Source organism: Crinia signifera, chromosome 1, assembly GCF_055691185.1.
Source record: "Crinia signifera chromosome 1, ASM5569118v1, whole genome shotgun sequence".
Taxonomy (NCBI): domain Eukaryota; kingdom Metazoa; phylum Chordata; class Amphibia; order Anura; family Myobatrachidae; genus Crinia; species Crinia signifera.
In genome coordinates, this window is record NC_139217.1 from 164,257,101 (window position 1) to 164,384,451 (window position 127,351).

At 43.4% G+C, this 127,351-nt stretch overlaps 2 protein-coding genes and 1 long non-coding RNA gene across 27 annotated transcripts in view; 2 read left to right on the forward strand and 1 right to left on the reverse strand.

Moving 5' to 3' along the window:
- Positions 1-8,297: 8,297 nt before the first annotated feature.
- On the reverse strand, positions 8,298-62,523 carry SEC31A (SEC31 homolog A, COPII component). Of its 24 annotated transcripts, none has more exons than XM_083175969.1 (30): positions 62,339-62,520; positions 53,124-53,203; positions 41,369-41,492; positions 40,117-40,315; positions 38,412-38,507; positions 34,665-34,805; positions 34,417-34,559; positions 34,003-34,102; positions 32,484-32,645; positions 32,058-32,210; positions 31,239-31,475; positions 30,583-30,657; positions 29,264-29,302; positions 28,078-28,155; positions 27,725-27,800; positions 25,729-25,907; positions 24,223-24,349; positions 22,633-22,778; positions 21,591-21,764; positions 20,096-20,245; positions 19,163-19,255; positions 18,488-18,638; positions 16,796-17,083; positions 15,064-15,102; positions 14,457-14,495; positions 13,431-13,486; positions 11,466-11,738; positions 11,145-11,264; positions 10,223-10,294; positions 8,298-8,845 (listed from the first exon to the last, which is right to left on the reverse strand). In XM_083175969.1, the coding sequence occupies exons 2-30, from the start codon at positions 53,200-53,202 to the stop codon at positions 8,666-8,668; spliced, it is 3,789 nt and encodes a 1,262-aa protein (XP_083032095.1). In that variant the 5' UTR covers position 53,203; positions 62,339-62,520; the 3' UTR covers positions 8,298-8,665. The 24 variants fall into 24 exon arrangements, with proteins under 24 accessions (XP_083032095.1, XP_083032073.1, XP_083032153.1 ...); XM_083175947.1 differs by having other exon boundaries at positions 16,751-17,083; XM_083176027.1 differs by lacking the exon at positions 11,466-11,738 and having other exon boundaries at positions 16,751-17,083; positions 62,339-62,522.
- Positions 62,524-62,607: 84 nt separating this feature from the next.
- Positions 62,608-66,475, forward strand: LOC146063605 (uncharacterized). Its single transcript, XR_014471624.1, has 4 exons — positions 62,608-62,865; positions 64,259-64,383; positions 64,918-64,984; positions 66,179-66,475. It is a non-coding gene; the product is annotated as an uncharacterized LOC146063605 (long non-coding RNA).
- A 19,404-nt stretch (positions 66,476-85,879) lies between these two features.
- LIN54 (lin-54 DREAM MuvB core complex component) overlaps positions 85,880-127,351 on the forward strand; it is a 48,125-nt gene continuing 6,653 nt past the window's right edge. Inside the window, exons 1-13 of one of the 2 annotated variants that reach the window (XM_083176174.1) lie at positions 85,882-86,130; positions 86,370-87,044; positions 95,545-95,668; positions 97,526-97,671; positions 99,793-99,948; positions 101,873-102,083; positions 111,127-111,197; positions 112,838-113,032; positions 117,596-117,687; positions 120,106-120,177; positions 123,406-123,508; positions 125,703-125,840; positions 126,789-126,991. In XM_083176174.1, coding sequence (XP_083032300.1) covers positions 86,391-87,044; positions 95,545-95,668; positions 97,526-97,671; positions 99,793-99,948; positions 101,873-102,083; positions 111,127-111,197; positions 112,838-113,032; positions 117,596-117,687; positions 120,106-120,177; positions 123,406-123,508; positions 125,703-125,840; positions 126,789-126,991 — 2,165 coding nt within the window. In that variant the 5' untranslated portion in view covers positions 85,882-86,130; positions 86,370-86,390. Of the gene's footprint in view, positions 86,131-86,369; positions 87,045-95,544; positions 95,669-97,525; positions 97,672-99,792; positions 99,949-101,872; positions 102,084-111,126; positions 111,198-112,837; positions 113,033-117,595; positions 117,688-120,105; positions 120,178-123,405; positions 123,509-125,702; positions 125,841-126,788; positions 126,992-127,351 lie in introns of both variants that reach the window. The other variant, XM_083176183.1, reaches the window with a different exon arrangement.

A 127,351-nucleotide genomic window follows, 5' to 3' on the forward strand; every position in this document is an offset into this window, starting at 1 on the left:
AGGGTGGAGAAGAACCCCTGACCCCTCTGCTCCTGAGGAACTGGAACAATGACGTTCGAGTCCAAAAGAGAGCAGATGGAAAGCTGTAGCACTTGTCGTTTCGCTGGGTCCTTTGGAAGACCCGTGCAAAAATAACACTGAGGAGGGGGGAACCGGAATGTCAGGGCATAGCCCCTGGAGACCACCTCCCTGACCTGTTTAGCCACTGGACGTCTGGTAGCCCAGGGCTGCTTGGTGCAGGGCTTGGCTCCCTTAGTGGATGAGGAAAATCTAGAGGAAGGACTAGTGCCGTCGGACAAACCTCTCTCCACCTTGCCCGCCCACTCAGACACTGCCTTGGCCACACATGACGCGGCAAGCGTGGTACACCTAATGGCCCATGCCTGTGAAAAAGCAGTCCTGAGGAAATTCTCAGAGGGGTCCTTCAAAGATGAAGAATCCGAAATGGGCAGTACTGAAGCGCGAGCTAATCGCGCAACATGATCATCCGCCAGGGGAGGATTTTCCCACTTAGCCCTCTCTGTGGGAGGAACAGGTTAAAAAGTAGTAAGTCGCTTGGAAAGCTGGAACCTTCTAAACGGTTGAGACCACGCAGTCTCCAATAAATCCTCCATGAGGGCCGAAGGCGGGAGCTGGGCCGATACTTTCTTAAGACGCTTAAAAAGCAGGTCTTTACTTTTAGGGGCAGGAGCCTCATCCTCCCTCTGGAGGACTGCCTTAACCTCCTGCATCAGAGACTCTACCTCCGCTGAGGACAAAGTGTCATCGGCCCCTGCGGATTCCGCCACTGAAGAGTAAGAACTCCCCTCTGAGCGGGAATCCGAATCGGAACACGGAGAACCCGCATCGGGACTCTGCTGCCTACACTGCCTCCTGGAATCCCTGTCCCCCCGGGGAGCCGTCAGCCCCTGCACAGATTGTGCAAAGGATTGCCACCAAGGGGGCTCTACATAAGCAGGAGCTGCCCCAACACTGGTGCTGGCCACTGCCACAGGGCGCATGGGCACAGGGGGCAGGGGCGCAGGAGGTAAGGAGTTGACAAGCGGTCAATATGTCAATACCTGAGTCAAGGTCGACGCCCAGGCCGGTTCCTGCTGTGAAGGCGGCAGAAGATCTGCTTCAAGGGCCAAACACCTGGAACAGATATCCTCCTCCTGCCGAGAGAGTATGTCCACACATACCCTACAGGTACGCTGCATCGGAGATGGAGTCTCCTTGCCAGGTTTCGCCTTAGGCATACTGTCCATGATAACAGACAAAAAACACCAGCAGTTACAACACTGACCCCCAAGCAACACACTTGCAGCCTTACCCACAAAGCTTTAGCAAAGCCATTTGGTATGGGCAGATAAACTCAACAATTCAGCAAGCTGAAAAGGAGACCCCGTATATGCAAAGCCAATACTATGAATGGTGACAGTGTTTCAAACTTTCATCTCTTCCAATGATATTGGAAGGAAGACAGCATCAGAGCCCAACAATCCAGCCAGCCGCAGGAGAGGATAAATACCACAAACACCAGGCTCCAGAAGCAGGGTGTGGGGGAGAATCCCAGCAGCCTCCATCTCTAAACCCAGCAAGTGCCAGAATGGCTGCTGATTAGGACCTTAATGAGGAGCTGGGACAAAAATATATATATATATATATATTATTTTTGGGGGGGATTGTGGGAGGAAACCGGAGTACCCGGAGGAAACCCACTCAAGTACGGGGAGAATATACAAACTCCGCACAGTTAGGGCCATGGTGGGAATCGAACCCAGGACCTCAGTGCTGTGAGGCAGTAATGCTAACCATTACACCCTCCGTACTCCTGGTGTTCCTATGTGGTCACCCACTCAAGTACTAACCAGGCCCAATATACAGCATTAGCTGTAGATCCCAGGCTGTCTTCAAGCTTTCAATGATATTGGAAAGAAGACATCCGCAGAGCTCAACAATCCAGCCAGCAGCAGGAGAGGAGAAATACCACACACACACCAGGCTCCAGGAGCAGGGTGTGGGGGAGAATCCCAGCAGCCTCTGTCTCTAAACCCAGCAAGTGCCAGAATGGCTGCTGATTAGGACCTTAATGAGGAGCTGGGACACCTGGGGCAATCCTACATCACCTGGTGTTCCTATGTGGTCACCCACTCAAGTACTAACCAGGCCTAATATACAGCTTTAGCTGTAGATCCCAGGCTGTCTTCAAGCTTCCAATGATATTGGAAAGAAGACATCAGCAGAGCTCAACAATCCAGCCAGCAGCAGGAGAGGAGAAATACTACACACACACCAGGCTTCCAGGAGCAGGGTGTGGGGGAGAATCCCAGCAGCCTCCGTCTCTAAACCCAGCAAGTGCCAGAATGGCTGCTGATTAGGACCTTAATGAGGAGCTGGGACACCTGGGGCAATCCTACATCACCTGGTGTTCCTATGTGGTCACCCACTCAAGTACTAACCAGGCCTAATATACAGCTTTAGCTGTAGATCCCAGGCTGTCTTCAAGCTTCCAATGATATTGGAAAGAAGACATCAGCAGAGCTCAACAATCCAGCCAGCAGCAGGAGAGGAGAAATACTACACACACACCAGGCTTCCAGGAGCAGGGTGTGGGGGAGAATCCCAGCAGCCTCCGTCTCTAAACCCAGCAAGTGCCAGAATGGCTGCTGATTAGGACCTTAACGAGGAGCTGGGACACCTGGGGCAATCAGAGAGCAAGCCTCAGCACTTCCCCAGGGGTGGGGGAGGGACTAACCTACAGCACCTGGTGTTCCTATGTGGTCTCCCACTCAAGTACTAACCAGGCCCAATATACAACATTTCCAATGTGTATGGCTGTAGGTTCCCAGGCTGTCTAACCTCCCCCTCAGGCATCAACCCCCAGGACATAGCCTGACTAATTGTCCCTGGTGATCTAGTGGAAAGGTGGAGCAGTCCAGACCCCCACTGCCTGCCCCCCCGCTGACTCCCATACAAACGGGGGGGGGATCGCTGCTAGACGCGGCTCCCTGCAAGCAGGGAACCGCCGCTTACCTGCCCGGGGACGGAGTGCAGCATGCGGGAGCCTCCGAGAGAGGGTCCCGCGACGGAAGTCCCCAGCCCAGTCGCCAGCGCTGCCGTCGCCGCCGCCGAGTGATGGAGCTGCGCTGCCGGTGATTCACTAAAAGAGCACCCGCCGCAGCAGCTCTAACCCATGGCTGTTCTAACAGCCGCGATAATGGTGCTGCTCTCTCCTTGGCACCAAAGAAAAAACTGGTGACCCAGGGTCAGGGGGCGGGTTATGAGGGAGAAGGGAGGCAGGGAGCATGCTGGGTACATTTTTGTAACCCTTTGGTGCACGCTCTGCTACCTCACCTCTCATACCCAGCATGAACTCCTGTGCCCCCTAGTGGACGAAAAAGAAATAGGGATATGTTTCCTTCAAAGGTGGACGAAAAGGAACATATAGCCATTAAGGTAAAAACTAAATAGCTTGGATATTAACCCACAATCGTGGGAAATCTCTTCTCTCGCACTTAGCAGAAAGAAAAAAGCATGAAGTCCACAGTAGGGGAATGAAGATGTTCACGCCACCGCAGACATTCGAGTAAGATGTACATTGATCGTGTGGAGGGTACAGTGACATTTGTGGGTGTGTGGGGGATGTGTGTGTGCGTGCGTGTTGATGAGGTGTGTGTGTGTCTGTGTGTGTGCAATAGTATAGTAGGGTGTTTTTGAGTCAGCGGCTCCCCAATGGCGGAGGTCACGACACAGGAAAACAGGAGGCTGGGTAGTGATAGGGGTGTGTGTGCATAAGGGGGACTAAAGAGGAGGGTGGGGGACACTGTGCAGCTTCTGCCAGTGGGTGAAGGTCCAGCGTGGCAGCACAGGACGGTGGCCCTGAGTCAGTGTCTCTTCCTACTGGGTGGGAGTTAGGGTGCATGAGAGCAGGAGGCTGGGTTATGAGGCATGATAGGGGTATGTGGGCAACACAGCGTCAGCGACTCCCCAGTGGTGGAAGTTACGGTTCAGGAAAGCAGGAAGCTGGTAGTGATAGGGGTGTGTGGGCATACGGACAGGGGTTAAAGTGAGGGGGAACAGGGTGGAACTGAGTTCCACCACCTCTAATGGTGAGGTGGAACATTTTAACTTCCACATTGGCCCTGCACAGTTATTCTCACCTGAAAAGCATTCTAGTTTGCAGGGGGATGCCAGAAACCATACCACTGACCCTGTCTCTGTCTAATGGGGGAGGGGAGGTGGGTTATTAGGTGGCATAGAGAAATGAGTTCCCACACCTCTGCATTACCACTTTAAGTCCTGCATACGGAGGACTAAAGAGGAGGGTGGGGGACACTGTGCAGCTTCTGCCAGTGGGTGAGGGTCCAGCGTGGCAGCATAGGACGGTGCCCCCGAGTCAGTGTCTCCTCCTACTGGGTGGGAGTTAGGGTGCATGAGAGCAGGAGGCTGGGTGGTAAAGAATGATAGGGGAATGTGGGCAACACAGGGTGAGCGGGTCCCCACTGGCGGAAGTTACGGGGCAGGAGAACAGGAGGCAGGGCAGTGATAGAGGTGTGTGGGCATGAGGGGTAGTAAAGGTTTTTGGCTGTTGCTGAGTAGGGATAGGCATTGGTGCAGACGCCATCGATGGTTGGCATTGATGGCGATTTTGCACCCAGCCATCGATAGTAGTAACATATTACTTGGATAACCATCGATTTGTTGTAGCTATCCATGGTCATCCATTATATCTGACTGAATAGGCCGTGGGTCAATCAGAACTTGGTGGCAGGACTTCCGGGTGTGGGGGGCGGAGCTATGCTCCGTGTCCTGGCACCTTAAAAAAATTTGGAACTTGATCGGTTCTCCTTTGCCATCGATGTAGGGAAACCATCTGGTCCTCCCACATCGATGGCAAAAGTATTCAACATCGGCCACAAACCATCGATTATTTGAAATCATTGATGGTCGATGGGCATCCCTAGAACTGGAGGAGGGTGGGGGACAGTACGCAGCTCCCAGCAGTGGGTGAGCGTCTCCTCCCACTGGGAGGGAGTGAGCGTGCATGAGAGCAGGAGGCTGTATAATAGTGGTATGTGGGCAAGAAATTGATAAAAGTTGTGGCGCTGTTGCAGAGGACCGTGGGGTCACTTCTGGCAGTGGGGGAACCTGCAGCGTGGCAGCCAGGGCCGGATTTCCCACCTAGGGGCGGTACAGGATCCCCCATTGTCACATGGGTATGTGAAATGCGGGAGTGGGGGTCCGCTGGGGGGGTGGAATTGCCGGAAGGGGGTCAGGGGGGTCTGCAAAATGCGCGGGGGGGGGGGGTGCGGGGGTCCGCAAATCGTGGGAGGGGGCGCGGGGGGGGGGAGCTTGAATCGCGGGAAGGGGGGTCCGCAAATTGCGGGAGGGGGGTTGTAGGGGTCAGTGACTTGCGGGAGAGGGGGTTGTGGAGGTCCATGAATCGCGGAAGGGGCGCGGGGGTGCCGTGAATCAAGGGAGGGGGGGTTCAGGGGGGGTGGCGCGGGGGATCCGTGAATCGCAGGATGGGGCATTAATCCCAGGAGGGGGTCGTGGGGGGCTGTGAATCGCAGGAGGGGGGGTGTGCCGTGAATTGCGTGAGGGGTGGCGTGAATCACGGGAGGGGGGGTCCGTGAATCGCGGGAGGGGGCGCTGGAGGGGGGGTGTGAATCGCAGGGGGGGGGTCCGCGGAGGTGCCGAGGGGATCCGCAAATCGCGGGAGGGAGCGCTACGGGGGGGGGGGGGGGTTCCGTGAATCGCGGGGGTCTGCAAATCGCGGGGGGGGGCTAGAATTACGGGAGGGGGAGGTGGTCCGCAAATCGCGGGAGGGGGGTCCCGCTCGAATCGCGGGAGTGGGGGTCCGGGGGGGGGGGGGGTGCAGGAGTAATGGTGGATGGTGGCTGTGGAGTAATGGTGGGCATGTACTGTAGCTCTGGTTGGGCGGGGGGAGGTGATGTCAAGGAGGTGGAACGCTATACACATAAAACACTGGTCTTTTCCCTTGGGGGGGTGGGTTTGTGTATGCCGCTGGGCAGGAACGTTAGCTACACAGGGGATGAGTGACACATCTGGCTAAATATATAAGAGAGATATATATATATATATACATATATATACTGTACAATTCCAATTTAAGCACATTGAGTCTTTTTCCTAAGCTAAATACATGAAGTACTCAGGAGAGAGATTTCATTTGCCAGCTGAAGAGTCTCTGGGTCTGGGGTCTCATCAGTTTTTATTAGCATATGCATATAAATGGACTGTTTCGAGGAACTGTTGACAGGATAAGGACACCCTTTCCTTGGGCTATTGTAGTCATTACACACAGTTCCCTACTCCAGAGTGACCACTCTTATATGTGGGTACCAGTGCACCTACTGTATATGCAGTGATTTAGAAAACAGGTGTGGATGCTAAAACCATTATGCATAGAGATGAGGTGACAGGTTATTGTAGGCTCTATTGCACTATATGTGGGAATAATCAATGGAAAATAAAAGTATTTCATATATCCCCAAATACGATATGCAGTGAACAGACTTTGGGCCAGGTTCTCTAAGCTTCAAAAGTGATAAAATGGAGAGTGATAAACAGCCAGCCAATCAGCTCCTGCCTGACATTTTTCAAACACAGTCTGTGACATGGCAAGTAGGAGCTGATTGGCTGGCTGTTTATCACTCTCCATTTTATCACTTTTAAAGCTTAGAGAATCTGGCCCTATGGATGATATTTAAAATAATAACAAAACACCTATAGCCCCCCTCCAGAAATGTAAGATATACTTTATTTCCCTAAATATATAGGTGGGTATCATGTCAACTGCCATCATTTTTCTCCCTAAAAAAATACAGTCTATTCTCCAAATTAATGCTGGATGGTCATTATCGGGTTATCAAATTAAAATCAGGTTTTTTGTCAGGAGAAAAATGTCCTGTCTTTTTGCGATAACGCATAGGATTTGGGATAAGTTCTCAGACCCACGTATCACCACTGCTCTGGGGGCTGATTATTGGGGATTATGCATTATCCCAGATAAATGTAAGGGACTCCAGCCGCAACTATAACCACAACAGGCTGTTGATGGATGGGTTGTGGATGCTGCTGTACAGTCACCGGAGAAGTGGAGAAATGTGGGCATTGGTACCGGCAAGTCAGATGAACGGGAGCAGGATCACGGCAGGAGAAGGTGGTCAACTAGACAGATTATCAGGAGCAACAAGGTGGGGAACAGCAGGCATATGGGCTATCCATTGTGTATCCATTAGCAGATATAAATTACCCCAAATAGCTAAGGTAGGATCTGTGGTATATAAAGCAGATTTGGCCACAAGCCCTGGTCATAACCCATCTGAAAATGAAAAAAATATATATGATAAGGTGGTAACCCTAGGCCCAGGGGGGGATCAGTTACAAGCAGTCCACTGGCACTGCAACTCCACTGTGCCCAAAACACAGCTAATAAAATAGTGGAAACAGACTAGAACAGTGGATTATATTTCTTCCAATCTAATGGTGCTTGTTTGCAGGGGAGCATGTGAAAAAATCTTTAAAAAGCCTACTGAAAGAAAATATAAGAATTCTTTAAAATAAATAAACATAATAAGACATCTGTAATAACTATTAAAAATGTTTTAAAAATCCAGGCCCAATCAAAACCAATCTTTCTTCACATTTACGTGTACACATTTTAAAACGAATACAGTTTTTCATCTTGCTGAACCCTAATTTTGTCAGGTCTTGTATAAAGCCATATTTTAAAGACGTGAACACATTTTGAGGTAAATATTTAAGGTGGAAGTTACTAGGACAGAACCATGGAATTTTGTTCTGCCCATTTTATAAATGAAAATCTACTGATCTGAAACATTTCATTACAAGTAGGACAACATTGAATTTAAGGCTTACAATGATTTGTACACGGGCTAGCAGTTTTAAATAGATTTAGGGGAGTATTCAATCCTGAGGGGGAGATGGCCGCCGGGCCTTATTCAATGCTGTCTTCCCCGACAGCATTGAATAGGGGAGCTCGGCAGAACGAGACTGACTTCACAAGTAGTCAGGCTCGTTCTGCCGAGAATGGCTGGGAAGTGACGAGCTGCCGGCTGCAGCTCGCCTCTTCCCGGCTGTAACTTGCGGCCACGCCCCCTTCTCATCCCACTGCAGGCGGGACATTAAATCCCACCTGCGTTTTCTTGGTCGAGCAGACACAGAATGGGACAGGGTCACGGCCGTGACCCCCAGATTGAATAACCCCCTAAATATCACATGATTAAAATGGGTGTTCTGTTCAAAACTAAAAAAGGAAAACCAAACTGTTTATGATTTTGGACCACATACTTTATTCTAGATGACATAATTTGGCAACCAAATCTTTGTGAATTGTGAACTATTAAATTATAAAAGCCCTGGTCAGATATTCAATATCATGATTCTAGAAACCTGAATGATGACATGCTATGAACAATTCATGAAATACAATAATATTTGGAAAAAAAGAACTGTCAAAAAAGAAAAACCCTTGAATAAAAAATAAAGGTTAAAAATTGTTTTTGAAGTCAGTGAGTGTTCAAGTTCTGGAAATTGTTAAAACATGCTTTGTCCATGATCCATCATCCATTGCACAGGGTAAAAACTTGGTTTTCCTCTTTCAAGATATAACGTAGGAAGTTTATAAGAGAAGAACTCACACTCCAAGCTTATTGGCCTGGGTAAGGACTACTTTCAGTACCGGCATAAAGGCAGATGTTTCACTGAAATTACTGGTGCTCACTATGTGAGTATGCATATTGAGCCCTTCAACGTAGTTCCGAGACTCAATACTTCTGGCAATGTTGTGCAAACCTGCGATTATAGCAGGGGATAGCTGTAACAGAGACAACAATAATAGTTAGACCAATGATATACAGTACATGAAGAAAGAGCATTTATTAAGCATGCCAGTTGCATAGGAACTTTGCTACCCCTTTTCATGAAACATTTAAGCTAGGTTATCAGAAAAAAACAAAAGCAACAGGAGTACTAGGTAAAATTCTGATTGCCATAAGCACACTGCCCCCTCAAGGGAAAATATATCCCACTGTGGAGAGAGACTGATCTGTACAGTGCCGCATATGTAAGGACAGTCAGGGCCAGATGTACCAAGATTCAAAAAGTGATAAATGGAGAGTAATAAAAAGCCAGCCAATCAGCTCATATCATATCATATCTGCGTTTGAAAAATGAATGGTAGGAGCTGATTGGCTGCTTGTTATCACTCTCCACTTTTCGAAGCTTGATAATCTGGCCCTCAGTCTTTTAGCAAAACTATAGCCTAAAAGCAACTAAGAAATGCTAGTACCATTCTACTAGCAAAGTAATGAAAATAACTTATTAAAGATGGACATATTGGTATAAAGAGTGTAAGCTCTCACAAGTAGGGCTCTGACTAAGTATTATGTCCACACCCTGACTACCTTTTTTTGTTCAGTTCTGTTTTATAGTAGAATGTTATTTACATGAGTGTTAATCTCCCGCATGCAGATTCTGTACTCGTTTTGTGTTATTTGTGCAGATCACACTTGTACAGGTGGAGTCTCCCATATACAAAATGCGTGGTACCAGAAGTAATTTGGATATTGGATTTTTCCTGTAATTTGGAATATTTGTATACACAAGTCTAAACACAGAACTCGAAATATTCTGCATTTTGGAACATTCAGCATTTCAGAATTTTGGATATGGGAAACTTAACCTGTAATTATATTTCATATCATGTATTTATGCTTATTAGGTATTTGTATACTGACTTTTGGTAAATGGTGATTAGGAAGGTATGTATAATTGTATCTGCTCTCTGATGACAAATACGGGAAATACTTTCTGTAGCATTTGCTTTCTCATGATTTAGTATCTGGTACAGTGGCCTCTATTTCCCACAGAAATGTGCGAAGGCTTTGTAATAATGGGTAAGATGAACACTGAAATCTCCTATAGCTGCAACAGTCCAGCATTGTCACACTGTATGTACAATTGTAATACATACTGACACCCATTTACAACTTCTCAAGGTTACACCAAGCATTCTTCTACAGCTAAGTAGATCTACACTATGGACGAATGGTATTTCCAAGGAGACGCTGAAGCGAACTGATGGACAGGAGAGGTAATATGAAAGTGATTCATAAATGGCATTCCGCCAGATGTTCCAGTGGGAGTGCAGCAGCATAATGAACCACCATATGGCAAAGCGTGACAGACTTACCGTTTGCTCCCTTAGTTTGTCATATAGGGACTCCAGCCTCTTATTAGCATCATCCAACTTTCTTTTGGTTTGCTGGTAAAGATAATTGCAAGGAAATCTTAGATTATAACAATGAAAATAACTAAAATCTCAAAGGACTTTCTGTAATGTGTGAAAAAAAAAAAAAAAAACTATCAGAGAATAATAAAAGTAGATTTTTTTTTTCCAACCTGATTCGGATTTTGGATTCAGAGATGTACAATAACCCGGTGGCTAGTGCTCATCTCCGACATTGGGAGGACTGCGCATGTACAAGATGTGTACTGCACATGTGCAGATTCCTCAACCTGCAGCATGACTGATGTATTGGGGGGCAGAGCGGGAGCATGTTGCGGCATCATTTCCAAAATTAAGAGTGATGAGACCAGGGTCTATGCGACGGCAAGTGGATTTCCCTTGCCTCGCAAGCTGCCAGGTAATGGCCAGGCTAAGTTAGCCTTTAAGCTTACGCAGCCTGGTTAAAACAAGCCATTGGTCACCATGGTGACCACAGGCAGTGTCTACTGATCAACAATGCAGTGCAGGAGGTGTCTAATTTATGTGGACACCTCCTGCTGCATTTGCATTTTGGTGGACAGAACTGCAAAGCCGCTTGTTTGGAGCTCAGCAATTGTGCCCATATCTAAATCAGGACCTTTACTCACAACATACATTATCCCTTACTGTAACAAGTGTATGTAGTGGTTAATAAAAAAAGTATGTGGGCATAGTGGTACTGCAGGCATGACCATGTTGGACCAAATTGAATCAGGTAACTACTACTCTGTTATTACAGACAGCACACAAAACTGAAATATGTTGTTGCCGTCTGACATACAGCTCTGGATCACATTCCCAGCTGTTCTACAACTTAAATATTGCAAAATGGAAAAAAGTTACATACGGGGTCAATGGCAGAAGACAAACATCTCTGAATTAGTGCTTCAAACGTGGTCTTCAGGATAAGGTGCTCCTCAGGAATGGGGTTCTTACTGATTTTCTCAGCAGGCAGCGTGTGCATGGTCTGTAACATACACATAAGCATACATGGCTAAACAAATACGCATTATAGTCATGAGAAGCCAAATTCTTCTATATGTTTATGCTCATTAAACCAAAAACAATGAAACATATGCAAAGTTAATATACAGCATATAATCTTATAATGAAAGATGCTTATGATCTGTTTTGAATACTGTAAAATAAATGAAATATTAACAATAACCTGTATGGTGTTGCCAATTGGTGCACCTGGAGCACCTTCAGTACTAGGCTTTGAGGAACCAAGGTGCACCCCAGGTTGTCCCATGTGAGGTGGCATGCTTGGGAATGTATTCTGTAAATCTGGCTGCCCAAGGGGCATTTGAGAGGGTTGAAATGGTACTGATGCTACAGGAGCTCCAGACACTGGGGCTTGTTGCTGCTGGGATCGTGGGTCTGCCAATGGGTTCATTATGGGAGCTGTGATTGGAGGTGGGGGCATATAGTTTTCTGGTACCTACAAGAAAAAAAAATACCATAAGTTTACACTTGCAGTACACAGGTTATCATTTATTGTGCAGTGTCCATAACACAATTTTTTGCATATATGAATATCTTGCTCCCTCTAATAATTTATATAATATATGTATGTATGTATATATATATACACACACACACACACAATAAAAAAAAAAAAAAATTGTGACTGAGATAAGGGGAAAGACGGATGGCACAGAGGACAGGAGGGGAAAGACAGATGGCACAGAGGACAGGAGCGGAAAGACAGATGGCACAGAGGACAGGAGGGGAAAGACAGATGGCACAGAGGACAGGAGGGGAAAGACGGATGGCACAGAGGACAGGAGGGGAAAGACGGATGGCACAGAGGACAGGAGGGGAAAGACGGATGGCACAGAGGACAGGAGGGGAAAGACGGATGGCACAGAGGACAGGAGGGGAAAGACGGATGGCACAGAGGACAGGAGGGGAAAGACGGATGGCACAGAGGACAGGAGGGGAAAGCGAGATGGAACAGAGGACAGGAGGGGAAAGACGGATGGCACAGAGGACAGGAGGGGAAAGACGGATGGCACAGAGGACAGGAGCGGAAAGATGGATGGCACAGAGGACAGGAGGGGAAAGATGGATGGCACAGAGGACAGGAGGGGAAAGATGGATGGCACAGAGGACAGGAGGGGAAAGACGGATGGCACAGAGGACAGGAGGGGAAAGACGGATGGGATGGCACAGAGGACAGGAGGGGAAAGATGGATGGCACAGAGGACAGGAGGGGAAAGACGGATGGCACAGAGGACAGGAGGGGAAAGACGGATGGGATGGCACAGAGGACAGGAGGGGAAAGACGAATGGCACAAAGGACAGGAGGGGAAGATGCAGACTATGCTATGCGAATAATAATTTCTTTGTACAATTCCCAGGATTGAGATTTTGACAATCCCAAGTTCACAAAATTGTTCCCTACTCAAAATGTTTCAACTGTGCAAGTTGTGAAATCTTCTGTTTTCTGTTCCCATTCATCTAGAAGCTCTGACATATGATGCACTATAGTACAATTAGAGAACTTTATTCAGGTACACCAGGCCCTGAACTAGTGTAAATCAGTATCTTTTCCCTTACACATTAATATTCCGATCACAAAAAAAAGGCAAACCAGGTGATTTGTCTATGCAAAATAGGTCAATAACTGATGATAAACGACAATGCTCTAAACAGAAATGTTATATATTAGTGCGTTGCTAAGCTTATGCTGTGGACACACCATGTGATTCTGGCTATTGATTTTGTGAAAAACATCTGTTTTCCACTTCTGATGTTTCTTTGAGGGTAATTAGATACTCATCATATGCATTAACAAAACAAGGCACTAGCAGTGGGACGGTGATCTGTCCTTAATTCAAAGACACTACATGCCCAAATTTGTATAATTTAAAAATATATAATAAGAACATTTAGATATTTTGGTTACCAGAATACCCCTAGTGGTGCTTAGCACCACACTACTTTCAAAAGTTCACCACTGTGCCATCCTTCCCCCTTTCTCAATCCAGTATACTGTATAAAAAAAAAGATCCCCAGATACATGTGCAAAGGTGCGCTGTACTTGCTTTGTGGTAATTCCTGATTTCTTAGTATGAGGGTTGTTTTATTTTTATTCTAATACAGAAAAAGGCATTATATTATCCCAAACCTTTTTCTTTGATGTTCTGCTCAGTGCAGGCGGATCATTCCATCCATTCTGAGGCCCTGCAGGAGAGATCAGTTATCAGCTCATAATAGTGGACATTCTCCTGAGGTATAATACACAATTAAACTGCTTAGTGTAGCAGAAAGCAACCATAATAAAATTAATCAATTTCAATATAGATGTTCTCTTCAAACTGATTTAGTTAGATAATTGTAAGAAAAGCTGTTCTCAAGAAAACACATACAGTATGTGAAATGGGATAATGCATGAACCAAATGTGATCTGTGATTAAATCATTATTTTCAGCCACTGGTTGCATACAAGAAAACACAAGTGTTTGTGTCTGTTCTGTGACAGAAAGGGTCTTCAGTTGATTTTAAAAAAAAATAAAGTAAGTAATAAACAGTTTCCAGGTTTCCCTTTCCTGCATGAGTGCTTCTTAGCATTTGGCACAGCTTGCACAATAATACATTAGCTGAGGAGCTCAGTTTCAGCTGGGCAAAGAATTTTACCCCTTTTCAATCTTGGGTGGCTGCAAATAACTGTCAGTTTCCAGACCACTCAGCAGGTCACATGATCTAGATCATAGTGTTCATTCTAGCACTCACTATCTTTGAAAACCCATGCAGTTCCTGTTCCCTGCCTGGGGTGTCGCTGTCTGCGGTGGTGTTTCTAGCACAGGTCTGGTTTGCATATCAGTGCTGATATACAGACTACACTGTGCTAGAAGCACCACAGCAGACAGCGACACCCCAGGCAGGGAAGAGGAACTGCATGGGTTTTCAAAGATTGCGGGTACTAGAATGAACACTACAGATCATACGGCAGGTGCACAAGTAGGCAATAAAATGCGCAGCAAGAAGATCTGTATTGGCAAAATAAGTGCCGCTATAGTACATTTATCCCTTTCCACATGATCACTCTCCAAGCTTTGATGTCCCTTAGGAACAGCTATAAATTTTATAAGAAATTATTTCAAAATTTTTAATATTCATTTGTTGGATTCAGCACTTGCTGCAGTTTATTCACCTTGCAGGTAAGTTGTCATATCTTGAGCAAAGGAACATTCTGCAGATGACAAGTAAACATCACTTATATGCTATAAACTACTTTTTGTTTTTATAAATGAAAGAGTGATAGATTTATATCCTGTGGGGACAATATCCAATCATGAGAAAACATGTCAATTTTGCAGTCAATTCTGTTTTATGCTTTCATAATAATTTGTGCGTAGGTACTGTACAAAAAATAACGGAACATCGAGATTTACAGATTGTAGATGTGTGTGTGACACTTCAACTTGTGCTTTCATATACACTCATGTCTGAAATTGTAGTTCCTTGAAATGGAAATCTTTTGCCGGTTGTTTATTCATGACACAAGTGTTTCTTGGTAATAGCTTTTCTTTAAACTAGATAGTGGGGTTAGAACATTGAAATTATTCAGACTAGTCAGGAAAGACCTACAAAATACAAAAACTAAAAACAAACCACTGAAGGACATTGGCATACAGGAACGATTTACTGATTACTTTTATATAAAGCATAGCTATGAATTTTAGAAGAGAAATTATTTTCAGAAATTTTGATATAACGCCATCTGCTGTTGGGTTCAGCACTTGCTGAAGTTTATTCACCTTGCAGGTAAGTTGTCATATCTTGAGCATAGGAATATTCTGCAGATGAGATGTAAACATCACTTACAGTACATGCTATAAACTACATATTTTTATAAACGAGTCAAAGCGGTAAACTCTTAAGGAGCAGGCATTTATTAATACACAGTGAGTATGTTTGAATGATCTTTTATATTGAATAATTAGCCCTGCGGTGACAGTCAATTATAAGTAATACTTTAGCACCCAGCCTTTATTTATGTACCTGGTGTGGGGAGACAAACTATAATAGAACAATATAAGGTGTATAGTATCTAAGGAATTGATAGTCTTCAAATAGCAACTTATATGGCTGCTTATGCCAAATTCCAGCATTGACTCCTATAGAGTATATGCTCGGAAAATATACATGACAGTTCCAGCCACTAAAATGTGCCATTCTGTATTTGTGTAAAGCCTAGATTCAAAGGGAGTAAGTTCATTTGACACCTATCTCAAAACCTAGTATTGAATTTCATGGGTCTCTGTACAGCATGGGTGGCTAAACCGATCGTCGAGATCTATCAACGGTCCACGTTTTCCAAATCACCCAGCTGTAGTAATGACTGCACAGCTGTAGTCATTATTAACTGTCACATTTTCAAACATGCTGCATTCATTCCTACTATAGATCAAAGGTTACCTGAAACACATGATCTGTTGGTAGATTCTGAGGACAGGTTTGGCCAACCCTGTTGTATACGATGGCATGATCTGGATCACTACTTTTCAAACTTTTTAACAGGTAATATTTTAGCGATATGCAGGACACACACAGCCTGATCCTGCAGTTCTAGGGTGCACAGCAATGTGAGACCTCATATTCATGTGCACCAATCAGTGTGTAGCTCTAACTAAATAGTGGCTATCTTCTCTGTCTGAATTTACCAACATAACCATAGTAGCCAAACTGGATTTAGATTAAGCTGGGTATCAAGCTCTCTTTTAGGAAGCACAAGGGTTTTTTATTAAGTACACTCTCAATATCAATATACATAGCTAATGGGCCCTACACACGTAAATGCAGGCATTTTATGAGCGATGTAACTACATCGCTCAGAAAATGCCCCTACATCGATGTGTGTGTGTGTGTAGGGGGCCATAAAGATGTAGATGCGTGGCCCTACGCATCGGTATCTCCCACTAATTAATAACTCACACGCAGGTTGTTATTGGTCGGGGCCAGTGTTCTCACCGCAGAATCATGCTGAGCGTTCTGAGTGATCTAGCATTGCTCAGAACGCTTAGCGGGTCGCTACATGCCTAGGGCCCATTAGCTTGTGTGACGAGCTTTATCATAACCCATGCCAAGAGCCTTATAGGCTGGTTCCTCTCTAAATGTAGCTAACGTAAGTACTGTCAGGAGTACGTGAAGGAAATATAAAAAATGACTACTGTACTAGGCACTAGAGAATAGAAAACTGATGGTGAACAGAACAAGGCCGAGCATTTTGGAAAATTAATATATAAAGAAAAAAAATCATGCATCACGTTACTGAAAAGAAAATCTCTATGTTTAGCAAACAAACATTTACATACACCTGGTTATAACGCATAGCAGAGACAATGTACACACTGTAGGCACATGCATTTATATTATCCACTGCTTGTCGTAACAAAATAGGTGTAAATCCCATGCACCCACCAACCCCCCATTTCATGCTCAGACCTGTTCTTTGGGATGCAGGCAGTTCACTGGCAGCAGGCAGAGTACCTGTAGGTCCAGGAGGAGGCATTGTATAAGGAGCAGAGGCAGCAGGAGCTCCAGGTCCGCCATGCTGGAAGGATGCTCCAGGAGGAGGGAAGGTGGAAGAAGGAGAAGATGATGATACTGTAGCGGACTGAGGTTGCATAGGATAGTGAGGCTGAGGAGCAGAGTGGGAAGACGAGGCATAATGAGAGCTATGGTAGGGGGAGGCAGAGGGTACTGAAGCTGGTGGTTGGGGATTATAGACAGCTGGTCCCCCAGAACCATAAGAATACTGTTGTGATTGTGGATAGTCTACACAGAACAAAGAAGAAAGGAGAAACAATGTTAGTCTATCAGAATGCACACATCACTAATATGGCATCAAATTGTATAAAATGTGGAAACTTTATTACATTAATTAAAAAAAGATCTACCGCTACATAATTGATTACTAACCATAAACTACATGCTTTGTCATATCTAAAAAAAAGTACAAACACTGATAAACAACTTGTGACCCATTTTCTACTATGGTGTCTTAGATATCATATTGTACCTAACTCTTTCTGCTTTGCCACTTTACTGAGGTAAAGCCAAAAACTGGGCACAAGTGTAGGAGAGGAAACCCTTTGGTGATCTCTGTCAAAGGACATATCTCAATGCACTGGTGTTGCTCCCCCAGCCAGCTCCACTGGGGGTGTGCAAGAGCTTGCAAACCTCACAAGATCTCCTGTGCAACCCAGAGCTGTCAGATGCCACAGCCAGTGACAGCGCTGTGTATGGGCAACCACAACTGCATTGCCCCCTGCTATCGGATAGCATCGGCAATAATGACAGTGGCACATGGCACTAATAATGTTTCTTCCTTAGAAAATGGATTAGTAAATTGAAATCATTGTTCAGTGTTAAGCTGACACAGCAATACAGCTGTTGGGGAAATATAAGTTACGTGTTGCCTCCTTGCAACATTAGAGAACTCAGGGGTAAATGTACAAAGCCTCCCTAAGCCCCCATATATGAAGGAAAGAAGCGTGCTCAAGGACAAGGGCACAATGTAATTATCAGCACTGCTATCTTTAAAGACAGAATGCCGATAGCAGGAGACAATGTATGAACGGTCAGCACTGTTGACCAGTCCAAAACCTGCAGATGTCGTTGCTCTATCGCCACAGCAGCGACAGCATTACACCAGGATGTGGCGGGTGCTGGCTTTAGGCTGCGCATGAGAGCTCGCTTAAGTAGCAAGATCTCGTTCATGCCCAATGGTGGTGGTTGGGGAGGGTAAGAAAGGGCATCAGCACTGAGCTTATGCTCTGTATGCTCAAGGGGGATCACTGGAGTGGGGAGTTTTCACTCCCTCGTGCTGGCGAAGAAGATCTTGTCGATGTACCTTCCTGCTTTGCCTCGGTCCTAAAGACCCAACTAGGACAATGAGGACAAGTGAAAAAGGCTGCGACTTTGAGTAGCTATTTCAGCTACTATGGCATCACCGGCCCTACTCTTGTGCATGAATAAACCAATCCTACCAATATGCCAGTCACTATTCCACCTCCATAGTGCACTAGTGAAAATAAAGGAAAAGGGATCTGATGAACATAATTAGTAAAGTAGATAGTATACGTCATTAGTGACAGCCAGGTATTCTCACAATTGTATGGATAACATCAGACTATGTATAGCCAAACCAGTTTATGTTGTGCACACACAGGTACATACTCTGTGGATATGGCTGCCGAGGACCCATCTGTGAGCTCATGTTATAAGGATTGCTGTTCACATCTGGTGGTGGTGGTGGTCCTGTGGCCCCTAGGGGAGATGGATACATGGTACCAGGAATATTAAAGCCAGCTGGTGGGGCATTTTCTCTCTGGAAAAAAAAAACAAATGGGAAAAAAATGATTAATCCACTACACTATAGCTTATCTCTAAATAATTATAAACAAGTTGTACGAATATAATCAGATTTGTCTTTCAATCACTAGTGAAGGCCTATCCGAATGTGGCCCCATTCATGCACTCTTGTTTGTTGCATTAAATAAGCATTTGTCTTGCATCATCATATCTAAGAGTGAATATTTAGCTGGGATTGATTGAGCTCTGCAGAGATTAGCTCTAGTCCAAAGGGTACTCCAGTAAAATAAGTATACATCTTAAACCTAACACTATGTGCCAAAGTAATTATTGTGTAAGCTTTACCAGCTCCTTGCCTTCCAACAACTTACTGTGCAACGTGTAACTTGTATACATAGAGCACTTTATAAATGACTTCTTGATTCCAGGACACGCTATTGTGCAAAAGAGTAAGCGCATGCCCAGTAGATTTGCAAGCAAAAATAGTGGGGGGAAAAAATAGAAAGAAGTAAATCTGCTAGAGGGGATGCAATGTAATACCTGTGTGTCAAAGGATGAGGCAGCAGGTGCAAAGCTGGAAAGGGCAGTAGGGTTTTTGTTACTCCAGGAAGTGACAGTAGGGGCAACTCTAGCCTGAAGTAAACAAAGACATAACAAATCACTGGACAAACTGAGAGATAAGAACTGAATTGTGTCTTGGACAAGGGCATATGGGCTTTCGGTCCTAGACAGAAAAATAATACTAAACTGAACTCCCAGCTGTAAATGTAAGATAAAGTACCAGGTAATTCTGTGATCCTGGATTACTATGTACATAAAGAATACCTCTGTTTCATAATTGTATTTTTTAGCAGACAGCTGTCACCACTCTCTGGTTAGGAACAGATTTTGACGGATGCCGTCATTCAAAATCCCCAGCTGCTCAGAAGGAAAGAGCAAGGAAATTGTTGCAGAAGCCATCATTTTGGTCAATAAGATGCTGTATCACATAATGAAAGATGAAAACGCTACAGAATTTCAGTCACTTTTTAAGAAGCGCCCATCCTCAAGAAAATAAGTGCTACAGTCTTACAGCGACTACCTCCTCAGATCCAATGATCTATACTCATATTGCAGCAACATTTGAAAATGTGTGCTGTCGACAAATGCTTAGATACCACCTGATTGGATGAAAGCAGCAGGAAATTGGACCAATACATAGCCACACATATATCTCCAGAACAGTGGAGGCCCTGTTTCTGCCATAACAATAGTGATCTGCTTGCTGGGGGTGGTGGGTTTAAAAGTAAAATGTCCTTACTGTTGACACCATACATTTATTTACAAATGAGTCGTAATTGTAATAAAATGTTTCAGAAACAATCTCGCAACAATTTTTTTCTAAAGCAACATAAATTAGCTGAAAAAGATTTTAAAGTATACATGGATTCAAATACTATTAAGACAACTCCAATTTAAAAAACTGTCCTTTACCTGTGGGTAGTACTGGTTGTCAGTTGTCGGTTTCATGTGTGTTGCTATAGGCTGAGGTACACCTGCTGGTCCTCCACGAGGAGCAGTAATACTGGGAGCATTCTCTCCTTGTGCTCGAGATAATCTGTCACGCAACTGCACAATGTTCAGCTGATGGAAGCAAAAATCATCAGGTTTACTACAGCACAAACACTATTTGATAAGAAAATGTGAGGTGTAAATCGCAAGAGGTCCTTTGCCTGGCTTTGTAATATAATGAAGGGAGGTTTTGCATAAAACATGTTTCTAAATCGAAGTACCATATAACATATGTTGGGCATTTAAACACTACCATGTCAGGTTTAGCATAAGCACAATAGTGAAGGGTATCTGCCACAACCCTTCACAAATACCTATGATACATGGCCTTAACTTAAATCTATGGTTTTCTTGAATGGGCCTTAACTGTCTATCTTAAAAAAAACAAGCTTATTTTTTTATATAAATATAAAAATATTAATATAAAAATAGAAATATATTTCTAAAAATAAGTTTCAATATTTAACTGAAAAAAAATAATAATAATAGCCCACCTGGCTGCGATATGTCAGGTAAATGGGTAAGGTAATTACTGACACAATAGTAAGTAGCAATTGAAGAGGGGAAAAAAATAACTGTTGGAATTTTTGGTTTTCTTTTACCATTACTATATACTGTTTTTGAGTAGAGTGATGTACAAGTAATGCAGCTAGCACATTATACAGCCAATTGCTTAACTTTGTGTAGCGACCAGTCTATCAGAGGTGTCTAATCACTTGCCTACTTCATTAGTTATTCAATCTGTAATTTGTTAATTATGTCCCCATTCGCATGCAATATTATTTAGATGGGGAGTGGCATCTGTGGTTCTATTATGTATATGGTGCTTAAGTTTTTCACATGTGTGACTGAAGTGCAATATGTGCCCTAAACATAGGCCACATCTTATATCTGCAACCAAAATGGAGAAAAAGGACAAAAACATTGTAGCATGGAGCATTGTTTTGTGTTTGGAAGAACATTCATCTTGCAGGACATTCACAAAATAATGGGGGCGTGCATGAGACCAATGCAAAAAGCAGAATGGGAGAGTTGGGGCCAATGAGAATAAAACTTGTTATTTTGTAGATTCAGTTTTGTACCATTTAACCTTTCAAAACTTAATTTTGAACAGTGTACCATATAGGTGTCATTCCTGTTCCCGAAGACTACAGAGACCTAACATTCGCACCAGTATAAATCATACAGTGACCAGTGATCAACGTCAGAGGAGGACCAGGGCAAATAAAGATCTGATCTACCCTGCCTCTTATTAAAGTCCCACAATGGGGGCCCAACATGGTACTAGGTACTGTAAGGTGGCTATTGTGTGGAGCAAGTAGAGGATGTCACTGTCACAAATGTTTAATGTCTGTTTAGTGGGAACTTAAGTAAAATGAGGGATATAAAAGCGAAATGACCCAACCACCATCCTTACCTGGTTGGTGTTGCTGGGCAAGAAGGCCATAGCCGCAACAAGGCTGCCCTGAGCTGCAAGCAAGTTGGCATACTGACTCATCTTCTCTGCAAGCAGGGCTCCCACATCATGTGTCTCTACAGCCTGTGTGACCTGCACTGCTTTACGAAGGATAACCACCTTTTCTATGAGATCCTGAAAAAACAAAAGAAAAACAAAGTTCAGATAACACACATTTCTGTTTATACATGCCACAGCTATACACATATCTGTCTTCCTGGTATCTATGATCTGAGATGGTGAATTGTATAGCACTGCAGAACTCAACAATGTAGCTTTGTATACTGTATATTTTTATCAATATGTCACTTTGGTTGTTTTTTTTTTTTTTTTCAAAGATAGTCACTTAGATACAAAGTAAAATTTATGGCATACTGAATTAGCTGTGAACTTATTCAACACATAAATGCAATTGTCCCTCATGCTGGCAGTTAACAGTTTTTTTTTTTACCTGCCTGAAGAAGGCAAAATAAATAAATCCTGATAAACAGCGGCTGCGAAAACAGATGTCTGGGAACTTATCCAAGATGCTATGTGGGAAATTTACTAAGATATTTATTCTACTTAACATGTGATGTTGCTATGGGCAACCAACCAGATCCTGTCTACTATCTTCTAGAGGGTGCTAAATAAATAAGAAGTAGATTCTGATTGGTTGCCCATAGCAACATCACATGTGAAGTAGAATACACATCTTAGTAAATGTCCCCCTATGTTTAACTGAATAACCGAAAGCAAAACATATGACAAAAGTTGTGGCGAAACATCCTTTTTTCGGCGCTAACTGAATATCCACACAAAGGTAACTAAAAGGTATACTGAGTGATTGGTCAAAATCAAAAAGACCACTCTGCTTTATTCCCACAGGTAAATTTAGAGGGGACAGAGGAACAAGTGGTCTAGAGAAAGATGCTTATATTCAGAGGTGGTATGAAAACAGTTTTCAGATCAAATCAGTCAATTCCAACAGCCTCTAGGTATAAACAACTCCTAACACACTCACCTGCAAGGAGAGAGGGCTTGCTCCATCCTGGGCTTTGGTCCAGCAGGCCACTAATTTGTCTACATTTCCTGCACAGATGTAGCACAGACATGCTTGTGTCTGGAGGGAAATGTCCCCCTCATTCTCAAGTCTAGAGCCTAACAGATCTGAAATGACAGTGATGAAGCGTTAAGGACCACATCTTAATCTAGCTACTACGCCAAGTGCACACGACTGTTGCAGTCATGTGTATTTGGAGTGGTTTGAAGACAACCGAAATACACCATGAGTCTGCCAGGTTACGCTGTAGGCCTATTTACATGTGTTCATGAAATAAGATTCCCAGATTTATTTGAAACCACGGTTATGAGATTAAAGACAAAACAATAAAAAATAGAATTAGGAATATGTTTCTACTCAGGTAGTCTCCAGGTGATCCCTTGTTATACATTTCCATAGATGGTGATACACAGAAGAGACAGAACATATTTGAAGGATTAAGTTAATGGAGAACATCCTTCTTCAGTAATTTGTTGTAACGAGATCTCTGTCCACAACTGATGGATGTGGCCCCTTTCTCCTAGCTGTATTTACATACTGTACCTATATTTTTTGGCATGAGAAACCTGAAGAGATTAAACTTTTTTGAAATGTAAAAATATAAAAATGCCATTGTTTATCCCTTGCTTATATATTTTTAGCCTAGGTTTGGTCGAGTTCCTAAATGTATCCCTTCAGCAGTACGTGTGTCTTGCGCAGACCTAGATGGCCCTGCATATTCTTACCTTTCCCTCTAGGCTAGGTCTGGTTAATGCTTCTGCCTTGTGAGGTAATGCATAGGGTCCAGGCTCTTTGGCAATCATCTCATTAATTTTGCTTGTAAATATGCATCTGAACTTGCATACGCTCTGAATTGACACTCCCATATACCATAAGGGGTATCTTTGTGTCCCCTAGATGTCTCCATTGCCTCAATTTAATTTTCTTATTTTTTTATGTATTATACTCTTTGTTCCATTTTATTATTATCTACCTAATTTTTTTTATATTGCTGATGAAATTGTTCACCTGTGTTGCGGATTCTCTTTTATTGCACTTCTACCTTATGTGCTATGTTTATGTCTGTGACTCTTATTAACTTTTTTTTGTGTGTGTTATTTTCTACTTTGTTTATTAATGTGAAAACTTAAGGTGCGTACACACGGGGGCGATTTTGTATAACATCGCGGGAAATATGGTCGCAAAGCGACCATATTGCCCACGATGGGAGTGTGCACCGGTGATTTATCGCCGGATGCGCGCTCCCGTTTTTACCCCTGTAGTGATCGCTGGTCGCAGGAACATGCTCCTGCGACCAGCTGATTACCACTGCTGGGCCCCCCCGGCAGTTTCTTTTTCATCAGCGACCAGCTCTGGTCGCTGATGAACAGGAGAAACTGAGCAATATATTGCTCAGCAATATATGGCTGAGCAATATATCTCCCCCGTGTGTACGGGGCTTTAGCAATAAACATATTCAGGGAAAACCAATATTTTTTTTACCAATGAACAATAAAACATGACTAGGTTAAGAACAAATAGTGTGAGCAAAATATAGACATCAATACATACTGCACAGAGAGGCAAATTCTTCAGGCCTTGCATAGGTCAATACTGCAGCCAGAGCCTCCCTCCAGTTCTTCAGGTCACATGACTGAACAATCTCACTCCAGTTCTTGGTTACTACAGCAGTGATCAGCTAAGACACGTACACATGTCCCATTAGTGTAAGAACAAACAATCAGTAAAACAGCAGGAGTAGCATAAAGTCTGTCTGCAGAAAGTGATTCAATTGTTTCTATGCACATGACTGCACCTTATCCGCTACCTAAACAGATTGGACAACATTATATAAAAATTGCCATGCTTGTCAAGTCCCCCCAAAAAACAGTTTAGCTGTAGTCCTTGTTAGTGCACCGGCACTCAAAACCTGGACTTTTCCCGATTTCTTCTCTACCCCTCAGCATGCTGTAAACAGAATCCATGTTACCACACTAATAGCTGCTGTGGGTCATGGGAAACAAATTAATCACCTTCAAGTGTTTGCAAAGTCAGACGTGTCATTGGCAGCCATAAAGTTACAGAGATACGGTATCAACAGTGATGAAAAAAAAATAGGAAATGCTAACAAAACTACATGTGTCCTTTCTATCACGTTTCACCTAAACAAAAAGGGGAAAATTCAATATGTGATGAGGTTCCTACATAGACGTATACAATATAGGTTTATCTGGCAGGAAAAATTCACTCAGTAAGCAATTTAAGCTTTCCAGATAGTAAAGACCAGTGATTCCCAAACTTTTTTTAAATCATGCCACTATAGAGCATCATAGGCCCAAAGTTTTTTATTCAGAAACAAATATTAAATTAAACTGTGTTTATATGTCATCAGGGTTTCTTTTGTGGTGAGGGGCAGGATTTACTTCTGTTTGTCCACACATTTTATGATTGGAAGCCACAACCACTGATTTTGCCTATTACAATGAATATAAATAATTTTATTTGGTCCAAGACAACCAACCCTGGGCACACAGTTTGGTAATCACAGGTATAGACATATCTATTAACCAATACAAGGTTCTATTACTTTTTTTAATTAATTACTATTTTAATGAGATGGACAGAAAAATGGCAAACACCACAGTAGCAGATTAAAATGATCTTTCTGAAGGGTTAAAAGCCCAATGACACATGTACTCATGAGCGAAATAACCCACTGAAGTGTTTTTACAGTCCAGTGGATTACAGGTTTTTTTTACACTCTGATCATACAAAGCAGCAACAAGCTCACCCCATGCAGTTTGAGACTCCAAACATTCTGCATTAAACAGCAAAAACATCTCTAAACAAACTGGAATATACAGCAAGCTTCAACCATTTTCTTGTTACACTATTGCATTTGGATCGGGAAGATATGGACATTCTTACAGCTATGAACCACAAGAATTACTATTATGGTCCACCACTGCTTAATTGCACCAATTCCAATTATTTAGGCAAAATATTTATTAATTCTATAATTTGATGAGGTTTTTATGTTTAAAAAAAAAAAAAAAAAAAACATACATACATACATACCCTTGTTATTTTGCTTTGTGTCTTAGCAAAATATTTTTTCTGTGTCCTATCCAGTAAATCAGGTCCACCAGCAATAGCCAGAATTATCGCATCTGCCATGCGATTATCATGCAAACAAAGATCAACTGCACTTTCAAAGTTACCAGTCAGCAGGGCTTGGGTAATAAGTCCATCTACATCTACAAACACAGAGCAAATAAGCTGATATTAAGTAGTAATAAAAGAACACAAACTGACCATTCAAGTGCTCTGTTTATAAAGGATAGGGTGCCAATAACAGAAGCCCATTTTCCCATTCGTCAATTGAAAGCAACAGAACTTTAAAAGCAGCAATCATATTAATTAGACACTGTGGCAGGATTTAGGAAGGAGCTTGGTAATTACCAATGTCATTGTTTGTTACAGGATGCTAAGAATTATTATCAGTTTAGCATAGTTCCTGCTGTATTATGTGATTACCTTGGCAACCCAGCGCACATTACGGCATATGGAATTTGCCTAAAAGTACTCGCACCTCCATAGGGTTGAGAGCGCTTTTAAATGAGTTCGGGCCAGCAAAGAGTGCGAGATTGGGTTAAACGGGTTCCGTTGCTGGCGTTTAAATGCCACCCGAACAGCACCTCACTCCCTTTGCAGCTACCATGTTTCCCCGATAATAAGACACTGTCTTATTTATTTTTGTTCAGACCAAAAAACACCATAGGGCTTATTTTTGGGGTAGGGCTTATTTTAGACCCTCAGTCCTGCTTATATCCACATCATGCCCCTCAATCACCTTATACTTTAAGCACAACTGCCGCTTTCCTTTCCTTCTGCATTTTTCAGACACTCAGCCTTTCCACCACCGCCGCTCAGTCACTCCGCTGCCATCTGTGTACAGACGCCGCTCAATCCTTAAGGTGCGCAGTGACGTCACATGCGCAATGCATCCCTGGGATCGCTGGTGCCAGCAGAGGCTTCAGCGGTACCAGGGCTACCACCGTAACAGCAGCATCCATTTCATGCTGGGGGGTGTCGGAGCTGGAAGTTTAGTGCAGGGACTGGGCAAAATCAGGATTTAGCTAGGGCTTATTTTCGACCGTTGTCCAGAAATAAGGGTAGGACTTATTATTGGGGAAACAGGGAAATAGGATCTACCCGTTTGGATTGCTCTACTGTGCACTGTAAAGTCCTCAATCCCCCCTCTGACATCATATAATCAGAGGCTTCCTGCACAATGCACAACACTGAGATGTATGGACAAGTCAGTAACAGAGGTGATGGAAAGGAATTCAAGTAATTATTTGCAGATTGTGATATATAGATATAATTCATATTAAACACACAGATGGAAAAATATATTGAATGTAATACATAAATATATATACTTCTTCCTGCTTGTCAATCAGAAGGGCAGGCAATGTATGTGTTAAGTCCAATACCCTAAAATCTTAGTGATTGGTACAGTTTACACTGGGTCATGCTTGGCAGCTATCAAACATGGGAGACTAATTTTATCTATCCAAATACCAACCTATTTATAAGAGTATTAAATAATTATCAGTGCATCCAGTATTTATTTCCATATCATGTCAATGGGGGCGATTAAATAGTTTTTGGGCACCTCAAATGTAATGGGCATCCACCGGTTCTTTTCAACTGTTACCCCCGCTAGATGTGCAAGCACTTCAGTAATGGGTTTAGCCATGCAAAGTGGCCAAACCCATCTAAAGTCCATGTTTGGGCACTCAAATGCTGTGAGCTGAAGTGTGTCCGCCTGGCTGCATTCATGCCGAAATGGAGCAACAATTGAACCACTCCGTTGGTACCATCTAGTGGCAGCCGGGTCTAACAACAAATGAATCACCCGCAACGTTTGTTGTTTTACATTTTGAGCACATAAAAAAAAAACAATTAAGCATATACACAGTAAATGGTAATGGGCACAGCTCAGCAAGCCCAAGCCACCAATATTTTCCATTTAAGCCAAAAATTACAGCAAATTGTTAATGTTTACCTCCGCTCACTGATATATTAAACGTTTCACCTGGCGGCACAGCATCACCATCCTCCGTTTTATCCACATTTAGAGTCTAATGTAAGAAAGACAAAAAATGGATTTAGTAAAAGTATGGTACACAATTGGTTTACCTTAAAAGAAACAGGCAGTAGCCAAGTAGCAATGCAAATTAGCTTAATTTATAGAGCCATAAAAATATAATTTAAGTAAGCATATAAAAAAATTTACAAGCTTAAAATTATTTATTGGCTATTGATTGTGGCTAATAAATCTCAAAGATAATAAAGCCATAGAACAGCAAGAAAACCATAGGAAAGATTGCAGGAGCATTGAGGAAAGAAATCAAGTACCTCCACCAAGGTCAGCTTGTCTGTAGGCTCACCCTCTTCCTCATCACTTTCTAGAGTTTGGTCTGATTCTTTTGTGGCCTTTAATGTATTTAGTTTAAGAAATGAGGGAAATAAAAGTTTAAAAGATATAAAGATAAAAAAAAAAGGTGATAAGTTAAGACAGAAATCAGGGATGACAAAACTTCACTCTGCCTTTTCAATCTGACATGTTTTAGCCAGTAATAAAATGTTTATTTTTTTATTGTATTGATAAAACAGACTAAAAATATATGAAGTTTAAAAAGTAAATATTGGTTTGCAAATTGTTCTCAAATATGAAACAAATATTACGTTTTTAACTTAAAGTTGTGCTCACATTGGGCCGGATGTAATAGAGTTCTGCGGCCGTGTGGGATGCCAGCCGAACTAGGAATTTTTTTTTAAAGGGGCATTCGTTTACAAGGCATGGTTTTGCCTTGTAAATGATTGCCCCTTTACAAAAAAAAGTCAGCGATCGGCCGGCAACCCGCAAGGCCGCTGAACTCAGACACTTACATCCAGCTCATTACATTGTACATTACTTTATGCATGATAGGATTTCTCATTTATAGAAAAAAGCAAGCAAAGTGAATGGCAGTACAGAGTTTTGCAAGTATCAGATCATAATGGGTTAGCGGACACAAAATAAAAACTGTAACAACTCCAACGAGGAGGTCCTATGACTCTGTATGTATCAGATAAATATTTACACACACAAACATTGTTCATTACTAGCTTTGCTTTATCTGTACTAGCCACAATCCTGGTTGGTGATGATAACTGATAACAGGCATGACATGGTGTTGCCTTACTTCCTTGCAGAAACATTGTGGGCTTTTGACAATGTTCAAACAGCATTTTGTTTTAAACTATGATTATATCAAACGGGAAAATAAATATGCCAATACTTCTAATAAGTTATTTAATAAACAAAGAATAAACACTTGATCACAATTCAGTAAAAAAATTAAACTAAACAAAAAGCGATGGCAAACTACTTTTAGCTAAACACAGCAAAACGCACTTAGGGAAAAGTATTTCAAAAGAAAAATAATTTACATTTAAAACAACATATTCTCCATAATATACAGAGAGACAAATCATGCAAGTACTGTCACAGATTTATAACTATAAAGACAGCAAGTATTTTTGAAACTTTAAAACTTACCGGATCTGTTTCATCTTCGTGGCTCAGAACAGATGCAATCTGGAGTAGGTGAAGAAAACATTGCCATCCATTATATGCGATTACAAAATGTTATTATAGTCAAATGGCACGGTCAGTATTCAACTGACACGCTGCACACGCCGTTTACACCTAACTGGGTTTATGCAGCGTTGGCGTGTGTGGCTGCTACAACAGCGAGGCTCGTAGCTAAATGTAGCGGCCTCCATGCATTAACCGGGAGACTTGCTGTTTGGGAGAATCCTCATCTGACAGCGAGGGTTCCCCTAGAACATTGAATAGGGTGAGTGGCCGGAGCGGGGGTTAAACGGCGAGGGTTGCTTGTTTTCGTCGATCCCCACCATTTAACCCCCTCGCCGGCCATATTGAATACAGACCAAATCATATTACAGCAATGTAAAAGCATTTTTACATTTTAAGTATTTTAACACCTTCTATTTCCCCAGGCATTATAACGCAGAGCCATATTTAAGATTGTGGCTTGTATCATGCCTCACGCTTGGTTTAAGGCCCTTATTTTTCCAAAAAAATCAGTAAATTTCTGGGAACAAATTATACCATCCATTTGCTCCCAAAAGCTTGAAAATGACAATAAATTAATTGAACCAATTTGCCTGAATTAACATTTTTGTCTGTGGTGATCGCTTAGTGCAATGGTCATCCGACGCAGCACTCGGATCGCAGATATTGGCAGAAGGTGCATTTAGCATTTTAACACATCACTGCTGGTCCAAAGACAAATCAGCACTGTGTTCTGTGTCCAGGCCCACTGACAGAACACAGGGCAATGAACCATAAAAAAATTCTGATATAACACACCTAAAGTTAGCGACTGATCAAAAGTTACTCTTCTTCAGGCTTTGAAGGGCTACTAAATGAGACTACAAATGGCAGAAGACACAATTCGGTCTACAAAGTTTGGCAAAAGTATAGAAGCTGCATTTCCCCACTGAAAGAGAATTTGGCCAAAGAGCTTAACATACAGTGCACAGTAAATGCAATAAGAAAAATGAAATCGGGCAAGCTAAAGTCACCTGGCATGAAAAAATGAAGAACGCAAGGCCAATGATCATGACCTCACCAGCAGACTAGGGAGTAGAAATGACAAGATCAAGTGGTCACTCTCACAAAATGGTAAGTCTGACCTGCAGCTGAAGCCTTGCAGCAACGATTTAGCTATGCTGGTTACTACATCCGATTACAGAAAATGACCAACCTTTTTGAAACTGAATTGGTAATTTTGAGTGACACCACTAACGATATATGCATTAGTTAGTTACTAGTAAAAACTTTTAGCTTACCTTTGCTCCAAGATCTTCCTTTCTGAATCCCAAGAGCTCCAGATACTTGCCACGAGAATCATCTTCAAAATTTACCTATGAATAATAAAAACAAGACGGTGTAGGAAATATTAAACTTTTGACATTTTTTAATTTCTTGTACTGCAATAATACTGGATTGTTAACACTTCAAGACGCTTGTCTTGGTAAACCACTGTGCTTTGGCATTCTCATGGAATGAAGGATATACCTATTAGGGTGGGTACACATATGGATAATGTTGATAAGATACTGTATGTTGTTTTTGTCAATCCGGAGCGACATAACGGCCCCAACGTACAATGTGTACACCCGACTGTGCGCTTCTTTGGGTTGCATGGGCCATTTTCTGTCAGTCTATACTGCACAGCCTACTAGAAAATATTGTGTACGATGCCATGGTGCTAAATGCAGCACGGGATTGCACATTGCGCCATCACTCCGGGTGTATGCACTCGTCGGATGATTTGGTTGTGTACTCTGAAAACTGTTATTCAGGTGTTTCAAAATACAGAATCATTTCATTATTACACTTTAAAATAAAAAGCATCAGTAACCAGTGGTGTCCGTGCCCACCAACATCAGCACATAAATGGAAAGTTGGAGGCAAGGCATAAAGCTGGGAACAGGAAGCTAACCTTTAGGAAGGACCACACATTTTTCTCAAAGTCACTCTTGGCATCATCGATTTTCTTCTGGCAGTATTCTAAGAATGCCCCTGTGCCCACCACATCCTGCAGTTTGTTAGAGCGGTTCAGGAACTCTGCCTCTGTGACCACCTGACTGATATACACATGGAAGTGCTGGGGGGCTTGTTGATGCTGTTGTGTTGGTTGAGTCTTCTCTGCCTCAAAAGTGACCAACTTCCCTCCAAACTGTGTGTGCAGAAAAAAAATATTAGAGCATATACATGATGTTCTTAAAAAAGCAAAAAATATAAATGTTGTGTTTGGTTTATAGCTAAACATTTATTTAAGTAGGATATATGGAATGAATAAAACCCAAATATTACATAGCTGGCAGAGCCCTGGGAAATCCCCTGGATGTAGAAGGCCACCAGCTTTAGTTAGGGGACAATATTGTAAAAAAAATTCTATACATCAACTAAAAAAAACATAGGCATTGGATATTTCTCCCCAGTAATTGTACAGAACTTAAACATAGTAGATAGGACACGGAATGTGTAAGCGAATCACAGAGAGGTTAGAAATTCCCATCACCCAATGAGTTTACAATGGATAGATTTAAAATTCACAGAATACTGTTATAGGCCAGTATAAAAGTTTTATTTTGCATAGGGCTGGGCCCTCTAGTGATGAGACTGTCATACTACATCTAAACTAAGTACAACGTACATATACAGTAGATGGAGAACTTGAACAAGAACGCAGAAAGCATTCTGGCTTGTTCATATATTGATCTGTTAAAGTTAATATTTAAAGTTGATCCTCACTTACAGAAAACGAGGCGCCAACAGGCCGGCGCAGCCACTTTGGAGGTTTTTTCAAAGGAATAACCGTACTCTGCTGTGTGGACTGTTGAGGGAGCTGTAAAGGAGGAAGAGGTTGTCCTGTGCCAAATGGGTCCATATTCCCAAAAGATGAAGACAGCTGCAGAGCAAATAACTTTTAAATACAGCAATATCATTTTAATGTACAGACAAGAAATATCAATCCTTTTTTTTTTTTTAAACATTATATCGCTATAAAAAAATGCTGGCATATAGAAAGTCATATTGCTACTAAAAAGAAGTGATAAAGGCAACCGTTCAAGTACCCAGATCCTGCGACTTCAACAAACCCACATGGCAGCAGTGTCCCCATAATAAAGAAGAATTTCTCATCTAGGTACCATGCTAGTTAGGAGCATGAAATGCCATTTACCTTATCTGCCTGTTTCTGACTGAGGTTGTCAGTACTCCCTCCCATGATGGAGTAAATGCTAATGCGTCCATCAAAAGAAGCAGTGGAGAGTACAGCTGGGTTCCGAGGACACCACTGGATATCAAAGCACCACTGAGTGTTTGTTGGCAGCTCATATAATACCTAGAAAAACAAAGCATTAAGGTTAGCCTTGGTCATACACATATGAATTGATGGTAGAATATTTCAGGTAATGTTCCGAGCAGTGAACTTACAATCTAAAACTTAAAGGAAAAGAACATACACAATGTGACTGCATGCACCTCATTTTCCAGTAAGTGTTCACTTAAGTGTAAGAGCATTTATTTATGCAGAATGTACATAAGAATTTATGATGACAGGTGAAACCACGAAATATAAAGATTTTTTTTTTTTAGCAAATAACCTAAATATCATGGTCAATATAAAAAATCCTTGTTTACCCAGTAATATTCACAACTAACATCCTTGTAGATGCCAGCCCCTCCCCCATCACAACTAATAAAACTACAAATACACTTAGTAAATGCACTGATCAAAATGTAAAACATTTCATTTTAGAACTGTCTGCCCTATGAAACCCCTGACATTGCACCTGCTGCACCATGCTGCATTTGCTAGAGCGCAAACAGATAGACAGATGGGTTTTGGAAGATAAGGAAATTAAATCTGCTTACACTGAGCAGGCAAAGTCCAAAGCACAATAATAGGATCTGATAAATGGTGCTGCAAAATGACTGCTACATATTCTACTCAAATTAGACTATGGGGTCCATTTATCATATAATATTCCCCAAATGTATCAAGAGTGACCGCAACAGGAATCTCCGGTCCCTGCTGCAATCCCTCCTGTCCCACCACCAGCTGCTTCTCCCATTGGTTTCTGTGGTGGATGCAATGCTGCCCGCTGTATCAATATCGAGCAGCATCGCATCAGATCCGTGGGTTACCACCATTCTGAGATGGCGGTAGACCATGGGTTACAGACTACACTGCTGGTAAAGGAGGACACATGCACATGCGCAGACGGCAGGCACGGGCTTCCCTGTACCCGGGTCTGCAGGGAGATACATCTCAGCAATAGGATTACTTGTAAGAATGCTATCCTGGGCTGTAACACTCGACTAGATTGCATTGCATTTGCAATCCTGCTAAATAGGCCCTATGTCTGAATACTGTTTTATATATATATATATATATATATATAGCAAGTAATCCAAGCAGGCAGTGGCACTCCGTAGGACTTGGTGAAAAAAGTTTCACCAGTGCCACTGCCTGCTTGGATTACTTGCTATACCTATCTACCTGGAGGCACCCGAGGCAGTTGTCATTGATAGCGGAGTGCCAGGCTGAACATCTCCCTATATATATATATATATATATATATATATATGTGTGTGTGTGTGTATGAGATTAATATAAATATATATGAGATAACAAAATAAAGTAAAAAAAACAAAAGCTAGGAGGAACAACAAGCCACTGTCCGCGTGGGACTCACCTCTCCAGTGTTTGGATTTGAGCACAGTATTTTTGAATCCTTTCCAGAGCTCAGCAGCAATTCTGGATCGGCAGCACTCCAAGCAATAGCCAAAATACCCCTGAGTAGAAAGTATATCATTAAGAAACCAATATAGTCATTGAGAACAATCAAATATTTGTATAAAAACAGGGCTCTCAGGCAGCAGTGCTGGTTTTTTTTACAACCATTTTTAATTAAAAAAAAAACATTCCATGGATTAATGTGGACTAATTGGGCATTTGTCTGTAATTTCTGTCAAGAAAACTAGATTTTAAGTTTTATAACATGGAAAAAAAAAAGAACTTCCCCTCTATTTTAGATTTGAATGACTAAAGACGCAAATAAAGAAAGATTTGAAGATTTCGAGAAAAAAAAAAAGACAATCACTTATACCTTGTATGATTTTCCATAACACGTAGCGGAGAAGATGCAAAACGAAGATCCCACATTTGTATTACAGGGAGCCGGTCATCCTCTGAAGATAAGACCATTTGGGTAGCAACATCAGGGTGCCAAGCCATTCCAGAACAATGCATCTGTTCCAAGCAGAGAGTAAAATTTGATTTGGAGTTTCAATTTACAAAAACAAAAACTACTTTTTCACCAAGAAAGTTAATCACAGGTTTAGTTCTTCAATGTACCCTGTTGCTGTGGTCGCTGACTTTTAGAATTGGCTCATTTTTCCGGAGGTCCCATACAGTGGCCCGACCACTTGGGCTAGTGGAAGCCAGGATGTGTTGAACTTGCCTGTTCCATGCAATACAGCTGATGTCTTCTAGAGGCTAAAACAGATAGATACACCTAGTTAGCTTAATAAACTATTCCACAACACAGGGTGCAGATAGTAGAGCGGACACTATTATCGACAGCAATGCAAGGGCTGTGGAGTCGGTAGATAAATGTTCCGACCCGACTCCGACTCCTCGTACTTCTGACCCCGACTCCTCGACTCCTCTGTATTAATATGCAAATGTATTTGATACATTCCTTGCACCACACTTAAAAACCTAGGATAGACAGTTTCTTCCAGAAACATGTACACATGTCTACCCTCATACAGACAAGCAGGCATGCAGGTTTTAGCTACAGAGAAGAATATTCACTTAATAGGAAAGGTTCAGAAGTGTGGAGCATGAGTTCCGCATGCTTTGTGACGACAACAAAAATCAACGAGCCACAATCTCCGCTGGTTTGCTTGCTCGTCATCGTTCAATTCATGGACACAAGGTACGATTTCTTTACCGAATCGTTACTGGCGACGAAAAATGGTGCCTGTACATCAATATGAACCAGCGTAAGGAATGGCTTAGCCAAGGTAAACAAACGACCCCGCGCATGAAACAAAATCTTCATCCGCTTAAAAAGATGTTGTGCGTATGGTGGGAGAGCTTGGTTGAATGAATTTTTTCGAGTTCACCAGGTGATTTCGAGTTCACCAGGTGATTTCTACCAACGAGGTATTGAAAACCTTATGGAACGTTGGAAATAAGTTGTAAACTACAAGGGAGAATACATTTATAAGTATTGGTGTTACGAATTGTGCGTTGCGTGCCATATAGTGAAGCACATGAAAAGCATGCTTTTTTCACGGTCACTTAACGTGTTCGTTTTGCGGTTACGTGAGGTACTGCATGCAATGGTCTTTATTCTTACAGTAGAGAAGTCATTAATTATAATTTTCGGAGTCAGAGCATTGTTTGCCGACTCTGACTCCAGGTACTCGAAATTTCCTCAGACTCCGACTCCTCGACTCCGACTCCACAGCCCTGAGCAATGCAACAAAAATGAATACTACCAGGGCAGCCATCAGGGGGACTGCGGGGACTCCAGTCCCGGGCCAGACAGAAAGGAGGCCAAGGGCTGGAGTTTATAAAGTATAATTTGTCATAAACAAAGTTCACATTTCCCTTGAGGCAATGTAGAGGTTGAGCAGTGCAGCCAGTGCTGCAGACACAGGTCTCACCAGGCATTCTAGGTGTGCGAGAAAGAAAAGAGGGGCCCTGCTTATTTTGTCAGTTCCAGGCCCCACAATTTCTGATGGCAGTCCTGAATACTATTATATATACTACTGTCTTTCATTCCACTAACAACTAAATAAAAGGTACAAAGTTGTTTATTTTATGTAACCTATTATCGTAATTGCTGATTTCAACCTTTTTAGACAATTGTACATTACTATATTTTACGATGGAGAATAGTGGTTAGGTTTTTAAATTACTAGAATAAACTCAATTGGGTATGGGGTTTATCGAGCTGAAGAAACCTAGTTTTGGATTACCGTGGGTATGTGCGCTCCTGATGGAGCTTGAGAGGTGCTGCAAAGAGGAATGGGCCAAACTGCCCAAATATAGGTGTACTAAGCTTGTGTAATCATATTCAGAAAGACTTGAGGCTGTAATTGCTGTGAAAGGTACATCAGCAAAGTATTGAGCAAAGGCTGTGATTACTTATGTACATGTGATTTTTTATTTAAAAAAATTATTCTAAAATCTCCCTAATACGTGTGTGTGTGTCTGTCTGTCTGTCTGTCTGTCTGTATGTATGTATATATATATATATATATATATATATATATATATATATATATATATTGTACACTACTAAACATTGACACTCACCTTTCGTAGTTTTGGGGTGCCCTATGGCTTGTGACCACATTGTTTAAAAAGAATTTGCAGGGGGCTCTGCACTCACTAAATTAACTGATATTAATAAAAAGTGGAGATTTAGTTCATGAATTGATCAATGCATTTAAGCCTGCAGCCCCCTTCAAGGGACCCTACTTTTCTGCAGATCCTAACACTATTGCTCAAACTGCGGCCCTCCAGATGTTGTGAAACTACAAATCCCAGCATGCCTTGCCACAGTTTTGCTATAAGGGAGTGTTAAAACTGTGGCAAGGCATGCTGGGATTTGTAGTTTCACAACATCTGGAGGGCCGCAGTTTGAGGACCCATGATCTAGGGAAATGGTCAACATGAGCTATGAAGTATAGGTTAAAACAGGGTGCATTAGAGAATGTGACCACAATAAGACTAATTTAAAACTGAACTAAATCTCCACTATTTATTAATATCAGTTAATTTAGTGAGTGCAGAGCCCCCCACAATTTATATATATATATATATATATATATATATATTACACATACACACACACATTTATAAATAAATATATAAACAGGTTGAGTATCCTGTATCTGAATATCCAAAAACCAAAATATTCCAAAAGCCGTGTTTTATCAGAATAATTGTTTTTTTGTTTTGTAGCTTTTTCCCCCTGCCCATTTTTTGATACTTATCACGTCCTCCGGCATCCACAGCGGCTTCGGGATCCTCTTATGCAGTATCTCCGGTCCCAGGGGTGCATTGCGCGAGTGCGCTGGTGACGTCACTGGCGCGCCTGCAAACTCATGCAATGCACCCCTGGGACTGCTGAAGAAGATCCTGAAGGCCGCCGTGCATGCTGGGGGATGCCCTGGAACGCACGGGGGGCCAGGTAAGTATGTTAAAAAAAAAATATCCAAAAACCATAAAAATCCCTTATCCGAAATGCTCGTCGTCCCGAGCATTTCAGATAAGTGATACTCAACCTGTATATATATTTTTTGATTAAGGAAAAGAAAAGGAAATGCTGGCACTAAAGTGTAAAGTCAAAGTGGTCTCAAATAGGTAAAAGAGACTGAATCTGTTAAATCCTACAAAAGCATCCAGTTGAGGATAATTAAGCCCAGAAAAAAAGATGTACAATAAAGGAGTCTTTGTTAAGAAAATATTGATGTCAACATACAAGAGGCTATTCAGCAAACCACTAGAGCAATCTGACAAGGAACCTGGCTACATATTCTGCAAAGAGGGCCAGATTCGGGAGAGCAAAAAAGCAATTTCTGTCTGGGACAAAACATGTTGCTATGCAAATACATTTATATTGTTTCTCTTCTGGGTAAATACTAGCTGCTTTTGCATGCAGCCCACAGATGTTAGACAGCTTTATGTTTACAATTCAATTTACAATTCAGTTTGAACACAACCCACCCGAATCTCTCTCTGCACATTACATATGCCCCACCTGTAGTGCAACATTGTTTTGCCCATTTGCATGCTTTTTTGCTTCGCTAACAAAATTCAATGAGGCCCAACATCCCCAGGACAAGATTTACCAAATGTGCATTATGTTTGTGTACTGAGAACTAATTATGTAAATATACTGTCAGTGAACAATGAAAACGATTCCTATTGATGCTATTTGTAATTAGTTTAAAAAGGTCTGTGGTATTTCCACAACATGTCTCTGGTGTGGTAAATACTTATGGGAACATAAACTTAAATATAGAACGTCACTCCTTAATGGTAATAAGACCAAACAAACATATAAACAATGTCTCTTACCTGAGATTTAGCACCGGGTGTCATGGGAACAGCAAAGTTATTCAAATCCCAGATGTAAATTTCAGACTCATTAGCACCAGAAGCGACAAGATTTGACTACAAATAGGAAAACAGGAATGAATGGTTATCTAATCAACAAATATGATCCATAAATCAAAGCGCTATGTAAGGCAACAAAAAAATGAAAAAGCCTGTAAAAAGAAGGAGGGGGTGTTTGCCAGAATCAGCTACAGCACTAACTAGAAACATCAGTACTAGCATAAGAGAGAAAACGGATCTCCTTTGCCCTCAACTTTATTCAAAGTAGCCTAAAATGTAACTTTTTGTGCACCCTCTTCATTTTTGCTACCTAGAAAGTTGCCCCTGTTGCACAATCCTGGCTGCAGCCAGAATTCAAGATATAGGGGTATATTCAATGCCCTTAAGGTGAGCTATGACGGTGAGCAGTACCGATAGCTCGCTGTCATAGCTTGCCGTCAATAATCAACTGGCTCCCACCATTCACTCGCCTTTTCCACCGCGCTGGTTCTTTTCAGTGAGGTGAAAACGGTGCAGCGGGCTTGCTGCATTTTTGGTGAACCTTGCCGTTTAGGAGAATCCTAGCCATCCTCTGAAGAAAAAGATTTCCCTGGAACATTGAATATAGCGAGCAGCTGGCGAGGGGGTTTGACGGTGAGGATGGCTTGTTTTCAGTGAACTTTCCCCAAAAACAAGCCATCCTTGCTGCACAAACCCCTTCACCGGCGGCATTGAATACCGCCCAAATACCGCCTAAAGTGGTGAATAGAACTCCAGTCACCTGCATGCTGAGGCATGTTCAAATATATAATTCTTTCTAAGCGTTGGTGTACTCCTGCATAGTGAGTGAGTATTACGTAATATGCAACACCCAGTTCAAAATACTTCTAGTATCCCAATCATGACATTTAGCGATAATAGCATCACTTTTGCAGTATGGTATAATGTCTTTCTAGCACTGCTGACCAAATGAGAGAATGTATTCAAGGCATGTTTAAATGGTACTTATTCACCATTATAGTTCAGGGATCTAAATACCGGCTATGAACCCCCATGCGTTTATAAATATTTACCAAGTACTCCTTAAAATGTGCATGGTGATACAGTGGCATACACATTGGGAAATTTTCATCCATTTCTAAGCGATCTGACTAGACTGCTTAGAAATCGAGCACTGATCGCTCTGTGTGTATAGCCCTTGGTGACGGTAAAGCACAGTCCCACGCGTTGCTATCGCCCACAGGGAAATACAGTGCTTGCACTGTCTTTCCTGCTAGATCACGGGGCTTTGCCTATAAACAATCTCTGCAGAGATCGCTGAGCACAAACTGCGGTGTTCATCGTGGATGCACCGCAATGTTTATGTAAATTTATACACAATCAATGCAATTTAAATGGCTTAAATGAACCTAATTAGTTTTGTATGAGTTGTATTATTTACTACTACATTTAAGGTTATTTAAAAGATTTAAGTACCCCTGAATAATCATGAAGAACCCCCTAGATTACACATACTAAAGGTAAAGAAACCAAGGCAATAGGGAAATAAACTGTGTTATTATATGACAGTAACTGTTACATATAAGGTCGTGGCTTGGAGAAAGAAATAAAAACACAGCAATGTTTTTTATTGCTTTACCCATTATGGTTAAAAAAAATATATAATATAAAAAGCAACATATCTAACCTGAAATGTGTTGACATCCAAAGCTCTTACTGGTCCAGTATGTTTATCCTGTTGAGTGATCACTACATCACTATCCCCAGCCAAAATTTTGGCTTGGTCATAAAGAATTACATTTCCATTTTCGCCTCCAGCTATTAAAACGCCTGAAACACTATTGTCCGAGCCCATTCTGTGTGGCCCCCAAATTAGCTTATGGTACCTGAAATCAAGTCACAGGAGCAACAACAAATCAAGACTTTTTTTAAATTAGTTTGTGCATATTTACAAGGATATAAGATGTTAAAATGAGTTGCTTTTCAAGATAAAACAGCATTGCTACCTAAAGCCCCATACATGTTTGGCGATGCCTGCTCCGACGTGAGTGACGGCAGGGGGCGGTGGGAGGAACAACGGCCGTGCTGCCGCATTGACCGTTGTTAACGAAGACCTCCCACGTCCGGACATGCTGGACGAGGGAGTGAGTCATTAATGACGCACGGAGTGCGCATCGTTAACGGCAGGGACTGTACACACTAGGCGATATAGTCCACAATATTGCCCTTTCTGAGCGGTATTGCGAACAATATCGCCTAGTTTGTATGGGGCTTTAAATTAGTAGCTAAGAAGAGACACTTACCTAAAAACTGACTTCACACACAGACACAGCAACACTGGCCATGTTTAATGCCCTTAAATTATTTTCCTCAAGTGCTCCTTGTATAAACCAGTGTGAATGCTAATCGACATTAGCTATTGAAGGTTCAAAATTCAAAATCGTGTCTGTATGCACACTATAAGATCCTCCATATGATGATGCGATTTATCATTGCATGGCTAATGTAAGTAAACCGTGTCACACATTACAGCATCATATTTGATGTGCAGCACTTCATGTGTGACAGGAGAACCAAACAGCTCAAACAATGAATTATATATATGTACATACTATATCTGTGTATTATATTTAGGCTGTTTTCCATGTAACACATTGCCATAGCATTGCATTTATGTATGTCTGTGAATTATAATATTCCCTTCTCTTTTTTGGTTTATGATGCAACACACAGCACCATCTCACCTTGATTTCTAATATATGTACATGGCCTGAGGCAGTGGCGCTTTACCTCTGGTGTGAGGCTGCACTGTGTGTTTTTTATCATTATATTTATTTTGTATTTTTAATTACTATTACTTGATCTACTGATTATTGATACTCTGTATTTGCATGCATTCATTATAAGCGCTGTGCTTTATCTGCTATTACATAAACTACCTGTGAGAGGATTCATATGTAGCACATGATTTCATATCCAGTGAGGGATCATCCCAATCTAGTTCAAAGATCTCCAAGGAGGCACTTGTGCTGAATGTGGCATCTAGCTGTTGGGCAGATGTACCTGGCAAGAAATACAAATGTGAAAGACTGTTAGAGGTCAAGTGCAATGTAATGATTTCATTTCATCCTGAACACGGGGACTGTTGTATGCAGATTTATGGGGCTGTGAACAATAATCTTTGAGTTAGATGCTACCATAAGTGTTGCATATCGCAGCTAACTGAATTGATTCCATAATGCAGAGCTGTACAACCTCATCCATTAAGGACACCCATGCATAAGGGCAGATGATTATATCATATATTATACCCCTTTTCCACTGCTTCAATGATTAGGGTTATTGCATAGGCCTGGTGGAAAGGTCCCTTAAAAACCATCAGAGTACAGAGAGAACCGGATCTCTGATTCTTGGAGATAATATCAATTCCAAGTGCAAACAGAACAGAAAGACTGCACATGAGTGCAATGCGAAAGGGGTCATCAATATGCCGGGTTTAGCCTGTAGTGTGACTGGGGTCGGACCAGGCTGTGACATAGGTTAGATCTGGCATTTTGGTAGAAAAAGGGGTATACCATATATACTCGAGTATAAGCCTACTTTTTCAGAACATTGTTTATGCTAAAAAAGCCCCCTCGGCTTATACTCGAGTGAAGGTCCCACTTGAGTCAATAAGTTTTCCCAGTTTTTTGTTGTAAAATTAGGTGCCTCGGCTTATATTCGGGTCGATTTATACTCGAGTGTATACGATAATTAGCCACAAAAAAAAACACTTTCTATGTAAGATTGGCCACACATGCAACATCACAAAGCCCTATAGTATTATTTAATCAGACACACATTCACTTCACTCTATATAGGCACAACAGTAGGAAGAAGAGGTAGTAATTTCCCAGCATTCATCATGCTCTGAAGTGGCCTGTTCAAGAAACAGGAACTGACATTACTGCAGCTGAACCTTGTGAAATGACTTCCACTGAGATATTTTTATAGTGTCCACAATCACTTGTGTAGAAATTAAAGGGAAAAATAGTAATAACCTTTTTTTGCACTGTCTATTTTAACATCTATATCTTGCATGGACTACAGTATGTGTATTTCTGTAATTTTCCCTGTATGGCACGAGGGACACTTGCGGTTGGATTCAATTAGCCATGGTAATTAACCGCAGGCTAATGTTGTGGCTAAAGCTGTTGCCAGGGCTATTCAATTGTAGCCGACAGCCTGCACTCAAAGCAGATTTTCTCTTCAAACCTAAAGGAGACTAATACAAACAGAAATCTATGGCTAGCGCCTTTATTGCGGGAGCCACAAACATGTCCGCCCATAGCTCCAGATACTTATCCCAGAAAATCTGGATTAATGCATGTTAGCCACAGGTTTAGCATGTAAGGAAAAAGAGTTGTAATTTAATAGCTCCAGGAGGAAAAGGAAGCTACAACTTTTTCCTTGCATGGTAAACTATTGCTATGTAGATAAAATAAACTTACTATATTACTATATTATAGTGGTTCTCAAAGTGTGGGTCGCAACCATCTCAGCATGGGGTCTGACCATCAGGCTAATGACTTTCAGCCAGCAATCTGATGTATGTTACTTCAGACTCCTTGGATCACTGGCTTATGTGAGGTGTCACAGGCAGCTTCGCCCCAACCCCAGTGCTCTCTTGTTTGCTGCCCAACAGCCACTGCTGCTGCCAGTGCCACCAGGAGGCTGCACTCCTGGCTCCCTTATCTACATGAAGACACCCACAGGGGGCACACAGTTGGCAATGAGGGCACTCCCGGATCCTAGGGCTTATGAGATGAAGGAAACTTATAGATAATATATGTACACTGCAGTCAGACTCAGGGGAGCGGCTCTCAGTAAAGACACTTTGAGTCTATGAGTAACTTCATGTAAGTGAGTGCAGAATGGGGGAGTGGTCATATGCAGACACCAGGTGGGGTTGTTCTGGGAAGCAGCAGCAGGGGAGCATGAGAGAGCACAAGGAAAGCACTGAGCACAGACTATGGTATTTGCCTGTGGATGTGTGTGAGCACACAGTGAGTATGATGCAACAAGCACCGCAAGAATATTTAAATGCTTGCTGCGAGCCTCTGCTTGCATACCGGCCTTTAACCCCTTACCGCCGCAGCCTGTTTTTGCCTTCCTGACAGAGCCCTTTTTTACAAATCTGACATGTATCACTTTATGTGGGGATAACTTTTTATTGCTTTTACTTATCCCAGTGATTTTGAGATTGTTTTCTCGTGACACATTGTACTTTAAGTTAGTGGTAGATACAGTCTGTTTTTTTTTTGTGAAAAATACCAAAATGTCGTAAAAAAATTGAACATTTTGCAATTTGCAAAATGTTAAATTTTCTGCTTGTGAGACAAATAATCATACCACTCAAAATAGTTAATAACTAACAAAGACCATATGTGTACTTTATTTTACCATCATTATTTCAACCTCCTTTTAATTTTTTTGGACACTAGGGGGCAGCAGAGACAAAATTATACACAGAACACAGAAAACGCTGCAATTGGCTGTTCACATTTGAACAGCCAATCGCAGCGATCGCCGATGGGGGGGGGGGCATCGCTGCCCCCCCCTGGGCTACGAGGGAAGATGTCTGCTGTCAGGGACAGCAGCCATCGTCCCTCTGTCACCGCGTCTATAGACGCGGTGACAGTTTAAAGTCATGACGTACATTTATGCCATGCGTCGGGAAGTACATCCCGGCCATGACGTAAATGTACGTCAAATGTCGGGAAGGGGTTAATAACACTGTATGCATGAAGAATTTTGCAAAGGATGGCTCTTACTATAAGAGCCATTCTTTGCAAAATTATTCATGCATACAGCGTTATTAAAGGCCAGTATGCAAGCAGAGGATCGCGGCAAGCATTGAAAGATTCTTGCGGTGCCTTTTGCATTGATAGGGCTTCTGTGATTTTGAGCGTCTCGCAGGGGATGCTGGGAGGGTTCTGGTTCAGAAATTGCGAAAAAAGCCCATAGGCTTCTATGGGCAAAGCTAATTTTAAAATGGTGTTGCCCACCGCATCCAAGCCACGGAATGTACCGCATTCCGGGTTTGGTGCATATGGGAGCTGTGGATAAATCTCAGAAAACTGCATTTTCGGAGGTTTGGCCGCATTTTTTCCTTTGATGCATCTTGCCCAGTGTGAAATTTGGAGGCAAACAGGGAAATCACCCTCTTCCTCTCCATTTTGTCTTACTATGTCACCCTCCTCCATCCCACATTACCCACTGCCTCCCTGTCGCATTAGTTGTCACTTCACTTGTTTTGTGCTTTTGCAATGCTACTGTGCATGTGCGGTCTGCTGACCACACATGCGGCAGCCATTCTGCTGGGGTCCTGTAATAATTTTCAAAGTCCCAGAGCAGAATAGTTTGAGAACCCTGCTCTATTATAATATGGAGACTGTAAAGCAGAAACATTATCAACCATCAATATTAAGCAGCCACTGACAACAGGCACTTTATTACAGCTTGTAGAGGTCGCCAGACACACACATCGTTTAGTCTGTACCCAGTAGGTACAGACTAAACAATGTGTGTGCCCGGCGACCTCCTCAGTGATGGGGCCATGTGGAGAGCGAGCTGGGTGGAATACAAGATATATAATAAAATGTAACATCATTTATCCTTTAACCCCTTCACTGGCAATCCCGAGAATTTTCCAGGCAATGCCTTAATGCCCAGGCTGGCAAGCCCGGAAAATTCTAGGGATTGCCAGTGATTAGCACCCGGCAGTGCTGCTGAGTTCATCACTGAACTCAGGCAGCTTTAGCGCTGCCCGGCTCCCTCCCCTCCGCCGCGCCCCCGGCTCACCCCGCCCCCCCGGCTGTTACATTACAGCCTGCGGCGCCGGCTTATGACAATCCGGGTTGCAGCATGTAGGGACGGGGAGCCAGGGTGCAGGGCCAGGCAGCGGCTGATTGACAGTTCAGCATCGCTGCCTGGAGCCAGGGGAGACAGTGGTGTTTTTTTTTTTTGAAAATAAATTTTTATTGAGTTTTTCACATCAAATATTCAGTACAGAAAAAAACAATAAAACATTTAACTTGGTACATACAAATTGAGTACGTTTTGGTTTTTGAAGAAAGGTCCAGATATCATCTCGATAGAGCTATAGTGTAGCTACAGCAAAATATAAATGGACTAGGATGGTACATAATGAACGGAAGGAAAGGAGTAGGAGTTCAGAGGGTGTGGAGTGGGCAAGAGGTAGGAGCGAGAGGGCCTAGGGGGAAGGGATGGGGATAAAGATAGAAGAGGTGGATCTTTGAAACTGTGAAACAGACTCTTGATAGGGGAGAAGGGTGGGTGGGTGGGGGGCGGCGCGGCTGGGAGGGTAGGCAATTTTAAATGAGGGGTTGGGGTGATACAAAATCAGTAGTTAGATATGCGTCAAGGGGGCCTCGGTTTGAAAATGGGAGGTCCACGGGGACCAAGTTTTTATGAAGGAGGGAGTGGAATCGTTTAAGAATTCTGATCTTCTCAATTTTGTAAGTGGACCAGATAGCATTGATCAAGATAGGTTTGGAAGGCGGGAAAAGGCTCTTCCAATTTTTGGCTATTAGACACTTAGCTGTATTGGATATGGTGAATTAACTTTTGTGAAGCAGGTTGGATGTGCAGGACTGGTCTCATCAACAGGGAGAAAGATGGGGAGGAGGGCATAGAAATGTTTAGGATCTCTTTGATTAGTTCATGGGTTTCTAGCCAAAAGGGCTGAATAATTGGGCAGCTCCACCATATGTGGAGGTGATTGCCTTCTTGAGCGCATGATCTCCAGCATTGAGAGGAGGCAGAGGAATAAATGGAGTGAAGCTTGGTTGGTACCAAGTACCAGCGGTAGTAGAGTTTATATGCGTTTTCTTTGATACGTGTCGATATAGAGCTTTTTGCAATAGCTAATCTTATATCGGACCAAGTTTTCACGCTGAGTTCCTCTCCCATGTCTGATTCCCATGCAACTTCATGTTTCTCTTTCTGCGGATGGTTGAAATTGTTAAGGATCTGGTAAATAGTTGAAATAAATTTTTTCGTGTTTTGGGGTTGTCTGCAGAGAGATTCGAGGGGGGGGGGGGTCTTTTAAGAGAAGGAGGGGCCTGAGGAATAGATTTGTAAAAGTGGCGGATTTGCAGATACTGATAGAAAATAGAATTTGGAAACGAATATTTAGATCTCATAGATTCGAAATCACGGAAGAGAGGCGTAGGGGCAATGTCAATGGGAAAAATGATGTAATGATTCGTCCAGACTTTAAACAGGTCCTTGTTAGACCCAGGTGGGAAAGCAGGGTTATTCCATAGTGGAGTGAGTGAAGGGTGGTGTGATCGCAATTTGTATAGTTTAGTGGAGAGGTCCCAGATCTTAAGTGAATGGGGGGTAGAGGGGAGAAGGGATGACGGATTGGGGCGAGCCGAGGGCGGGATCCATAGAAGAGAGTAAAGAGAGTAGTGTGCGATAGAGAAGGCCTCAATGAGGGTCCCAATTCTTTGAGAAGGGGGGGGGGGCGTGCCAGAGAATTACGGGGGAAATGTGTAAGTGTTTTTTTTAGGGAGCGCTCCCCATAAAAAACTCGCCCACTGGGGAGGGCTCCCTAAAAGAAAACCCACCACTGAAGGGGTTAACAGGTATCGCCAAATATATATCTTAATGATTTCCTTGAACAGAGGTGAGAAGTTAGCACAGGCTGCATGAGTCATGCCTGACAAGTGGACATAGGCTCCATGGTAACACAAGAATGCAGGCAAACCAATTCACTACAGCTACTTGCCAGCTGCACTGATTCCAGTATTCCTAATGACATGTTCAACCATATTTTAGTTTCAGAAAACAAGAACAAATATATACTAGTTTATAAAAGATATGCTCTCCATTTACTGAAAGGCTATTCCAGACAATGGGCTTTGCAAGAACTGAGGAGTATAGCATACAGGTGTCAGAAAACCTAAAATTTGAAGAGACCAAAAAAGCATTTCTATAGCTGTTAAATCCAATGCACGACTTTCTTTGTGGTAAAGTATTTCATGGTAGGCTGTTTTATATAACGGCTTGCAGTATCTGTATGTAGTCTACTCGGAGAATCAGAAGAAAGCTCAAGAGCAAAGGTGTCGAAAAATCAATGGTTTGCTTCTGTTCTGATGGAAAGTCTAATGGCAGCTGCATTCATGTGGACAGTGGACGTACAAGAAGCAGAAAAAAACCTAAATGCAGAAATGGTCTCAGTTCTTGCGTTGGCAGGGTTCCTAATCTGCACAATACATATTTCTTCCATCCATTTACACTACTTTAAGGGAGGCATTCAATATGGGATTCTGTCAGAATGTCATGACAGTGGGAATCCTGGGTAATTTTATTGACGAAAAACGTATGTGAATTTCACAATCAGCGGCCGCTTCCAACAAAACAAATCGGACTTTAAAACAAGTCGGATCAGTTATATGAGAATCTGTGTTCAATATTGTCAGATACGGCAACATTGAATAGGCGAGTGTCGATATTTCCCCTGTCGGGAGCTATCAGTACATATTGAATACCCCTCTAAGTGTGGTAATTCACAACCTCAACATCCTCAATGTAAAATAATTCCATTTACTTTGAAGGAATACAGCAAGTGGGGTACCATTCTAATCAATGGACACTAGCCAAAAGAGGCACAGGGGAAGTTCATTGCTACCTACATAGGTAAACGCAAGAGCAGGGTTGGGGGCTGTCTGTGAGGGATGTTCAAAATATCTGCTAATAGTGCCAGTGTCGTTCTCATTTGTTATATAAATTCAATTAAAAAAAAAAGTTGTGTAAAAAATATTATATTTCCTATATAAAGGAAAATATTACAGGTCATGATGATGAATAAAAATGTTTGCTTGGCAATTTTCACACCAAATTCACCTGGCACTCAAAGTGTTAAAGGCCCATCAACATTGGGCGACATTAAGCTGAAAGCAAATCAGTTTACTCTTTTGAGTGGCTTTAACCTCGAAAGCCACCCAGTGTGTATGGGGCAGTGATGAGCAGTGATGCGTGCTCCCACATCATCTCTGCCCTGGCCGCTCATTTGCTGGTATTAAAAGCAGATGAGTGACTGGGTGGAAGGCTTTCCATAGCGTCCCGCTATGAAAAGTCTTCCCCCAGGAAAATATCTAAAACCGTCGGAAAACGCTGTGTGTGTATGCACTGAGCGTTTTTCAACCCAGCGATTTTCCCCATCATTGGTCAGCAAACACGCTGTGCAAAATTTCCCAGTGTGTATGAACCTTTAGGGATAGAGCAGAGCTGCTGTACATGGCCAGTGATATAAGCTTCTTCTACCATATTTCCTGCGTGTGTTTGTGGATTGGACGCCTCCATCAGTGCACTGAACCAGAAAGTAGCGATGAGGAAGAAGAAACAGAAGCCTTACCAAGAGGTGGAAGAATGTGAGCTTAGAGAGTGCAATTCTAGTATGTCTATTTGTTTATTTGTTATATGTTTAACCTTTTCCTGACTACTTATTTATATTATTTTAAACCCCTTTTACACCGAGTTAAAAACCCGGGGTTGTACCTCGTGGACCCAGGTCAGCGTCGGTGTAAACGGGGCTCAAAAAAAAAAGTTAATTTTTCAAGGAATGCTAACCAGGTCCAGTCCAGGGTGGAACCCGGGTAGTAGGGCAGTGTAAACAGGTAACCAGGGTCGCCCCCAGTGACGTCAATGCTCTGGCATTATGCCGGCTCAGGAGGCGAGTCTAAAAGGGCTCACAAATTCCGGGATCAGCTTGGCTTTTGGAATAAAAGAGGTATAAATGTTTGATAAATCCTATAATAGAGACCATCTGGAGTATTAGATAGTAATACCATATTCCATAAAGTATCCGATGTATAAAAAAAAAGCAATGTTTACAATAATGTTCAGTGTTCTTCTAATACTCCCCCAGACTCTCGTAATTACTCCAATATTCTGCAGAGTGGGAGATTATGGACTGCATTTGGGCACCCCCTTCTAGAAATTCTGCATTTGCCACTGTTCAATTACCCACTTCTGTATTTTTGTGGCAATTTCTGTAGGAAGAACTTGGATGGAAGTTTGATGCTGCTTTCCCACTGCAGACCCGTTTAAAGTACTGGTAATCTTAAATGGTATTTAAAACAGTATTAGCATTCCCACTGCAGCAGATTACCGTTTTAAATACCATTTAAGTACCATTCCCATTGCAGGTAAAACGTTTAAGCTGTTCAAAACATTTTTACAGCAGAAATGAGTGCCTGTCATTTTAAATGGGCTTTTCAGGGTTAAAAAGGCACACGAGAAACAAAGTTATTCACAAGGAATAATCAGGCGCCTGGTGTAGAGCTGAGTCTCCAAATAGAAGCAGCTGCTCAGATGTGGGGGTAGTCACTCCCCACTTTAATGTAAAACAGAAAAAAGGCGACACGCACTAGGCGAGTCGAGCAGCGCTTAACACAATGAATACTACCAATGGGTGTAAAGGTAACAATTTTTACTGTTAAAAATGCATACAAATAATACAATAATATAAATGAATAAAAAGTATTAGGTGGGGAAATAAACGTAAATTGGAATTAATATAACCAATAATAAAGAGATAAAATTGAAGAATATGAATCCTCGTCTCAGTGGACACAACTGTGGAGTCTATAATTCACTTATTGAAGATTGGGTAAGTGCACATTACCAGAATGAACAATGATGTCCCAATTTACGTTTATTTCCCCACCTAATACTTTTTATTCATTTATATTATTGTATTATTTGTATGCATTTTTAACAGTAAAAATTGTTACCTTTACACCCATTGGTAGTATTCATTGTGTTAAGCGCTGCTCGACTCGCCTAGTGCGTGTCGCCTTTTTTCTGTTTTAAAAAGGCACACACCTATGATGTTTTCACAGTATAAAAGGAGGGGGAGGGGCCAGGACGGATTAGTGCAGCAATCACCTAGGGATGGCCATTGTTGCCATTGTCATCGATGGTTGCCATCGATGACAATTCTGCAACTGGCCATCGATAGTGCTAAACTATGCTATGGTCATCCATTATGTTTGTTTGATTGGCCTGTGGGCCAATCAAAACACGGGGGTGGGGCTTCACGGGTGTCGGGGGCGGAGCTATGCTCCGTGTCCCGGCACTTAAAAAGAAAAAAAGAAAAACATTGTTTTGCTGTTCCATCGATGGAGGGAAACCATCTGGTTTTCCACCATCGATGGCTAAAGTATTCGACATCGGCCATGAACCATCGATGATTTTGAATCATCGATGGTCGATGGCCATTCCTACAATCACCATGGCTGGCAGAGCACATGTCTCTGTGGATTTTGTCATTGTTTCTGCTGTAATGCTGATTGATTCAGCATGTGAGAGGGACTTACAGCTCCTTCCATTCTGCTGTTTGATTAATTAAATATCACCAGCAATGCTCCAAAAACGTGTGCACTCTTCTACAATCTTCTCCCCACAAACTTCCTGGTTGTGGGGAGGGTCAGAACACAGGCAACAGCCTATCACTGAATTGTAGCCTGTTGTTATCACTAAATAACGTTTAAGAGGCATTCCCACTGCCTCAAAAACGTTATTTTAGTGTGTAGGACTCTGCTTTTAAAACGGGTTGAAATACCATTTAACTTTAAACGGTATTTCAACTCTGGCACTTTCCCACTGCAGCCTTAAATGGTATTTTGCACTGAAAAATCGGCAATTTACCGTTTTTGAGCTGCAGTGGGAAAGGGGCATAAGTGTTTGCCTGATTCTGTAGTGTATCATATTTTACTACGTACATTGAAAACTTACTTTAATAAACAAGATGTATATAATATATATTTAGAATGTGTTGAATGTCCGATTTGGCCACTTTTCACCTGATTTTAACAGATCGGGTGAAAAGTGGCCAAAATGGATGAGTCCTGTGCGGATCAGAGCCTAGACCTGCTGCACGTCCAACCTTCGACTCCGACCCCCATCCAAGCAGTGAGGAACAGAGTCTCATGCGATCCTGCTGCCTGGGACGGCTGGCCATATACTGCTGCGAGAAGTCACAGCAGCGTATGGCCACCTTTAGAAGATTGACAGCAGTATATATTTACGGCTGACGGAAGAGAGTTGGGGATTCCATGAAACAAGAGTCACATAAATATATGCCACAATAACTCATATCACTATCATGAGTACTTAACAAAATGCACAAAGTGTTATCATGTTTGACATCACACAATACTGAATGTCTTAAAGGGGGTATCCAATTACCCACTGTAAATGACCTTAGCTAATGGATCCCCCAGGGGCGATTCAATTAGCTTTGATAAACAGCAATTATTGGGGATAAGGATTTTAGAGCCTCAGGCATGCGAAGCAGAATCCCAGATAATAAGCCCTATCAGACCTGTTTTTCTGCGATAACACATGGGTCCAGGAACATAAGGTGCCCACACACTAGAAAGATCTGCGATCTTTAAGGCCCCATACACTGTGCGATTTGGGCACGATTTTGCCCGATTCGTATGAATCGGGCCGTGAAATCGGGCCAAATCGCATATGTTGACATCCCCTGCATGGTCCCGTGCGCATCGGAGACAGGAGGTCGGACGGGCTGCACATAAAATTTGCTAAATCTTATGTGCTGCCCAGAGCCGTGCGGGGGACCTACCAGGAGGGAGCAGGGGGGACAGCAGGAAGCTGCTGCTGTCAGCAGGGGGGCGGCGCAGGGAACCAGTGAGCTAGGAAGCAGAATACGCTGCAGCGGGCAGCAGGAGCATAGCACTTCAATAAAAAAAAGAGCACATTGATTGGCTGAGACCTCTCTCAGCCAATCAGCGATTGGCTGATACCTCCTATTCGATTCTATGGGCTTTTTCTTTTCTTTTGAAGTGCTCCTCGGATGCTGCTCTTGCCCCTGCCCGGCAGCGTCTTCTCCTGCCCGGCTCCCTGCGACGCCCCCCCCCCCTGCTCCCACAGATGGCAGTGGCTTCCTGTCCGGCTCCCTGCGCCACCCCCCATGCCCGGCTCTCTGGTCGCCATACCCCCGCTGCTATTGTCCCTGCAACTCCCCGGGAGTTGCATGTGATAAATCGCATGTGATTTATCACATGCAAAACTTGGCACATGAAGTGCCATCGCTTGTGATCCCTCCCGGGGAGCTCCTGGGGCAATCAGGTCCGACTTGTCCTTAGGACAAGTCACACTAATGTATGGGGGCCTTTAGATGTGCGCATAAATTAGCCTTGAAATCTTTTATCCTTCCTGGACAAAAGATTTCAGGCAAGCGCACATGTTTACCAAAGATTTTTTCCCATGTGTGTTTCTGTGGATCTTTTGTTATATCTTCTGATCTTTCGTGCAGCATGTAAGATCAGAAGATTGAGCAAAAGATTTATCGGAAATCGGCCACAGAATTGCGGGCACCTTTATCCCAGATCCCACGTGTTACTCAAAAGCCCATTTTTGCATGTGGTAAATTAGCACCAGCAATAATATAGCCCAGGAATACCAGAAAAGTCCAATATTTAATAGATAATGACAATCTCCCAAGGTTTAACATTGATAATATAGTCATACTGGAGGAAAAGATCTGTAATTATGCATTCATCTTATTTACAAAGCTAGCTGCTACCATCAATAAACAGTTTGAACTGTTTATTGATGACAGCCCAGATGTCATCAAATGTCCCAGCTACTCACCTGTTGCTAGGTATATTGGATGTTGCTGAGAGGGGCTCCAAGCCTGCATTGCAGTACGATCAATCTCTTTAAGCTTCATTCTGCATAAACAAAAACAGACCATTAAGAACAGCTTATCAGTAGGGGGTTATTCAGAACTGATCGCTGTTTTGTGAATTTGCTAGTTGATCGATTATCAAACGACTGTACGGATTGTATGGCACATGTGCAAGGACAAACAGCGACAAAATAAGCGCAATCCCCTCACAGGAAGCCGACATTTGAGGGTGGTAACCTGCCATTTTGTGGGAGTGTCAGAGAAAATGCAGGTGTGCCCAGGCATTTTTTAATGGAGGGTGTGTGATTTCAGCTCCGGCTCAATCAGCCTGTCTCTGACAGTTATGGAAGGGCCAGATGTATCAAGCTTCAAAAAGTGATACAGTGGAGAGTGATAAACAACCAGCTCATACTTGTCATTTTTAAAACCCAGCCTATGACATGGCAGATATGAGCTGATTGGCTGGCTGTTTATCACTCTCCATTTTATCACTTTTTGGAGCTTGATACATCTGGCCCTTACACACACTTGCACAGACTGTAAAATCATGCAATGGTGAGCTGGCTTTGAAGATCGGTGATCCATTCGCAAGTTATTCAAAAACTTCACTCTGTCTGGGTGACAGCTATCTGATTGCAGTCCTCTGCAAATTCGTACAGCAGCAATCGGGTCTGAATCAGGCCCTGAGTAGAAAAAGCACAACTCCATCCAAAATATTCAGTCGGTGTCTTCCTATACGGATTGGCTACAGTTTGTTTGTAACCAAATCAATAGGGAATGAAAAACTGGAGAGAGATAAGGGGTCTATAGGCTAAAGGTGCCCATACATAAGTGCCATTGGGGCCTTTCACCCAATTCCAACCCAAGAAATTAGATGAAAAAGTGTCAAATCGTATGTGTGTAACCTCCACTTCCAATCCGATGCACATCAGATCCAAGCCAGACACTCAATTTTTAGAGCGAACGTTTTTTTCCCCAGAGGTTGCCATAAAGATATATCTGATACCACAGCCATAACGGAGATCGCATACGATACATCGTATGCAAAAGGACTGCATCGTATGGGATCCTGCTGCCGGAAAGTTCAAAAGGTGCGATGAACTCTGTGCTTTTAGTACTAGACTGCATAGCATCTAATACAAAAAGCATACAATGTGCTACAGCACCGTGCTTTTTGTTCTAGATATGATGCAATCGAGTACTAAAAGCACAGACTGAACAGACTTTTTGTGCTGTGCAATGTGATGTGCGCGGTTGCACGCATCTCATCGCACTGCCCTGTCCCACCGTATATGGGCACCTAAAGGAAATCGCGGAGGAGTCGCACTAGTGCTTTGGGGCCTTAGCAAAAAGATAAAGAGGATGGAGATACTGGGACTGATGTACTAAGCCTGTTAAAGTGAAAATGTGGTGATTGGTTGGTACTTTATCTCTCTCCAATGCTTAGTACACCTGCCCCAATGTCTTGTTATTGGTCCCCTGCTTACACCCCTCTTCTATTTATTTGCTGGTTCCGTATTATTGAATCGACAAAGCCTCAGATATATAATTTCCCCAACTAGGGGTCAGTCAGATTTCTAGCCTAATTTGAATATTTATTGAAACAGTAACTTAAAGCTGTCATGATCTACCCCAATATCTACATGTGCTTTGCTAAAAATAGTTTTCAGCAAATACCTTAGATGCAAAAACCAAGAGTATATTTATATATATTTTTTTTTATGAAGAGGCCACTCATTCTTCTGGGACCTGATGTCTGACACCTTATTGCAGGGATGGGGAACCTTCGGCCCTCCAGCTGTTGTTGAACTATACACCCCAGCATGCTTTGCAACAGTTTTAGCACAGCATGGCCAAATAGCAAAACTGTAGCAGGACATGCCTGGATGTGTAGTTCAACAACATCTGGAGGGCCAAAGGTTCCCCCATCCCTGCCTTATGGTGAGGTCAAATGGTGAGATTAAGCGAATTATTCTAGTCAGATCACTTAGAAATGGGCGATTACTGTAGGCTCTTAAGGCCAGATTCAAATAGCTGGGGATAATTTTCTGCAGACCAACTAATCTGCCATGGCTATTCAATTATAAAAAGAGGAAAAAAATCTAGTACCAACCCTGGACGGAGGAGGAAACTAGGGGGAGCGCTTGGTGTGAGTTGCTTCTCAGAAGCTGCTAAAAAAACAGGTTAGTGAGACCTGTGTAATTAGGCACCTTTGATAAAGCTGCCAGGAGCGGCGAAACGCATCAGTTAGTGTTTGCCCTCCCTCCACTTACCCACTTGAGATTGCAGTCAGGACCAGCCCTACAGGATTGGACCTTCCTGATTTAATCTCTTTTCATCTGGGAGGCCTTTGAATTTATCCTCTGGTGCACCAGTGTGCCTCCCTCCTGTTATACAAGACTCACCTATCCTTCAATTTGCCAGTGGACTTCGGTTATTTCTGCCAACTTTGGGCTGGCCACTTGGACTTATGGACGGTGTCTCTACAAGCATTTCATAATTTAGCCAGGAGTGGTAACTATCCTAATCTGTTTACAAAATTTGGGCGTACTAGGAACAGACTCTCCCTCTATATTTGCTGCTTAATCATGGATATGGGCAATGAATATAATCAATTGTTTTAAGCCTGCCATGGTTTTAGAATATGTATTAACTTTGATGTGTTATTACTAAATATTTGTACAGATCATCCAATTCATTTTAATTAACTTTTTGGGCCAATATCCCATAGAGCGCTGCTATCCCTTACGCTATTCAATTATAACCCGCAGGTTGCAGTTATGGTGGATTTCTGCTGGAGCCTGAAGGGGATTGGACAAAAATTCACATTAAGTTCTGATTGCGGATGCCGCAAATCTGTCAACTCACAGCTCCAAGAACTTATCCCAGATTCTGAGGGTTAACCTGTGGTAGCAGATATTTTACAACGCCAGGAAAGGGGTCTGTAAGAGCCCTGGGCATTAAAGACCCATGCTACCACCCTTTTCCTGGCGTGGTAAATGATCCTAATACACTGAGTGCCACGGCATTGTTGATTTTATGTTCTTGGATTCATTCATTTTGATTTATATACATGTAAAATGATTTGAGACCAGAATGATATAAGATTTAGCATTTATGTTTAAGTGGTATTCCTAGGGATTTGTTATTCATGGGGTTAGAAAGAGTTTCATTATTTATTGTACAGTATTTACTGTAAGAGTGCAGGTCCATTATGTGTGACACCCATCAATAATCTTTGATACTTGCTTTGCGTAGTCCACGCATACCTCCAGGCTATCACCACCATGAAATTATTATTTTAGGGGCCTACACACGGAGCAACTGTGCTGAGCAATGCTAGATAGGCTCTGTTTTTATAACTTAATTTTGTAAGAAGTTTACAAGTTTTGCAAACAAGGCATTTTCCAAGATCAGGGCCGGTGTCGGGGTGGGGGCGCCCCGGTGCCGGGGGGTGTACCTGTCCTGCCGCTGTGTATATAAAGCTTGCAGCGGCGGCGGCAACGGGGGGTCCCTGCAGTCAATAAGAAATAACGTAGCCTGGCTACGCGGAAGCGCTTCTGTTGTGAAAACACTGGCCGCACGGCGCACGCTGATTTTCTGAATCTCAGGCAATCAGCGTGCGGCCAGTGTTTCCACAACAGAAGCGCTTCCGCGTAGCCAGGCGGATAGCGCTCGTTATTTCTTATTGACTGCAGGGACCCCCTGCTGCCGCCGCCTCAAGCTTTATATACACAGCCGCAGGACAGGTACCCCCAGGGCACGGGGGGGGGGGGGGGGGGGGGGGCGAAATGTCGCCCTCCAGTGGCCGGCGCCCTAGGCAAATGCCTAGATTTGCCTAGTGGTGGCGCCGGCCCTGTCCACGATTAACAATATTGCATTACTATTGTATACTGCTAAGGAATAGCTCACACTTCAAAAATATACTACATTTAAATTTGCTTGATTTGACACAGCAAAACCTGAAGTTTGCACTTTGAACTGTCAGCTTTATGTGGCGTGTGAAAGGATATAGAATGTGTTACTGCAAGCCTTATCAGCAATTGTGCTTGTGTATGTAGGAACCGACAAGCTGAACACTAGTTTACACCTAAAGTATTTGAAACCATACAAAATACTTGTAGGTTATTTCAATTTAGCTAGGTTTCAATTATGACAATTGTTACGCTGCACAGCTACTTTTAGAATAGGTGTGAGGCCAGCGTAGCGAGCCCTGAGAGGGGACGCAGAAAACTAAGGAAATAGCTTAGTGGGCGCCCAACTAACATATAAGTACCAGAAATTGCCATTTTAAAAGCATAGCATGTCATATCTTGCTTGAAAAGTAATTTAATGCTTTTATACATCACTGATACACTGTGGCTTTTGTATTATCTATTACATCAAGCTAGGAGGAAATGTATTTACATAATTAAGAAAACGTTATATTACTTCACTTCTGTAACCTGTACAGCCCGTACAACAGTAGCTTTAACAAAGAGATTTCATTGCTAAAGCTAAGTTATATTACATTTTTTTGTTTTAAATTTAGTTGTAGTAGTTTAGTTGTAACGATTAACTTAAATTCCATGTTAAAGTTTTTACTATGATGGATTTGGCCCGCCCTCTTTGGTGGAGTCAGCAGGTCAGACCCGCTCCCTTTGGTGCAGTCGGTGGGCCACACCCGCCCCCTTTGGTGATGTTGCGGCCCAGGCCCCCCCCCCATTGTGCCGTCGCCGGGCCCAGTCCGCCCACTACTTGTTGAAAGCTGGTATGGGTCATAGGGTCAACAGCCATTAGGTCAACCACTAAAGGTCGATAGTCACTAAGCCTATATAGTTAGTCGGAATTGGAAAAGGTCGACAAGAGTTTTCATGTTTTGGTGTCGACATGGACATCGTATAAGTGTACAGCTTCACTCGCCATGCATCGGGCATATTCTCACTCTATTCCCACTTGTATAGTAACGTATGAAAAAACACCTTTTTCTGAAGAAAAAAAAACATGAAAAACTCATGTCAACCTTTTCCATGTGGACCTAATGCATGTGTTCACCTAATGACCATGTCGACCTATAGTGTACGACCAAATGACTGCTTCTTGTGATTAAAGCCTTATTATGGCGTTAAGAGTAATGCGTCCTCCAATTAAAAAAATGGCCAACAGAAAACAATCGATCATAATCAGTGTGGGCAATGGTGGCAATCGCGTGACCTGGGAATCTGACCACAATAGTAGAACCCGGGTAAGGATGCAGTGTAAACAGCGCAAGGCTGACTATGCGACCCAGGTTATGCTTAAAAGCTGCTGATACAGATGGTACCACGCTTTTCTGTGCTCCCAGCACAGTGTCTCACATGCACACATGTCCCATTTTCGGGGATCAGCGAGCCGAACATGCTAGAGCACAAATAAGCATGGCTCCATCTGTAATACATGTAGATAGAGGTCCGCCTCATGGGAGTGTCTGTGACTGACATGCAGGGCAGACAAAGGATCAGTGTAAACAGGCTGACCCAAGAATAACCTGGTTTCAAAGTGAAGTGTAAACAGAGTTTGACCTGGGTTGGAACCATGTCCTGAAAACAGGATTAGACCAGGGTTTTTGGTGGAAAAAAATGGTATCTGTTGTAGATGTATGAAGCGGTGAAAAGAGTGGAGAAATTGCTCATGTTAACCAATCAGCTATGAAGTAACATTTAGCAAATGTATTCAATAATAATTTTCCTACATCCACCTTTGTATAAAAGGGTCCACCTGGTTCAAAATGGACAGGCCTTCAACACTGGTAGCAAGCAGGGTTATTCCTGGGTCTGACCCATGTAGCCTCCTATGCCGGGGTTAAAGTGTGGTGGAACTGAGTTCCAACACCTGTAATGGTAGGGGAAACTCCGTTCCACCTCCACCACAGCCCTGCATAGAATTTACAACAGAAAAGCCTGTCCCAGCGGCTTCATTTTTTTGGCAAGGCATATTTGATGCCATGCCTTCTCCATCGCTAAAGTGAACCAGAGAGGAGAGGAAGCAGCTGGAAGGACAAAGCTAGATAAGTGTATAAAGGCCACTTACTGTGGACTTTAGGTGTAAAAGCAATACTGCTTTTAATTAATTGTAAGCGACACTACTGCGTGGCATACATAGTGTTCATTCTAGCACCCACTATCTTTGAAAACCCATGCAGTTCCTCTTCCCTGCCTGGGGTGTGGCTGTCTGCTGTGGTGTTTCTAGAACAGGTCTGGTTTGCATATCAGTGCTGATATACAGATTGCTAGAAGCACTATAGCAGACAGCGACACCCCAGGCAGGGAAGTTAACCTGCATGGATTTTCAAAGATAGCGGGTGCTAGAATGAACACTAATACATGTAAGGAATACTACTGTGTAGTGCAACTTGAATAAGGGGCACTGCTGTGTGTCATAACATGAATAAGGGGCACTATTTTATGGTGTAATATGACTCAGGGTCACTACATGTGGTGTAGAAAGATAGAATTTGATGGCAGATAAGAACCACTTGGCCCATCTAGTCTTCCCTTTTTTAAACATGTTACCTCAAACCATATTTGATCCTTATTTTTTTGAAAGGATATCAATATGCCTAGCCAAAGCATGTTTAAATTGCTCTACTGTATTTGCCTCTACCACCTCCGATGGGAGGCTATTCCACTTATCTACTACCCTTTCTGTGAAGTAATTATTCCTCAAATTTCCCCTGAATCTTCCTCCCTCTAGTTTCAGTGCATGTCCTCGTGTCCTGTTGCTCCTCTTCCTGTTAAGAATGTCTCCCACCTGTACCTTGTTAAAACCCTTGATATATATGAATGTTTCTATCGTGTCCCCCCTTTCCCTTCTCTGCTTTAAACTACACATATTAAGATCTTTTAGTCTTTCCTGGTACTTTTTGTGATGTAGGACATGCACCATTTTAGTTGCCCTGAATATGATTGTGCTACTGTGTGGCATCATTTGAATTGGGGTCCTATTGTGAGGTGGGCGGTGGCTGGGGAAATTAGTTCCAGCACCTCTCCAGGACCATTTTAAGCCCTGCTCCTAAGCGAAAGGCACACCCAAGATGATTAGCACTTGGAGATGACATCTCCAAACGTGGTCTACTGTTAGATGGAAGACCTGGGTCCAGTGGAAAGAAACACTACTCAGGAATAGCCAAGTCTATCCACCGGTGTGAAAGGGGTTTATCGACCTAAAACCCATCTCCAACCTGTGCTCATTGTTCCAGTTTGGAGCCAAGTTTTAGGCTTGAAACAGCAGTGTAAGTTTCAAGGACAATATTTTTAATAATGACCTCCCTCACTTGGACATGCTGGACGAGGGTGACTTAAAGATATCTTTCACTTTGTCTTCTAGTGTGTATGGGGTTTAATACTGTGCACAGGAAAAACTTTGAAAGCAGCCCAAACGCAGCATCAAATGCTGATCCTACTGTACATTCAGTCAGAAGCCAAACAGGGCTTCAACATACACCTTTCAGTTCAACCGCTAACCTTGGTTTTAGGAGGCCTTATTTTAGAAGCTCAACTTTCAGGCAGGTAGAAAAGTTCTAAAGTGGAGAGTGATAAAGTACCATCCAATCAGCTCCTAACTGCCATGTTAAAGGCTGAGTTTGAAAAATGACTGAGTTTGATGGATACTTTATCACTCTCAAAGGATTAGTCTGGCCCATTCACTCCACCTGAGAGGACAATGAAATGAAACATATTTCCCTCTCCAAAGGCACTTACACCTGTACAGAGCAACAATTGCATTTGTCTGTTGAGTGTCCAATTGTGAGAGCCACAGGAAACAACTGAAATGCCCCCTAAGACAGTGGTTCCCAAACTTTTTTGAATGACTGCACCCCGTTAGTATCAGAATTTTTTCAAGGCACCCCTGGGATTTGAGATTTTTTTTTTTTATTAAGTAAATTGTGTTAATATGTCATCTTTAGGTTTAATTATGTGGAAAGGGACTGGATTCACTTCTGCTTGTCCACATAGTTTATGATTGGCAGCTACCAGCGGTGGTTTTGCCTATTACAATGACCATTAATAATTTGCATTAGTCCTGGATCCCAAACCCGAGGCACCCCTGCAAAGGTCCCGAGGCACCCATGCACTATGCAATACCTTGGCAACTCCTCATTGGCTAGATTGCATGTGATACACTGCATACAGTAATTTTGTATGCCCCAGGATATGATGTATCTTTGATGCAGCGGTGTCAGTTTAATCCGCTGTGCATATGACTGCACACTGCATCATAAATAAATGACACACGATTAGACAATTTTCACACTATTTATCACCCCAGTGCATCTAAATAATGTAGAAAACGGGCAAATTGTTCTAGTGTAGGGCCACCATTACCCATAAAATAAATGTATGTAGAAGAACTCACACATTGCCAGTACCTATGCTATACTTTGACAAGAGTACTTTAAAGTGTTTATTGTTAAATGTTTGACTTTTTCAGAAACAAATCACCCATCTGCTTATTTCTGGGGTTAGATAAAAGAGAGTGCCATCAGTAGTGAGATGTACATTTGTCAAGATCGGTGAAGCGATAAAGGGTTTGGTCTTTATCACCGGCCAATCAGTTGCCACCTGTCATTTTTCAAACCAAGCCTGTAACTTCACAGTTAGGATCTGATTGGCCGGTGATAAAGTATAAGCCACAGAGCTTAATAAATCTGCCCCTCAGAGAGTGACAAAGCAGACTGGGCAAGTGCAGCACAGTGTTCTGCTCCATCTGCTATATTCGCAGCTCTCTGGCCACGGCAGCCTGGGTCTTTTAACATTGCTCCAGGGTGCGGACTCTATCCCGCACTGATGCAGAGCTGAGAGGTCACACACAGTTCTGCCGCCTGGGTACTACCACCCGCGGCCCCTTGTAGTACAGCCACAGTACGCATCAGCCAGCTGGAGAGCAGCTCCGGTAGCCCTGCTATAATATACACAGGTAGATGAGCAGCAGGAAGGCTACAGACAGCGGCCATATGTATCCACTGCTCCGCCTGCTACTGTCACCTCTGCACCCGTAGACTGACAGTCTGCCCCGGGCATGGCACAGAGCATACCGGCCCCCGTAGGAGAGAGGTGTTTGGGGAACAGGGGAGCTACCGGCAGCTGCCACCGGAGCCCGTCAGCTATGGAAAGCCCGTCAGATCCGTAGCCCGATCCCGGGGTTGCCCCGGCACACTCACCTAGCCACGGAGCAGGAGGCAGCGCACAGAGTAGGGGTGCAGGGGTGTCCGGGCGGTGAGAGAAGAGTGCAGGTTCGGGACGCTGAAGCTGCTGCTCACGTATCACCGCCTCTCACTGCCGGCTGCCCCGCACCCAGCAGCTCTGCCCAGCCTCCTTCCCTCCACGTCGGCCGTCCTGCTCAACGTGGCACCCAGAGCCCCGCCCACACAAGCCGCCGCCCGCCGCTAGGAGCGCTGTAGTAAAGGAAACCACTGTGTGTGACATGGGGGCTGTTACCCTGCTGCTCCCACTGCAAACAGGAACCACACACGCTGCGCCAGTAACTGGTAGGTACGACTCAGCCACATTACACACAGGAAGGATCGCTATCGCCAGGAACAAGTATGGCGACAGTGTGCTGCCACTTCCTGCTGCGTACTTCCTTCCCGGGACATCAAGTGACCTACTTCCGCGGGCAGCCCTTGTTAAAAGCCTCGTGGCTGCAGCAGTGCGGCCATTTACAGTGCTGTGATCATCAAGCAGAGAGGTGAGTGTGGCTGCGCTGCGGAGATAATTCTGCTCAGGCTGGAGGTGCTAGCCTGCAGCTGTACTTGGTCCAATATCTACGTGTTGGGCGGTAGCTCTGCCTCTGCTATGTTAAGTGTGTTATATTGCTATGCACAAGAAGTTACTCAGATCAGGCCATGTTGCATAGTCCCTGATATCTGTGCCTTTTGGGAATCATGGCATGATATGGCCATCCTAGTGTACCTAATTCCTATTTGCCATTGTGTGAAATGGATTTCACTCATTTTAACGTTGTTCTAATCTAGTAGGCCAAGCAATCCTAGTTCTACGCTTAATTTATGTTACAAAGAACACCTGGTAACCCCTAGGCAGGTTTTAAGTTAAAAACTGTGGTACTTGTGTATTTGCATGCGTACGGCATCATAGGAAAATCGCATCGTGCCGCAAATGGCATGCGATGCAATTTTCCTTAGTTAATTTTGAGTGCACCCCTGCCCACAGATCGCATCGCATTCGCGGTGTGTTGCAATTTTGTTTATGTTGATATTTTGGTGTCCACCTTCTATACAACATCTGTTGAGCAAACATGAACTATGTATCTTTGTACTACTTGCTAAGCTATTATACTGTAGCAAACATGTACTGCTTATTGTGTATTAAAAATGCTTATAGTTAGAGTTGGTAATATTGGTTGACATTCAACGGTGGTGAGTTACTCGGTTCCTGCCCCAGTGGAGCTTACAGAACTACCACACGTGCATGCACACTAGGGCTAATTTAGTTGGCAGCCAATTAACTTGCCGGACAGGGCTTCCCCATGCTCTCCTCCCTGCGAATAGATGTCGTGCACACAGCATGTATTCATTGGCGGTGATTGCTGTGCTGCAAAATTGTATGTTGTAGCACATTTATGGGTACAAAAGAAAGTGAGGTGTCAGTGCCCAGCACTCCCAGCTATCAACTATCTGGCATGGTGCGACAACCTGCTAAAACAGCCTGGCGCAAACACTAGTTTTCACTGGTGTAAATATGGCTTGCCAAACAATTTGTATGCTTGGTGGCTTTTTTTTTTGTTTGTTTTTTTCGTATCCTTATTTTGCCTGTTGGAAAGTGCTGTATCATTACTTAATGTGGTAGTTAAGCAAAACTTTACTCATTAAGAGAACATCAACTGCTAAGCATGGTGGTAGATGTCTGATCATTTTAATATTGCAAAGTTTTACAAAGCTACCTTATTCCTTCACTGTTCTGCTCCTTTGTTCCACATCCGATGATTATACATTCTCTGCTGTTCACATCATGACTGCTGTGATTATAACTTTTTTTGACTTATGAGGATGTGAAAATCAGATCAGTGAAAAGCTTGATGAATGGGTCACTGTAAGTAATACACTTTTTTTATTATATTTCAGATGTCTGTCTGCTTCATGCGGATCACATTCTTATACAAGAAAGACCAGTGTAAATTGCACAAACCTCCATGAAGAAATCGAGCTGAAATGTTGGTTACATTTTATCTGGGAAGCAGTGTGATGAGGTCAGTCATAACCTTCATATATTATAATAAGATAGTAATTATCACATTTCAGGTAAATCAAAAAAATTTGGTATTGTGACAGAATGAAACACTTGTTCATTTTTTAACTTCGTCCAATGATGAAGCCTCTTTACTGCTGTTCACATCATGAGTTAACCGTGATTAGTATTATATCTGGCTGAGGACGAATAAGGTAGCTATGATAGCCTTCGTGTAAGAGATATCTCCTCATGACTTAACACTACTGTTAAGCTAGGATAAATATGAAGCTTGCAGGGGAAAGATTAGACGACTCCTGGAGTGGATCAACCAGTTTTGCTTGGCAGAAAAATTGTAACTTCCACCCTCTCAGGATTCAAGTTTAGAAAGATCCCTGCTTAGTGCAAATGTGTACTTCTACAGGAGCTGGAGGTCAGCTTCTTGCCCTCCCCTCTTTTGAATCATGTTTCTGGCTAATCTTAAACCACATTAATGGTGTATAGCATAATATTTCTAAAGTATTTTAAAAGATTCATAAATTAATGACCCTTACAGATGCAGTGTGTGCTGGTGACATTGCCCAATTTGTGGAACAAAAATGGCTGAAGGATTCTTCTATAGGGTAAGTACAAACATCTGTGATTTATAGCTTTAATCACATCAAACCAATCTTTAATGTTTTTTTTATTTCTGGCTTTAAAATTTTGCAATAGATTAGTAACTGTTCGGTATCAGCTATAATATCTTGGTTGACATTTCTTATTGACTTGTATATTCAGTGCTGCTACTTTGGGCATTATTCAATTAGCAATTTCGCCGTGTGCAGCGAATCCAGTTTAGGATTCGCTGCACACTCACTGTGTTCCAGAGGGCTGGCTGCCACTCGCTCTCTCAGTATTCAATGTTGGAGGGGCGAGTAGCCCCTCGCGGCGTATCTTAACCCCTGCTGCGGACGAGCGTCCGTGGCAGGGAGCCGAGGGACGGTGGCAGGCAGGGAGATTGAAGTCTCCCTGCCTGCCCCAGAATGTATGTGGGGGGGAGGTGGGCTCCCCGGGACCCAGGCAGCACAAGCCAGCAGGGGACCGGGTATATTCACTGCTCCCGATCATGCATATGTAATGATTGGGTGCAGTGAATATATGAATATCTAATGAGCGGCTCGGCTCCCGGCCCCCTGCTGGCTGCTCTGTGTAAAAAATATTAATATATATTCATGTGCTATAAGCACATGAATAAAAATAGCATGCCCCTTCTCAGAATAAAATTCCTGATTTTTTTGACACCAAAATTAAAACAAAACCCTTTTATTTAAAAAGTTCACATTCCACTTCTCCATGAAAAGATGGAGAATTGAGACACGGCGAAAATCACTCAAAGACTGCGAGAAGTGCACATTGAATAGGGTTGCTCGCTTTTTGAGAGCAAAAGTCTCTATCCAACGCAAGAAAAGCACAAACTCGCCATAAAACACGGCAAATCTTTCTAATTGACTACTGCCGTTTGTGTTTGCTCTCAAAATGTAACGTGCTAAATATTTAGTTCTGTCCAATGATTAAAACCTTTCTGCTGTTCACATCATGATATTCTGTGATTAGCAAGTTCTGTATGAGGACATGAGCTTTTTTTTTTTTTTTCTATATACCTAATGTCTGTTTTCTTCCTACCAGATTGTAGGGTATTGTCAAAATTCCCCCCCCCCATCATATTTGTATTTTTTTTTTTTTTTTTACCAGTTTCTGTGCTGTGAGATCTTAAATGAATGTTATGTCTGAGGTAGTACTAGAAACACTTAGGTCTGACAATTCTGTTTCCACAGGTGAGCAGTAACTGGCTGCAGATGGAGCATTGCTGAGCTGGATACTACAGTATGGAAAAATCTATGAAGATGCAAATTTGACGCCAACCATAGACCTTTATGTATTTTTTTTTTTTTCTGTGTTTAATTTTCAGTTACAATAACAAAATTAACAAATGGACTAAATTTACAACTTTAACAAAATACATGCTCTGTATGGGGGTTTCCATTGCACATAATGGCTGCTGTAATGGAGAATATGTTGGATGGACCATAATTTGGTTGGGTCTTGTTTACATTAAACCTGAGGTTGACCTAGCTGGAGCCAGAATTTGTTTTTGTGACGGTTTACTTTTTTTTTATAAAACAAAGTAGTACTTCCAATTGTGCTCCTATTGCACTTGTGTACAGTTATTGCTAATACTTTTCAGAATATGTATTACACAATATGCACTGAAACAATAGTTAAGTGCTGAAAGCTGTGAATGTGGCTGCAAAGGACTGGTAAACATAACATAAACATACCATTGTATGTGAACCTGCACATTATTACAACTAGTTGGCTTGTTGGAACAATATTTTAGAGTGTGGTCATGTAAGAACTTGCTCTAAGGATTTGGTCTCTTTACAGAAAGAGGATCATCCAAAGTAGTCCTCATAGACCACTACTCCGGAAACAACCACTCCAAATAAAATGGTTTGCAGTGTCCTGCATTTCTCAATCTAGTCATAAAGGTTGTCACATTACCTGCCTGAACCTCCTGCCTAGTACCCACTCTTGCAAATCATGAGATGAATATTATTCTAGCTGCATTTTAGTATTTGCTTCCTTTGGGCATCATTGGGGGACAAACACAATTCCCACTTTTTTTTTTTTTTTTTTTTTTTATTCTTACAGATTGATAAGGCCCGAGAAGAGGATTTAATGCAAAACTTTTTTACTACTTTATGGATACCAAAAATCATTATAGACTTTGAAAATTAACCCTCAAGTTAAATGTCTAGTCAGACTCAACAGCCCTAGTGCTAGTAACAGATCCAATGGGGAGTCCCCATTAACAACATTTAATGTAGGCCACTTTTGAATAATAAAAATATCTACTAATAAAATAGACCCTTGCTGATTAGCACACCTTCAATTTAAAGTCATGGTTTTAAAATATATTTTTTTTTTTCCTAGGAAAAATGTGTATACTTAACCTTAGTGTGCTGTTAGTGCACTAAGACAAAATTCTTAAGTATAATGAGAGGATGTTCTTACTGTATGAATATTAAATTTCCCTCAACCTTTCCTTTTAGAGCAGAGCTTCCAAAACACATCCTAATGATCAATATTTTAAGTATATCCATGCTTGGCCACAAGTGACTTAATAACTCAGTTACTTTGATCTGTGCTGAGTCATATATATATATATATACTTAAAACTTGGATTGTTGGGGTGCATCGAAACTTCTAGTCAAATACATGACAGCTTCTCATCTTGTAAGGTTTTCCACAAGATTTAAGTACGTGTGGGACTTTGTGCCCAATTGTTCTGCAGAGTATTTTGTTAGGTTATTCAATGATGTTTGAGAAAGCTTGCATAGGAAACTCTGTTCTAGTTCATCACAAAGGTCCTGTATGATGTAAGTCATGGTTCTGTACTGGCCAGCTTTTCCACACCAAATCCTGCCTCTATAGTGATAGAGACACACGCGCAGTCATGGTAGACTAGATAAGGGCCTTTGGCAAACTGTTGCCGCAAAGTCAAGATGCCTACACACAAGGAGCTGTGGCTGAGTGTTCCGAGCAATGCAAGATAGCTCAGCACAAAGCAGTGCTGATTAAAATTACGACCGGCATGCTGGGTATTCACAGGGCGATAGCGACGCACAAGCTGTGCATCATTATGGCCCCTACACGCTGAGTGAGGTATGGGCATTTTCTAAGTGATCTAGTTAGATTACTTAGGAAATGCCCCTAAATTGAGCACCATTAGAAGCATAGAATTGTTCCAAATGTCTTGATAAGATTTATAATTAACATTTCCCTTGACTGAAGAAAAGTCTAGCCTGAACCATGCAACCCCATACCATTTTGTGCTCTCCTTCACCGAATTTTAGATGCACACACTGAGTGATATATTCGTTTTGTATTAGATCACATCTATTTCAAAACTTGTGTGATATGCTGAAACAGTGAATTTAACAAAAAAGTACCAGGTCTGCAGGATTGGCGCATAGGATTCTCAGCTGATATGTAATCTGGACCCGTTAGGGAATGTATTAACCAGATAAAAGTTTTATTATATTAAAGAAGTGACATAGAAGTGCAAGTGCACACCTGTGCCAACGGGTCTTAATAAAATGCCTGCATGGTGTGGCCAGATACTCCTACTAGCCATGTTTACTCCTACTCTTCATACAGGAGGACCAGCTTAATATCCAGGTACTGGTGAACAAGCTTTTAGGCCAAACGCGTGTCCAGGGACAGGCACGACCGTCACGGATGGGGTATATAGGTGGTGGAAGGAGAAATCATGGAGCTCTTACATGCTAAGAAGAACTAAGAAGTTGGCTATCCTTACTACACTATGTTATAATCTCCAGATTTTGAACCCTGCATTTGTATAGGGCTGTATGTTCTTAATATCCTGAGACTGTGACCAAGAGATTAACCATCTGTATGACTACAAATTGTGGGGACTAGGGGGCAGACGCTAAAATTGTTTATTTGTAAACATATTAGTAGAGAAGACAAACTATTTAGTAAAATTCCCTATCTAGGGATTGCTACCTCCTTGATACCTAAGGGACTCTCATTGTGCTCAGTGCTAGATTGATCTCCTGCGCTGGTTATACCAACAGGGGTGACACTGGACCTGGGCTTCAATAGCAGATCCCTATTTATCTTTCTACTGATCTCAAAAATTGGTCTCAATTATAATCACCCCCTCATTCGGTCAGTTCACTGTCTTAATGACACACGGCTGGAAAGCAGGAATGATTTGAGATCAAGGAGATCAGCTATTTAACTATCTCTATGTCTGGCTCCCCATCTTCCCTCAGCTCCACAGATATTCATATAGCACCATATAATTATATGCAATTGTGCCTAATAAATACCACAGAACCATATGCTGTGGTAACCCATCAGTGACAGTCACCTGATGATTATTTACGATATAATCACATTTTACATGTTTATATAGATATATTTTTCTTGTGTTTTGTCACTTCAGTAAGTTTCAGCTAGGATATCCCAATGCCTCATGGGAGAATATCCTGACATTGAGACCATTCCTGATCCAGGCTGACACATTTACAACAATTTGGTACTAATCATTAGTACCATCTTTTGAACCTCTTCACTTAAAATAATAATTTTCTCGTTATAAAATTTAAAAAAAATATTTCCCTTATTAAATTCCTTTCTCATGATACAGTGACATGATTTGTGATGATGAGTGCAGGTTCCTATTTTAATGCATATCATTAAAGACAAATAGATTTTAAAAGTTGTGCCCCGACAAAGAGAGTCATCTTTTTTTGCGTGAGTGTACTGTTTCATGACTTGCGGGAGCACCACCAACTAGAGATATTGGGGCAGATGTATTAAGCCTGGCGAAGAGATAAACTGGAGATAAAGTGGAAGGAGATAATGCACCAGCCAATCAGCAGTGTTTGAAATACGACAGTTGGAAGTTGATTGGCTGGTGCATTACCTCCTTCCACTTTTTCTACACTTTATCTCCAGTTTATCTCTTCGCCAGGCTTAATATATCTGCCCCAGTGTTTGGACGTGGCAGGTCTACTTATATTGAGCATGTTAGTTATTGAAATGTGGAATATGTAATTGAGAGTCTGTGCTAGTCTTTTTCTTTTCCTCTATGTAATATCCAGGTAGCAAATAATGCTACTGCATTGATCCATGAATTTAGCCTAGCCCCCCTCCCCCCCACCAATGGTAATACATCCCACTGACAAAGCCCTCACCCCAGTCCTCGCATGCTGCCCTGCTTCCCCAGGATTCCTGTTCCTCAGTGGAAATTGTGTCAACCCGTGAAATCCATCAAAATCCTAGGTCAAACATTTGGTGAAAAGTGGTATTCGCGATGCAAATGATTACCTGGGAGATTACTTTTCTTCCTAACTGCATTGGCATTAATACAAATTGTGCTTTTGTTCAAATAAGCTGAACAGTATATATTTAACAGTATATTTCACAATAATAATTAGGTACTCTTTACCTAGAACGGCGCCCGCGATTACAATCGCGGGCGTCGGGGGTAAAAAATCGCGGGTACATAAAAAACGGGTGCGACGCGATGCCCGCGATTTTCCCATAGGGATCAATGTTAAAAGTCAGATTGGACGCGATTTTAGCGTTAAATGCCTCAATGCCCGCGATTTTTACATAGGAAACAATGTTAAATGGCCCACAGAGCCCTAATAGTCCCCCTGAAGTCTTAAATGGCCCCCACAATTTTTAACGCCACCCCACGATCAACGTGAACCCGAAGCGTGGCGAGCGGCGGCGGTACGCGTCCTCCGACCTTTTCATACCCCCACTATCCACGTCGGCGTGGAGTTGAGAATAGAATAGTGTGGCGAGCGCAGTGAGCCACCGAGCCCGAAGCGTGGCGAGGGGACGCGGATACCTTCACAGTTATACGCGTCCCCTCGCGGGCTTCACAGGTGTCCGTGGCGACGCGGACACCTGTGAAGCCCGCGAGGGGACGCGTTTACCTGTGAAGGTATCCGCGTCCCCTCGCGGTGCTCGCTGCGCTCGCCACGCTTCGGGCTCGGTGGCTCGCTGCGCTTGCCACACTATTCTATTCTCAAATCCACGCCGACGTGGATAGTGGGGGTATGAAAAGGTCGGAGGACGCGTACCGCCGCCCCTCGCGGGCTCGCTGCGCTCGCCACGCTTCGGGTTGACGTTGATCGTGGGGTGCCGTTAAAATTGTGGGGGCCATTTCACACTTCAGGGGGACTATTAGGGCTCTGTGGCCCATTTAACATTGTTTCCTATGGAAAAATCGCGGGCATTGAGGCATTAAACACTAAAATCGCGTCCAATCTGATTTTTAACATTGGTCCCTATGGGAAATCGCGGGCATCGCATCGCACCCGTTTTTTAGTGCATTCGATGGTCGCGATGGGCGCCGTTCTAGGTAAAGAGTACCAATAATTATTTGTATGCTTTGGTATTAAACAGCTTAAGACCTTCACATCCCATCCTCCATTTTTAACAGTTGGTGTCACTGTGTTTTGTTGTTAAAAGCATTGTCCTTTTACATTTTGGGGTTTAAACATACCAGGCAGATGTGGCTGTTGCAAGCCACTGTGTAGTAAATAAACCTGACACAACCATCCTTTGTTACTAATCGCCTGTGTGATTAGCAAATATTTCAAATTTTCATCAATCTACAAAGGCATAACTAATGTCCATGGTACCCAGGGCAAATGAAAAAGAATATCAGCCTTTGAAAATGATTTCACATTCTGGCTGAATTCTTATAACCTATTGATACTAAAATACATTATAAACATTCTGAATGAAGCTATGTGAAATAATTTATATTGCACTACAAATCCCAGATTAACCCACATGCTGCTTGCAGTTTCCAAGTGTGATCATACTGAACAGAATACATTTATGTTAACACTTTTTTTGTAATTGTCATAACCTGTGCATGTGATGGTCCAGTTGTGGAATAGTGTTTAGTGGGATGTTGCCTGCCGCCTCACACAGTGCAATCTATGACTCTGATCAATTAGCATCTCAGATCAGATGACTAAATATTCAGATGTTGGCCTATTCCTTAAAGAGAAATAGTATTCCTTTAGAGTCAATCAAGGGGAAGCTAGCATGGGGGTGCTGCTAGAATGGATTTACCGAAGTGTGGATTACCGAAGTGACCCATCTGAACAGGTATAAAAAAAACAGTTCAACAACACCAAGAAAGGTACATTTAACTTGACTAAACTAATATTAAATTGCTTATCCCAAAATTAGTGTACAAAATACCACATCGTGTTTACCAAACTACTATTCCTTATTTCAGTACATGGTGTTTTCACAAAATTTAACACATCCTACACTCACCCCCTTTTTTTTTTGCACCTTACTGCTGCTATTATCCACTCCCCTCTTCTAAACATTCATGAGATTTTTACTCGCTTCTCTACAAGTACTTTGACATTCACAAACAGCCACAAACAACTATCTCACTGTTCTGCTTTTATTAGCTGGTGACATATCATCAAATTCAGGGACCAACCACTTTCCCAACTCAAACTCGAATGTTTCAAAACCACAAGAGAAATCAATTTTCTCTTTCATCCAGCAGGGGCCACTGGCGTTCACAATGGGGTAATAGAGCTTGGCTTGCTGGGAGCTAGCACACTAAAAAAAAACTTTAGAAAAGACTGGCTCCTCCCCTCTATTACCCAGCAACCCCCAGTTAGATTTTTGTGCCCAAGGGAGCTAGTCACAGTGGAGTACTGCTCCACATAACTTGCACATATATATATATATATTTTTTTTTATTATTATTACTCATTTTAAACTTTCAAAGCAACCCTTCCCAGCTTCTTCAAAAGCTTGGGTCCGGGTCTGAAGCGCCCTGGCAGCAGCCAGACGTCGGTCAGGACCTCTTTAAAGGTGCCTGCCGGGACGTGCTCAGTGTGCCTGCGACCCCTGGACAAAGGGGCCGTCATACACCGGAGAAGCAAGCCAGCCTCAGCGGTAAGTAACCGCATTGCGCTCCCGCGACTGCCCCCGCTCCAGCTCCGACGCCTGTCACCGCTGATATATGGCGTCTCTCCCTCTGACACGGCGCACGTGCTCCCCGGCGGGCGGAATGATTAGCGCTACTAAGCGCTTTGATGGCCGACTGCTAGAGCCGGCGTGGGGAGAGGGAGACGCTGAAAAAGGCAGGTGTCTGCGCGCGGGGAAGAGAGTGGGGTTGAGCACGCGGCGGGCGCCATCTTGGAGGTGGCAGGCTAGGCGCAGCCAAGTTATATGTACTGTAGATGCAAAACAGTACATGTCTTTTAAAACTATGCTGTCTTTTCCTATACAGAGGATCACACAGCTGCAGGTCAAGACCTTGCTGCAGTGGTAACCCCTTCCTTGCTGACTGTAGTGGGGAGTTTTAGGGGTTTCCTTATTGTGGGTTTAGGCAGATTCCCTCTGGTGCCCAGCAGCCCCTGGTCTCCCTGCTTGTTCACTATACTGTGGTGTGTCTGAAGTGTGTCATTAACTGGTACTTCTGTGGCTGGAGCGATGACGGGCAGGTCTTCTACAAAGGCAGCCCAGAAGGCATTTGCTTGTTCCTCATGTGGGGACAAGTTTACTCAGTCATCAGAGACTAGAAGCACCGTATGTACAAATTGTTCCTCACATGTGTCCACAGAAGGGGATCCTAGCACAGCCCCATCGTGGGCCTCTCTTTTGACAGGCGCTATGACTAACCTGTCAGCTGAGTTAGCAGAAAGCCGTCGGACTGAGCCGGCCTGGGCGGCCTCCCTAACAAGGTCAGTTGATCATTTTATGACAACTCTCACTTCGGCCCCTAAGACTCCGGTAGTTAGGGCCAAACGGCCCCTCCAAATTATCACCTCCGACGACGAGGATGGTCTTCAGGAGGAGGCTGAGGAGGAGGAAGATGAGGAGTGGGAGGAGCTACCTGAGGAAATTCCCGAAAAGCCAGAGCCAACACACTCTGGGGTAGATTCCCTTATCCTGGCAGTACGCCAGGTTTTAAATATCCCTCAGGATCCCATACAGGAACCTCAGGAGTTTGACTTGTTTGGTAAGGAACCTTCCCCTAGGGCAGTTTTTCCTTTCCCAGGACAAGATCAGTTGGCAGCGCCCTGGAAAACCCCAGACAAACGTTTCATTACCCCTAAACGTTTTTCAACAATATATCCTTTCCAGGCTTCTGCATTCTCCAGATGGGAGACTCCACCTCCAGTAGATGCCTCGGTATCCCGTCTGTCAAAGAAGACCACGCTGCCGGTCCCTGGAGCTGCTTCGCTAAAGGACCCGTCAGACAGAAAGCTGGAGGCGACACTGAAGGCAGTCTACACTGCAGCAGGTACTCAATTAAGACCAGCTATTGTTTCTGCCTGGGTAAATAAAGCCATCCTTAAATGGGCGGAACAGCTTAGAGATGGGTTAGAGGCAGGCACCTCCAGACAGGAACTTAAACTTTTGGCCGAGCATATCCAGGAAGCTGCTTCCTTTTTGGGGGAAACCTCAAGAGATGTCACCCAGATTTCGGCCAAAATCTCAACTAATGCAATCGCTGCCCGCAGGGCTCTATGGCTCCGCTCCTGGACTGCAGATGCAGAATCCAAGAGGGCAGTGGAAGGGTTGCCCTTTACTGGGGACATACTCTTCGGTCCAGAATTGGACAAGTGGATTTCACAGGCCACTGGGGGGAAGTCGGCATTTCTACCGTCAGCTGCACCGCCGGCTCGTCGACAGTACACTGGTCCGTCATTTAATTCCTTTAATTCCTTTCGGCCGCAACAGCATTCCTTTCGTGGCAGAGGCCGTGGGTTCTCGCAGTCCTTTCGGGGTGGAAGAGGCCGTGCTAGAGCACAGTCCACCGCTCGTCGACAGGAACCCAAGCCACCAGCAAAACCGGTGGCATGACGGTCTCCCGGCCTTCTTGGGAAGGTCTCAGGTGGGTGCTCGTCTAATAGACTTTCAGACTCAGTGGAACGACACCTGGATTCGACAGCTGATAAGAGAAGGATACAAACTCGAGTTCACAGAAAGACCTCCACGACGGTTCCTAACAACACCTCTACCGGGAGATCAGCAAAAGAAAATTGCTCTACTAGCGGCAGTACAAAGACTACAAGACGCTCAGGTGGTAGTGCCGGTGCCGTCACAACAGAGGGGGCAGGGGTTTTACTCCACCCTCTTTGTGGTGCCGAAACCGGATGGTTCCGTCAGGCCTATCCTGAACTTAAAGTCCCTGAATGTATCCATTGTGTACCATCGGTTCAAAATGGAGTCCATTCACTCGGTAATTCACTCCCTGGAACCGGGCGAGTTTATGGTGTCCTTGGACATCAAGGACGCCTACCTCCACGTACCGATATGGATCCCACATCAACAATTTCTCCGTTTTGCGGTTGGCAGAGATCACTTTCAGTTCAGGGCTCTTCCCTTTGGGTTGTCATCAGCGCCCAGGATATTTACGAAGGTCCTATCCGTGATGATCGCGGCCCTCCGAGTAGAAGGGGTCACGATCATACCGTATTTAGACGACCTCCTCATCAAGGCCCCGTCAAGCCAACTGTTGTTGGAACATGCCAATCAGACTTACCAGATGCTCGTCAAACACGGGTGGATGGTGAACTTTCAGAAGTCAAACTTAATTCCTTCCCAGTGGTTACAATTTCTGGGGTTAATTCTGGACACAAATGCCAAGAGGATTTTCTTACCGGACGACAAGGCATCTTCAATTCAGCGGATGGTGGCTCAGGTATTGCGACACAGGCAGGTGACTATCCACCTTTGCATCAGACTCTTAGGGAAGATGGTGGCGGCCTTTCCGGCTCTGCAATTCGGCCGATTCCACTCCAGAACCTTACAGTGGGACCTCCTGAGCCAGTGGTCGGGCTCACATCTGTTCATTCACCGGACAGTGCGGTTGTCAGCCCAGACTCGGACCTCCCTTCTGTGGTGGACCATCGCGGACAACCTCAAGGCGGGACGCAGGTTCGCGGTCTGGGACTCTGTAATACTGACCACGGACGCGAGTCTCCGAGGTTGGGGGGCGGTAGTCCTCGACCTTCGATTGCAGGGTCGGTGGTCGGAATGGGAGTCCCGCCTGTCCATAAATATATTGGAGTTGCGAGCAATTCTCAATGCACTGCTGAGCGCTCAGACGATCTTGAGAGACCAGCCAATCAAGGTGAGATCGGACAATGCGACGGCCGTCGCATACATAAATCGTCAGGGCGGCACAAGAAGTCGAGGAGCAATGCGAGAGGCTTCCAAGATTCTTCGCTGGGCGGAAAAGTTCAATGTCATCCTAACAGCAGTGTTTCTACCCGGCGTGGACAACTGGGAGGCCGACTTTCTAAGTCGGCAGGATCTCCACCCGGGGGAATGGTCGTTACATCCAGAGGTCTTCCAGCAGATAACACAGCGGTGGGGGACTCCACAGGTGGACCTGATGGCCTCACGTCAAAACCATCAGCTACCGACTTATGTCTCTCGGACGAGAGATCCGGCAGCAATGGCAGTGGACGCTCTCACCATTCCATGGAGGTTCCACTTCATTTACCTGTTCCCACCGCTTCCACTTCTAGGTCCGGTACTAAAAAGGATAAAAAGAGAAAGGGTAAAAACCATTCTCATAGCACCGTACTGGCCCCGCAGAAGTTGGTTCTCCGACCTACAACAGCTGCTGATGGAAGATCCGTGGACACTTCCTCTGCGACCAGACTTACTACTCCAGGGTCCATTTCACCACCACAACGTTCTCCAGTTACGTTTAACGGCGTGGCTGTTGAAACCGAGGTATTAAGGAGCAAAGGAGTACCTTCGGCGGTTATTCCAACCATGCTGAGGGCCCGGAAACCGGTTTCTGCGGCACATTATCACCGTATCTGGAAGGCATATGCGGTATGGTGTGCTAACCGAGGTTGCCCCTTCAGGACCTTTAAGTTATCCAGAATCCTGTTGTTCTTACAATCAGGTCTGTATGCTGGGCTGCGCCTGGCTACCTTGAAGGTTCAGGTATCGGCAGTATCTGTTCTCTTCCAGAGAAAATTAGCCCAGATTCCAGAGATCCAGACTTTTCTTCAAGGGGTGTTACGAGTTCAGACTCCATTTGTTCCACCAACGGAACCTTGGGACCTCAATCTGGTCCTAGAGTTCTTGCAGTCTTCTACGTTTGAACCGCTTGAGAGGGTGGAGCTTAAGTACTTGTCCTGGAAGACACTCATACTTCTGGCATTGGCCTCGGCGCGTCGTGTATCAGAGCTGGGCGCTCTGTCTTGTAAATCGCCGTATCTAATTTTTCACGACGACCGGGCAGAACTAAGAACGCATGCCGCTTTCCTGCCAAAGGTAGTATCCTCCTTCCACGTCAACCAGCCTATCGTGGTTCCTGCATTTCAAGAAGGATCTGGCGGGACGGCACTGCTGGATGTCGTCCGTGCATTAAAGATCTATGTGACCAGAACGAAATCCGTGCGGAAGACGGACTGCCTGTTTGTCCTTCATGACGCGGTCAAGAGAGGTTGGCCTGCATCCAAGCAGACCCTAGCCAGGTGGATCTGTTCTACAATTCGTATGGCTTATACGCAGGTAGGTAAGCAGCCACCTTCTTCTTTGTCAGCCCATTCTACTAGAGCAGTGGGCGCTTCATGGGCAGCGCACAGAGGGGCATCCATTTCGCAGCTTTGCAGGGCTGCAACTTGGTCCTCGGTAAATACCTTCATTAGGTTTTACAAATTTGACACCTTTGCCTCAGCTTCCTCTGCTGTAGGTCGTTTGGTGTTACAGGATCCATCGAGCTTTCCCTCCCAGGGGATTGACTTTGGAACCTCCCCATTGTGAACGCCAGTGGCCCCTGCTGGATGAAAGAGAAAATGGGATTTTGGTACCTACCGGTAAATCCTTTTCTCTGAATCCGCAGGGGCCACTGGCCTCCCGCCCTGCTCGGAGGATCTGCCCGTTGTGGTTCTAGTTTAGAGTTGTATCAGTTGTTTGAATGTTGTTTCATTGTTAATTTCTGTTTCTATCTCCTCTCGTCCCCAAAAATCCTAACTGGGGGTTGCTGGGTAATAGAGGGGAGGAGCCAGTCTTTTCTAAAGTTTTTTTTTAGTGTGCTAGCTCCCAGCAAGCCAAGCTCTATTACCCCATTGTGAACGCCAGTGGCCCCTGCGGATTCAGAGAAAAGGATTTACCGGTAGGTACCAAAATCCCATTTTACCTAAAAAAAAAAAAAAAACACGTCTCCCATCACCCTCCAAATCTCTAAAATGTGCCTTATACCCCAATCACACCAGCTTTTTTTCCAAGGTTGGCCCCAGGAACAACCTGAGAGTACTGCTGGTGTGAAAGGGTCCTGGGCCCAAATCCCGGGAGCCATGCCCCGGTGTTTCAATCCTGGTATCTACCAGGGTTGCTCCGGGGATCTTCCTGGGGTATGGTGCGGTGTGAACGGGTATCCTTGTTGAGTGATCCGCTCCAAGCGCTGCCTCATCCCCTGCCCCTCGATGATGCACCGGGTCGGCATCAGAGCTTCAGACCGTAAATGCCGGGTCACTCTTGGAATGGACCCGTGTCCTAATCCCGAGTGCGACCCTGGCATTTGCGGTATGAAAGGAGTATTATTAAATGCAAGCTGTGTTTGTAACAAATTAAACTTCATCCATTACCTACTGGCTATTACAGAAACTTCGGTACTTGTTTCCTAGCACGGCGCCCATCGCATCACAGACCATAAGGTATACGATGGTATGCAATGCGATGTTACGCGATGGCAGCCGATGTTATACAATTTTAAATTGTATACCATCGCATTGTATGGCATATGCAATGGTATGCGATTAAAAATTGTATAGGCAAACTAAAGGGTGTTTTCAATGTTAAATGTGCCCCCTATAAGAAAATTAACCATAATGGGTGCTTAGTATGTTAAAAGCACCCACAACGGCACCCCCACAATCAACGCCAACCCGAAGCGTGGTGAGCAGCGGCGGTACGCACCCTCCGACCTTTTTATACCCCCACTACCCACGTCGGCATGGAGTTGATTTTATATAGTGTGGCGAGAGCAGTGAGCCACCAGCGAGGGGACGCGTAATACATGTAAAGTAATACGCGTCCCCTCGCGGGGCACGCTGCGCTCGCCACGCTTCGGGCTCGGTGGCTCGCTACGCTCACCACTATATAAAATCGACTCCACGCCGACGTTGATAGTGGGGGTATGAAAAGGTCGGAGGACGCGTACCGCCGCCCCTCGCGTGCTCGCTGCACTCGCCACGCTTCGAGTTGGCGTTGATAGTGGGGGTGGCGTGGGGGTGCATTTAACATTGTAAGCCCCCATTAGGGTGCTTATCCAATTAAAAATTGTATATGGGGCTTATACAAATTTTAAATCGCATTGGGTGTATGGCATGCGATGCGATTATATGTCGTACGACTTAATATCGTGGGCGCCGTGCTAGGAAACAAGTACCGAAACTTCAGACACAGCCTCACCTGCAGCACTGTCATATGGTGGTCTCCACTTTGCAAACAATTCACAGCCTGGTAATAGTAAAGGAGGTGGAGTTGGAATACTATTGTCCCAATTTCTCACAAACAGTTCTACCAACAATTTCTTCACTCACATTCACATCATTGTGAAGTTCACTCAGAATTTTCACTCCCTTCTCTCTGTGTGTTGCAGCTATGTATCGCCTACCTGGGCTTCCCAAACTTCTTATCCTCTGACATCTCCACCATCATCATTTGTGATTTAAATATCGCTCTGGACAGCCCACAATCTCTTCATGCCTCAAAACTCCTCTCTAACTTCCTCTCTTGGCCTCACCCAATGGTCTGACTCCTCTACACATCAGGAGGGCAACTGCCTGGATCATGTATTCACCAGGCTCTGCTTAGTTTCTGAATTTATGAACACTCCTTTCCACCTACCACTCCTACCGTCATGCCCTGGACATTGCCAAACAAACTTACTTCCAATCTCTCATCTCTTCTCATGCCACAAACCCTAACTGACTCTTTCATGCATTTAAATCACTTATTTTCCCTCCCTCTCCCATACTAATAGCTACTATCAGTGCTTCCTAGTGTACTTCCAAAACACAATTGATAAAAATCCAGTGACCTGCTCAATTCCCTGTCTGCAACCTCTGGCACTTTGATCCCACAAGTGAAGATGAACACTCTTCTCATCCTCCTACTCTACCACCCCTCCTCTTCGTCACGAGTCAGTAGAACTTTGTCTCCTGTTCTTATGCCAACCTTATCTAAACCTAAGAAGTGATAAAGTGGAGATTGATAAACAACTAGCCAATCAGCTCCTACCTGTCATTTTTCAAACAGAGCCCGTAACATGGCAGTTAGGTGCTGATTGGCTAGTTGTTTATCAATCTCTATTTTATCACTTTGTAAAGCTTGATACATCTGGCCCTCAGGGCTGACACATCTTAACCACTCTAACCACATGTGGAATGCAATGTACCCAAGATAAAGTCATAAAGTGATTTATCTGGTAAGTAACATAAATCTGGTATTTTATTGTAGATCTATTGAACCTCAACCATAAACTTATAGGGAAATAGGATGGATACACAAGGATCACTCTCCATTTTATCACTTTTTGAAGCTTGATTCATCCGGCCCTTAATGAGCTGAATTTGTAGTGCTATAAAAGGTTCTCCCCTGTAAACCCCCCATCGGCTTGAACTTTAAAAACCTGAATGATAGGTTAAACAATTTCAATCTGAGGCACACATTCAACAAATGAAGGGATAGAAGTGTTCCCCAGATGACGTAAGGAAAAAAAAAAAATGTACCTGGGAAGTACCATAAATCTTGTTTTAACTTTCTACAGCTGGGGGACACTTCCTTACATATGGGTATGTACTCAACATCCAAAATCAGATTCATTGAATACAAAGTCATGAAAACTTTCATTTGGTAAATATATATGTATACCAAGATCCAGGTAGCTGTTCTACATAAGTGTACTGTAGATGCCTCATTCCAAATTGCCTGTGAAGTACTTTTCCCAACCTGTTCAATGCCTGTCAATCATGCATCAACAGAGGGGAACTATGGGCACCATGACAAGGCCCATTCTGCTGCTCACTTGCAGATTCCTGATATTTGGGAATCTACAAGTGCTCACTATCCTGCATCCATCACTAAATCAGGCTCATAATCCTTTTGGCCTTCATTAACAGTCCTTGACTCCTGTGGTGCAACAGGACATTTGCAGGGGTGCATTGGGCTGGTGGTCCAAGACCAAATGAAATTATTTACCAGTGCTGGTGGCCACCAATCATAACATATGTGGACAAACAAGCAAATCTGTCCACATAACTGACATGTTTTAATTTCTTTTCTCTGAATTTTGCATATGGGTGCCTTGAAAAAATGTTGATGCTTTAGGGTTTAGGGTTCCCAGGTATTTGTACCCCTGGGGGTACTCTGTAGACCAGTTTGGTGTACTTGAAAATAATATTTATAATTGCGGCTGAAAAAGAAGTCTCCTTTTGCCGTGGAGATGAACCATTGTGTCCCTTCCACTTCAATCTGCAGCCTCATCAGTGTCTCCCGTGCTTTTGCCCATCCAGCAATCCACAGAGAGCTACCTATGACTTCAGCATTCATCTGGCCCATGCTGAAATGGGGGGAGGAACAGTGACAGTAATCCTACAGGCACTTGCAGGAACCCCAGAAAAAGTACACAGCCAGCGGCCCGACCAGATTCCTGACTGCACATTACTCATTCGCTACTCCTTAATATAAAGACACGCATGAGGATACACATACTGCTCACTTTCACTTTACTCGTAATTATGGTGGATATTTCAAATTGAGAGGAGGGGGTACTCATAAATGAAAAGCCTAATCAAGGGGTGCAGGAGAGAAAAAAGGTTGGGAACCATGCTTTAGGGTGCCTTGATTAAAAAAAGTTTGGGAACCACTGCTTTAAAAGTAAAGCAAGAAATCTACAAGGGAAGCCAGAAAAAGGGAAACCTTTTTGTTTTAAAGGTTATTCGGAGTGACACAGTCAGATTAAATAACTTTCTACTCAAAGGGATTTTTTAAACATGTAACTTACAGCTACAAAAAAGTGTGTTGATAGACTGGGAAATGGTGGTCCGTGGATGTAGGGACTGTTAACAGATAATAGCTGCAATGGATGCAAGATGCGGTGCTTAATGTTCCTTTTAGGATTTTGGAATGGTCCCAGAGGTTGGTTCAGGCTTCTATCCGGTATGGGTGTGCAAATGGGGATGTCCAAACAGCTCTCTGACGCATTTCGCCACTCCAGGTGGCTTTATCAAAGGTGGATACCCACCTTTGATAAAGCCACCTGGAGTTCTGAAACGCGTCAGGGAGCTGTTTGGACATCCCCATTTTGCACACCCACACCTCTGGAACCATTCCATTTCCTAAAAGGAACATTTACCACCGCATCTTGCAACCATTGCAGCTATTATCTGTTAACAGTCCCTACATCCACAGACTTGTGGACTGGACATATCCACCCCCTCACAGCCATCGGTAATTTGTGCCATCTTGGACCGATTAAGGACTGCTGGAGGACTTCTGTACCCTAACAAGGGTGGTAACTATCTTCATTTAAAGTTATCTCTTTCCCAGGGGTATACTAGGAACAGACTCTCCGGTGACAATTGGCATACGTTGGGGTGTCCTTGTATGTTTTATTGTTCTTATATGCTACATGCATCTTTTAAATTATATTAAGTGTTAATAAATTAATGTGATTTAAGATCATCCAATCTGTAATTGTTTTTCATTTATTCTCAAAGCTGTGTGCTGCTACACGTGTTTTTCTTTGTAGCTCTCTGTGAAGATTGAAGAAAACTGTATATTTATTTATTTATTACATTTCTTATATAGCGCAGCATATTCCGTTGCGCTTTACAAAGGAGACAGTGATACAACAAACAGCTTATTTACAGACAGTCAAAATGTAGGAGGGCCCTGCTCGCAAGTTTACAATCTGGCTGGTTGGAATGAAAATCCAAAAGCTGGAAAATGGACAAAAGCAGTCATACATATAAATGTATTTAATCAATATGTCTGAATGACCATTTTTATCTTTTTTTCCCCCATGTTTAGGAGCAAATGGTTGTCATTTGCTCCCAAAATTTTCCAGATTTTCATTCCAACCAGCCAGGTTGGAAAGATAATCTTATAGTGTGTATGGGCCTGGTCTAAAAAGACAAAGTAATACGGTACTTGTGTAGTTTCACGGCGGCAGTTACGTAGTTAGCATAGCGTCCCTGTCAGCAACAGCGTAGTGTTCCCATGGCCAGCGTAGTCAGTCTCAGCGTAGAGTTCCCGCCCGTTTGCGGCGAGCCAGAGCTTGCGTAGTTAGCGTAGTCAGTCAAGCGTCCCTGTCAGTATCAGTGTTGTGTTCCCGCCCATTCGCGTCCAGCCGGGGCTTACGTAGTTAGCGTAGTCAGTCAGTCGTCCCTGTCAGTATCAGCGTCGTGTTCCCACCCGTTTGCATCCAGCCGGAGCTTACATAGTTAGCATAGTCAGTTAGCGTAGTCAGTCAGCGCGTATTACATTGTGTGTGAACCATTGACCATTTTAACCTCCCTGACATGAATGGTGTGAATGTGTTCCTGAAACACCCCCACTATCTACGCCAGCCCGAAGCGTGGAGAGCGTATCGATCCCCGCGAGGGAAAGCGGTACGCCTCCTCCTGACCTTTTCATACCCCCACTATCCACGTCGGCGTGGAGTTGATTTTATAAAGTGTGGCAAGCGCAGTAAGCCACCGAGCCGAAGCGTGGTGAGCGGACACAGAATACACGTCAAGTAATCCGCGTCCCCATGCTTCGGGCACGGTGGCTCGCTGCGTCTCAGACAGATGGAGGGGATCTGGCGGTTACCGGCGCTGTGTGAGAGCCGCTCACAATAGATACCTGGAGAAAAACCTTCACTATTACTACATGAGTTTTAATTGGGATAATTAAGAATTAGCGACCATCTCTGGATCAGCACCACAATCCTCTTGGTTTGCATTAGTAGTCCCTACCAGTCAGCCACCCCATACCTATATTATACTGGCCATACATCAAAATTACATACAGTAATCCTAACCAGCCAATCATAATTACTCATCTGCTCTTAAATTCATAAAAAAGGTTGGGAAAATCAAACAGCTTTGACTTTTTCCAACAAATCGTTTTAGTGTGGGGGGAACTCCCCCCCCCCCCTACTTTTTTAGCATCACCCTTGCTGAGTCAGCACAGGATCACAGGTTACCGTAGCAGGGTTGCCACTAAAAATAGTGGGGCCCGGCGCTGATTTCTAGCCCCCCTCCTCAATCGCCTGGCTCTGCTTGGTGATAACCATGAGCAGAGTGAAGCGCAGGCTCCCCCACGCCCATTCCACTGTGCTGTCTGCGCTGAACGATGCCCACTGCTTCCGGAGCACAGGCTTCTTCACCTCCAGATGCTGGTGGCCATTTAAAATATGGCGCTGACTTATAAGCCATTTGGGGCTCTCAGACCAGCAGCTAATCAGAGTGACTGCCAGTACAGGAGCTCTGATGGGCTCACCAGCCGGTGACACATTTTAATTGGCCATCATCATCCGTAGGTGAAGAGCCTGCGGTCCGGGAGCAGTGGGCTTCATTCGGCACAGCAGAGGCAGCCAGGGGAGGGGTATTCCCCCCCCCCTCTCCTTTCTGAGAGGGACAGTCGTACCCACAATACTCCCCTTATGGCGGCCCTGGGCAGGAGAACTGGGGCTGAAACAGCCCTATTATACACCCCCCCCCCCCCCCAGTACACAAGAAACAGTAAATCCATCCCCCTGCACCCAATGCTTGTTATATCACCACAAAGGTACTGATGGGATATGCTACATATTACCCTTTCACCCCAGCCTAAATTCCCGGGTTGGGTCCGGTAACAACCTGCAAATAGCGCTGGTGTGAAAGGTTCCCGGGTAAATTTCCTTGGATTTCAACACTGCTAGGTAGGGTTGAAATCCCAGGATATTTACCCGTGTTGCTCCCGGGTCCTTCCCGGGCTACTGGCTGGTGTGAAAGGGGCAGGGACATGTCCCTCCTTCCTGTGTTGCCTCTGCTGATTGGCTAGCAGGGCAACTTCCTGTTGTTGTGGATGCCCAGAGGCATCATACAGCGTGCAGGGAGACACTGTGCATATTCTGTGGCACAACAGACCCCAGCAGTGCGTTTTAACCACTGAAAGCCAAGAATATCTGCAATGGCCTTCAAACAGCGTGCAGGAATACACTGCAAGCTCTCAACAGACGCCAGCAGTGCTATTTAACCCCTGAAAGCCTGCAATGTCTAACCCTCTCCCTAATGACCTCATCTTTGTGGGCCTAAAAAAGGCCATTTTCAATGATATTCTCATAGAAATGCAGGGTCATCCCCAGTGTGAAAGGTGCCTTGTCCCGTCTTCATAAGCATGTTTGAATTGGTCCCAACCCAGGAATGTCCCTGCATGTCCCTGGAATTTAATTCCTAGCTTGGTCTCTGCATTTCTGGTGTAAAAGGGGTACTACATAATTAATGTAGAATGGATACAGCACTCAGATTTCAGAGTCCTTCAGTATACACAGCACAGTGCACCCCAGCTGCCTCCAGATAAATAGTTACCATATAGAAGGTAGAGGTGACACCCAGGGGACAGTTAAGTCTAGATCCTAGTGATGTCCCCTGATGTTATACAAACACATGAGACGGCACAACATGGGGAGGTGCAAGGTCCTACCTAACATGGGAGCCCAAATGTACCCCTGAGAGTCTGCTTTAGCTCATTATATGGTTGCTAAAGGCAATAGATAATGATGTGGATAGGGAGAGTCCTAGCCCACCAACATTGCTAGTCGCCCTGGCGTCACATGCCAATTTGGCTGCTGTCAGAAGCCCCATCTAGCCCACTAGGATCAACATAATGCGCCTGCGCTAGAAGGATATTCTCGCATCGCGACTCGCGTGCTATTGCTGATGATGACGCGATATTTCGCGGCGCATGCGCACGCCTGGCTGCTGAGTCCCCGAGTGGTGCCGTTGAGTACCGGCTGCTGGGAAAGAGCGCCCTTGCTACTCTATCATTCACTCCCCGTCGGACGGGCAGCGCCGGCCATGGTTCTCTCCCTGCAGCCGGTTCCCGGGCAGCTGCGAGTCGGGGCTGTGTGAGCGGTACATGACGGGAGCCTGGCGCTGTGATACGAGTTGCTGACTTCCTGAAGGTAATGTAGGCGGCGGAAGCAGCAGCTGCACAGATTCAAATGTGGCCGCCGCTGCTGCTGTTGCCGTGTGTAGTAGCGGCAGGCAGCTGCCAGGGAGTCCCGGGGCGGCAGTGGCCTCACGCTGCGTGTACGGGACGCTGTATGTACAGGGCAGTGCTGTGCAGTAAGTGCCTGGCAGGGGGGGCTGCAGGCCATGAGGCTTCATCATCCAATATTTATATTTGTCTTTTGCTCCTCAGAGTTCTCATTGGATGTGAAGGATGAGTGTGGTGTCTGCAGAGGTGAATAATGCCCTCCCTGATGAGATCATGGAGACCAGCGTGTCCATGGTTGATGATGACAGCATTGAAGCAGTCACCATCACTTCTCCCATGGCAGAAGAGGTCCCAATGGAGACAGACCTGGAGGAGAGTAGTATTGACACTTGCGTTCCTATGTCTTCTGGCCATGAAGAGGTTACCAACCCAAGTAACAATGCCAGTCGCCTGGCATTAGTAAGCGTGGCTTCTAAGCCAAGCCCAGGACCTTCAGCCTCCGCAATGAAAACAGTCTTGCAAAGTGGCATCCACAAGCTGGGACCACCCTTGTCTGGACAGGTGATTCTTAATAAGGCCTCCGAACTTACCCCTGGGAACCGTGTGGTGAAACAAGAGAAGCTGATAGTGACAACACTGGGCAAGTCCAACCATCCCATTGTGCTGATTCCTCAGAGCCAGATGTCAGGCACGCACAAAGCTGCACAAATTCAGCATGTGGATTTGAAGGGGACGCCACAGCAGATCAAGCTGGTCACTATTGGAGGTCGTACTGAAGTAAAGCCTGTACTGGCTATGTCGTCATTATCATCCGCTCAACTAATTGGTCCTACTGCCAAGTCCTCTGTTCTCCAGGGTCAGCAAATACAGAATGTGCAGGTAAAATGTGCACTGGTTTCTTGATTTTTCATTTGCTTTTTATATGCATATTTTCATCAATCTTTGATGTGCTTTCTATGATTATTAGTTGATGTTTTTGGAAAAATAGTGATTGCTGCGTAACTCCATATTGTTATTCTCACGTGACTTATTTACCACCGTTCTTGAATTTTGTTTATCCTGGTAAGAAATAGCCTTATCAGAACCTCAATGAGGATACTAGGTTTCCAAATCTATTATGGCTAATCTAGTCACAGAATGTATGTACAGTAATAAATATATTTGGGTATTTATTTCCTAGCACGGCGCCTGCGATCAAGATTGTATCCATCGGGTCCAAAAAAATAGCGTCCATCGCATGCAACCAAATCGCATGCGATGCAATTTTTACATCGGAAACAATGTAAAATGGTCCCTGAGACCCGATTTTACATTGAGCCCAATGTTAAATGCCCCCCAGACCCCAATTTTTTCATTGTATACCCACCCTGATGGGTCAAATGTCCCCCCATTAACGCCACCCCACCAACCCGAAGCATGGCGAGCGCAGCGGTACGCGTCCTCCGACCTTTTCATACCCCACTATCCACTTTGGCGTGGAGTTGATTTTATATAGTGTGGCGATCCCGAAGCGTGGCAAGCGCAGCGAGCATTACTTCACAGGTATTACGCGTCCCCTCGCAGGGCTTGGTGGCTCGCTGCGCTCGCCACACTATATAAAATCAACGCAGCCGTGGATAGTGGGGGTATGAAAAGTTCGGAGGACGCGCACCGCCGCCCCTCGCGGGCTCGCCACGCTTCGGGTTCGCGTTCATCGTGGGGTGGCGTTATCAATGGGGGGGGCATTTGTCATGTCAAATACCCATAAGGGTGGCTATACAATGAAAAATCGGGTTCATTGGCCCATTTAACATCGTTCCCTATGTAAAATCGCGTCCATCGCAACGGTCGCATCGCATGCCTTAACTTAAGACATGCGATGGACGCGATTTTTTTAATTGTCGGGAAAAGGCTAAAAATAGCCCTGAAATCGCGTCGGTCGCGTCCATCGCATACCTTTAAGTTAAGGTATGCGATCACCTGTGACGGGCGCCGTGCTAGGAAATAAGTATCTATATTTGTACTACATCTTTATTCAGTCAAGCATTTTTTTTTGTCTTAATATGTAAATTGGTTTAAAACAGGGAACAGTGTATCAGGGAACTTAATCCAGCCTGATTAAGTGGAAGGTGGTGCGTACAACATCAGTCAATCAACTCTGGTACTTTTTAAACACAACTGATTGGCTGGTGCGTTTTCTGTTCATGCTTTGTTTACTGTGAATGAGTGCCTTTCCTATGAGATGCTAGTGGTCCTCATTTGGTGAGATTTAACATTTGATTTAGACACATCTAGTGTGGCATTCTTACGTTGGGGGGTATTCGATTGTCTGATTCTGAACAGAACAGAGGAAATTCGCATTCCATCTATTCAGTCTTTTCTCATCCATGATTTTTTATTTTTTTTGTGGAAACGGTCGCTAATGTGAAAATTTTGCGTCTGTTTCCGCGAAACCAGATTTGGCTTTTGGAAGAGCCAGGCCTGCAGATGCGAATCCCTTCCATTTCCCATGTGAAAACGGCCGGTATTGAATACTTAAATCCCATTATTTCCAATAATGGGAAACATTGTACTCCCCCCCCCCCCCCCCCCCCCCCCCCCCCTTATGTGCTCTGGTGACCCCATACACATTACAATAATTGTATCCAATATTGCATCTCATCGCATCTCGGTTTTGCGATGAGATCAAGTACAAATAGTATGTGCTGCACGTACTTTTTGTACTAGATGTCATCTCATCGCAAAACAGAGATGCGATAAGATGAATATTGTATACAATAATTGTTTTGTGTATGGGCACCTTTAAGGTGCGTACACCCAAGCATAAAATCTCTTGCAAAATGGTCGCTGAGCGACCATATTGCCAGCAATTGGAGTGTGCACCGGCGATATATGGCTGGGTGCGCGCTCCCGTTTTCAGCCCCCTAATGGTCCCTGTCCTCCGACTAGCGACTTCCCCTGCCTCTTTTCCCGGCAGTGTGTCATTTTCATCAGCGACCAGAAACGGGACACTGAGCAATATGGTTTCTGAGCAATATATTGCCAGCGATCATATTGCTCCGTGTGTACACAGCTTTAGGAAGATTAAGCTAGAAGGAAAGTGACAGCACTCAGAAACTTGGTGAGAAACATTTAATGTATATGTGAGAAATACATATATATACTGAGTCTGAGTGCTACTTCTTTTCTATTATTTATCCATAGATATTTGCTTAAACTCTCCCCAGTTTGAGTTCCATGGACTTGCTGCATAAAATGTCCCTCCAAATGTGGATCTTCTTAACATCACTAATGCTATAAAAGGAATTGGTATACACTAAGTTTGTCTATAAGCGACGTATGCAGCTATGTGAATAATGCTTACAATACACAGCAGTACTATTTGGCTTACATGCTGGATGTCTACACCGATTATTATACAGTGTATTGCCTTGACTGACTACTAATTATCAGTTTGTCGGTCAAGCTTAGATCGTACAGCACGTCCAAATGATTTAATTATTAGGCAACATCATCTGGCAGTGGGATGCAGTCAATTTCCCGGCGTTCAGAATCCCAACGCTGGAATCCCGACCACCGAAATCCTGAAACTTTCTCCCTCTGTGGGTGTCCATGACACCCATAGAGGGAGAATAAGCGTCCCCCTTTTCGGGATTTTGCTGGTCGGGATTCCATACCGAATCCCTGGCAGTAAATGTGTTGCTGCCTCTGACTGCTCATCATTTCGACTGTTCCTTAACTGGGGAGATGCAGGGCAATGTTTCCTTTCCCATGATGGAATACAGATAGCAGGGCTGTCCACTGTTAAATATCTTGCAATATATGGCCACAATATCTGATGGTTTCAGCTTGTCAGATGAAATAACTGATATACATTTTATCTGACAGTATATAATCAGCATAAGAATAATAATTCAGGAAGAAGTAAGGAATTGCTACCTATGGTGGTAGTTATGGCAAGCGTCTTGCACCATCTCTATGTTTTCTCCATGCTGTGCCCTCAATAAAGACCACATTGAATTCATAAATAAGTGAATTCACCATTAACATTTGCTTGAGTCATACTGTATGCCACAGTTGGTGCTTTTTGGGCTTAAATGTCCTAAATGTATGTGAAAGACTAAGGAATTCTCATATTTTAGTTTAGCTTTTCTTTGCTTTATTGCTGCTATGAGGCTTATGTAAAGAAATATAAGGGATCACCAGCTATTACTATCACTAGTGTTCCCAATAAGCTGTTTTAGTAGGGTCCTGCACCATGACCATTTTATAAGTGTAAAATGGCCTGTGAGAGAGTCGTGAAGCCTATGAAAATATACTATAATTTTGTACATACTGTGGGTAATGTTAAGGGCAAAATGATTCCTTCAAAATGCTGTGTAGCAAACCTAATCAATGGAGGATGCAGTAAACATTGCTAATATAATAGAAAATGCTAATGGTGCATGAGGAATATGTAGGAAAGGGGTTTGATACGACATCCTGACCGCCAAAATCCCGACGGGGGGGGGGGGGCGTGGATCGCCCCCCTTGCGGGCCCAGTGCCTCGCTGCGCTCGGCACACTAATTTATTCTCCCTCTATGGGTGTCGTGGACACCCAAAGAGGGAGAAAGTGTTGGGATTTTGAACACCGGGATAATAACTGCGTCCCGTAGGAAAGATGTCTTCTCTGCCAGCTGCAACCCAATTGTTGTATCCCAAGATGCAGCACTGGATAACAATTGTTTGCGATGGTCACAGCCCTTAGCCATTTGATTAAGCCTCAGCTTAATCTGACTGATGGAATTGCTCCACTGAGGCCAGGTATTCTATTTGGAAGGGTGGCGACACTGCCCAGTTTTAATGAACAATACCCACCCCCAAGTGCCAGGCTCAGCGCGCACTGTGTGGGATCTTGTAAAACTCATTCAACCACTGATCTGCATAGGTCCAGTGATCAAGTTCGACTGCTCTTCCAACTATTGTTTACCCAGGGTTCTGCAGCAGATCACTGTCTTGCAATACAGTGTGAGGGACTTGTGTAGTTTCACGGCGCCAGCGGGCTCGTTACGCTCGCCACGCTATCTAAAATCAACTCCATGCCAACGTGGATAGTGGGGGTATGAACTATCCACGTTGGCATGGAGTTAAGTTACTTTATTTTATTTTAGATAGTTTGGCGAGCGTACAACCCGGAAGTAGCTGGCGCCGTGAAACTACACAAGAACCCAGTGTGAGATAATTGGACTTGCCATCTTAGTATATCACCCTGATTATTGAACAGAATGTATCGCACTTAACAATGGAGCAGGTACTCTGGAAGCTAACCTCTTTTTCAGAGAGAGTGTAGATATTGTGGACAACACAAGATTCTCTTCAGAACTGCGATGACATTGTACCATGCTCTTGATTTCAAGCACCCTGTATTCTTTATCCCTGCAGTTCCTCTGCATCCTATTCTACCCATTTCTGTATATCTCAGTAATCCAGCACACTGCCTGAAACATTGCTAGAGTGTACCTAGTGCACACGCTGAAAGTAATTTTTCTTTTATGATAGGTTTTAAGTTGAACATCTTCGTGGTTGCAATTGTTGTATGTAGTTAATACAGCACCCAATGATGGCGGGTGTAATAACTACATTATCTGTGTAGAAATCTTGAGAACTGCTGGTCTGCACTCTGGAAAAGGAAATACTTTCTTCTTCCTGAAAGGACCAGGCTGGGAATCGGTGCCAGGTGATATCACATGCTTGTTGTGCACCCCAGAATGCCTTGTAATCAGCATCTTTGAGTGGTCATTTAGCAGGCCACTTGGAGAATGTTTTAGTTCCTCTCTGAACTCAGAGGGGCTGATGCGTGATACAGCTTTGTAAGTATTGCCCCTATTCCTAGACCAGGGATGGGGAAGCTTCAGCCCTCCAGCAGTGTGGAACTACACATCCCAGCATTCATTGTTACAGTTTTGCTACGTGGTCATGTTAGAACTGTTGCAGGGCATGCTGGGATGTGTAGTTCCAAAACAGCTGGAGGGCCGAAGGCTCCCCATCCCTGTCCTAGACTGTCACTAGATTCTGTTGCATATGTTTCTGCACACTCCATTTGTCTTATTTTATCTAGAACTTCTGCACCATTTCAATATATTGACTTAATTTTATCACCGTTAAGGTGGCCATACACTGCTGCAGTGTATGGCCATCCAACCACTCCCTGAACCCCCGGGACCTCCCGGGCAACAGGATTGCATGCGCATTGTTACCTGTTGCCGGGAGGGGGGGGTCGGACGGGCAGCAGGGATGTCCAACACATCTGATTTCTCTTCCCAATGCTCATGATTTGGTGAAATCAGCCCAAATTGGGCTAGTGTATGGGCACCTTAAGGATGCGATCCTATTCCCCACTGCTGGGAGGTGGCCGAGTAGGAGTTCTTATGTGCAGCAGGTCGGACCTCCGCGTCTAATCCGATGTGCGCGGGGCCATGCATCCAATAGGATGTCAACCGCATCCGATTTGGCCACTTTTCCCCCGATTTCTCGGCCCGATCCTTTGGAATTGGGTGAAAAGAGGCCATGTCGGTCTAGTGTACTTGGGCCTTAGCAAATGACTGATTGTAGCTAGCAAAGTATTAGTTATGATGGATTTTATCTGAGAGAAAATTCCCAATAAATAAGCCATCTTTTGTTATAGGAAATCCTCTCCCTTTGTAGATAGTTTATACACATAGTCACATTGTACAGAAACTATGATTCACACTAAGAACAATGAATTATGGTTCATAAAGGGTGGTAACTAGATATTAAGAGAAATTAAATCAGGGTTTATGCATGCTTATCACAAGAGAAATCCGTCTCATGGGTATTCACACAGGGTGATTTCAGACCCATTTCTAAGTGATCTGACTAGATAGCTTAGAAATGGAGCACTGATTGCTCCGTGTGTATAGCCCCAGGAGACGGTGCTTCATTTAACTGGCCACTGTAAAATGTCTTGATTTAATATATCCAATTAATACAATTTACTATTGGAAAATGCTTTGCAGTATTGTTAAATGGGGTGCTTTGTATGCATGTCTGGTGTGGAATATGGCAATCGGAAATTATATAAAATTCTCTAATTTGAAACCTATTGTTTTTTTGGTACTTGTTTCCTAGCATGGCCACACCGATTTACATCGGGGTGGTCGTGTCGGAAAAATCGGGTCGATCGCATCGCATGCGATGCGATCGACGCGACCGACCCGATTTTAGACCCGATTTTTTTATTGAATAAAATGTAAATTGGGTCCCTGGGACCCGATTTTACTTTGGATTCAATGTAAAATATTCCCTAGACCCCCCAATTTAACGACATAAACCCCACCCCACGATAGACGCGAACCCGAAGCGTGGCGAGCGGCGGCGCGCGTCCTCCGACCTTTTCATTCCCCTACTATCCACTAGGTCGTGGAGTGAGAATAGAATAGTGTGGCGAGCGCAGCGAGCCACCGAGCCCGAAGCGTGGCGAGCGCACGCGGATACCTGTGAAGCCCGCGAAGGGACGCGTTTACCTGTGAAGGTATCCGCGTCCCCTCGCGGGGCTCGCTGCGCTCGCCACGCTTCGGGCTCGGTGGCTCGCTGCGCTCGCCACACTATTCTATTCTCACTCCACACCCTAGTGGATAGTAGGGGAATGAAAAGGTCGGAGGACGCGCACCGCCGCCCCTCGCGGGCTCGCTGCGCTCGCCACGCTTCGGGTTGGCGTCTATCGTGGGGTGACGACAGGGACATCTATAATGTGAAATGGGTCATATTGGCCCATTTCACATTTTCTCACGATTTCAATGTTAAAAAAATATTTTAACATTGAAGCCTATGGAAAAATCGGGGGCATCGCGTCGGGACCAATGTTAATGGTCCCGACCGACGCGATGCCCCCGATATTTTACCTTTCCCGACACGATTTCAATGTTAAAATATTTTTTAACATTGAAGCCTATGGAAAAATCGGGGGCATCGCGTCGGGACCAATGTTAATGGTCCCGACCGACGCGATGCCCCCGATATTGTGTCCTAGCCGGCAAAATGGACCTGATTTCAAAGGAAATCGGGTCCATCGTGTGGATCGTGTACCTTAACTTAAAGGTACACGATCCATAAGATTGTGGCCGTGCTAGGAAACAAGTACCGTTTTTTTTTTTTTTTTGTTTAAACTGTTTTTATTAGTTTAACATGTTGACAAATAGCAAATAAGCAATATCAGTCAGGAATATCGACACGAAAATAAGTATAATGACATATTTGAACAAAGGTTACAATGGAATCGTATATAAGATATGTCGAGTGACATTGCCTCTATATAGTCTGACAGTCAACTTTAACAGTAGAGTTTTTCAATAAGGATAGAGATTTGTCAAACGAGTCGTGGATTCCAACCTAATAGAGGAGAAAAAGTGAGTTGGAGATGGGGATTAGGGGTTAAAAGGATGAGGAGGTTTGGAAGGTAAATGAGGAGAGAAGGGGGAGTCGAGATCACGCAAACTTCACATCAATAGAGATGAATAAAGTTGAGATTCTTTAAATTCCAACCAGGGTAGCCAGGTCGCCCATGAATTTCGAGTTATTGGCCAAGGGAAAGGATAGGAGATCTTCCATCTGCATGTAATGATCTATCTTCCTGAACCAATCCCTAATAGAGGGGGCTTTTTGAGACCTCCAATAAATTGGGATTATAGCCTTGGCAGCATTGTTTAGGTGTCAGGAGGGAATTTTTATAGGTTTTAGCATTGGATGACCTAATATTTAAGATCCAGAAACCTGGGTCTCTTGTCACCTTCCCTCTCAGAATTGCCTCGGTGCACTGGAATATGTTGTCCCAAAAGCTAGCAAGGGAGGGACATTCCCACCAGATGTTAAGAAAGCTACCCAGAGCTGAGTTACATCTCTAACACTTGTTAGACACGTTCGGGAACAGTTAATGGAGTCTTACAGGAATTCTATACCATCAATATATTATCTTGTACAGGTCGAACCTATTGTTTAATTGTCAGAAAATGTCATCTAAAATAAAATGTGGAGATCTTTTAAAAAATATATTTACTTTGGTCAGAAGCTTTGGTTTAGTCTCTGAGCAGTGAGCTGGAAATCGCTTTGTGGCAAAATAAGTATTCCATTATCCAGACTGCAAGCTCTGCCACCAATTCTCTGTAAAGTCTGATGCATGGCAGTTCATGTGAATGGCTGCCAGCCTGTCTGCAGAGACATGCCTGTGAGTCCTGCTCCTGTGAGGAATACCTACCGCCCTCCCCAGTGCCATGTGCAGAAAAATGCTAAACAAAATGTGTTTTAGGTTACTGGTTTTTCTGTTTAATATATCTATATGTGGAAAACACAGCAGATGCTTTTTCACTTGCTTTATATAAATATATATATATTTTTTTTAAACAGATTGCGAAGAAAGTTCCAGCATCTTCATCTGGTGCTGTTATTACGAAGCTCATAATTGCGAAACCAATGAACAGCAAGCCAATTGGCTCTGGGCAGACAACCCAAGTGTCTTCTGTGTTTGCAGGTAACCATGCTACTAATATATGTGGGTCCAGTATCCATGCCGCTAATGGAATACATATGTGAGACCGACAGCGGCATCCCAATGATTAGAATCCTGTTAGGGGCTAGATAACTATACCCTCAATCCCCTCCTCCCTGTCCACAGCCTAACCCTCCTTCTTAGTACATAACTCCACCCCAGTGCCTAAACCTAATACCCTCGCAAAGTAATGTGTTGGTATCTCCATTGATGTAGGGATTTTGTCATGGGATTTCGACCGATGTCTGGCATTTTGTAGCATCTGTATGTTTTGCTAGTTGTGAATACTCTTTTAATTCTGTATATTATGGCTCCTGTATTTATTTATTCACTGTATGCTTGCATTTCACACGCTACAACAACCTAGTTGCACGAGTACTTTCCTTACCTTTATTTTCAATTTACTTAAAAGTGTAGATAATGTACTCTGGGGGGGGTGGGTGTTCAATTTTTTTGGACTGTCCAATTTGGTTGCCCTGGGGGGGGAAAGAAATTGCACAAAGACACAGGTTCAGTGAAACCTGTGTATATTTTTACCAGGCTCGAAAACAGGACTGCTTTTTGTGATTTTGTTTTCTGTGCCTGAGACTAGTTGGAGGGCACCGGGCGGAGCAGTTACCCACGATATTGGATAACCCCTAAGTCTTTTTACTACAAACCCAGACAAGGGCAGTACAATTGGTGTAATGATTAATATTACATGGGTTTGATTCCCACCAATGCATTAATGCCCTCATTCTGGTTTGCTCACAAAGCAGCGCTCCTTCGCTGCATTATTTTATTTTGTTTTATTAACAGTTTCTTATATAGCGCATACAAATTGTGCGGCGCTTTACAGAGAATAGTTGAACATTCACATTAGTCCCTGCCCCAGTGAAGCTTACAATCTATATTCCCTACCACATGTACACACACAGACATTCTAGGGTTAATTTTGTTGGAAGCCAATTAACCTATCTGTATATTTTTGGATTGTGGAAGGAAACCGGAGTAAACCTACCCAAGCACGGGGAGAATACAAACTCCGCACAGTTAGAGCCATGGTGGGGATCGAAACCATGACCTCAGCGCTGTGAGGCAGTAATCCTAACCATTACACCATCCGTGCTTCCCACTTTACGAGTATTGTCGCGCCACCTGCCGTGCGGATGAACACCCGCCCCTTGCTATTCGCCGATTTTTCCCCACAGCACTGCGACTGGATATACATTAATTCGCATCCTTGCGAAGGTGCCCAAAATCATTTGATGGTCTCCAACCATTGAATGATTTCTGAAGGGCTCACTAATCTAAATCAATCCCTGGTGCCTTTAGATTAGTGGCACCATGAACAGGACGGACAACTGACATCCGGTAATGTCAGCTGCCCAACCACGGAAGGCCGGTTGCCGCCCCCCAGTCGCATAGAAGGTCGGTTGCCGCCCCCCATCGGTTTCCTGCGTGCACATAGCGTTTTTGTAAGCATGACAGGAAATGCAGGATGTACGCATGCGAACACCCCTACCTGCCTCCTACATGAAGGGCTTTCCATGCTGCTCTATGCAGCATCTCCCCCCCTCCCTCCCGCCGTCTGCCGTCCTTCCCTCACTCCTGTTTGATGCCGGCAGCCACCGCATCGAACCATGTCTACGCCCCATAAGGAAAGTAAAATGTGTCTCTCAGTACTGACAACCCATCAGTTCATTTATTCTTCTCTCAACAGATACCCTTGCTGTGGTATTCTCAACTGTGAGACTGATGTTTTAGTACCCTTTTGTAGGATTTCTGATGTTTTTACAAAACCTTTGGCATTATGATTTGACAGTCATAATGTTTTAAGATATTTTATTTTGTTTGCAGGCAAGGTTCTAACTCATGTCAATTCTGGAGCTACAGCCAAAGCAATAGCTATCAGTGAGAGTGGTGGAGTCATTGGTACAACTATAGAGTCCACACAGACATCCAATAAAATTGCTATATCCCCTCTGAAGTCTCCTCCTACCAAGGTAATGATGGCTTCATTGATAGCTGATCCAATGTTATGTATATGTATGAATGTGTGTGTGGTTTAGCAATTCAGCATTCCATTGGTGTACACATCATAAAAACCACAGGCTACTGTTTACTTTTCTTGCTACAATGTTACAGCACTCTAAATTAGGAAATCAACAGCAGTGCAGAGGAGCCAGCAACATTTTAAAGACATATGTTCTTTATTGTAACTATAGAAGTTCCTGACCATGTTTACCATTGGTTATATACACGGAGTGTGTAACACCACTGTATAGCAATATTATCTAGTGCAGGGTTAGCCAACTCCAGTCCTCGTGAGCTACCAAGAGTTAAAGTTTTCCAGGTCTCCTCATAGAATCACAAGTGAAGTAATTAGCTCCACCTGTGGATCGTTTAAAATGTGTTAGTAATAAGTGCACCTGTGTACCTGCGAGGTGAGCTGGAAAACGTGAACTGTTGGTACCGGTAGCTCTCGAGGACTAGAGTTGGCTACCACTGATCTATACTATGAGGAAAAAACAACAATATATTCATTTATCTACTGTCTGGTAATGACATGATTGTCTCAGGTATTGAGAAGAACAACATTGGCAATAAATCTAAAAGGTTCTATTTATTATCATAAAAAACACATACACAAGACCTTCAGCATAAAGGGGAAGAGCACATGTCATTGTATATTTTTTTCAGTTCATAATTTTCTTTGGTTTACAGTCTTTAGGTCGACACCATTATCCCCTTGAGTGGTGGGTTTTCCTGGGTCAGGACAAACCTACCAGGGCAGGGAAATACTCAACACAGAAGGGGCAGCCACTCCCTGCTCCCCTGGGGCTGCTGCTGCCGGCTTTGGCAGTTTACGCCCATTTGGAGATGTTTGGCGCTCAGGCATTTGGTTGTTTGGGTGCCTTATTGGCCAAACGAAGATGGGGGGCCATGGCTACAACTGACAGGGTAAAAAGGTCGACACATGCATTAGGTCAAGTCAAAGGTCGACATGAGTTTTTCCCACTTTTTTTGTGCCGACAGGCGGTATTTCATGCCCTACCATCCACTAGGGTGTGGAGGGAGAATAGTGTGCCAAGCATAATGAGGCACCGTGCCCAAAGCATGAATGCGCCAAAAAGAAAAACAGAAGTCCCGCAACCAGGCAATCCAACCAGGGTTAAGAGCTTTTACCCGTGTCGGTCCCAGATTGCTGGGCAGTGTAAATGGGTAACCCGAGTCGAGCAACCTGTGTCATGTGTACACTAGGGAGGAGGCAGCGTTCGCTCCAAGCACCAAACCCTTACCCTGCCTCCGACCGCTCCCGGGGTGGACCTGTGTCCAAATCCCGGGTGCGACCCAGCATTTGCAATGTGTAAGGGGTATAAGGGTTTGGGCACATGGTGTGGCTGGTGGGACCCAGCGGTGTACTGGTATCGGCTGGCAAATAAAGAAAGGGACGGTGCATAAAGCTTAATGAAGGTCTGACTATGAACCCTAAATGCAATAAAATAATGTGATAAAACATAATTTTTATACTTTTCATTAAAGAATGTTTTTATATTTCCCAATTTTCTTGTCATGCAATGCTTTGTTCCAAACATAGGGGCAGATGTATTAAGCCTTAACAAGAGATAAATGCAAGGGTGATAGAGAGGTAAACATCCAGCCAATCACCTGCTAACTGCCATGCTGTGTTTGAAAAAAGTCAGTAAGGTGATTGGCTCTCTTTATCACCCTTGCATTTATCTCTTGTTAAGGCTTAATACACCTGCCCCATAGTATACAGACTAATAGATTCTGATTAATAATAAATTAAATACTGTCCTAACTTGTGTGACTTTAATTTCCTGAAAAGCCCTTTGTACAGATTACTTCCCCCACCCACACCTTAATAGTGAGGCGTTGTGGTAATTGGTATGAATGGACATGACACTGCTCTCACTATATAAACAAATGGATATTTGTAGCATCTTACTGGATCTCTCACTACCTTCCTTTTTTTTTTTTTTATCAAAATGGTGATAGGCATGTGGTATGGTGGTAATGCAGCCCTAATGTGTTACAAAGTACTTTGGCATTTTCTTTCTCTATCAGTATTGTCTATTCATAATAACATTCTTTATGTGTAGGTCACAGTGGTGTCTGTTGGGTCTCAGTCTGCTAACTCCCCTCAAAAAACCGTTGGAGTTCCCATTAGTGTGGCCCTTACACAGCAGCTTCTCACTATGCAGTCATCAAGTTCCTCCTCTCCTGCCAAGGCCATCACCAGCACAACAGCTGTTCAGGTAGCCCACTCTGTCTTTGTGCTGGTACACCAGTATGGGTGCTTCACCTGAAGAACTGACATGAATGTTTACTAGCTGTACAGAAACGTTGCTTTTACTTGCTTAAAACTTCTAAATCTTTGATCTTTATTTTATATGTTAAAAATAAATGTTTTGAGCATCAACAAAGATAATATTTGGTCTAGTATCAAGGGATTATTGCTTTATTATTATATTAATTATTGCAAAATATTGTTGTGGCAAGCAACTACCATGGAAAACTGCTACAGCTTAGTCTGAATACAGTATTAGTAGTCTTTAATTTGTAGTTCACAACAAGGTTACCACAGCAGATAATACATACATACTGCAAATATACAAAGAATAAAGAATTAAAAATCCCAACCTTTAAGGGAGAATGGGTATGATATGCATGCTCAATAGGGCTTCAGACACCAGCAATGATGTGTCACACAAGGGTAAGTAGTGAGGATACCACAATCAGTAAGCTTATAGACCAAGCATTCCCAACCACGGTCCTCAAGGAACACCAACAGTGCAGGTTTTGTAGATATCCAGGCTTGAGCACAGGTGACTTAATTAGTATCTGAGGGATTCTGATTAAACCATCTGTGCTGAAGCCTGGATATCACTAAAACCTGCACTGTTGGTGTGCCTTGAGGACCGTGGTTGGGAATGCCTGTTATAGACAGACAAGATCAGAGTCCCCATAGTAAAGAATGAAGATGGGAACAGATGCACACGGCCTAGTGCTAGGAGGCAACTATGGGAAGAGGCCCTGGCTTTGAGGGCTTGAGGTAACTAGTAGGGTGATCTTGGAGAGAGGTGGATGGACAGAGGTACCCAGCAGACAGCTGGAATAGCTGATAGGCTTGTATAAAGTAGTGCTTTTTGAGAGCTTTATTTGAAGATTTGGAGCCTGGCTGACAGTCTAATATAATGGGACAATGCATTCAGAGCAGTGGTGATGGCATTAGAGAAATCTTGGATGAGATCCTGTGATAAGAGCAGGGGTGAACGAGTATTCATTAGAGGAGAGGCAATGGTGGGAGGGTAATGTGGCCAGAAAAGAGGTTGGAGATGTAGGAGAAGGAGCAATTGTGAGCTTTATATGGAAGGGTGTTGATAAGCATTTTACAATAATGTAATACTTTACAACACTTTGTAGCATGCTGCATTAAGCCTTTTGGTGAAATGGTTTCCTTATTTATAGTAGCTGCTGAATAGCAGCTATTTCCCTGTTCCTTCCCAAGTGAATGAGCAAGGGAAATGTCCCATCAGCCATCCCCAGTAGGCCTTGCACTGCCCAATGTGGCTGGTCGGACACAAAAAAATTTAAATATTGCAACAGATCAACTTGCTGGACAATATGGCATGCAGGACCCATCAAATTTTTATTTATTTTTTTCCTAGACCAGTTGTCTGTATACACACTGCAATTAACTGGCCAATATGCTGATCTTGCATAGGTTGGGCAGATAATCATAGTGTGTATACCACTATTTTATTGAATAAATTATACAAGAGAGTGCCCCAAAAAATCTATTCCTTCTTTTCTTGTCCATGGCAGCACAAAAAATATTTTAGAAGTTGGGTACACCCTGAAAAATGGGACCTATGCTTACTAGCCAATGCCGGTCACGATGTGCAATGGCAGATGGCTAAGGGGAGTGGGGGGCATGCTGCATTCCACATTCTAGTGATATTCACCATCATTCTGCATGTACAGATGACACTGACAACATGTTGACAAGTCTAAAATGTTACTAATTGTGTTGTGGCAGCTATACAGTTTTGGTGATGAAAATGTGTCCTGACACTGCTTAGAAAGCACAGTTTGCTTTAGTCTATCAAAAAGTTAATCCTTTTAACACACCCCATTTTTTGTTTTGTATTTTTAACTTTTTTTTTTTCTTTTCTCCAGTCTCTAAAGCAAGGTGTTCAAACTATAACCGTTAGTGGTGTCAACACACCTCAGTTCAAAACCATCATACCCCTTGCAGCCGCTCCAAATGTGCAGCAGATCCAGGTGCCTGGAAGCAAATTTCATTACGTCCGACTTGTGACTGCTTCCACTGCAAGCAACACAACATCTAGTCAGAATCCCAGCACCAGCACACATTCTCTCCAGCAAGGTATGCCTTTGTTTTTGAAAGCTATGCTATTATATTTGCACCTTTTGGTATATGCCTCAGCTGATATGCAGTTATCTGGCTTCTGGGGAAATTTAACAGCAGTTTTCTCTGTCATAGAGTGGGCAAAAATATTTGATGCTAATAAAGGGCCTGATTCAGTTCTGTTCACTAGGCAATGTATAATGACTGCCTATCGAGCAGGTAAACCCCCGCCCCATCGAATGCACGCCCCTCCCCACAGCCAAATGAATCCCCACATTTGCATGGAGTCGATGTGTACACTTACACACCCACTCGCATGTGGCCGCACAAAGGAAAAATCATTTGATGGTCGCTCACCATTGAATGATTTTTTCCCCCCCATTTGTAATGAAAAGTAAGCCAGGACTTTTCATTTGACCGCTGTCTTCCTATTTCGGGAAGGACGCTGATGTCACATGACATCAGCCACCCGCCCCACGCAGGCATCGACATGCCTGTGCCTGCAGGGGTACGCCCAGCATCTTTGTGTGAACACCCATAAAATATTCCTTATTCTAGCCCACTATGGAGCGAATGCCACGTTGAGTGTGTAACTCGCCGAAGGCGTTCGCTCCAAGGCTCTGCGCATGTACAAACTCTGACCATTGGGGATGAGGACATATTCGCACCTGAGTGATCAGGTCTGAATCGGCATCGAAATGTGAAGGGATTTTGCCCCTGTGCTCCTCCTCTGGTTATTTGTGTCATTTGTGGTGATCTGTTCTCTTGCATTAGTTCCTTTTTTTGCTTTTAAACTTTTATAATGGACGGACCTGTGATCCAACAAAATATATTTTATTCCGTGCACTCTGCTGAATAAGTTTGTTTCCTTATAGGATGCCACTGTATTTTGCTACTTTACTTTGGCTTTAAGGGCAGTTTAAGTAACAGGGCAACTACAGATGGAGCTGCTCTCAGCCAGCACACCAGTTTGTGAAGCTGGTGGGGATGTGTGCGCATCTCACTCACTCGCATGCCCCATTCCTGGCAGTCGGTGGACCTGGCGCATGGCAATAGTTGTGTCAGGTCCCCTTCTAGATAGAGCGGCTCCATCTGTACAGTGTTTTAATTCATGCTACTGGGGTCCGTACCAGAGGGACGACAGGCTTTTTTCTGTTGGACCCTCCCCCTGACTACTCCAACACTGGTACTATCACGTGTCCTCCACTGGCTGGGTGGCTAAAGCTGTCAGCCGATGGACCCATCTGCAGTACTAGCAGGAAGGAGCTATTGTCCCTTTTGGCGCACATCAAAAATACGTGTGCCACTTTTTTTGGAAGCTGACTCCAGCACGGTTTTTCTCCACTTATCTTCCAAAGGATCCTAAGGAAGCGGTCTGTTCATTCTCTTTTGTCTACCAAGGTCATCGTCCCTGTGCCCTCATCTCAGAGAGAGAAGACATTTTAGGCCAATCTCTTTCTAGTTCAGAAGCCGGATAGCTCATTCCGACCTATCCTCAGTTTGTTGGTACTAAGCAGATAATTGCGCATACCAAGGTTTCGCATGTAGTACCTTCAATCCATATTCTGGCTATAGAACCGGGGGACTTCACAGCATCATTTAACATACAGGATGCATATTTACACATTCCCATACAAGACGTTTTCCTGGACATGAATAACGTCCAGCCAATCTGCTCCTACATGTCATGTTATAGGCTGTGTTTGAAAAATGACAGTTCGGAGCTGATTTGTTTGATATTTATCACTCTTTATCTCCCTCGCATTAATCTCTTTTTAAGGCTTAATACATCTGCCCCAATGTGTGATACTGTACATTGATGGAGGAATGTGAGCAATTTGATAGTCTCTGCTTTTCTAACAGTGAAGCAGGGAGTGAGCAAGTCTTTGATTTTGGTAACTATGACGGTCACAGTAAGTTAGTACAGTCCCAGCATTGTAGAATGCATTAACTGGTTGTACACCCTGCCAGCAGCAACCTAGATGGCTGCCTGGGATGGTTCCTCCATTGGCATTATGTACTGCTCATGTACTGGATCTATTCGTACAGGGTATATCATACTATTTCACAAGTCAGTTTTCCCATATGTTCCTTGGGTCTCCCACAGCATAACACCTAACATGGTATGCTCATGTATAAATTACATGGATCTGACATTTATGCTGGGACACTACACCTAGCACTAAGATGCTCCAACCACCCATTTTGTGTCGCCTCTTCAGGGCATGACCTATTCCACCCAGGGTAATCCTATGTAGCGCACCCAAGAATATATAACCCATAGAAGTGATTACCCAAAATGTGGGCGCCACCCCTGCACAACACTTATTGCCCTCTCAAGGTTTAGTGCTTCATTATTTCTGTATGTTTTTCAATGTTTTATATAATTTCTAATGGCTTTGTATTGAGTACCATGATATGTGTAAGTTGACTGAGTCCTGCAGGAGAAAAGCCCTAAATAGATGTATTATAATTACTTTTTTTTTTTCAAAAATGCTTTTATTTTATTCATAATATAAAAATCAGGAGAATGTTTCACATTACAATTGGGACAAAGGAGTCAGAAATGAATCATTGTAAAGCATTACCAAGAAGCAATAAACCAATAACAAAGCAGTCTCCGTCTGTCTTCTTTGCGTAGGATGTTAAAAGAGTCTAACGATAGGCATAAAAGCCCATGAATACAATACATACACATTCCGTTAAAACAAAAGGACAAACCTAACAAACCGCAACTTCATCCCTCCCCGTCCAGTACTCAGTGTGGTATATTAGTCACATAAGGAGCGTGATAAGAGCCATGTAGTAACGTAATCGATTTTAAATATAAGCGACTAAGGGGTAGATGTACGAAGCATTGCTAAGGGAGGAGAAGTGATAAAGTTCCTGGTATTTTATCAACAGCCAATCAGCTACTGACTGTTAAGTTACAGGCTGGGTTTAAAAAGTGACCGGTAGGAGCTGATTTGTCGGAGATAAAGTACCAGGCATTTTATCACTTCTCCCTTATCACTGCTTCATACATCTACCCCTGAGTGGCCTTACCCAGAGAATTAATATAAGGTCCCCATTTCATATAAAAATGTTGTACACCAGTTTCTATCTTGAGCAATGTTGCCCATCTATCTAAATATAATAACTGCATGAACATATTCTTCACAGCATGTAAAAAATAAAATTTAGCCACCGTTGCAACAACCGTTAAAAAAGGGACGAACTCGGTCTTGCGACCCTGTAAGTCCCAATTGGAACAATGGGCACATAACAATGGATGTATAATCAACCGAAGTTGACACACACTATTAATGAATGACCTCTCCTTATGCCAAAATTTGTGAATTCTCCCACAATCCCACATACTATGATAAAATAAAGCATTCAAGCTTTTACAATTAAGACCTGTTCCTGAATTATTGGGAACAAAATATTTCCTCTGAACTTGAGATATATAGGCCCTATGCAAGGTTTTAATATGGATCTCCTGTAGCATGGCATAATGTAAAACATTTAATGTTTTTGCTAAATGTTGAAACAGATATTTTCCAGAGGGCAGCTGTAAGATATCCATTTCCCATTTGGACGTGACTTAGACCATATCTTATATGTCGAAATCTTAAAGGGCCTGTTGAACTCAGACTAAATATGGAGCACAGGTGAGGATTGCCGAATCATAGGGACAAGCATAATAGTCTGGATATAGTGGCGGACATGCAAGTACATGAAGAATTCTCTATTGGGCAGACTATTTATTACATCATTAAACTTCATCAGTTGGCCTCCAATGTCAAAAGTGTCCCTTATAGCTGAAATTCCCTTATCTGGCCATTGCAGGAATTGCGCGTTAGATATACCCGGTTGAAAAATTAGGGTTACCCCAGAAGGGGGAAAATTTGGTAACCCGGTGAAGGCCTACATTTTTATTAATAGCAAGCCAACATATCTGTAAATAGAATATTTCCCAGAGCCTGTGGTAGCATTAATGAACATGGGACATGTAAAAGGGCAGCTGGAGAATATGGCTGCAATAAATCTTCTCAAGATTCAAGGAGTATGGCATGAAACCAATCAAGTACCTATCTCATGAAGACAGCCTTAGTAATGCTAAAATATTAGACACCCCTAAACCACCTTTGGCTTTCCTAGTATATAGTTTGTATCGGAAGATGCAAGGATTTTTGCCTCGCCAACGGAATTTAAAAAATGGCTTTAGTTATTAAAATAGTGTCAGATTTGGTCCATTTTCTCAGGAGCATCTGTATGCTATAGAACAATTTAGGAAACACTATGGACTGCAACACAGTGGCCCTCCCCAGTAGGGAAAGCAGTAAAGAACTCCACGTGTCAAGTTGGGTAATAATCTCCATAATAACAGGTAAAAGGCTGGTACAGCAAAGAAATTGACTAGGAATTGTAAGCCTTAGATATTTGATAGATCTGGGTGCTGCTTTAAACTGACCGTAATGCCCAATAAACGTGATGGCGCACACACAGGAGTGCCTAATACATCTGATGGCACACACACACACCGTTATGCCCAATACACGTAATGGCACATAAGAGCCTCTTAACTACATGCTCATTGCCAGGGGTTTCATACTCGATACCAAGGGTTTCATGCTGAGTTGCCAAAGAGGTTTACTACTTGTTGCCCACGGGTATTATCAGAGCCGGCCCTAACCCATTTGGTGCCCTAGGCAAGAATTTGCCATGGTGACATACACACAGTGGCCTGGGGAGGGAGTAAGAGGTATGGTGACACATGCACTGGTGCAGAGGGAGGGAAATGGTTTCATAAATACTAGGGCCTGGTGGGGGAAGCTTGACAACATACAGACAGATATTGGGAGGTTATAATGACATACTGTGGTCTGGGGGGGACATGGTGACATACAAACAGGTACCTGGGTGGATATGATTATGAGGCTTATACTGGGGCCTGGGTATGATGGGAGGAGCGTGGTAACATAAACCATGAATTGACATACCCTGTAGCTTGAGGTGGGGTCAACAAGGCGACAAATATACTGGAACCTGGAGGAGTGAAGAGAAAGCTGCAGTGATATTTTGTAGTAAGTATATGGAAAGCCGTGTGGTCAGCTGATTTGCTGCTTTCACAAGTTCCTATAGGCTTCAATGAGGAATCAAAATTTATTTTTTATTGAAACCTCTTTGGCTGTGTTATGAATGGGATATAAGGGAAAAAAAACAAAACCTAACTGCAGGGGATATACAGTAAGAGATGGGGGTAAGCATATAAAGGTCACAGAAGTAGTGAATTCAATTAACAAGGACAATGTACAGTACATATAGGCAGACCAGAAAGATTCATACTGTAGAGCTGTACTAGTCTACAAAATGGATATATTATAATGAGTGTTGTCAAGTTTTACTGCTTCCTGCCCCTATCCAACACCAGTGATTTACACTGACACAATTACAATAGTTTAACACCAGTGATGTATGATGATACCATATCTAATGTATAGTAAATGGAGAGATCTGACCACAAAACATACCAGTGAGGACTATAGATTTTTAGTAACTAATGCAGAAAATGTATATTCTTATATGTAAGTCCTGTGAATGCATACTGTGATTGTATAACCCAGGGTTATTCTTGTGGTGCTGGGTTTTTAGGCAACCTAGGCAAAGCTATACAACAATACCATAGTCCTATTCAATGAGGCCATCTAAGTCTCCAGATGGTGGCCATATTGTAGACAGCTCAAAGCATATAAGCTTACAGTGAAGCGACATGCATTCGTTCTGTCCTTCCTTAGCATAAACAAGGTCGTTAGTGATATTACTAAGTTTGATGTGCAGCAGATCAAACTTTGCAACCATCCATAGCGACTGGGAGCACGCCATCACCCATAAACACTGAGCGATTTATTGTAGGCGATTTTACTTTATGAAAATGTAAATCAAACAAAAATCGGTTCCCAGCATAAAAATACCTACAATCAAATCAGCAGGTGACTTTCTCATACATGTCCAGTAAGATACAACTGCCTAATTTCAGTAATACCTGCCACAGACCTTCGGCAAGTGATACCGTATGCCTGTAGTGTAATGGGACCTGGACACGGGGAGATGTGGCAATGAGCGCTCTCAGGGATGTTAAATCGCTCAACATACAGCACTGCATAGTAATGGAACGCTGAGCGATCTGTCTGATTTAATATCCAGCATGCTGGATATTAATCGCCGGGTGATACTGACATGCTTCTCTATCGCCCCCTACACACGGAGTGATGTAGGGGCATTTTCTAAGCGATCTAGTGATATTGCTTAGAAAATGCCTGTAAATCGCTACATGTGTTGGCACCATAAGAGACACTGGGGCAGATGTATTAGGTCTGGTGGAGAAAAAGCGGTGATAAAAGCTAAGGTGATAACGCACCAGCCAATCAGCTGTGTTTGAAAAATGACAGGAGCAGATTGGCTAGTGCATTCTCACCTTCCAATTTATCACAGGCTTAATACATCTGCCCCAATGTTTGTACCCATTGTACAGAACACAGTCCAACATACCAATGAATCCATGTTCATTGTTGCTGTGGTGCATATGCAAATGCAAGGAATGGCATACGTGTGCTTCGTTTGCAGGCACACTAGTCGTACTATCCATTCAACGATGGCTGCATCTGTATATCACAATGAACATCCTTATGCAGGGGTATTCAGTGCTCTGATGGCATGCTATTACGGCGAGCAGTGCCGCTAGCTCGCCGACTATATGTTCAACGCCCTCCCCTTCACTCACCGTTTTCACCTCGCTGGTTCCATTTGGATTTGTGGAAATGGCGAGTATGGTTATTAAAATAGTGTGGCTCGCCACAAAAGGAAGCAGACTTGCTGCATTTGCGGCGAAACTTGCAGTTTTAGAGAATTGGATGGTGAGGATTTATCCCTTACATTGAAGACTGCGAGGATGGCATGTTTTCGGTTAGAAAAAGCCATCCTCTCAGTAGAAACTCCTTGCCAGACGCATTGAGTACCACCCAGTGTAGGAGTGGTGAAGGGTTTTATCATAGAGCCTGCCAATCCTCAATAGCTTAGCCTATCCTATAAACCCTACTTTGATAGTGTACTTTTATATAACTCCTGTTGTGCCTCTCCTGTACCCCATACACAACTGATAGAGTTCTGGTAGTGCCCATCTCCTTCACCCCACCACCTGGTGACACAGCTACACATTGTATGGATGTAGGAGGGTCCATCGGAGCCAGCACCTAGGCTAAACTTTCAGAGAGGCAGGCTCCTCCCTTCCGCATCCCATCATGCCTCAGTTCGTTTTAGGTGCCCACAGGAGTGGGTGCTATGCCATGGAAGAGTTAGCTAGGTGATTGTTTTTTACACTTAGGTAGGCCCAGTGTGAGGATTCTAGGAGAATCCTCACACTGACAGCGCAGCAGGGGCTGACAGAAGCGCGTCCTGTCAGCGCCCTGTGTACAGGTGTGCAGAGAGTCTCTGCAGAGCGGTTTAAGCTTCCTTACAGGGAAGCTTTCTGGGCCCTGGGGGACCCCGGATCCAGCTTCCCGCAGGGGGAGATTGTGGGTGACGGGTTCCCTCCGTGATGGCGGCCGTCATCTTGATTTGGGTTTGCAGGCTGAATTCCTAGGAGGTTGCAGCCTGTTACAGGAGCCCAGAGGTTGGGCGATTCCAAGTGATAACCAGACAAGGGGAGGCACTGGGAAGAGGAGAATACACAAGCCAGGAACGGTTACAGGAGGTAAATGGCGCCAAATAGCCACGGTCCCCGCTGTAGCAGGGACTTTTGGTCTCTTCCTGCACTCTGTTTTGGCGCCTTTGGAAGCACTTGCTGTGAGAAGCTGAAGGGAATTTTCCTGACAGTGATTGATTTCTCCTGGGCCTCGCTACCCCTGCTGACCAGATAAGGGTCCTTGGCAGACAGATAAGTACTCTGGCATACATTGACTTAATACTGACATTTTGCACTGTGTTGTAAACATGACAGAAAGGCATTCTGCTGTTATGAGGAGGGAGCCCTTAACACATTGAGTAATTGCAAATTCTGTGGCCTTAATTTAACCCCTGAACAGATGACTCAAGGGGATATTTGCCCTGTGTGTGAGAAGCTGTACCCAGGGGAGCACAAGCTCAGAGGGTGGAACAGCGTGAACCTGTGTGGGCTGCGGCCCTGGGCAGTGCGGTAACTGCCTTGAATAAACAGAGGGATGAGCTGGTTCCGTCTCCTAGACCATTGTCATCCTCTCAGCAATCCACTGGCTCCATTCCTTTATCACAGGGGGAGCTTGCGTTTCTGCAAATAATGCAGGATACTGCTCAAGGCATAGGCAGATGTAATACCCTTATGGAGCAGTATTCAAAGGAGCCTTATCCTCTCCTATCTTATATGGAGATTCAGAGGAGGAGGGAGAGTGCGGGGCAGAAATGTCCTGGGACCATTCTGTCCCTGGTGTTGAAGATTTAAGTTGTTAGGCAAGATGTGTCACCAGGATAGTTAACAGAGAAAAAGAGATTTTTGTAAGAACTTACCGTTCGAATCCCTTTCTCTGATACTATCCTGGTGACACAGCGATCCCTCCCTTACACTCAGTAAGTAATACCGTTTCATGTGTTGTCATGTTATAATGGTTATGTTTAAATAAATTGTGCATATAATATGTTCAGGCTTTGTACTGAGTTACTGTATCCTAGTTTGCTCTGGAAGTTGAACTGAGGCATGATGGGATGCGGAAGGGAGGAGCCTGCCTCTCTAAAAGTTTAGCGTAGGTGCCTGGCTCCGATGGACCCTCCTACATCCCAATGTGTAGCTGTGTCTCCAGGATAGTATCAGAGAAAGGGATTCGAACTGTAAGTTCTTACAAAAATCCCTTTATAAATATTAGTTTTCCAAACTAATTCATAAACCATGTTAAAAAATGTAGCAAATTGCTGTAACCTGTACAACAAATGCAGAATTAAGAATCTTCATGAACATTATCTCTGTGCATTTTGTTTTATAATGATTACAGTGTGACATTATGGGAATAGCAGTAATATTGGAATTCTCTCTCGTCTGGATTTTTTTTAGTAAAACCAATGGTGGTTAATGCAACGCACGCACGGATGTCTGTTCCAATTGTCCCAGCTCCAGCTAAACAGGTGAGTCTGAATGTACCATATGATTGCTGGCTGTAAAGAATGCTTTTTTCTATCTATAAAGCCCCCCATCCACTACCCAGACATATCCGAAGATACAAATCTCTTCATATTTACCTTGAACTCTACCAGGAAACTGATCTGTCTCTAGGCTAAATGTTCACTCTATTATCTTCAGATAGATCTAATCAGATCTATTTGATACAGAAAGATCACATCAGAGTGACCTGATGTACACCGCTCCCAGTAGATCTCATCCAACGCTCCCAGTAGATCTCATCCAAGGCTCTTTCTATAACATTACTTTTGCCAAGGGTTTTATACCTCTTCCAAATGGACTGGCTAGAAATGAGACTTAATAAAGAGTCCAAGGCAAAAAAAAATCTTTGCAATATGGCTCCCACATGTTAAATCCCTACCCCTCACTAGTAAAAACTCTCTCAGGAAAGCTATATTCTGACATGTTATTTCACATAAGAATATTGTGAACATGGTACACTCACAACCACACGATTCTTGATTTGAACTTCTGTTTATTGCTGTTATGATGTATAACAGATGTATTCATTTCTCACAATTGTCTTTTTCTTTATACATTGATTCAATTCTTTAATAAAAATATTAAAAAAAATATATGTAGGAAGGCTGGGCTACTATGGAAAATATATTAAGCAGGGGCCATTTTGTGCACACTTCTGCTCTGTGATTGAGGCTTGGTATACCAGCTGAAAGTTCCACAGTTTGCTAAAGTGCACCGCTTTGCTCATCTGTAGAGTACAGGTGTCGGGGAGCAGCCATCATTGCACCCCACGCAGCCCCCTCCTACAATGAGGTAGGAGCCACCGCTGGTAATGGGTATTATGGTGTGTAGTATAATTATAACGTTTAATGGGCATTAGTGTGAGGCACGTGTCAGAAAAGGTTAATTGTAAAAAGAAAAAAAACATGACCAGCCCTAGACTCTTTGAGCCAGTGCTGGTTCTAAAAATCCAGGGTAAAAACTGTGTAGGGTTCCCCTGTATTTAAAGATCAAGTACCGGGCTCCTGGACATACAAGGGACAAAATATGTAGGGGATCCCCTGTATTTCTGCAACTAGCACCGGGCTCCACTAGCCAGGGGTATAATGCCATAGCCCAGGGACACTATTATAGTGGTCCTTAGAGCCCCCCCAACTAGTCATTCTAGTGACCCCTCCCCCCCTTCCACAACACCCAAGGGCCAGGGGTGAAGCCCAAGGTTGTCCCTTGAATGTCTAGCCAGTAAGATCAGCCTCGCAGTTGCATTCAAAATGGATTGTAGTGGTGAGAGCCTTTTCTTAGGAATACCGGTAAGCAGGGCGGTAATGAGTAGCATTTTAATAAACAATCATTTTCTTTATTTGTCAAACTAGCACTGGATTGATCTAAGTTGTGGTTGCTTTTGTGGGTTATTGCACATCTTACAGTTCTGCTGGTTGATAGATAATAACCCTCAGACTATAGCATGCATTCAAACATTTGTCTCATGAAGTGTACAGAATTTAATACAAGATATCTTTAAATGCATTTTTATGTAAGTTGCAATATCTATTTTTTGGTGATTTTATTATGTGTTTTTTTATTGCTTGTTCATTGACCATGACTATTTATCCGACCACTTCAGGTTGTCCCAAAGCCAATTACTTCATCTTCGCAGATAGTGACTACAAGCCAACCACAGCAGCGACTTCTAATGCCTGCTACACCACTGGCACAGATTCAGCCCAACCTTAACCTTCCTCCGGGTACTGTGCTGACACCTGCTACTGGGACTGGAAACGTGGGTTATGCCGTCCTGCCTGCTCAGTATGGTATCCAGGTTAGTAAATGAACAAAGTTATCAGTGTGTTTGGAATATGCTAGGAATCTGATGATCATGTAGCACAGTGTTTTTCACCACTGTGCCGTGGCACACTAATGTGCCTTGAGCTGTTCTCAAGTGTGCCCCCAGACCTAGAGATGCCCAAACCACTTTACAGCCACCACTAGTTCAACTGTTATTTACTGCTCTTTTCTTTTCATGTAAATTGTATTTTATTTCTGTTACCTGTGGGGACCAGTGTGATTGTTTTTTTAATATGGGGCATATAGCTTTTTTTTTTTCCTGTGGGGGCCAATGTGTTTTGCCTTGTGGGGATCTCATGGTGTGCCTTGGCAATTTTAAAGGTAAAAGGGTTGAAAATCGCTGATGTAGCAGGTAATGCTGATCTTATGTTCATGTAGCTGGTAATGCCCTTCTCTGGGCCAGTTCTTGGTTTAAAAACAAAATAAAAGCGACGCCAAGAGTAGTTCGCACAGCAAAACTGTATGGTTATGGTAATTTAGATCTACAATGTCTAGGTCTACAGTCATATGGTAGTCCACTAATGCTCAACAGGGTCCAAAGGTCAATAGTCATAAGGTTCACATGAGTTTTTTATGTTTTTTTGGTGTCTAGGTCGACATGGACATCATCTAAGTATACCGCATCCCTTGCTATGCTTGCCATGCTTTGGGCTCGGCACAAAAAGTGTGCCGTTCTGTATCATGTTGTGTGTTTTGTTTTTGTCACGACAACTGCAACTTTTTTTTTTTTTGCTGCAACCTTTTGACCCTGTCGACCTTATGACTGTTAACCTAGAGTCAATGTATCGTGTCTCTTGGTACCAAACTGTATATAGTAGCAAGTTTGCCTAATATTCTTTAAAAAAAAACTACTCCATGAGAAGCTGTGTTTAAGTTTATCTTGCTAATTTCTTTCATTACAAATGCTTATTTGGTCTTGTGTCATACTATTTGATTATTTGTTTTTAAAAACTAACTTTTTTTTTAAATTGTACACTTGAAACTTTTAACAAAAATGACTCAAACATACAAGTAAAATAAAACAAAACAAAGGAAGGGATTCTGTTATAATCCCAGAGGTCGGGATGCCAGCTGCCGGCATCGCAACTCCTGTTAGAACACCAGTGCCGTAACAGAAATGGATCACAATACCGGAATCCTGAAGGAAGTATGCCACTGGACAGGTTATGTATAGGTGGTGACAGGGTGCGGGGGTTAGGGTCAGGCTGTGGGTTGGATTAAGGGAAAACGGTTCACTATCTCATTGAGTCCTTGTCTGTATTCTCTGTATCGGGATGCTGGGGTCTTTTGACCGCTGGCATTACCACCGCCATTATTGTGGTGCCTATCAGGAAAGGGTCTTAAGTCAAATCAGGGTGGCACTGCCAGGGAATGCAGAGCTGCAGCTTCCACAGAAGGTTCCAAGATGGAAGTACAATACAGCTTGTACTTCCTAATGCCGGAGAGCGTAGACATGAGCTGGAGTGTGGTTGGACTGCACACAACTGTCCCAGGGTGCAGTTGGAGACCAGCAGGTAAGTTGCACCCTGTCAAGGCATCCTTGGGAACTTAGAAAGGATTGGAGACACTGACACAGAACACCATGGTTCATACAAGGAAACAATGTTTATAAAGCCCACTGTAGGGTACCAAGGGTCACAGTAGAAGATGCCTCCAACAAAGTATCTAGGCAGGTCTATGAGAAATTACAGGATATTTACGGGACAGCTGGCAAAATGCTGACCATGCCACTGTACACCAGGCCTGTCTTCTCAACATACCACACAACTTACTATTTTAACATATATATTTATTTTTTTGTCATGTATTTGGTGAAATAATTGACACCTTCATGGAATGACAAGTAAACAACACCTTCCTATGAAATTCAATATAGAAAAATAGCTTAAAGAAATACATATTTATAATGACATTAAACTAATACGCAAATCCTTCCTGACCATAGCTACACAGCTGTGGGGGCTAATCTGATTTAGGACAAAGCACTTAAGGGCCCTACACAAACAGCGATATTCAGCCACTTTCTGAGCAATTTCAATAAATCACGCACAAAATGGGTGTATATCGCTGAGTGGGTAGACCACACAGCGATTGAAAAGTTCGCCCCTGATGTTCTGAATGAGCAGGGACTTCTGAGCGATTAGACGCAGCCGGAGATGCCTACCTGAAGCCATCGGCTCCCACTTTGCTGCTGTGCTCTGCCGGCTGCAGGATAGTAGAGGGTGTCAAGTAGGCTTACCACCTGTCCGGGAAAATGCCCCTGACTCTCCTCTGCCTCCAAGTCCGATGTGTCTCCTGGTCACAGCGCTGACAGTGACCCTGCAGCTTTAGAGACACATAGCGGCAAGAGATGCAGAAGCCGTAGCATCAGAAGTCAGCGGAACTGCCAGTGAAACAGAGAGGAGTGGGTACTGGCGGCCAGAGGTGCGTGGACTATTTTCTTATTAGTAAACTCTGCCTTTCAGTCTCCCTCAGGACTGGCGTTTGCTGAGCACCATACGTTATGTGGATCAACCAGTTCGGTGCTGTGGAGTCATTATAGTTGCACATTCTCCTACATTAGTAGTGTTCTATATGTGGTAACTCTATACCCGTGTGCCTCTTGTCACAGACTGTCCTTGTGCTTTCATTCTGATGCTGCCTTTAAATAGAAATCATACCTAAATAGTTGTATGGGTGTTGGTCCTGCTTTTGCCCGGCACCTATATTACACGGACGTCATTGCTTGTGGCCACTGTATAGATGTGTATTACCAATGTAGTGTTGAAGGAGGATTATGCTACTGCACAGTAATCATTCTAGCACCCTGTACCCCTCAAAACCCTCACAGTTCCTCTTTCCTGTCTGGTGTTGCTCTATGCAGTTTATCAACACTGATATACAGACCACTCTGTGCTAGAAGCCACAGCAGAGAGCGACACCCCAGGGTGGAAAGAGGAACTGTGCAGGTTTTGAAAGGTGCATGGTGCTAGAATGATTACTGTGCAGTAGCATCATCCTCCTTCATGGGGTGGTATAACCACCAATTGGGGTTTCAGAGTGAATCCTGTTGGAATGTACACTGATTGTATCTCTCCTTTTGCCTTCTCACTATATGAGGACCATTATTAAAATTGCATCTGCATAACCCATCAGGAACAGGTTTAAAGGGACCCTGCTCACCTGACAAGTGATTTGGGAGGTGGTCTTATGGCAACCCCTCAACCTTGGTGACGATGATCTTTCACGGTCAGCCATAATACACATAAATCCGTCATGCCTATATGATTGAGAGGGGGCAAGGACGTGGTATCTGCAATACAGTAACTTCCCCTGAAGTCACCTAAACACTTTCTGTGAGAGATTTTAAATCTCTCATACTGCATCTCCTATCATGAATCTCTCGCACAAATCTCGTTGTGTGTGGGTTTATTATCTGAGAGATTCAGTTTAAGGGAAATATCTCATGCTGAGTCTCTGGCACAAATGTCTCCATATGTAGGGCTCATTAGATGTGATCTCTTTTCCCTCAGCTGCCTCCAGCTGCATTATATCATTTTCTGATCGCTGCTGTGTTCAGAGACAAATCAGTGATGAATTTTATTAGGCCCATCTCTGAATCAGGCCCTTGGTCAACAAAGGAGAGCAGTCCAGATTCAAAGTATTAGCTGCATTAACCGAAATTCTTCTGCCTTTGTGGTAAAAGTTTGGTAATGTAGATGACCTACAAATTGTAAAGTCTTTGAATGATTGCTCCAATAAGCTGCTTCTTTACTATAGTATTTTGCTAGTACAATCTGTAAAAATGATAGCAAGTGAATTCAGTCCAGGGCAAGCGGGCAGTGGTACCTCCTATTGCACGCTCGTCTGAAAATTGTGTCTGTTTTCTAACCAATAACTTTAATTACTTACCATCATGTAAGAAGACGAACCCTGTGGAAATGGTGATGTAAAAAATAAAAAAATTTTTTTTCATTCTTTGAAAATTGGTGAGTGCCCTTAATTGGACCCGAGTGGCCCTATGGACTAATACAGTATATGTGGAGCAGTATCTGTTACCATAGAGGAGCACCCCACTGTTGATAAATAAATATAGAGTGATATAGATAGATAGAGGTTGGGTCTCCCTTATCCCTGTATTCCAAAACCCAAAAGATTTCAAATACCGTGGTTTTTCAGAATATTTTGTTTTGTTTTCTTCCCACACCCCTTTTTTTCTTACTTCGTCCCCCGATGTCCATAGCGCCCTCCAGGTTCCTCTCCAGGGGGGGGGGAACGACGACACGGGGGGTGAAGGGTGGGATGAAGGGGAAAAAAGGGGAACATTTTCAGGCATTCTCTGGAGAAAGTTACAGAATATATAATATGAACTATCTTATTGCATTACTATATCATAGTGATGGATCAAATACAAATCAAGCAATCATTGACCTATACTTATCTTATTACTTGAATTTTAGCCAGTAATAATGTAGCATTGTATATGGCATATACAGTAACAATCTGTGTGCATTTAGGCATGTCACCCTTGTAATATTCTCTTACTGTCTCTTTTCAGCTGCAGCAGTCTTCCTATGTATCCATAGCAAGCAATGCTGGATTATCCAGTACACAGAGCTCACAGAACCAGTCCAGGGTACCACTAAATGGGTAAGATTATAGAACCACAGCAATGCTTGCTCATGTGTCTAGAAGGGTGACTGTATAATTGGACACGGCCCAACAGCATTCTATGACTTCATTCTCCAGCAGAAAAGTGAATGCTGGTCCAAGTAATGTTTAAACACCATTTTTACATACCACAAACATATCTCTTGTGATACAGCATATTAGAATGTGTTGTGCTGTGTATGTCAGGTTCTAAAGCAAATAGTCTGTGATTAAATGGGGCAATGCAAAGATGAAGGCAAGTCTGCTCTTATTGGTCCCACCATTCATGCTCCGTACTAAATACGGGTGTATATTGCAATTTGGTCTTATACCATGTATCTATCGACATGTATGCTCAATTGGGTGTTTTGTTTGAATGGTATTTTGAAAATTCAATAAAAGTTACTGAATAAAAAAAAAAAAAAAAAATAATAATAATGTGTGTGTGATATATATGGCACTCGGGACTGAGATAAATAAATACAAGTAGCCGAATAATCGGTTGACGTTTCAGCCCTTAAATGGGCTTTTCTTAAAAGGGCTGAAACGTCAACCGATTATTGGGCTACTTATATTTATTTATCTCAGTCCCGAGTGCCACGCTCCTTCATTCTATGTTATCTGGACTCGCCGCGGCGGCTCCAGCTCTGAAGGCACCGGGCGCATAAGAGCCCAACAAGGAATCGAGTGCCGGCGCACCACCCCCACTATATATATATATATATATATATATATATATATATATATATATATATATATATATATATATATATATATATATATATATATATATACCTGGTTGTATTCATGTAAACAGAGCGCCCTGTACGCTTATTTTGCACTTGCATTAAGGTCCATACACACTGGGGGTTTTTGCTCAGCATGTATGGTGAGAGATGGGGAAATTCGCTGGGATGCATACACACTGAGTGTTTTTTCACCCATTTTGGCAATTTTCCCTGGAGTGGACAACTTTCCATATTGGGATGCTATGTAAAGCCTTCCTCTCCGCCACTTATCTTCTGGTAATACTAGCGTCCAGGCCAGCGATGATGTGGTAGTGTGCATCAGCGCTCACCGCTGCCCTGTACACACTGGGCAGCTTTCCAGCTAAAAGCAGCTCAGATGAGTAAACTGAGCTGCTTTAAGCTCAAAGTCGTCCATTGTGTATGGGCCTTTAATCCTATCACTTGTGCAAAAGTTATATTAGAACACACCCATCATTACAGTTAAATATAGTCTGCAAAGCAAGCACTTCCATCAGCATTCCCACACTTTACTTTTTCAATCAGTCACAAGTACAGATGGCGGTGTGCAATCCCGAATCAGACTTTCGGAACATTCACGACAGTTGGATTCACTGCCGTTTTTGAGCCATTCCAACTTTAACTCGACGCTCTGCATTCAATGTTCTGACTGTCGAAACAGCCGAGAATTCAAATTAGTGGCCGTTTCCAACCATTCAGATTCATCTTTAAAAAAAGCTGAATCTGAAAGCCTTCAATGCTGTTGAAAACGGCTCTCAAACTGATTTTACAAACTACTAATTTTAACCCACAATCTTCTGTCGATTTGGTAGACCTGCAAATAATGTAATTGCATCAACAGCTAGTGGAAGTACCTAATAAACAATCAACAAAATAAATGTGATTTATATGATCTTGAATACCTGCAATATAACCCATGCAACAGTTTTAAAATGCTTATGAGAACTCTGGATGATACATGTTTGTGACAGAGGAATCTATACACATATGTACCAGTTTCCAGCCCATCAATACTTGTATTGCTCCATTTGGGCACCATATGATGGCTGCCGGCACGTACAACACTTTATTTCGCCCTATAGAGGTGAGGAGCAGAGTGTTAACTTTTATTATATAGGATATAAATGTGTATTTGTACGCAAGTGTGTCTATGTATGTTTGTGTATGTATATATGAGAAATACACTGGCAGTCCGTATACTTAAAGGACAAATACCTTGGTGCGTTTCCTCAGTGCTGGATAGCAGACTGCAATATATACACGTACAGGGTGGCACTCCTCCAGATTTTCCAATGTAATGAATGGACCAAACTGTGGTGTTATGCCAACGTTTCAAATCTTTTAATCAGATTTTTGTCAGGTATCCTTGATGAAAAAATATAATTAAAAGATTTGAAACATTGGCATAACACCACCGTTTGGTCCATTCATTACATTGGAAAATCCGGAGGAGTGCCACCCTGTACGTGAGATGATCGATATAGATATATGTAGCTATAGATCGAAGGCGAGCTAGATATATATTAAATAAAAAACTGCAAATATGTAGCATATAAAATTTATTTAAAAAAACTGGAGTAATATATTTATTTTTTAATTTATGTACCTTTAGGTGAAAATAATATTTTCTGTGGTCTTTTTTGCTTTGTAGAATTATTTCTTCAGAATCAGCAAGTCGTCCGAGAAAGCCATGTAACTGCACAAAGTCATTGTGCTTAAAATTGTAAGTTAATGGGTCCCTGTTCTTATTTAGCTATTTTTTAGATTATGATCCGGTGACTTTAGAGGTCTTGGTATACAATGAATTGTCTTTTCCTGGAACCAATTTGGGTAGATTTGGGTGAGGTGTGTTTAAAGTGAAATCTAAATAAAGCAGCCAGTATTTATTCTGCACAGAAACTTATGGGGACTACACAGGTAGCGATATATAGGCATTTTCTGAGCAATTTTAGTTAATTTAACTTGCATCACTCAGAAAATGTGCCTACATCACTGTGAGTGTAGGGGCCATAACAATGTGGATGCACGGCCCCATGCGTTGGTATCTCCCACCAATTAATAACCGTCATGTTGGATATTAGTTGTTCGGGGCCAGTGTTCTCCGGTGAGAACTCTGGCCCCGAACAACTAATAACCAACATGCAGGTTATTAAAATATCACATCACTCAACACACAGAGCGATTTAGCATTTCTCAGAACGGTCTCCTACACACATCGCTACGTAAGTAGGCCCCATTAGTAACTCGCTCAAATCTAACTCTCTGCACATGTTACATATGATCCACCTGCAGTGCACATGGTTTTGTCCACTTGCTACAATAAGCAGCCCTGAGATCAACTCTGAATCAGGCCCATGGTGTAACATCTTGCTTATAACCATTAGAAGATGGGTAGATTGACTATAAAGAGATGCGCGGAGTAGGGTGGAGTGAAAAAGTTGAAATTGAGATATTTAAAATCGGCTGGTGTGGAAAAGTTGTGACTTGACCTGAATAAGAAATGTGCAAAATCGTTTTGCTCTAAGTCAATATCTTCTGTTCCGGTAAGACACCTAAAGTTTTGCTTTTTAGATGAAAATAACGAAACATACGAAGAAGCTCCGAACTAGTTAAAATTATGTCTGGACGTCTTAAAGTGGTTCATTAATATATTTTAGCATAGTAAAAAAATAAAGGTACTTGTGTATTATCACGGTGCCCATCGCATCGCATACCACTTATTAAGGTATGCGATCGGACCCGATTTTCAGGTCCACAGACCCACGCTGTACAATAAAATATCGCATTGCGTGCCTGATGGGTGATTACTTTGTAAAATGCACCCCCACTATCAACGCCAACCCGAAGCGTGGCGAGCGCAGCGAGCCCGCGTCCTCCGACCTGCGCTCGCCACACTATCTGAAGTTAGCTCCACGCCGACGTGGATAGTGGGGGTATGAAAAGGTCGGAGGACGCGTACCGCTGCGCTCGCCACGCTTCGGGTTGTCGTTGATGGTGGGGGTGGCCTCAACAATGGGGGTGCATTTTACATAGTAATCACCCATCAGGGTGCCTGTACAATTTAAAATTGGGTCAAATCGCATTGCATGCGATACAACCAATATGATGCCCTACGATGGAAATCTTGGGCGCCGTGATAATAGACAAGTACCAAAATAAATAAAAAAAGAGTACAAGCTTGTCCTAGTGCAAAGTTACTGACTTTGGCGGGAGAAAAAAATCCTGATAACTGACCCGTTTTCATGGTCACAATTGTGAATATTGTGTGTTTTCACCCGAAAGTGTTTTTTTTTTTGGATGCTCTGAAGTGACCAAGAAAAAAAACTTAGGGTAAATACCTTTTTGTTTGCCCTTAATAGAATAGTGCACCTCTGTGTCTTCTAATGTCCAACTCTTTACTGAATGCTACAGTAAGTTCAGTAAACAATGCATTACGCTCTGTTATTTAGGTACAGTATTTTAAACACTTCTGTTTATTATCTAAACAGTTTATTTTAAACATGAATTGGTCTGAAAACTGTTTTGCATCCCCTATGCTGGGAACATGTTTGGGCTGCATTAGAGCATATCATTTTGCAAACGATTAACCAATATATTGACAGTTAAATATGTTAAAGTTCATTATGCTGTAATAACCAAATCTAATGTTTAGAAAAAGAAAATCTAGAACATTCAAAAAATAACATGTTTCAAAGATGTTGCACATAAGCCTTTATTCAGATCTGATCACAGTACAAATTTGTTCTCAAAATGGACAAAACCATGTGCACTGCAGGTGGGGCAGTTGTAACGTGCAGAAAGAGTTAAATTCGGGTGGGGTGTGTTGAAACTGAAATCTAAATTGCAGTGTAAAAATAATGCAGCGAGTATTTACCCTGCACAGAAACAAAATAACTCGCCCAAATTTAATATAGCATATCGTGGGGTGGCATTAACAATTGTGGGGGCCATTTCACACTTCAGGGTGGCTATTTGGCCTCTGTGGGCAATTTAACATTGTTTCCTATGGAAAAATCGTGTCAATTGAGGCATTGAACAGTAAAATCGGGTCAATTGAGAAATTTAACATTGGTCCCTATGGGAAATCGCGGGCATCGCGGCCATTGAATGCACTAAAAATCGGGTGCGACGCGATGCCCGCGATTTCTAGTGACGCCGTGAAAGTAAAGAAGTACCGGATGCACTTGTGTCCGCATACCCCCTTTATGCATGGGGAGCACGTGCTAATAATTACTGAGACGCAGGAGCGTCTGAGACGCACCTGCGTCTCAAGACAGCTGGAGCACCTCTCCACTGGTGCCCGCATGATCCCCTCTCCGCCGGCGTCTGCCAGCGTAGGGGATCTGGTGGTTACCGGTGCTGTGTGAGAGGCGCTCACTAGGCTTGCCGGGGACAGAGCCATGGACGCTGGGGACAGAGCCGGGCTGCCGTGGAGGCACTACGCTGACAGCCTAGCTTAGCCTACGGTTGCGTACGTATGCTAATTGGGTGCCTGGCTAATACACAAGTACCAACAGTTCTTTGCACTGATCTGGAGGTATCCATCGTGCATCCGACCGTGCAAAACAACTTTCCAGGAATTAAGAAACCAGAGGCCAAGCCGTTCACTACACATGTGCAACTGGGAAAAATGGCACGCCATCACATTAACCCACAGCGATAAGATAAAACGCTGCTACAGCAAGTGTCTCCTTTTCACGCTGCTACAGCAAGTGTCTCCTGGGCACACCTTGTATTTGTATAGCATGCAAGTTTATATAGTTGTACCTAATAAGGCCAATGAACATTTGTACATACATACCCTAGCAGAATTTGTGCCTTTCTGCCCATTTGTCAGAGAATGTGAATGATAACTCACAAACCTTTCTTTCACTCATGGTTAGTGGTTGGGTGAAGGCATCTTTAAGTAGCATTATAAAATGTGATGGTCTTCATTTATTTAATGTTTCAGATATTGTGATTGTTTTGCTAATGGAGAATTTTGCAACAACTGCAACTGTACAAACTGCTACAACAACTTGGAGCACGAGAATGAACGACAGAAAGCAATTAAGGTGAGAGGAATGGAAAACGGTCTTATATTTTAAGTCGGAGGTTCCCAAACTTTTTTGAATCACAGCACCCTTAGGCCAAATGTTTCTCGTTTAGAAAACCTGAAAAAATATAACTTTAAGTAAAGTTAGGTTCTTATGTCGTAATGGATGGGATTCATATCTCTTTTTCCACAATTACATTGGCCATAAATAATTTGAATTTGTCACAGATTACCAATCCAGGGCACCCCTACAGGTCCCCCAAAATTTATATCAACGCTACCACCTTGTTATAACTGCACTACCTTCTGATGTTAAGCCCCATACACACTTGCCAATCCCTGCCGCCGATGTCCGCAGCAGCGGGATGTCTGCATCGGCAAGTCCTAAACTCTTGCCGCTGCTGGCGGGGGTGAACGATGTACAGACAAGGGAGGGGGACATTAACGATAATGTGATAACTAAATGATATAATAAAAGATATCGCTCAGAAGGGCTCTTCTGAGCGATATCTTTTGCTATCTTGTCTGCTTTCTCTGGCTTCATGACCAGCCATCACTCCAGCTAAAATCTGCAGATAACTAACACTCTGGAGAAGTGTATATGTCAGGCCTGGCCAACCTGTGGCTCCCCATCTTTTATCTAACTATAAGTCAGGGCATACGTTGCCACCGTTTTGATTCTAGAGCAGGGTTCTCAAACTCTGTCCTCAGGACCCCACACAGTTTGCGTTTTCCAGGTCACCTGACAGGTGCATTCATTACTCACTGACGCATTTGAAAGATCCACCGGTAGAGCTAATTATTTCACTTTTGATTCTGTGAGGAGACCTGTGAAACATGCACTGTGTGAGGTTCTGGGGACCGAATTTGAGAACCTGTGTTCTGGGGAATGCTAAATGAGAAGCCATAATCACAGTAACTGATTAGTTCTCCTGCTCACACATCTTATGCAGCCATTTTGAAGAGCCAAAAAAATGTTCACCACGGTCTGTGGTTGTGCAGCTTTACTTCGAAACCCACACTAGAATGTTTGGGCTTCAGCATATTGGAAATAAGTCACTGGGCTAATTTTATACAAATTACATTGTTGCTCTATGACTTCATGTTTTCTTTCTTACAATCCAAGAGTAGCACCATAGTTTAAGTACTAAAGTATAAAAAGTTATTCATGTTTGAAGCATGCACAGATATGTAGTTACATTATCAGCTTTTAAATTGCAGAGATGTAGGCTGGTATTCAATCCTCCGACTGGGGAAATAGTGGCGGGTGCCTATTCAATGCTGTCTTTCCTGACAGCATTGAAGAAGCATCTCTGCAGAACGGACCCGACAGGGCAGTACAGATGGTGTACTGATGAGGTTACTTCCTCACAGCACTGAGGTCATGTGTTCAATTCCCACCATGGCCCAAACTGTGTGGAGTTTGTATGTTCTCCCCGCACTTGTGTGGGTTTCCTCCGGGTACTCTGCTTTCCTCCCACAATCCAAAAATGTACTGGTAGGCTAATTGGCTCCCAACAAAAATTAACTTTATAATGTCTGTTGCTCATGTACATGTGGTAGGGAATATAGATAGTAAGCTACTCTGGGGCTGGGACTGATGGGAATGTTTAAATAATCCCTGTAAAGCGCTGCAGAATATGTGTGCGCTATATAAGAAACTGTTAATAAATAAAACGTAGTCGGCCCCGTTTTGCCGAGAATGGACATGGATTGTTGAGATCACGGCCGTTATCTCAACAATCTATGGCCTTTTTCTACTCCCCCTTTTCCTTGTTCATTAGGCGGGATATTGAATCCAGCTTGCCGAATAACAGGCTAGCGGGCCAGGGTCACGACGGTCAGGACGTCCTGACATCCGTGACCCAGGATTGAATTCCACCCTTAGCGGGAGTTGCTCTGTGTATCCCAGAGAGAGGTTTGCTCTAACTAGTGTAATTGTTGCATCTACTTGCAATAAAAAAAAAAATCAATATATTGTAAATCAATAACTTTTCTAGAGAATACTAAATTGCCATGTCTTCAGTGAGTGAACTAAAAATGTAATCTTTAGAGAAGAAGCATTTGTGTCATAATTACAAAAAAACATAAGATTTAAGATTTTGCTGCCTAATACTTTTCTTTGTAACTTTTTTTGGGGCTTTATTTGGGAGTGTATTTTTTTTTTCTTTTTCACTATTGTACTTCAAGTTGTTCTCTAATCTGACTTTCAGGCTTGCCTAGATAGAAACCCAGAAGCTTTTAAACCAAAAATAGGAAAAGGAAAGGAAGGAGAATCTGACAGACGACACAGCAAAGGCTGCAACTGCAAACGTTCTGGATGCCTAAAAAACTACTGTGAATGCTACGAGGTAACACTGCATTTTGTATTCACTAGTGTTACTCTTTGCGGGTTGAATGCCAGTGCGCAGGTACCAAAGATATGAGTTAAAGTGCAGTTGCTTCAGACTGGGTTTTGTTGTTGTCCCCCCCCCCCCCTTCCCACCATAATTTTGGATTAACTTTTTTATACTTTAAATGAACATGGATGACAAACTTATGGCAGCTCTTCAGTCAGTTGCCATAGTGACAGGAGTACAAGTAGTTGTTGGATGTCTCGCTAAAGGCCCCTATACACATTAATCCGATTTCGACTGATCGGATGAAAACTGGCCAAATGGACGTTTTTCAAAATACGATCCAATCTGCAGTTCCCGACATCATATGTGCTGCACATCTGATCTCTGACCCCCTGCGGCAGGATCCCCTTCTGTTGCATGCGGAAAATAGCATGTTAACAGACCGCATGGGATGTGTCGCATGTGATCCTGCAGCCCAGGAAGGTCCCGAGTGGCTCATGAGGGACCAGATGGCCATACACTGCTGCAAGACATTGCAGCAGTGTACGACCACCTTAAAATTTCAGACACTAATTGCTAGAACTTGCAATGTTTCAAATTGGTATCTCCTCCAAGTCAGGGGGCGCAGAGGGTTTGCGTAGATTTCAAAATAACATTGTGAAATAGCGCATGAATTATAATAATCTCTCATCCAATTGGGGTCACTGCAACCATGCCGTGTAGAGGGCCCTCCAGGAGTTTGAGCCACTGCACAGATTTTTTTTAACCAGGTGCCCCAGGTGTAAGAATGAGTCTGGATGTTGCTTTCTTTCTATTTTGCTTCATTGATGTGTTTTACTGTAGTAGTTTCCATGTAATATGTACTAATGTCCACTAGAGGACACACTTGTATTATGTTACAGCTTAACTGTGGATGCTTGCTGTTGGACTGTAATGCAAGCATATTATTTTTTACTATAGGCTAAAATCATGTGCTCCTCAATATGCAAGTGCATAGGTTGTAAAAACTTTGAGGAGAGCCCAGAGCGTAAGACCCTAATGCACCTGGCAGATGCAGCAGAAGTAAGAGTGCAACAGCAAACTGCAGCCAAAACGAAGCTGTCCTCTCAGATCTCAGACTTGCTGACAAGGCCAGCGCCATCGCTAAGTAGTGGAGGCGGAAAGTAAGTGCATTCTCACTGTGTAAAACACCTGATCGTCGTTCATTTGTTACAAAGGGTGATAAAGAGCGATAAATGTCCAGCCAATCGGCTCCTTACTGACTTTTTTCAAACACAGCCTGTAACTTGACAGGTAGGAGCTGATTGGCTGGACGTTTATCTCTTTATCACCCTTGCCTTTATCTCTTGTTAAGGCTTAATACATATGCCCCAATATGTGTTACAGAGCTGCTTGGTTTTTTTTTTTTTCTATTTATTTTTCACCTTTAATGTAGTCTTTCTTTCAATTGGTCAATCTTTGTAGAACAGCTGCTATTGAGACCAGAGCCGCTGCAGTTTAGTGGCTAATTGAGTCCCATGATT

Excerpts from the sequence above, each read along its gene's own strand:
- SEC31A (XM_083175947.1), bottom strand. The coding sequence starts at position 53,202 with ATGAAGCTTAAAGAGATTGATCGTACTGCAATGCAGGCTTGGAGCCCC. Across the intron at positions 29,303-30,582 it reads AGGAAGATCTTGGAGCAAAG|ATTGCATCTGTTCTGAGCCA; the intron begins GTAAGCTAAAAG and ends CACCTACTCCAG. Across the intron at positions 8,846-10,222 it reads ACAAACTAAGGGAGCAAACG|CTATCCCCTGCTATAATCGC; the intron begins GTAAGTCTGTCA and ends TCTCTGTTACAG.